This window comes from Ochotona curzoniae, unplaced genomic scaffold, assembly GCF_017591425.1.
Source record: "Ochotona curzoniae isolate NIBS_2020 unplaced genomic scaffold, NIBS_Ocur_1.0 contig_2754, whole genome shotgun sequence".
In the NCBI taxonomy this organism is placed as follows: Eukaryota; Metazoa; Chordata; class Mammalia; order Lagomorpha; family Ochotonidae; genus Ochotona; species Ochotona curzoniae.
The window spans coordinates 12,975,267-13,119,445 of NW_024465582.1; positions in this window are offsets into that span (position 1 = coordinate 12,975,267).

Sequence of the window (144,179 nt, forward strand, 5' to 3'; positions counted from 1 at the left end):
TGTATACCCATCCTTCTTTTATTCCTTTCTCTGTGATATGGTGCCTTGGGAAGAGGTTCCCAACTTGCTCCAAATTTGGCCATTAGCCGGGAGGGCTTGACAGATACAGTGCCTGAGTATGAGCATCTACTCATGATGCTTCTCCTGGCCTTGTCTGCCCACTGACGTCTCTTAATCATTTCTCCTACTAGAACACAAATGATTTCCTATGCAAATGGAACAACCAACTACTTTTACTCCCTCCTACCAGGGTGCACTTACAGTCAACTTTTCATATCTGTGTTCATGGGCTCTGCATTCTTGGATTCAATTCCAAATTTGCATGTAAAATATCCAAAACAAAATGGGACTTATATGGAACATATGCAGATGTCTTTCTTGATTACTGCTCCCTAGACAACACAGTACAATCGGTGCATCTAGAATCCACATTGTATAAATTAGTATAAGGAATTCAGAGTCAATTTAAAGGACACTGGTGACTGTGCATAGATTATATGCAAATACTATGCCACTTGCATGTAAGAGACTTGAACATTTTCAGGTTTGGTTATTGGCATGGGATTCCTGCAAACAACAGACATTGAGGGCTGACTGAATGACTTCACTCCTCCATGCCACAGATTACAAGTGGTTCCCTCAGTCTAGTAACACCTGTCACAGGTTCAAACGTATTCACCATGTTTGACATTAGGCTAAGGCAACTAGTGCACTCCAGATTTCCTCTGTAAGCAAAACAAACAGAAACAAACAAAACAACTCAATATAATGGCAGAAACAAAAAGCTTAATCATTCAGAAACCACCAGTTAACCTGCAACCACAGGCTTTTAGATAAAATAATTCAATTAAGGCCACTACCACTTTAATTGTGTATTTTTCGTTTTGCTGACACATAAACTGTATAAAACTTTTTCCCTCATTCCTTCACAGGGAAGCCTTGAACTACCTTCAGATAGATGGTGAACAATTCATGAATTGCTGAAAGTGCAAGTGAACTTTTAAATATCTTCATGTTCTATAGCTTATCTTCTAATACACAGAACTTCATCTATCTCCCCATTTTGATTCTAGACTTAATGGTGTGACTTTTTTGGCCTTTTAAATATTGATGACTCATGTAAAGGCTGTAAAAACACTTAAGGATGGGATTTGTCCTGTACCCTGCTGTACTTGCTGAGACCAATAGGTGAACAGCCTTTAGCCAGCTTGCTGTAGAACAAAGAACCTACGGAAAGAATTCAGTGGTCACACACAATAGCCTAACAACTAGAAGGTATGGGAAATAGGCCATCAGAAAAAAGCCAGCATTCAGCAATCCTCTAACCTCTGACCACACTACTGCATATGGTTGCCACTGAGTGAGTCGATTTTGAGGCCAGACAGGGCCACTCACCCACGGCATCAAGAAGAGAACAAATAGTCTGTGTTTTAATTCACTACACCATATGGTATTTTCCTCAGCAGAAATAAATGATTGTGAGAGTAATGAACGTTTCTTTCTACCTGGATCCTGGCTGCCACTAGTCATATTGCTCTGCCCAACTCATGCAGAAGACAAATGCTTTGTCAGCCAGCCACTTCCTTGAGTCCCAGATAGTAACTGGAACATAAGCAGGGAGATTATAGAATTTATTCTCTAAGAATGTTTCTGGGAATGAAAAGGTGTGCTATTTAAAACCACAGTGCTGTCATAACAGACAAAAACCCAGAGCTGTCCAGGAAAATGAAGAATGCGTAGGATTTTACGCTCAGATACAGGTCTATGCTTGAGTTTCCATCTAGAATTTCTCCAACAGAAGCAGAGATTTGTATGTTCCACAGTCACCTGTCTCCTCAGGGTTCAAGCAGGCAGAGACAGGGTTCAATCACTTTCATGCAGCTACATTGCTTCCCTTGATCTCTGCTCTGATTGCTGTATCAATTCATTTGTTCCTAATAAGGTTCTTGTCAGGTTGGAAGAGCAGCATTTTCGTGTGTGCCTATGTTGCAGATAGAGAACTTCTTGAGGCTGTGTGCCTTTTGCATACAACCTTGTTGACATGGAAGGAAGCACTACATATATATGATATAAATAGATATATTTCATTTTAATAAATGCAGTTGCTATTATGAAAAACAAAGCACTTCTAATTATGCAATTATAGCTCTCAGATCATTTTAACAGGGGTAGCTCATTCTCACATCATTTAAACCACAGCCATTGAAACTGTAAAATGATACGTTTTCTTTTGATACTAAAATGCAGGTTGACATGAGTATCCTTTTGTCTGATTTTGCATCTGCCTTCTCTCTGGGCGTTAAACTTCAGGCAATAATGGAATGTGGCAAATATTAAGTACATCTGTTAACACCACACATATTGTATGATTGTATGCATATAAATCAACAGAGCTATGCCACTTGCTAATATTTTAAAGGGAGATTACTTGATATGAATTTGTTACTTGAAACTCTCTTGTTGATTTCCCTGAAAGCACACTGAAAATTGCAGCATTTTTTTTTATCATACGAAAATCTATTTTTCTTTTTACCACAACTTCTCATCTCTTACTTTATGCTGAAAGCCTTTTCTATTTTGTATAATTCCAGAACTAAACTCCTGACCTACTCTTCTTGCCAATCAAATTAGCGGGAACTAATTAGCATGAAAACAAATGTGATCATGGAAGGAGATTTTGTTTCCTGTCTATTGGAAAACAAAGGCCAGGATGTTTGGATTACTTCAGTGAGTAGAAAAATAAGTAATTCTTTCCTCTTCTAAAGATATTTAAAAGTTAAAGGTGGCTTCAAATATTCACCAAATAGATATCTCTCATGTGTTGATCAGTAACAAAAGAATAATGGAATTTCTCATTCAACGAAGCTTCATTATATGCACTGCAAAGATGTGTCCCTCTCACTGACAATAAACACACATTGTGTGACACACAAGACTTAAAAATAGAGATGTGTGGGTAGCGAAGTATCTGCTGTGACAACGGTCTGATCTACTGATTATCTGCAGCACGCTGTGGGCCCCCTGATTATTACCCCAGTCTTGTTTGGCAGGTTGTCAGCCGGCGCACAGGGAAATGAGTCAGAAAACATTAACAAAGGTTGGAAACAACAGCCTTTCATGCTTTGGACTCATCATTCAAATATAATACTAAGTTTTTAGATGAGGACTGGGACAACAAGCTTAAGATGAAAATAATAAAAGCACATAGTGTGTGACAGTAAAGTTACATTTATGAACTACTTGTCAAGCATGTTTCTTGGAGTGTTTTTCTTAAAGTTGTCTTATAGATTTCCTTTTATAGAAAATCAGCCAATGAAATTCTACAATTTGTGATACTGAAAAATTGTATTATGAAATATATAACCAAAACTCTGTCCATTTAAATACCAAAAGCAACACTTCATCAAGATTCAAAAAAGTGGGACAAAATTATAAAAAGTATGAAGATAATCACAAAAGTGCAATAGGAACACTAACATGAATAACAGACTTTATGATTAAAGCAGGGTAGATACTATTCTTAATGTTGTTTGTTTTCCCTCATTTACTGGTGTGCGTTTCTGGAAGTGCTGCAGTATCTATGTGCTAACTATATAATTTCTCAATTCAATAGGTTAAGATTATGTATTAACTAAATGAAGCACAACTTTATATGGAATTATAAAAATTAGGTATATTGAGAGTATGGCCTGTGTTTAGCTTTAGAGTATGTATCAGTTATGATATCACAGAGAAAACGGAGCCTTTGGTAAAACAAAGAAGTTTCCATTTCTGCCTCTTCTATGGACCAGCTCTGCAATTGTAGGCAAGTTTTCAATTTTGCAGAAACTCAAATTTGTTGTTTCTAAGATAGATGCCCTTTTTAGAAAGCAATTAATTAAAACAAATATGGCCGTGATAGTGCCAAACACAATTGGAACACAGGAAAGTTTGTTGAATAAGAATACAGTGGCTATTTCAAAAGGGAAAATGAAAGTATTACAGCTTAAGGCATACAAGGATATGTATAATCTTAGAAAATTAATGTTATGGAATAAAATATTCAACGTATTGAAAGGAAAAATTTACATTTTCCATAATAAAAATGAAAATAGTAAGTTATAAGTTACATAATTCTAAATTTAATTCAGATATGCAAATAATTATATATGGAATACTAACCCTATTTCACTCAATCAAGTATAATTTTAGATCACTTAGTATGAGTTTAAACTTTTTTTATGAACTATTTTTCTTCCTTTTCCCAACCCAACAACTCACAAGTTTCTTCCTCCCTAAACATTTTTAGCATTTCCACAAATACGTGAATCTACAAAACATAAATTATTTCTCTACCATTCTGAAACAAATTCATAATATTCAAGATCTTCCTATGTACACATAGATACAGTTTCTTCTTTTACATACCTAACATTAAATCACTCCACACATATATTTTGGTTCTTTTTTATGTTGATGCATATTTAAGTTTATTTAATGCTTTTCTAAACATTGTTTGATTATATATGTGTGCATTTATATGCAATAACATCATTAGATTACACACTCAGAAGCTCAATTCCTGAAGAAACGTCAAATTTTAAAAGAAATAGGCGTCTTACAGATCATCCGATACTATCTGCCCATTTTGCTGAGACAAAATTAAACTAATTACTGCTAATGCTAAAAGTAGATTGCAGGCCTTTTTAATCTTCCTTCCCGGTGCTTAACATTGTGTCATTACTATTTGCTCGTTTTTATTTGCTAAACAGGTGCTTGTGCATCCCCAACTATTTCATCAAAGCATACTTTACAGTCACAGAATATGCATTTTATTCCGATCACAAGATTGTATTGGTTCGGGAGCCTGCAGTCTCAGTCTTTGCAATGTTATTAACTCCATGTGATCACTGCAGCTCTCTCTCCACCTCTGACAAGTCTCTGAAGCAATGAATCACTCAGCACCTCTACTTAGTGCTCTCACACCCATTTCAAAATTTGGTCTATCAGGATACTGAATTCTTGTTCCATTAGTCCTTCCCCATCCTGCCTCCACTAACTGCATTCTTCCTTCAACTTTTTAATAGTGCTTCCATTTAAAATAATGTCTCAAGATGAACTAAATACTTGCTTAAAATCCATGGGTGTCTCCTTTTTACTCTCCAAAGCCTACACAACTCCATTTTGTGCCATTCAACCTTCACTGACTAGGTCTGATGGAAGCGGTCCTTTGTCATTCCTCTACATGAGCCAAGTTCTTTCCAGTTCGGAGTGTTTACACAGCTCTCTTTCCAACTCAGATCTCTGTTCTCCTACATGGCTGCCTCAGCGTCACCATCCAGGTGTCAGCCCAATTAAAGCTTCTTGGAAGAAGCGGCAGCTGCCCAACTAACCTAAAGTCAGTCTTCATCACCTGATTCATTCTCAGCATCCCGGACAGTTCTTCTCTTTCCTCTTTGTACCACTATATTCATTTGACAAGATTCCCGAAACAAAGCATCACAGACTGGTTAGTTTATGGTCCGGCAATTCATCTCATGGTTCTGGGAAAGGGTTTCAGGAGAGTTCTCCTCTTACAGCTATGGGAAGACAAGGTTCCAAACCCTCCCTGGGTTTCTGGTGATTTGCTGGCAATCTCTGACATGCTCTGGTCCACGGTTTGGCCTCTCTCTATTGTTACATGTTGTTTCCTATCTTGGTAAGGTCACTGGTCATGCCATATTAGGGACAAACTCCAATCATGATTATAATTAATCTTTTTACTTGGATCATCCAAGTAAGGTCATATTATGAGGTACTAGTGGTTATGGTTTGAATAAATGAACTTCTCTAGGACAATTCAGCTTATAACAAGCACCTGTCAAAATTTGTAATTATGTAGTGTTTACTCATTAAGGACCATTTCCTCTACCAGAGAATAAGCCTATCCATAGCGAGTTTTATTCTTATTTCTTTTAATCTGCATCTCTGATATCCTCAACAGGCTTGGCATTTGATCATCAAAAATATGTATTATTTTCTACTCATGTAATTACATGATTTATAAAGTCTATTACTGCTCTGAATTTTGTGATTTTCTTTGGTTATGCTCAATTTTATCATCATAATTTTATCCAGTGCCAACCTCAGGCAAAGTTTTCAAAATGTAAACCATATGTCAAACTAAGGCAAACATAAATCCTGTTTTGTTTCATAACTTCCTAAATAATTCAAACCAAAATATGTATGCTTTTAGAAAGAAAATGGAGGTATTGCCATAGTTCACTTAGTAATTTTTCAACTAACTTTTCATTTACTTTAGCTTTGAGAAATGAGGTCTAAGAATAATACTATAAATGTAACCCCACTATATTTTATGCTAGACAACAGAAACTCAAGAAAACTTAGTCCCACAGTTCAAAATAGCATAGCCTTTTGCTACACTGTTACTGGAAAAAATGTTTTTCCCATCTTTTAGATTTATCCAATTCTGGCACCAGAGTCCTGAACTCAGACTTCATTCTGCATTCATTCGCTTCTTCTCCTATTCAGCCTTCTATCAGTTCCATATTTTATGCTGTCATAGAAGTATGAGTCTTTCACTTTAAGGAGTCTTCTTTAAATCTGTGAATTCTATTACTGGATCTGGTCTTTCAACTCTACCTCCTTGATATTTTCTCAGTGTCTTGAAATCAATCCTGTCACCTCCTTAAATGAAATCTTCCCCAAATGCCATTGTCATTATGCCACATCACTGATTTAAAAATTAACTGGTACTGTCTCACCTACCAGATCATGTTTAAGATTCTAAGTCTCCATTAAATACTCCTGGCTGCCTTATTCTTTTAAAATTTCTACGGTGTCTCATACTGAAGCCATCTGCTTTATTCCTCCAACCAACCTGGCCAGTTTCCACTTCCTTCCTTTATTTATATTGCATTTTCAATTGAAAAAGACCTGCCTACTCCTTCCTGAAAAATTCAACTCTATCCAGTTTAGGGACATTTCTCTCACTGACTTTGTTTCCATAGTCCATACAAATTTCTCTGTCTGAAATTCTATAACAACTTCAGTTAGTTTGTGAAATGACATGGGAAAGATGTATTTTTAGTTAGATGAGTGAAAGCTAAACTTTTGGTTCATCTGTGCTTTTGACATTCTTCCAGCCTCAATAAATACACAGCCATCTTCAGCCTGAACAAACAGGACCAATTAAGGCACTTCTTTAAACAAGAGTAAGTCTATTTTATGTGTAAACAATTCTCTTTATATTGTATTTGTTTTATGCTCCTGTGCTGGTGGTATCTAAGTACATCCTTCATAACAATCTTTATATGTACATATACATATATAAAAATAGGTACAATTGTAAGATTTCATAAGAAATACATTTAGAGAAGATTTACAGTGTTTAGAAGGAAGTATTTGCAAGCACATACCAGTAGAAATCACAGACATTAAGGCTTTGTAAAATTCCTGGGAATATTGAGTTTTCTCTCATCCTAAACGAGACATTTCATAACTTCCCTTTATTTCACACTAAATTGATTTTTAATCATACATAAAGGTATTAAATGAATATTATGATCTTGGCTGCCATTTCTTTAATTTCAAATTTACAATGTGATTTGAGTACAGAAAAAATGAAAAGCATAAACGTAAAAGAATTTTAACAGACTACAGAAGTATGTGAATTTAGAATGCATTACCTAAAAAACACACGGGTGATATTACTCACATAAAAAAAACATTAACTATAACCTATGTAAAATGGAAACTTATTCAATTCAGGGCATATGTTCAGAAATATTAATCTTATGTGATTTCTAAAAACCCGTATCGTAAAATTTTACAAGTTTGATTTTTTTTCAAGGTATATTTCCCTATGATGGAAGTAGCAATGTTTGTACTATGTGCTGCTGTCATCTGGCCACATGTGACTGTCACACACTAGAAATGTGTCATGTGAATCTATTATGTATTTTTACCTTAGGTAAATCATACTGCAAATAGTGAAGGCTTAATAAAGGAAATTACTGTGTCTCAGCTCCTCAGTTACTATTACATTATGTGTGTATATATACTGATATATGTATTATTTCAAATATTCTTCATAAAATGTAAGTTGTCTATATGCTTTCTACTATGCTTAGTAAAGAAATTACATTTACCATTACACACGTGATTTGTATTATGTTTCTCTCAGACACACTGATTTAGATTATAAGGGACATAGATTTTCAACCAAATCACTCATGTAGGTATAGATAAGCAAACCTCTTCCATATCATACTTCTTGTCCAACCATTTTTCTGCTTATAAGATTAAGAGCTTAAAATCATATTTTAATAATTCTAAAAAGTTCTTGAGAATTAATTTTCTCTTTTGAGCTCACATTGTTGACTTGCATTCTCTAACACACTGTCCTGTTCCTGACACGTAAGGGGCACGTGGAGTCAGAACAAGACCAACACATTCCTCATTCAATTCACTTCCCAATATTGTAAATTATCCTCCCTTGTTTCTGTAACTAAATCAGTCACATCCATATTAACTTGCTGAACTAAGGTTTACAGGTAAGCCATCAAAATTTCTCAAACTTGCCATGTAAAAGAAATAATCAATAAAACAAATCAAGGTTGTTTAAAATCAGCACAAATGCTAAACAGATTTCAATAAATCAATTGATTTGCATGATTACTGCCATGACTGTGGTTATAGTTTGACTTCCAAAGGTTCAAGTGCTGGAAGCTTGTTGCCCAGGTGGTAGAACCTCAGGAAACTTATTAGATCAGGGGGCTCTCACCATCATGAGTAGATTAATGGCAGTCTCACGGAAGGAAAGACTTCTCACGAGAAGGAATCAACTCTTACAAGCACAGCTTGTTATAAAGTGAAGCCACCCCTTACGCTTGGTGTCTCCTGCTTCATTCTGCTTTGCTGCCAGGCTCTGAGGCAGCCCGGGCCTTCCCTAGGCTGCTGGTGTTTCGTTTAGACTTGTCTGCCACGAGAATCATGAGCCCTTTAGTCCTTTCAGCAACTGTCACTTACAAATCAGCATAGTCCAGCAGAACCTCTCATCGCAGGTTTAATACTTAGCACAATGCCATTAGACAATTAATAGATGCAAGCTATAGTAAATGATTGGCTATTATGAGTTTTATCCTTTCACTAGGTTTGAACGAGGGAGGTTAATATGTTCCAGATGCTGAACGGCAGATTAGTGTTGAAAGAATGAGGAACCAGTTAAGTGTCATAGAGACCCCTGACTACACACAGAAATAAGGAGACTGGCTATCAAGGTCTGCCTGCTGTGATCCTGCAATGTCTCTTCAACCGCTATTGGCCTCGCATGTTTACACTGTTTCCGTGGATTAGAGGTCACAGCGCTTTACAGACAATGTCATATTTACCTTTCTAGTATTCTCTGAGAGTTCAGAAGCAGCTAATGCTTAACCCATTTCCCTCTATTGCCACAGGGAAAAATAGAAGCAAAGTGGGTCTGAATCATTTATACAGTGCCGCACCATAAGGCAATGAAAGAGGCAGGTGCAGGTCTCAGATGGTTGTCTAAGTCCAAATTCCACGCTCTATCTGCTAGATAATCCTGCCTTCCCTCTCAATAGAATATTTCCCTAGATAGTTCCTGAAACATTTATAGCAGAAGCCTGCAGAGTGACTGTTATAGAAGTTTGTGGAAAACTTCCAGGCATCTAAAAATGTAAGAAACGACCATATTTCACTTTGGGTATTCACATTTGAGAAGTGATGTTTTTTTCCCCTCCTCTCAAATATTCAAAAGTTTGATCTAAGGCAAAAGTTTTACTATTCTGCCCTAAATCTAGGGGAATGAAAACATCCATGAATTTTCATCAGTTTGCTGTAGGCAGAAATTTGCCAGTTTGCAAGAAAATGGCTTAAAATCGAAGCCAAGATGAAATATTTGAACTTCTTTGTGAACCTATGAAAGTAATATTTTTCTTTATCAGTTGATATGAAAGTTTTCACAACCTTACATTATATCAGTATTAAAAATTATTTTTTTCCTATCTAAAATGTCACAAAAATGCTTGGATTCTTCATAATACACGTGGAACAGATTTTTGTCCTCTTAATTTTGGCCACTACCTCATTTCCTTTTTATTCATTATTCCCACATTTAATAGAAATTATCTGTAACTTTGTTTAGCCTCCATTTAATATATGTGTGTATAAAGTCAGAAATGGGATCTAAAGGAAGAACTAATCTTTCTGCAAGTGTTAAAAGAGCACAAATGCTAGACTTCTGCCTTGTCCTTCAGTGCAAAATGTGAGCATACTGAGCAGACTAGAGCCATCTAAAGAGTTGTATCCTAGGACATAGCTACCAAGTCTGTGCTCCGAGAATCATCAGCTTCACTGTGATAACATCATGGCACTCATGGAGCTCATGTGGCTGTCACAATCTCCGCAGGCAGACACTTGGGCAGGGGTGTGTTTTTCTTCCCTTGGGACCAGAAGGATCTTGTTGTTGACATTTTAGCCTGATTATTTCTTTTCCACACTCAACTAACGAGATAAGATGAATGTCGCAGAGATAAACCTATCAATCCCATTTGTCAAAGATATTTTCACTTCAAATCACAAACATTTCTGGAGGTAGCAATTACCTGAGAGCTATCATAATGGATGTGACAAAATGTTTATGCTAATAACAGCATTAGTAATGCAGAGATGATGTGTAAATATATTCATTCACAGGTATCTATTTAAGAAATTAGCTAGCGTTATAAGATGTATGCTTCTTGATTAACAGACTGAAGGGATGAAGGACTCGATAATCTTTTTCACTAATATTCTACAAGCTGTTTTGTGAGCTTCATTATTAATGTTTAGAATCACTAAGAGACAAAACAAGTGAGTGTATTGAAGGCGTGCCTTTCATTACTCTTGCCTCATACACATCTCTGCTTCACTCTCTAATCCATGTCCTGACAAAAACATCCTTCCATCACAGACCCTTCTGTGTTGACTGCTCCTCTGGTATTGTGGAGAAACTGTACAACTCTTTTGGCAAATACTGCCTGCCTAAAGAAGGAAAAGAGAGGTTGCTGGTTAGATTTGTAAAGCAAATTATTTAAGCAAGTGAAGGGAAATCTATTGGTATACGAAAGAATTAAGGAACATTGTAAGCTCGTTAGTATTACAGAATAATCTAGACATAAGTTGAACTCCAGAGACTGCCCTGTATTTTCTGTCAACACAGGTGTACTACTGCGTATTCTCAGAGAAGTAGACTCCCAGACAGGGCAGATAGGTGAGACATTGAGGGTACATAATAAAAGATCAGCACAAATGTGAGTAAAAAATAATATTATTTACTGAATAATGTATAATTTTTAAATTCCCATCTCAGAGGAAATGAATGAGAGTAACAATTGGGAGAGAACAAGGAGTGTTTTGGCGATCTCTTGAACCAAGATTTTTATCTGACTTTTGGGAAGGAAACAAGATGGAAAAATTGAATGGAAGAAAACTTGAAGAAAGTGTTGTAATATCAACAGTCACAAACCACTTGGGGCTATCATTTTGTATCCTCATTTTCTTATAACTGTTATCGTTTCAACACTTTAATTTTTATCTGGATTTCTCCAATATCTGCAATACTCAAATTTTATTTCCTATAAAATATGTACCTGGATGATACAAATGCTTTTGAGGACATAAGGACTTTTGCAGCCAAAGTCAGTTTTCTCTTGAGCGAAATTCACATATCTGTGTATTCTAGTATTTTCAGAGAAAACAATAAGCCCTGTCAATAAAGAGAAATTGATTTCAATTTGTCTGTTATTATTTAAAATGAATGGCCCATCACCAAAGAAATGATTAAATTGGCCATGATGAAATCCACACTGGCATTACTACTGGCACAAGTATAGCAGAAAATAATGTAGTCTGCTCTTTTTTCAGTTGGATAGACACAGCGTTAAGAAGCAAAGATTTTCAGTAAATAGTGTGATGAGTTAATTCCCTTTGAATTCTTTGTGAAGAGAGGGGAATTATCACAAATGAAGTCCCCATTGTAAGTTAACCTTATTCACCAGTCTTTGGCAGAAACTTTTCCAGATCTGCAGTAAATGTATGGGGCAAAGGTCCTCCAGCTTTGGTTGCAGGGTGCTAACCTGGACTCTTGAGATCAAAACCTTGACTGAGACGACATGTAAGGTAACATTCATTTTTGGACTTTTTGGTTAAGACTGTTATTAGAAATTACCCTCAGAAAATGATTCCAACTTTTACTTTCATGCGGTACTATCCTAGTTCAAGCACAGCTTTTTAGGGTGAAATGAATTGGCAAACAGGAACCATACTTACATCCATTATAATGCACAAGAAACCCCACTCTGCATTTGAAAGCATTCTTGGGGTCTGAAGCATTGTGGCATAGTTGGTAATCCCACTGTCTGGAATGCCAGCTTCCCATATGGGCACAGTTAGCATCATTGCTGTTCTACTTGTAATCCAGCTCCCTGCTAATGTGGCTGGGAAAGTAACAGTCCTTAGGCCCCTGTACTTACTGGGGCACTCAAAAGAAATCTCTGGTGTTAGCTTCAGAGTAGTCAGCTCCAGCCATTGTAGATACCGGTAAGCAAGTGGAGGATTTCTCTGCCCCTGTCTCTCTTCTCTCTCTCTCTGTAATTCTGCTTTTCAATTAAATGAATACATCTTGAAAATAATGATTCTGAAGAGCAAAAAAAAAAAAAAAAAAACTTATTTATTTTCCTATTTCCCACGTACGATTTATAAAAGGCAATGACTATAGCCAACATGAGGCTGAGTTTTTGCAATCTCCCTTCTGTAGGCTGCAGACTACGAAAACCAATGATCCAGTTAGAAGGGTAGGAAGGTGGAGAGCTGATGAGGCCAGGCACCACGGAGGCCCATCCAAGCAGTCAGTCCAAAGGGGGAATGTCCCTTCCTCTGGCCTTTCTTTTTATTCTCGTCCTTAATTGACGGATGCCACATTATATAGGTTTTAATTTTATACTCTAGCTGGGGAAGGAAATGGTTTTATTCAGTGCATTGATTCAAATCCTAATCTCTTTCAGAAATGCCCTCATGAAAAATGGACACGCTCAGAAATTGGGCGCTCCCTAGCCCAGATAAGCTGTCATGTAAAATTAACCATGTCACACCAAACATCAGTTGGAACAGTGTGGCAGTGTTGGGGGAGGAACAAAGTAACAGCAAGGGGAACACATCCCTACATCCTCACATTTATGCTTATTTTAATTAAAAATTACATGCCACCATAGGATGATTGTATTTCTAAAGTGCCATTTCAGAATGGGAACAAATTTAAGGAGGAAGTCTTTCATATTTCCTAGAGTTATGGACATTCACTCTGTGTTTGAGGATCATCTGACTTGCCTAAACTACAAGCGTGTGTGTTTGTATAAACACACATCTATTTGAGGAGAAGATTCATAACTTTGATAAAATCCTCATTGGACTTATAAAAATGACATGAAATAATATTCAGGATAACTAATTTTCTTCTTTGTGTTTTCCTTCCTGCCATCTGTCATACATTTTCCCTGATGTGAAGATTCCCCAGGTTGTGAAAATCCTTCTCTTTTGTATCTCTTGACCTGCAAACATAGGGCAACTTCTACATCTTTCAACGCAAATATTTACTCTTCAATGTTCTTTCATCTCCTAACTCACTGAGATCATTCCAGCTGAAAAACTACTTTAAAGGATTTACTTATTTTAACTTGAAAGAATTACAGAAAGAGAGGGAGAGCCATAGAGACATCCTGGCTCAGTCGGCAAAGGGGCTGCCATGACCAGAACTAGAGTGGTCTGAAGTTAGAAACCAGGACCTTTTGACTCTTCAACATGGGTGCAGGAGCCAAAGAACTTGGGTCATCCTATGCTGCTTTCCCAGGCCATTAGCAGGGATTCAGATCAGAAGTGAGGGAGCCAGGACTCAATGTGGATGCTGGCGCCAAAGGCAAAGAGAGCCTGCCACACCTAAACTCCAGCCCCTAAAATTGACCTGCTTTTTTTTTTTTCAATAAAGTATGTTCCTTTATTTTCTTTTCTAGATGTTGAGTCTTCTATACTACCTAACATTTATCTAACCACAACAACATTAATCCCAGCTATCACAGTTACAACATTCTTTTAATTCTCACGAATTTTACCAATCCTTTATTCCAAATTATTACTGGTCTCATGAAATTCACTTTCAGCTTTCTTCTTACTAGTACACACTTCAGAATTAACATCAACAAAAATGTGAAAAAGAATAGAAAGCATCTTGAAGAAAACTAGACGAGGAAAACAGTTAGTCTCAGGAAAGAATGGGAAAGCACTTTTCAAAAAAGATTTTTTTTTTTTTAATTGGAAAGGAAGATTAGGTTTACATAGGGGAGAGACAGAGAGAAAGATCTTCCATCTTTTGGTTCACTCCCAAAGGAATTTCTAAACATTAAAAAGAAAAGAAAAAGTAGTAATATATTTCAGCATGTAAAACTTTCTGAAACTTGGTAATGAATAATATATATATATATATTCATATATATATGCACAATTTACATTTTCTGATAAAATTCACACTCATCAAAATTTAAGTATAAATGTGCCTTAGATTCATAAGAATAACAAAAGTTACAGGAATTATTAAAAATAAGGGTTACTTTTTAAAAGATGACTGAAATGGGCATAATTGGAAAACAAAATACTTTTCATTGGAATATAAGGTTGTATAATAACCTACAGAAGTCCAGAGACATTGATAAACAAAAATTAAGATAACTTTTCCAGCTTCACGATTGGTATATTTTTTTTTTAATTTAAAGATTTCAGCTTCATGTAACTTATTTGTATGGAAAACATTTAATTTAAAAACATTATTCATTTGTTAGAAACATTAGACTGTTAGGAGAAAATGTTACCTAATCTTAAAACTTTAATTGTCTTTGAAATGGTAATCAGTTATCTCCAATAAAATAAAAAATAATTGATCTTTTAGCATAGTTTGCTTATAATGAAAAAAAGATAAATGTGAAAGAGCTTTATAAACTTAAAATCTGTCCAGGTGTATTTTATTAAGTTTACATAAAATATTTAAGTTGCAATCTCTCTTCCTTTTGTTACCTAAGACTTAAAATAGTTAAGAACATCTCAAACAACAAATACAATGTATTAACTGCTTTCCTCTGTGGAATTGGTGTGTACTGGGTGAAAATTGCATTGAAAAGCAAGAGCTCCTCTTTTTAAATTAAAAAAAGTCAAGTTTGAGATTAAAAATGAATGAACTGTAAGCTTTATTGTATGACACTCATGCTAGATACAGTGATACTATTATGGAGATAAGGGAATCGAGAGGTGATAGGTGGCATATACAAAGATTATACATAGATGGGGATAAATACAAATGGATAGATCTTAGATACACACATAACAGACATTTATTTTTGCATGCATATGTGTATGCATGCATGTATATGTTTGATGTGAGGGTGAATAATCATGAACATCTATAAAGTAGGTTGAATCTAAGTGAAAATACTTTATTCCTAATTACTGATGTCTTGGATTTCCCATCAAGAGACAAATACTCATTTCCTTGAACTCTCAACAAGTTAAATGGTTCTGCTGCTTCTGAAGAATCTTTCACCTGCACAACAGTCCAGAAACTTGGTCTCTTCTAACACTTCTACCAGTGTTTCTGCTTCCCACAGTCCTTCTACAGCTCATACAGTAGTGCGCGAAAAATGATCAGCACGGCTTGGGAAGGAACGTGAGTGCAGTTACTATTGGGTTGGCCATGCCTTCCTGTAGGATCAGGGCCCAGCACTAATGCCCGCATTATGTAATACAGAAAATGCAGTAAAGCAACGAGCAAAGGCCGACATGAGGTAGGCCCTTAAAGACAAGGTACTAAGGGACAGACAGTCTCATACATAAAAAAATAAATAAATAAAATATGCACGACAAGGCTGTAAATATCCAGGAAATTAAGAAAACTTAAATATTTCCCAAGGAGGCATATCATTTTAATGATAGCAAAATATTTATACTTCATTATCCTTTTAAAGGATCCTGATAGCAAAAGCCATCAATATTTGTTTGGAAATAGCATGAAAACTGTATTTGGCAGGAATACATTTGAATTCTTTCCAGAATGTATTTTTGTTCTCAATGGAACAACAGAACTTGGCCTCTCCCCAATTTTACAGATACACACATATTCATATGTGTACATGTTTATGTCAAAGCAAATGAAAGGCGTAGCTTCAACAGATGTTCTCCCCTTCTCTTTAACCCAAGTCACTTCTTTCCTGACAGATACGCACAGACCGTACGGACTGACATGGACACGTGGTGGCTTTAATGCATTGAGGAACTGACAGAGTGAGAGAGAGTAAGAAGAGAGAGAGCTGAGAGAGAGACTCAGGCATTCTTTATAAAACATACTTTTATATTCTCAAAATACATGCTGTGTCAACGGTATGAACGTTGCTTGCTTATGATCAGAAGTATGTTTCTTGGGATTTTTCTATTGTTGGTATATATTATCATTCCTTTTAACTATGTAGATTATCTATTATGGAAAAAATAGCTTAAATGCATATCATGCACAAAGCATGGTTGCTATTTTATTTCCACCCTCTGGTGTTTCCTGTAAATGAGCTGGATACTATTATCATCACTTCCATTTTACAGATGAGAAAATAAAGTCACAGTTTTTCCTAGCCCCTCCAGGGAATGGTTTCTGATAAGGAAAAAAATACAACTCCATTTTAAATCTAGACAGTTGCTTTTTTTTTTGCATTACAGAATCTGCTTATGAATGTTGAATATTTAGAAAATATTTCCTCATTAGTGCACAATAGTTTACTGCAAGTTCCATTTTGTTTGTTAGTAAACATTGATGTAAGTATTCCTGCCTCAACCTTTCTACAATCCAATCCGAGCACCCCCTGGTGTATATTCTAAGAAGTGCAACTCCTAGTGGACGGTTAATCAATGGCATCTTTCAGTTCTGGCTTGGAAAACTTGAAAGTTGAAGAGCTCTTAGCTATAAAATCAGACAGACATAAATTCAAGCATGCTTTGTAGTGGCTTAAGGATGATTTCTTTGAAATCCTGTTTACTCATATGAACACTGAGAATACTAATAGTATGACTTCCAAAATATTATTAGGGACAAAAATAGTTAATGCATACAGTGTTTAATCAGGTGCTTGGTAAAAAGTTACTATTCAAGGTATAGTAATCATCGTTTTTTAAATTTAGGAGTGAAATTGAACTACCATATAAATATATCCCCATCTCCTTCTACCATGTGCTATGTTTGTATCTCTGTGAGTTTCAACTTCCTGATAGCATGGCATACAATTTCTTTTAAAAAAATAATTTATTTTTTATTTGAAAGGCAGACTTACAACATGGTAAGGAGAGACACACAGAAAAAGATCTTCCACGCACTGATTCACTGCCCAAGTGGCCGCAACAGCTCAAACCAGGCCATGAATTTCTTCTTGGTCTCTCACAGGGGTGCAGGGGCCCAACCTTTTGCTCCATCACCTGCTGCTTTCTCAGGCTGGACTGAAAGCAGGTCAGCCAAAACTCGAACTGGCACTCATGTGCCATGATGGCACCACAGGTAGAGACTTGGTCTGTGGCCACAGTGCCAGCCCAAGGGGGTGGAGTTTCCACAAGTGTCTGCAAAGATCCTAGAGGGTTATCTGATACCATTCATGGGGTTTGGAGTAGAAAACACGCTCCCCAAATCCAGCCACCATTTTTGTCTATCAATATAATAACTTAAAAAAATATTTTTAATAATCTTACTTAGTTGATTAGGGTACAAAGGGTTAAGGGCTACAAGGTGAAAGTGGGTAATACCATTGTTTCCACACTAATATTATCGTTTTTTCCCTGTATCTGGGGTCAGGGGAGAAACAAAGGGAAAAGCCCCACCCAGCCTAACTTCTTAATCAAAATGTATTTCTTGGGATTTATTTCATCCAACCATACTTTTGACTACTCTATTATTTTTGTAAGGCAAAGATTTTTTTTAAAGAAATACCTCAGGAAAAGAAAAATGATTTTTAAAAGAATACAGTCCAGGCCCAGCATGATTCAGAAGCTAAAGTGTTCACTTTGCATCCGCCAGGATCCCATATGGGCACTGGTTCCTCCAATTACCATCCAGCTCCCTGTTTGTGACCTGGAAAAGTAGTAGATGATGGGTGAAAGCCTTGGGACCCTGCCACTAGTGTGAGAGACCTGGACGAGGATCCTGGTCCCTTGCTCCAGATCAGCTCAGTTCCAGCTATTGCAGCCACTTGAGGAGTGACCCAGCAGATGGAAGATCTTTTCCTCTGTATCTCCTTTCTGTAAAAATCTACCTTTACAATAAAAATAAATAAATCTTTAAAACACAAAAAGAATAAAACCCCTTAAGATATATACAGATAGATGAAATTCACATCCCTTAAAATTGACCCTTGGTGTTTTGATCAGATCTATATGACTGATTGGCAGGGTTCTGGCCACAAAATAATAATAAAAACCTTCTCATTTAGTTATGCACCTTGATCAAAGTAAGTGGAATGCGAGACATTTCCATTTCATTCTGTATTGTATAGACACAGCATGAAGTTGTTCTGATTTGTTTTATTCAGTTCACCGGGAGGAAAAGTCATTTTGCTGTTTTAATAATACATTGAGAAGGTTTAATGACTGATGGGTTTCAGAACTCTCATCAGCTCAGCCTCATGAATGGAGTAGACTGAACCTGTGCAAGTTTCAGCGGGATGATAATACATGCGAGCTGACACACAGTGACAAAACCAGCACCACTTAATTGTTACTCTATTAGACACCTAAAATTTTGCTGCATTGGCTCTGTAAGGTTTTCTTACAGCCTCTTTCTCTCTGGATTTTATTCTTTTGTTTCTTTTATTATATCTTTGCGTGTACATAAATGCATTGAACCCCTATATTTAGAAATGCTGCTTTCTTTTACAAAGGAATTTGGGATTCATTGTTATGAAGGTCAAAGGAAAAAAATATTCACAGCTGGATCTGTGTGCTTTAAAGGGTACAAAAGTGAAATGACACACAGGGAAGGTAGCCAGAAATTCAGAGAATGGGAACTAGTCTGGGTTCGTCTTCCCGCTTTGAGTAATTTCTCCCCTTTATCGAAATTTTCATCATCCTATACACATTCATTGCATAGTTGGTTGCCAGAAAACTGTGAAGGAATAAAGGACTGTTGTTGGGAATCATGTTCAACCCTGAAGTTTTTTGTTTGTTTGTTTCACTATTGGGAAGAAAAGGATTCATATTGCAAAACCTAGAGAGACTTAACCTGAAGTAACAAAATAAAGGGAGAGACAAAACATAAGACAACAACAAGCAAAGGGCTGTCTGGGCCCAGATGCAAACTAGGAATGTATTTGGCAGCTCTAGCAGTTTCTGACAAAAGAACATCACTGTAAGGCAGAGGCAGGTGTCCAAATGGCCTGAATGCTCAGCCCTAATCCTTCCTCCAGGCGCCCAGAACACCCATTACGAGCTGGTGCACAGCAGCTTTGAGTCTGTGCCCACTGTGATACACTCCAGCTCAGGATGACTCTCGTCTCCCTCTCCTGGTAACCACGACACGAAGGAGTCGTTCCTTTAACTGGCATGTGAGACTGTCAGACAAACGACTGGACCATCATAGAACACTGATCTATTGAACTGCATCTTTTATATCATAAAGAACCCATCTGCATCTTATACTCAAATTACAAAATAAGGTACTACCACTTGGAGCTCTACCGGCAAGTGTCAAGTTCTTCTATCCATTCTGGGACCACAGCCCTGCAGAACTAGTACAACTGTCAGCTGTAGGAAATACATGTGGGCTCTTACAAGATGCTCCTCTAATTTCCCTTGTTCAGTTCTCTTTCGTCCACCAGAGAGTCCTCACATCTCACTGACCTCAATCCATAACACACTGGACAGTTTGTGCTATTTGTGCTGATATTGTCTTAAAAGTTAGCATTTATGAGAGCCACACTGGTCAGTTTGGCACACCTTTTATAGAAATTAGCATTTATGAAACTGTTTCTAACCATGGTTATGCCTAATTCGATACTCTCAATGCCAAAAGCTACTACGGCGGTTCATTAATTTGCAATTGGTGCTGCGCAAATGCTCTCAGTAACTTCTGATTACTTCCACAGAATTGCTTTACGAGTTGCATTTCAACTACGCTGAAGTAATTGATTACACTTAGTTCTTAGATAGTCCTCTAAAATAGCTTTCCAAATTAATGCCAAGATGTTATGTACACACCTCTGGGTCAATGAGGTGTGGTTTACAAAAGCCTTTATTCATCTATTGAATCTTTAAAAATCGCTTACTGAACACACACTTACGGTGAGGCAATGTGAATGACCCAGGGCTATATTTGCATTACAACCTGGTGAAGAGAGAGAGGGCCTGTAAGTCAGTGTGTGCACTCCTCTCTCTCTCTCTCTCTCTCTCTCTGAAACTCTTTCAAAATAATAAATATTTTTAAGTTGATATAATTTTATCAAAGTATCCAAAGTATCCAAAAGGAAAATATTTCTTTCCTACAATCACCCTCAAAGTCTGAGTCCTGATCACTTGAAACAGTTCCCATAATTTCTACAAATTATAAATTCTTCATATAATTATTAAGAAATAAAAATCAATAAATGCAGCATATATTTATTGAATACATTGTAATACACAATTTTTTAAATAAGAGTTTGGGGGCTGGCATTGTTGGCACTGTGGTAAAGCTGCTGCCAGTCATACCAGTATCCCCTATGGGCAGCCATTCAAGTCCTCCTGAGTGCCCCATGTGCTGTGCAACTTACAAGTGAATATGCCTGGGAAAGCAGTGCTTGGGCTCCCGAACCCATTGGACATGAAGCTGCCAGTCCTGACTTCAGAAGCAGCAGTCATCTGCAGCACGCATTAGCACATCTCAGTGTCGTTTTCTCCCTCCTCCTCCCTCCCTCCAAGTATCTCTGCCTTTCAAATAAATAAATCCTAAAAACACACAAGTGCTTTGACCTACTTATGATACCAATGTACATCGTTAATTTGAAAATTGGAGGAATATAAAAATATATAAATATATATAAAAATTGGCCTGTATCAGCAAATGGAGCTTTTGAACTCATTACGCAATATATGAATTTTAATAGAAAACACAGGAGAGCTTTCAGAGGATAGCATGGCACATTTCTTTCCCTAGAATATCCACGATCTTCTTATCCACAAAAATTTTCATGAACAAAAGGGCTAATGAAATATTTATGTCCAAGGATAAAAAAAAAAACATTCAACAAAATAACTTCATTTTTAGGAATAAAACCTGTTAATAGCATCATAGTAAAAAAAATGATTACACAAAAATGCTCAATATTTCTTACATCTCATTTTCCCATCAAATTCATAAATTTTGTAAGTGCATAGTAACTGGCATGCATAAAGCTAAAATGCCCACTAAAAGGAATGTTACCATCACAACATGCGTGTGTGTTGTCTGGTGTGTTGCCCAAGCTGAGCTAATGCTACTAAGGCTGTGGAAATATGACAGCTGACACTGTATAAATGATCACATTTTTAAAACACAACAAAACTTGTAAGCCTTGTTAGTCACAAAGGTAGTAGAAGCAACAGGGACAGTGGGATTGGTGAGGTTTGGAAAGATGCACTTTTTAATCATATCTCCTACCACCCCAGAGGAAATACCTTGATTCTAACACAATTAGCTCCCACAAGAAATCTGCTCTAAGGAGACTAATATTTTTACATTCCAGGAAGTATCATAATAGTATTTTTCATTATTATGTAGCTCCCACCAAGATGCTCAAGATGTTCCATCAACAATCCAAAGAACAATAACTAACAGCACATGAGGCACACAGCACTCAACAGCCACAGAACACGGAGCACAGCAGTGCTCTCCAAGGAGACGGCTCTTTTGTAGCATTCTCTGTGATGGGATGTGGCACGGTTATATTCCAAAGCAAGTTAAAAAGCATCATCAATTGACAAGCTGCAAAAGGTCTGTCTACAGATGGATGTCAGGAACACTGTTCTTGTATTTAGGGAAAATTACCTGGTATCCATAGTTTCATTAAATTCCAAATTTTGAAATGAATACCTTACTGCCTCATATTATTATTATTATTATTATTATTATTATTATTATTATTATTATAGAACCTAAAGATCCCATTCTTACTGACTAGACAAAGTTTGCAGGATTTGTTTTTCTTTGTCTTTTGAGGGAATATTTTTTAAATTTACATTATTGTCAAAGGCTTAATGCATCACTGTATAAGGGGTTCCACAGCAACAACAAACCCACAAAAACGTAAAAAAATGTAAAAAAGACCATAGCTGGGAAAGGAAAAACACAAGAGCTAAAACCAATAATCAAATGAAAAGATGGCCAACTTCACTTGCACACAGTAATTCCAAAATAGTCTAAAAAATCATTGAAATTGTAGGAGGATATACTTCTTAACTATTGGTTTGGCAGATTTAAACCAAAGTTTAACAAAACACTGCATTTGCAGGATACATGGCAAACACATTTTTACATGAACTAGGTTGAACACAGATTAATACTGCATTCTCTGCTTTATATGTGGGAGATAAGTTCTTTATCTTTTAAAGGGAAGAAAGAAAAACATGAAGAAAGAGAAATGCATGTTGAATTTCAATAATTAATTACTTTTTCATATCCTACTGATAGGGATGCTTAGTAGGCTGTTTAAGTCATGCATAATTTCATTTCAACATCTGTGAACAAGCAGTGAAACTATTGCCGGCACTCGAGAAATGACCTAAGCATGTACATGCTGAAGATTCTATGTATCTATTAATTATTTCATATAAGCCTCTGTATGGCTTTTGTGTCTAATTAACAATAACAAATTCCTGGATTTGAAATACATATTTTCTTTTTGAGATATTTTAAGAAGATAATATTTAGTTACATATGCAAAAGAATTGGTTTTTTTTCTTTTAAATTAGATGAACTGCTTAAATCTATCTCATACAAGATGTGGTATTCAAAGTACACTGGCATGATCAAAGATATATTCACAAAGTCCAGCTCACCACCTGGATAAATTGTACAGCCGTAATAACACATATTATTATTCCTCATATTATTATTCTGTTCCCTAGTGTTGCCAGTAGGTTTGATATTTTGGCCAGCACTTTGCAATGTCTTGCTTTGAGAGTTACAGAATTAGGTTCAGCCTGTGCCAGGGCACTGTAAGCAGTGGTTTCTTCATTTGCATTACTCTACAGGATCATTTCATGAGAATATTGCACAGTTTATTTGGTTGTATCAGATTTTAGGCATCATGAATATTCAAGTTTTCTTTGAGTACACACAGATTTTTCTTTTCTGTTGGTTACTTGGTAGAAGTGTGGAATCACAGGACTTATAAATGGTCAGCTTTAGTAAATAATGGTCATTTTTTTGAAGTGGCTCCTTTTATATGATCATCAGAATTAGCACTTGAATGTGTTTCATTTGCTTAACATCCTTATCAGAATTTATTTCAGATTTTTAAATTTTTAACTATTAAAGTTGATACATTGCTTCACTTTTACTATGTTCTCAGGTTTGTCTTTATTTGTGTTACTATGATAATAGCATTGACTAACCTTGTCCAGGCATACTGGTTGTCTCTCTTCTCTTGCAAAACATGGCTTAGATGCTGCCTATCATTTTCTTAATGATTTAGAGAAATTATTTCCTGTGAATCTTGTCTTGGGTGCATGTCTTACCAACAGTTTATACTTTGAGGTTTGCTGGTTTCTTTCTTACTGCTAATTATTAATCATTAGAGTCAATTAACTTTTAAAAGTCCACTTTAGACATCTCTTATTTTTTTTTGTATTCTCATCTTTCTCCCTCTATCTACCCCCCACCTCCCAATATTATCACAATAGGATAGTCTCTCTACAGTCACAAGTGCAATAATTTGCTATCTAAGTGTATCACAACATTTTAGGCCTAGGCAATGACAGAAAATCTAGTATCCTATTGTCAAGGTATATTTAATGCTTTCATTGGGAGTCTTTGGGAGTATGGATGCCTACTGCAAAATATCTTCAATTCCTGGCCTGCTAGTCACCATTCTACAGCTCATGGATGAGAATATTTGTAGATAGGTGTTCACCTATATACCTATTGATCTTGTATTTTACATGAATGAACATTACCTTATATCAGAAGGAACATGCAATATTTGTTCTTTTGGAATTGGCTTATTTTACTGAGACTAACGGTCTCCAGTTGGGACCATTTTGTTGTAAACGGAGGGGATTTCATTCTTTTTAATGGGTTAGTGTTCCATGGAGTAGATGTACTACAGTTTCTTTAGCCATTCGTCTTTCAATGGGTGTTTGGGTTCTTTACATGTTTTCACTATTGTGGTTTGTGCTGGTATAAATATAGGTTTGCATGGCACTTGCTCATATTTATATTTTACTTCCTTTGGATAAATGTCAAGCAGTGAGGCAGTTGGTTCATATAGTAGATCAATTTTCAGTTGTCTTAGTACTACTCTCCAAACTTACATGAATCTCTTCATCTTACAGCCAGCTTACATCTATAGCTGTTGCAATGGTCATATTATTTTCTTTTTTAGCCTGGAAAGTATCATAAGGAAACTTTCTCTGCACTTTGTAAAATCCCATCAAATTAATCTAATCTTTTGTGCCCTCTTCTATAAAATCTAACACTTTTCCTATCTTAAATTTCTGAATGGAGATTCTTGTACAGATAATACAGCTGATGTAATGTCTAAAGATCACACCAAAAACACACAGGTCCCATCACTTCAAAAGCATGTCATTTTCCTCCCACTTCCAAAAGTCCATACCTGTCAACAATGACTAGAAGTGGAAAATTCATATAAAAAGTTTTGCAGTATAGAATTTTTTAAGTAGCTGTGATCTTCTAAAATTTTCACATTAAGATTGATCTTTTGTTTAATGCTTAACCCAATTTTTAAGACAATCAAATTTCTTCTATTCCATGAAAATTTCACAAACTAATCCAGATGGGACTAATCTCTATTGTACTCAACTTACATTTACTGCCTTTCAATATATTTAATTTTATTGTATTGATTTTATGACAGGACTTAGAATTATCTAATAAAAAGAATAAAATCCTTTTAATTGGTTATATTTAAGTTCAAATTTCCAACAAGGTACATACTAGTCATGTGATCTTTAATTCTGGAACAGTTTCCAACCTCTTCAGTGAAACTGATATCAACTTCATAGATGGGCAAAAATTCAATAATAAAATATCAGTACTTATTGGCTTTGATTTCCCTAAGGTCTTACATCTTGCATTTTTTTATACTTTTCTACTAATTTTGCAAGCCTTTGAAAGAAAGGACTGAATATTTTTCACATATAATACTTCAGAGTAGAATCAGAGAAAATTTCCTAAAATAATGGATTATTTAACTATTCAACTTTACTACTAATACTTATGAGGCAATAGTTAGTCATGGAATTTCATGGAAACCTGGTGTACACAAAGCTATGATCAACCCGGAAGAAGTTCCTGGCTCCCGGCTTCGGATCAGCTTAGCTCCAGCCATTGCTGTTAATTGGGGAGTGAATCATCAGATGGAAGATCTTCCTCTCTGTCTCTCCTCCATTCGATATATCAGAGTTTGCAATATAAATAAATAAATCTTTAAAAAAATTGTATCCCAGGTCAGAATACCTCCATGTGAAACCAAGCTCTGGCTCCTGGTTGCACCTTCCTCCTAGTGCAGACCTGTCAAAGCAGTGGTGATCGCTCAGTTATCAGCTCCTAGCAGCCATGCAGGAGACTTGAAATGCATTCTTGGCTCCGGTTTTGTACAGCCAAGCCCTGGTTATTGAGGGAATTTGAGGAGGGAACCAAGAGAGGGAGTATGTTTCTCTCTCTCTCTCTCTCCTTCTTAAACAAATTTAAAACAAATTAATATGGGAACTCAGTTACTGCAAAAGCCAGGGGAGCCTGGGCTTTAAAAATAACTCCTCAAAGGCCTTGGAGTTCAATGTCTTTGAATTCAGAGAATGCCAACTCTGAAGGATCCTGAAGCAGGAATGGAGGGATTTAACTCCTGGACAGTGTTCTCGACTAAATTTGCTTCCCCAGAATCTGTGCACTAAACTCTAATGCCCAATGGGTCTATCTGAGATAGGACTTTAGGTAAATAAGTAAGGTTATCTGAAGTCACAACGCTAATCCTAACTTGATGGGATTAATGTTTTCGTAATTGAGGATCCTCTCTCTCTCTCTCTCATGAAAAACAGCCTTCTGCAAGTCAGGAAGAAAGCTCTCAACAGAAATCAACCATTCTGGTACCCCTGACCTCAGACTTTCAACCTCCAAAATGATGAAAATAAATTTTTAATGAATAATTAAGCCAAGACATATTAACATGTGAAGGATCAAATATGCGATATTAAGTGTCTAAAACAAATTCCTTAAAACTATCTTAACTTTCTTCTTTTTTACAGGCTTGGTATGAGTGCCAGGGTCTCCTAACAGGCAAGATGGCAGCTCTTACTGAGATGGCCATTGTCATGTCATGCTAGATTTCTATATCCCAGCCCTCATAACCAGCTCTGGTTATTTTATGTGCTGCTGTCTTCAGTGGCATCTATTGAGCCAGCAAAGGGTCTTAACACTGCCTCAGTGCCATGTCACTAGGCCATTTGTACAACTTATAAGTAATATCCACTGCAGTAACAGAGGCACTTGTCTAAAAGGAGATAGAAAATGATTCTAGAAATTACAGTAGCAATGACCTTTTCCCAACAAGATCTCCAGGAGCCAAACCAGCAACTTCACATTAGGGTCAAAGAGAGGATCAGTTTGGGTCTTCGTGTGTGATACGAGATTGGGATATTAGTGTTGTCATCAGGAATGTACACACATGGCATTCTCTCGTAACAAAAGCACAGGCTCCTCTTGGGATGCTTCTACAATAGTAAAGGGCAAGCAGTTTGGTAGCTCTGTTTTCCTCATTGAAGCCATTCATCTTTTTCATAATTACTGTCAACTATCATCGAAAGCAGGTTGTATAAAAGTGGTTGAGCTGTCAGAGCGTGCTTTTACATCTCAAAGACCTGATGAGAGAATGGAAGTACTGAAGCTAGGTGATCATCCCGCTGGCAACCTAATGAGTACATGACCCTTGCATCAAAAGTAGATTCACTTGCTAAGGCTGAGCAATAAACACTCTTTCATTCCCTCATGAAGCCAATCATAGGATAGCCTAACTGTGAAGGGAAACAAAACACATGAATACCACACAAGCAGCGAGTTTCATTAGCAATAACCCAATAAACACCCAGCTCCTGATCCCAACCTTGCGAAGCAGTCACTACCTCTCAAATTAATGATCTATTCTCAGTACAAAGCTGAAAGTTGGTTCAAGCATCCCCATTCAAAGGCTGTTCAAAATCATCTCTTTCTCAATTCATCGATTCTAGTAAAGGCCTGAGTAGCTTATTTGGACAGCATCATAGGGGAAAATGAGTCCATGATTAGGATTAGTCACAGTATATTTTAGTTCTCTTATTTATTCAGAAGGCAAAGACAGAGGACAGATGTATCTTCTGTCCTCTGGCTCATTACCGAAATGCCACAAGAGCCAAGGCTGCACAAGGCCAAAGCCAGGATACTGGAACTCTTTCCAGTTCTCTCATATGGATGGCAGAAATCCAAGTACCCAAGCCTTGCATGCTGTCTCCCTGGATGCCCATTAGCAGGAAACTGAATCAGAGGTAGAGTTCAGTGGTGCTCAAACCAGATATTCTGGCATGGGGTATGGTAATGCCAAGTGGCTGCTTAACTCACTGTACCATAATGCCCATTTCATTCAAGGATTTCTTAAAGCATTTCTTATGGAATACTGGGTGATACTAAAATGTGTTACATCAAATGTATTTAGTATGCCTTGTGCATTCCATATTTCTACAAGATGCTTAAGTTATTCAATGTTCTCTTGCAAGTGGATAGCCATCAAGACAATACAGATAAGCTGCCTAAGGAAAGCTGTCCACAAGGCCAGTACCTGAATCATCATGTTTTTAAGCAGAACGGTGAGTCTGCTACAGAACACCGATTTCAAAAGAAGGTCATGGAAAAGAAAGCAGTAGAAAAGGACAAAAACCCAAGGGCCTAATTTAAAAAAAAAAAAAAAGCATTCAGTAGAAACTTGTAACAGCCAATCTACACCATCCAGGGAGACAGTAGCAGTAGTTTCATTTCTGTTGGAGAACATGGTGTCAGCAGCTGGGTGTGCGATAGTACACTGGGCTGACTTTAGTACTCAAAACTATCACCTGTAGCCCAAATCAAGACATAAGTCATGAGAACAGGTCTAAAATTTAACATGGTCAATGGGAATTCACACGGTGGGCCAGAGATTTCCCACACTGACACATGCAGCATCGGATGGAGGAACAAGTTATCTGAGTCTCCATTTAGTTGTCCCTTCCCCTGTGCTTAGCATTTGCAGTGTTCAAAACAACAATGCTCTCTCAACCAATTTAGACAGTACAACATCTGGGTGTACATGTTGGACACAGATGGCATTTCAAGCTGTAGCACTCACAAAGGACAGGCACACACACCATGTGGGTATTTAAACTTACTAATGATTCCTCAGGGGTTTCAATCAAATCTGTGAAGGTGTATTTGCCTAACAAGGTTATAATCGTTTCCTTATCAGTTTTGTCCCTCTCTGTGACTGCTGACTGGAGATTATATGGAGATGGGAGTGCCATGACACATCATGTGTTTGAGTCCAATCCTAGACAGCATGTTCTGTAAGATCAGTATTTTGGTCATTATCATTGTAGCAAATAATATAGGCTGTCCAAATAATATATTTTTGTTTTTCCAGGATCTTTCAAAATGTGGCAACTTGGTTAATGCTTCCATTTGGAAAGGATATATAAGTCCACTAGCTGTATCTACATAGGTGAAAATATTCCTGGTGTTCTTCTTATTGCCTGGCAAAGTATTAACCTTACTGATTACCAATACTCCAATCTTGCAAAAGTGTGTCCATCTGTGTATGTAGGCCAACTTGTGGGTCTGACATTGGCTTACAACTGTCACCAAATGAGTATGTTTTAGGGATTATTCTTATCCCCCTTAGCTGTGTGGCAGCCTCCTTTAGCACTATTATACTCTATGTATGAGTAGATGTGCCAGCATTCCAGATAATGCCCATACTTTAATCAAACTATCTCCTTCTCAGAGAGGAAAATGAAGTCATAAAGAGAGCAAGGACGGGCGTGGTTCTGCCATTTCCTCCTCCTCAGGCTTTGTATGGTCCTCAGAACTCAGAGCAGCCCTAGGTTGGAAAAGAACATCTGGAACTTCAGAATCTCCATGGTCCATAGGAGCCACTAGGAGGAAGAGCAAGAGAAGCATCTACCATGTTTGGTGGAAAACAAGTAGAGGTTGGTCATTAAAAGGATACTTAACATGGAAGCATACACTGCAAGAAATGTTCCAAACTTACTCTACAGCTCCATTAGTAGGAAGTGAATAAAAGGGGAGAGCAAAATTCTGTTTCCAAATTTCTAAGGCTTAGTCCACAGGGCTTTGTCTTAGGCAGAAGAAAGTAATTAACGAAGGGATGTTGTAATAGTTTGATTGCTACTGAAATGTAAAAAGCTGAATAATTTAAAGTAGATGGTAGTCTGGCCTTCAAATGTTGGTGACTGGATGCCATATTGTGTTTAAAGCGATGCTTTAATAACATATAATATTTCCTGATCTTTGAAAATTGCTCTGTGTGGTTCCACTTCACTTCATGGAATAAAAGGGGTGCCTAGGCCAATCCTTGTCATGTTAGGATTCCTCTTAGTCCTCGTGTAAAACTACTGATTTGTGACAACTTTTAACTGTTTAATTTTCTCCCAGTTTATGTCCTAGGGCTTATCATTAGACTCCTTCATGGCCATCTGATAGCTACTGCAACTAAATGAGTTTACCTAGTTATTCCCTGCACTTGCATATCATCAAATTCTGCTTATCTAGTGATGAATCTAGCATTATTCTACTTGGGGACAATTTTCTTAAGGGACAGTAGGGCTTGCTTCTTTGGAAAAAGTAGAAGCAAGAGTAAGACTGCAGGATCCATAAAATGATTTTAAGGTAAGCTGTAAATTTCACCAAAAACAAGCATCTTCCCCTCTGTGTCCAGGGGCAAAGGCTTGAACATGAGCAAGTAAATGATACACAATTAATGGTACCCAAGATACATGAAGCCACTCCTGCCATTGCTACTACATCATGATTCCCTAGGGAAGGTTTCCTAATATGAATATTGCTCATTTTGCTATTGTACCAACCACTACTTCCCAGGTGTGAATGCAGCCAACCATCCCTCATGGCTCATGAACTTTCTCCTAAGTACTTGACCGTGGGCTGTTATGATGGTCCCCATTTCAAACTAGATAATTAGCTGAGGCATACTGGAAAGCCTTAACAATACAAATATTCAGAAACCCATTGCTGGACCATCTGTATTTCAAGCATTTTCAGGTATGGAAGCAGTTATGAAATCAAAGGGACCCAGACAGCCTCCTGGAGTGGACATGTGGTTTCATTAGGAATCATGTCCAGTACTGTTCCTGGCTTGGGAAACAACAAGGTGTTGGAAAAGACATGTCAATTATTCATTTCAGATATTCATTTAATTTCACTTGATTGTTCATCCTTTTACATAGAGATAGGCAAGAGCATAACCTCTAGAAATTAGCATAATATCAATGCAATGGTATCAAGCAAAGACAGGTGGAAATGAGCACTGGGTAAGGTTCTTAGTTACCATGTTGTGACACATTGCAAGAGTATGTATACATCTGGTGTCAGTCACTGGAAATTAGATCATTTGCCCTCCTAAATGAGAGTGAAGTTCTCTTTTGGATCTATCTACTTCTAGGTAGATCTGAAAAAAGTAGTGGTTTAACATAAATGAAAAAGAAGGAATAAAGAAAGGAGGTTAATTTTTTTTTTAATCTGGGTAACACTGAACTAGAATATGTATGGGAGAGTACATTTACATTTTCCTAATAATGTATAGTAACCCTCCAAATTCCACCTTGATTTCATTTTGCAAAAATGTATTTACTTTCATTTTATTGGAAAGATGGAAAAGGAAAGAGAGAGTTGGAAGGAAAAATGAGAGAGAAGGAGAGGGACAGGGAGGGAAGGAAATAGAGAAACAGAGAGATAGACAATGAAGTTTTCCAGCTGTTGGTTCACTCCCCACATGCTCACAAGATCCAGTGCCAGGCCATTTCAAAGCCAGGGATCCAAAATTCGATGCAGTGTCTCACATGGGTGGCAGTGACCCCGAGAGTGGAGCCATACTTGGTCTCCGAGGGTCTGTATTGGCCAGAAGCTTGGTCAGCAGCAGAGAAGCCAGAACTAAACAGTTATCAAGTAACATCTTGACCACTGTGTCAAAAATCCACCTCTTGGCTGCCTATTTTCTTGGTAGACTTGGTGAATCCACAGATGCTGGACCCTCCCTTATGCAGGTCTACTATGGGTTTGTATAAATGAGCATACATACTTACATGTGCAGGTATATACTCTCAAACCTATGGATAGATATGCAGATACGTATTTATATGTTTACATATGCATGCAAACAAAATACAAGCAGCTATATAACTGATTATCTTGTGTTGAAATATTTCTAGATGCTGTTCTGTTGAAAATGCATTTGAAAGTAATAATTCACTTCCTTAGATGCCAAAATGACAAAATCTTACATTAGATTTCAATTTGGAGAGGGTTTAAAATGTGTTATTTGGAACCAATTAGTTTCAATTATTTCACAGGAATACCAACAACACGGTAAATTGCACAGAAGTCTAAGGCTATATTAATTGGAAATTTATTTTCTGAAGATTTACTAGTAAAGAGTATTCCTGGGTTTAGGGGAAATTTTAAACTTGATCTTATATTCAGCTATTGATCAATTTAATGAAAGGAAGAGCTCCTATTTTCCTTCCTTTTATTTCTTACATTAAAATCTAAGCACACAGCTCTGTGGCATTGCCCTTCATTTGTTCTTCTCAGTTGGAATGCATGGCTAATCTCTCAAGGGAAAGTTCTTGCTATTTATTATTGATTGTATAGCTCAAAAATGTAAGTGGGCAGCAAATGGCTGGATTTCCGATTAGGAAATAACCACTTAGAAGAAAAAAAAAAACAGCTGGACACTTGTGATAAATTGCTATTTTCCGTCTGAATTTTATACCTAGTTATAGGTAGTTTGCAGAATTAAGCTCCATATGGACGAAATGTTACTGAGGGGATACGACACAACCTGTGTTTGGTTACAGATGCTTCTCTCATTCTTTTGGGACACATTGTAGGAGAAACATGTCATAATCAGGGATTTAGAAATAATGAAAGATTTGGCTTTCATCTGTTTTTTTGTGGATTTACCAGAGCTGAGATAAAGAAAACAAACATACACAAATGTTATCTGTGATAGCATTAAAACAGACCAAATGCTTCTTCACTGTGATTATACAAACACACACACACACCACCACCACCACTACCATCACCACCACCAGCAACAACAACCCTCAGAGGAGGTCTACTGTGGCACAATAATTCCTGGTATGGAAATAGCTTTGATATCATTTAACAATGTAAAAAAATTTTTCTTCTATTAAAGAAAAAAATCAGTACATACAAATTGTGTTCCTTATACTTTCATCACCCCAGGTCACTGTAACAGAATACCTCAGCTTGAATGACATTAACAGTAAATTCTTACTGCATACAGAACTGGAACTAGGAAGTTTAAAATAAAGGTTTTCACAGATCTGGTGTTTGCTAAGGAAACTCTTCGTGTTTTCAAATGGCTGTCTGTGGCCTGTTATGTGTGTGTCGGAGAGGTCGTGAAGTACAGACAAGAGGGAAGAGTGTGGTGAGTGCTAGTATGTGTCTTCTGAGAAGTGTATTAATTCCACTCCTTCGGGCTCCACTCCTATTACTAGCACATTACCAGTTAGGGTTTCAACTAATGAGTTTTGCCACGAACATAAGTCCCACACAAAATATCAACTATTTATATATGAGTAATGAGTAATGTAGATTTTCCAATTACCAACCTTTAAAGATTCTTCTAATTTATTATGTTAATATTTAAAAAAAATTTCAGAAGGGATTTACAGAAAGGGAGAGGTGAAGTTTTCAGTTCTCTGATTCACTTCTCAAGGGGTTATAATTTCTGGGGCTGGGCCAGGCCAAAGCCTGGAGCTTCTTCTGGGTCTTCCACATGGCTGAAAAGGCTTAAGAACTAGCAACATCCTCTGCTGCCATTAGCTGGGAACCAAACTGAAGTGCAGCAGCCAGGTCTCCCATTGACACCTACATAGAAGGCCAGCACCATAGGAAGTGACCACTAAGGCACAACACCAACCCCTACACTGATGGTTTTCAGTGCATATCACCAAGTTTTATAATTAATACAATAGTTAATTGGAATGTCAAATTGTGGTGTAGGAAATAAAGCTACCACCTGCTACACTGGTATCCTTTGTGAGCCCTGGGTCCTGTCCCAGCTGCTACACTTCTGATTCAGCAACCTCTAATGGCTTGCAGAAAGAAGAAGACAGCCCAAATGCTTGGACTCCTGCCACTAGCATGGGAGACCTGAATGGAGGTAGAGGCTCTTGGCTCCAGTCTGGCCCACCCCTGGTCATTGCAATTACTGGACAGTGAACCAGTGGATGGAAATTTCTGTCTCTTTCTTTCCCTCTCTCTACCAGTAACAATTCTAAATAAATAAACATTTTAAATTTTTAAAAAATAAGTAAAAATAACAGAATGCACAAGCCAGGGTTTAACCAGGACAATGAAACCAAGAGTTTAAAACCGATAAATTTTTATCCTTCTACTATCCTCAACCGTGCTCCCCCTAGTCACTATTATAATAATAATATTGTCTTTCAACAACAGTCACAAGTCCATCATTTTGCTATTTAAGTGTATCCTGACATTATAGGTATAGACAATGGTAGACAGTCCGGTATTCTATTGTCAAGATGTATTTAACAGTTTCATTTGGAGTCCATCTTTCAATCAGAAGTAGAGATGCATATAGCAATGTATGTTTGCTTCACAGTACACTTGCCTCCATTATGTAGTTTCTGTAGATAAATATGTGTATATACATGTTTACCTACATATCATTTGATCTTGTATTTTTTATGAAGGTTGTCTTGTATCAGAGAGGTCATATGATATTTATCCTTTTTGGCTTAGCTTATTTTAGTGGGACTATTTGTTGCAAATGGTACAGTATCATTCTTTTTAATGGCTCCTCTATGGAATACTACTCAGCCATTAAAAACAATAAAAATTGATAAACATTTAACACAGAGAATTCAGTGTACATACAACCTAAGAACTGAATGCAAACTAGTATAGAGGCAGCAACACTGGCATTGGTAAAACACAAAGTCACCAGTCAATATTGTCTGGAAAGACAAACATGACCCTGGGGCCAGTCCAGGATGTCCAAGGGAATGCAGTCATGGCAAATCCACCTAGCAGGAACTGTGACCTTAGGGCAGCTGCTGGAGAAGCTTCTAGAAACAGAGAGGGAGTGCAGTAGCAACCTATCTTGTGCTTTCCACAGATGTCCAGCTGCCAGAGTATCACACACACATTGGCTAATGTGGCCAGAAATCAACAAACACATTAGATATCTCTGCTATGTTCATTTCAGGGGGAAAAAAGAAAGGGAGGAGTCGAGCTGAGAGTCTGAAGTTCCCGAATCGGCACAGAGATCCATCATTTTTATTTTATAACTTGTCAAACTACTTAATTTGTGATTGATTATCCTGGTATTTCACATACATACAGAATTTCATTGTCAAACCAGCAAAAACATGAAAGAGTTGAAGTGCCAGAAAAATTACTTTCACTATCAAGAATTTTAAACGTATTTTGTGCTAATGTCAAGCAAAAAGTCAAGTTTTATTGTAGTTTATCTGGCAAAGATAGTGTCTATGCTAAATTATTTGCACAGACATAACACAGTTCACATTATTTTTACTCATTAATGTATCTTTGCATTTATATGATCATCTTTTCACAAAATTAACATCACTAAATGCATAGATGTTTCAAATATACAGTCAGCTTTCCTGCCATTATATCATAAGTCAAAACAGTAAAGCTGTGAAAGAATCTTTATAAATAAATAGAACAGGCATTTATAGTGATAAATTGTAATTAAAACCACACTTAAGTCCATGGGAATATGATCAATAAAAATAAACTTGTGGCCTTTTTCTCAATTTATTCCCTTTATGCTCTGGGGTCTACCAAAGGTCTATTTCTTTAGGAAAACGATTTCTTGAAAATAATCTTAGAAAAGTAAGGTAGGTTATTTTTAGTATGAACTAGACTTTTTAGCATAGTTTTCACATATTTCTGGTATACGAATATATCCTTTAAACAACAAAACTTGCCTCTACAGCGTAAGGCACAAATCACTGTGCACAATCACAAGTCACAGCCACCTCAGGTGACTATGATTTCACACAAAAATCAGCTCTACTCGAAAGATGCCTCATTGTAAACCATCAGGGCAACCCTGATGACAGTGAATTTCTGGCCCATCTCAAAATAACCTAAAGGAAAACAAAATGTGATATACCAATATGAGACACTGAATGAAACCAAGAAACAAACTTCTCCAAAAGAATAAAACAGCAAGAAATATTTCCAATCAATGTCATCAAAACAGTCGTGAACTGTAGTTTCTAATAAACATGAGTTCAGAACACCCCGAATTTCTACACTGCTAGAATTTACAGGTTTGTACAGCAAGAGCTAACTTTGCCAGTGGTAGAAATGAGGGCAACTGGCTGAGATGTCAGTGGAATTGCAGTTCTCTGAAGGAAGAATCCTTATCTTGTGTCTTATGATATCACTGTTTCAATAAAAACCACCTCCAGAAGGAAAAAAGCATTTGGGACTATTCCTGAAACAAGACATGGGAGCATTTCATCACAGGTCTTGAATCATTCTCTTGTAGTCATCACACCTTCCGTTACAGAATAGGCAACAATGAATTCAGACTCCTGAGGCCCCATAGGCGTTAGAACTTGGAAGCATCTTTGCATTAAAACAGAACTACCCAGCCCAGAACAGAACTTCCCAAAAAACAGAAACACTGAGCAAACCCTGAGTTTCACATCCACACATCCAAACAAAATTATTTAAAAAAAAATCTCTAGAACATCAAGAAAAAGCATCCATTTTATTCATAATTATGTGCTCAACGTTGTTTAGAAATATCTTTAAAACTGAGGAAATATGTGCCTAATCTGTCATCTCTTCATTATTTCTAATTTATGAAGAGTAAACAAATTAAAAATCCAAATAGCATTTGATCATCAGCAAACTGGGAATATTCCATTTAAAAAGGATTTATGTTATTGAAAGATTAATCAGAATGTTCACAAAGTGGCTGTAATGTTTTGATACGAAGGAATTTAATGGAGAGGAAATTAAAACCTCTAAACCTCAAAATCAGACATTAGGGGCTGGTGTTTTGATGCAGTTTTGATGCTGATGTTTAAAATCCTGACATTTTGTGTTGGAGTGATGCTTCAAGTCCTGACGGCTCTGCTTTTAATCTAGCTTCTTTCTGATGCACCTGAGAATGCAGCAGATGATGGTCCAAGCACACAAGGTCCTGTTAGTCCCGTAGGAGCGCACATAGATTTTCAGGCTCTTGGCTTCTGCTTGGCTGAGCCAAGCAGCCATCAGGGACATGAACCAGCAGGTGCAAGATCTCGGTCTCTCATTTTCCCTTTAACTCTGTTGCTCTGCCTTTCAAATATATAAAAGTCAATCTTTAAATAGAACGATTTTTCAGACTGGGTGTCCAGTTTGACAATGAACCAGATTAGTTATATATAACAAAGGAGAAGAGGAAAAAGTAATTTAAAGAACTAAGAAAAATCTTTTTTTTTTTTGTCTCACTATTCCTATTTTTCTTTAAATAGCTCTTCATAAAATAAATTTTTAAAATAAAAACAATATGCATACTCACATAAAATAGATGAGTGTGAAAAAGGTAAGAGGCTTTTGATTCATGAGAATATATATAATTAATGACAGGATACACCATAGTCATAACATCTCACATATATCTATGTAAGATATGCAAACGAATCACTGGGTAAAACTTAACCAATTTTAAAAATATACCCTTGCAAACTCAGGTTTCCAGGTACATACACACTCCATGCCAAGAAATTCACATACAGGAAGTGACTATTCTATATGTAATTCCAAGTTTGTAGTAAGGTATCATTGATGCATATTGTAGTTGCATTTTTTGCTGTAATTAAAGGAACATACTACATTTTAACCTTTATATGCATTTGTGCTGTTAAGTCCCGCCCACATACACTCACATAAACACTTTCAGAAGACTAAAATAATGATGTTTGTATAGGTGTATGAGTTAACCTTTATAAGAAAAAGTAATTTATGGAGTAAATGGATTATGGTAGCTCTTATAAACTAAAGATAAAGCAATCACACTTCAGTGGAATAGAAACCTGAGCATGTGTGAATGGCATAGCATCATTCATTTTTGGATTTTTTTTTTCCTCTTGAATTCGACCATTGATGTGATTTAGCCACCAATTCCATGTACTATGTTTCTCTCAGCCATAATTTTGAAATGAGAGGATGTGAACAGCTCCACTTGAATGGGGCACCTATTCATTATACAATATTCAAAAGATATTCAGCCTCCACTACACAATGATAACAGAGCATACTGTTAATTACCAATACCATGAGAGCACTCGTGCTGCATGAAGGACTGCAAACCTCAGCACATGCCAACAATCAGGACCAGGAGTCCAAACATTGCTGTCCACTTCGTTTTAGCAGTCGATGAGAGAGAGCACAGTTTTGTCAATGGCCAAGACAGAACACATTAACACATCAAGTTCTATGAAGCAGGTTTATTTCTTGCAGACAGACATCAAGGAACACAGAAAACTACAACCTATCATGAGCCAATCCCACAGCACTTGAGAAAGCTACCCAGGGCAGGGTAGTCACACCTGGAGTGACCCACTGGCAATATAGTTGACGAATTCCAAAAGTCACCACATCCAGGTTAAAAACTTTAAAATCAGAAGAATTCACTAGGTAAAACTTTGAAAGACAACCTACTTCCAGGAGAGGAATGCACAAATTTTAGACTATTCTAAGCATTTCCTCCCAGCCACAAGGACAGACACAATCATGCCTAGGTTATTTCAGGTATTTAACTCAATGTCCAGGAATTTTATTTCCAACATATCAAGAGTCACCCTAATAGTTACATTCAGGAATGGGAGAACCAGAATTGGGAAAGCACCCTGCAGAAAGCCTTAAACACATGAATACACAGAGGATCAGTAAAGCAAGCAGGGCATAGCCACGAAGGTGGGTAGCACACAGCACACATGGATGTCTAGGATCTACTGTTGGAGAGAAGAAATCCAAAGATACAATGATGAAGAGCAGTCATGAGAAGATGCACAATTTCAAATTGTTGTCAACCTCACAGGTATAAAATGTGACAAGCACAGGCTTGTAAGTAAATACTAAAAGACTACAGCTGCTAGTCAGTCTACTCCATATTGCAATATGGTTAGTGTGCAAAAGGAGAATTTAGGGGAACATTCAGTGAGTGAGTTTCTTGCCAAACTACTCTAGGAAAGACATTTAAAATGAATGTTTTCATATTCTTTCATCCATTCATATTTTAGTTGCTATTGGTAACAGAATTCAAGGTCAGTGGTTTCAAATTCTTAAGGATCTGAAGTTGGAAAAATGCTTCCCTAAGAAAATTTCCTTCCTCAGCCGGTCACAGTCAGTTCATGAAATATAATTATCTTATTTCAGATCTCTTATGTTGTAGAATTTTACTAATAAAATGCAACTCTTAAAAAGCAATCATGGGCCCGGCGCGGTGGCGCAAGTGGTTAAAGGTCCTCGCCTTGCACGCCCGGGATCCCATATGGGTGCCGGTTCTAATCCCGGCAGCCCCGCTTCCCTTCCAGCTCCCTGCCCGTGGCCCGGGAGGGCAGTCGAGGACGGCCCAAAGCTTTGGGACCCTGCACCCCTGTGGGAGACCCGGAGGAGGCTCCTGGCTTCAGATCGGCATAGTATCGGCCCGTTGCGCTCACTTGGGGAGTGAATCATCGGACGGAAGATCTTCCTCTCTGTCCCTCCTCTCTGTATATCTGCCTTTCCAATAAAATAATAGTAAAAATAAATCTTAAAAAAAAAAAAAAAAAAAAAAAACAATCATGGGCCCGGTGCAATGGCTTAATGGCTGAATCCTTGCCTTGCATGCACCATGATCCCATATGGGCACCAGTTCATGTCTTGGCCACTCCACTTCCCATTCAGCTCCTTGCCTGTGACCAAGCAAAGCAGTAGAGAATGGCCCAAAGCCTTAGGACCCTGCACCAATGTGGGAGACTTGGAGGAAGTCCTGGTGTCAGATCAGCTCAGCTCCGGCCGTCACAGCCACTTGTGGAATGAACTAGCAGACAGAAGATCTTTGTCTCTCCTTATCTCTGTAAATCCACCTTTCTAATAAAAACAGATAAATATTTAAGAGCAAAGCAATCATAATTGCTATTTAGTTCAAACTTCTCTGATCAGTCATACTGGTAGCTACAAGTCTGGAAAATGCTGAATCTGGGAAAGCACAGTTGACTCTCACTTTCCAATCACATAAAACATCCTGCTGGAATGCAAATAATCTTCTGTACTAACAAAACACAATTTACTAATGCTACAAACATTTTTATGCAGTGGATTGGTAAAACAGCATGCCACACAACTTTTTACCACATTTTCCCTTAATAATACAGGGTCTTAGTATAATTAAAGGGACGTTATTGCATCTTTACTAAATAAATTGAATAATTTATTAATTAGTAGAATTTGTAAGTAATTTTACAGCTTGCCTCTACTTCTTTCCTGCCCAACAGCATTAGCAGAATTAAAAACCACACAACTGGACTTTTCCAATTAAATAAATCTAAGGGATTATGAGCTATGCATAATAAAGTAGCATTTTGAGGTCACTGTCAGTGCACATAAAATCAAGCACTGACTCATTTTTCTCAATAAAGACAGTTTTAAAGAGAATGATGACAAGACAGTAGAGTCTGAATACTAGAAGAGATATGAGAAAAAAATATATAGTCTTCAAAATAAGCAATTTTAAAATGCTTCCAACATTGATAGAAAAAATATGGCATTTCATTTTCTGAAACACACTGCCAAAGGAAAAATAGGAAGTAACTTTCATGAACTATTTACTTTATAAATAACAACTGCATGCTCCCAGATGACAGAACATTATTTTAGACAAAATAAAATATGTTTCTAAAAAAAAAAAAATACCAAGCCATTAGCAGCTTAAAACAGTAAGACGGTACTTGCTTAACAACCATGTTCATTTACCTAGAAAGAAATTTGGGAGAAATTATTTACTATTATTGAACTAGTGTCTCAACAGCATAGGAACCAGCATCACTGGTTCCATGTCTTTTCTTTCACTGTAGAGGAAAAAAAAATGTAGAAAAACGCTAGTGTGTGGGGATTTTGAGTGCAGACGTGGTAGGACAGAAAACGGAAATGGCAATGATGTCCTCATCTTTCCTTCTCAACAAAGATCAGAAATCTTCCTGAATTCTCTCAGAGGATCTATGTATATAGCTTATTGGCCAGAAGTATACGATATGGTAATATTTACCTATAGAGAAACCAGGGAAAAAACTGTGGCTTCTTTGAATCATAAACGTATCTCATGAATGAACATTTTTTAACTCACGAGAACCGAGTATCTGCATTCCAAATCCTTACTCCTTTATTGGAAAAAAAAAAAAGTTTTCACCTCTTTGAATTCCAATACTTTCTCTGGAAGACAGAGATAGTATGCACAAATCAACACCATTCGTGTTAATATCAGATGAGATATTACATGTAAAAGTGCTGCGTGAGGGCCCGGCACGGTGGAGCAAGTGGTTAAGGTCCTCGCCTTGCACGCCCGGGATCCCATATGGGCGCCGGTTCTATCCCGGCAGCTCCACTTCCCTTCCAGCTCCCTGCCTGTGGCCCGGGAGAGCAGTCGAGGACAGCCCAAAGCTTTGGGACCCTGCACCCGCGTGGGAGACCTGGAAGAGTTTCCTGGCTTAGCACCGGCCGTTGCGCTCACTTATCGGACGGAAGATCTTCCTCTCTGTCTCTCCTCTCTGTATATCCGCCTTTCCAATGAAAAAATAATAAAAAATAAATCTTTAAAAAAAAAAGCACTGCGTGAGCCAAGAAGACTGTAAAATATCATGTGTCATTATGTTGGAACTATGATAGGCTGGAGATATGGATATGGATAACCAAATAATTCACAATAGGAATGATTTTACTTCAACTTTCTCTGTGTGACATTATCTATGGGCCAGAGAATCATACAACCCGTTCCAATGAAAGCAACCATGCCTCTTACATTTCTCTTAACCTTTTTGTTGGCCTATTTCAGCCACCAAATCCATAATGAGGTTTCCTGCTCCTAACTTTGGCCTGGTACAGACCTGGTGCAGACATTTGGCTAATGAGCCAGTGGATGGAAACTGTCTCCATCTCCCACTCCACTCTCTGCCATTCCACCAACCAAATAAATAATTGCATCTTAAGAAAAAAGCTGAAGTTTGAAAATTTCTATATAGCCTTAATTATTTTAGAAAAGAAATGGCAGAGAAATTAATGCCATCTCAATAACATTGGGAAAAATATGAGAGCCATTATGGCTGCTGAAAATTTTCAAAAATGGCAGCAGCACTGTGTACTATCCCACACACTACTCATTCAGCTATGTGGCCTTGCCATATCGGCTCTACACTGGATGGAATCAGTGTGTTCAGTCTCTCATTCTGAGCAGTCAGAGTATGGGCTGCATGACTGCAGGGTGGCAATAAGTTCTTCCATCTTCCTGTTGAAGATCCTATGATGCATGATTTTAAAATGCTTATGCTCAATTCATGGGCACCACACATTAAGATGCTTATGTTCTAGCAGAGATCCCAGTCAAAAGCCATTTCACATAGCAGTCACAGGTGTACACCATCTTAGATAACTAACCTAGGGAAGTTTTTAGATAGCCTCTGGTTATTCTGCTACCTGACAAAAACATCTGAGAACCATGCAGCTGAATTAAAAAATATAAAGAAAAAAACAAAAGCCAATACTGAGTGGTTTATTGTATAGCAAGAGATAACTGGGATAGTAAAAGACAATTAGCGTAGGAGAGTTTCTTTCGGCCGGCACCAATCATTTAATGTAAATTTAGTACCATGCGCCAGACACAATTTTCAGGTACTTTACACACATGATGGAGTCGGGTCTTTATATAATCATCTCAGGTAGGTGCAATTATTAGCCCGTCACTGTAGCTAACAACTCTGAGACACACTAAATGCAACTGTTCAGACAGGTAGTAAATCCTTATGTCACGCTCCCTGGAGACTGCTATAAACAGGTAAGTGAGAACAGATACAGGTACCGTCCCCATTCAAAGGCGTCCATATTAGGTTCTTGTTTCCAACCTGACCAGTTTCTATGTGTGCTTTTAGTTGAGAAGAGGAGGAGGGAAACAAGAAGTGATGGAGAGTAAGAAAGAAAGTAAAAAAGTATTCTATGCCACCATTACTATGCCATCATGTAAAAGCATTTATTCATTAATTCATCCAAGAATCATGTGAAGTTTTAATGTACACTAGACACAATTTAGGCTCAGGATATAACAGCGAATACAAAACAGAACAAAACACAGTGCTCACTGCCTTAAGGATCTCGCATTGTTGGCAATAGTGAATCTCTTGTTAGGAATTGTATCTAAAAAGATTTGAAAACACCTGAGAAGCTTTTGAAGACAAACTTCAAGAATTAGGAAGAACTGCAATAAAAAGCTATTCAGTTTCGTTTTGCCCCAAGACTTTCTGATTTTATTTTGCAAGGGACTTACATCTACTTGTTATGGTCTGATAATCTAGGTCAGAAAGATTCAGTCCTGGTTAGTAGGGGGGAAAACTGTTGGTGGTATCCTTTCAATCCAAGGAGCTTTCTGTGGTTTGAATCAGGGATATTATCTTGTAGGGTGCTTCACCACCGGCTGGCTCCTTCCTCCCCAGAAGGCTGACCTCAGAACTAGATGACATATTTCTTCTTGGTGCCTTTGCTGCCACATAAGTCCCTAATGACACCATGGCTTTAGAACAAGGAGACTCAAATAATGTCTATTTTTGGAGGATCCACGGGCTTTATCACTTTTTTGAAGGTGACATAGGAAAGTAGGGCAGGACTAATAACAGGAAGGATTGGGTTTTGAAAAGGAAAACTCTTTTTATAAAACAGAGAATGTTATAGCAGAAATGAATCATAGAATTTGTAGGTAAGGTAAGAAATCATTACCAATAGAGCCAAATCTTCAGTAAGAACAGTCAGAGATTTTTCAACAATGAAATAAGGCATTTTTAAAATAACTTCAAACTGCCTTACTTCTGTTAAAAGTAATTCCTAATCCCTCTGCCCGCAATCAATGAATAAAATAGTTCATAGAAGTGTGTGGATTGTGTTTCATAGGCAAAACATCGCTTCCCATGATCTAAAGTTAATTTCATTGGAAGGGAGTTCCCTAATCATTCAAGAAGTTTCTTTTTAAAGCCAGGGTCCTTTGATTCAAGCTTGGAAGCTTTAGAAGCGCCAAGTGGCACAAAGGAAATTCTACCACGAATACTGCCGACATGGAGTTGCACGACGTCCTGAGGGCCTGGGGCAAACCTTGTCAGTGCTGTTAGATTTCTTTTACTTCATCTGTGTTTTTTTTTTTTAATCAATTTTGGTGAACCTGTTTCTCAGTCCATTCCACATCCTTTGAGGCATTTTCATTCAGAGAGCTCAAACCGACTTCATTAAGAGGAATGGCAACGTGCCACTCCGCCTTGCCCTGGGATTTTGAGACTGCCTTGAAACTCACAGGAGCACAGTTCAGGTGGGTAATGCAGCAGCTATCAGGACAATGCCTGGAAAACTGTTACACGCTAAAAATAGTTTTATATCCCCCCACTTCCCTTCCTCCTTAATTCTATCTGATGCATCTCCTCTAGCTTGCAAAATAAGACTTTATTCCTTACGTTATTAAACTTTTTCCACTTGTAGAAATCTGTAATATTTCTGTTATGATACTTAATGAATTTTTTTATCCATTTTGTTTTTGAGGATTCCCAAATTGTGTTATTGAATAAGGCAGTTAAAGAAGTGGATGAAGAAAATCTAAGCTCAGCACTAGGTATTCATTTTCCAGTGGAAAAGACACAGCAATTGCTTATCCTGTAACAGCTTTGCACCAAGTACATTATAGAAACCTGACATATGTCCGAGAAAACTTAGAAAATTCCTTGTTGACTACTCCTGCTGTAGAGAAGAATTCCAAATACCTAACGTGGAAGGACTGCAATGCAAAATGTCCCAGGATTGTCAAATGTCTTACAAGTTGGGTTAGAGTGAGGAAGAATTCATTCTAGTTGGCTGAATCATTTCCCGGGGCTGGATCTCCCTGGTGTATTACAGAGTTTCATTTCTAGGCCTGCCATGTGCTGCCGTCATCCCTCAAGGGACACTTAAAGAGCTCAGTCCCTCAGGAATGATTTAACGCTGTTCCTTTGCCTACCTCACCTCTAACCAAAACTCAGCTTCTCTAATGCAGTTTACAATATGGCAGAAATCTGCCAGTTCTTGTAATATGATGATGAAGAATTTAGGCTTAGCAATTAATTGACTGTGCATGCAGAAGAATCTGTATTCAGCCAACTAATACTTGCAACTTTCCTGCATATTTCATATGTATCAGAAAATTTAATCTTGAAAACAAAACTGACCTGGATGTTTTCAGCACCATGACACACACACACGTGCCCATATACACAGATACATACACATACAATTTTTGAATGGAGTAAATGCTCACTAGAATATTAAGCATACTGACACTAGAGTGAGTTTATAGGACTTCTGAGACCATTTGCTCCTAAGAATCTGTCCTATTTTCACTTTCTGAAAGTAACAACACTTAAATTTTTTTTGTTTCTTCATCTATTACGTTATGATAAAACATTCTCCGTTCAAGGATTTTTTACAAAGACGAAATAAACATATGCATAAATCTTGTTGCACCAAACCTAAAAGACAGTCTTTCCTATATATCAGTGAACACGTTTTACTGGATGAATGCAGAATTTGCCATTACACTTCACTTAGAAGCACAGCCAATCACTTTAAAGTGACCAGAATTCTAAGAGACTAAGAAAACATCTGTGCCTACAGAAGATATATGTCTCTGGATTTGTGCTTTTCATCATTTCTGATGCTCAGTATCTCCATTCAGTCTATCAGTTTTTAGCTCAACATACATTCACGAGCTACATAGTCTATGCTAGGTCCTGCAGGTGGCACTGGAGCTAGAAAGATGAAAACACAAGCTTTTCATTCAAGACACTGTTGTCTTAGTCTGAAAGTCTGGAAAATAAACATTTGTGATACAATGTGGCAACCACTATAATAAAAGCATAAAATTATGGAGGAGAAACGATGTTAACACCCAGGATATCTGAACAGACTCTGGGCGGGATGAGCAGGAGTTAGCTAGGAAGCAGAAAAGGAGAGGCACTGCCAGCAGCAACATGGACAAAACACAACAGAACCCAGGAACAGGACAGAGTTTGGTGTCATGCAAATCTCCTTATCAGCCATGGGTGGAATGGCCAACATGCAAGAGTTAAGGAAGCTCATGCTGCTTTTCTGCACACTGTCTAGCAGAGGAGTGCAGACAGAGGAGAATGTCTCAAACCCAGAGAAAAGTAGTGATCCATGGTAAAGAACCCATGGGAATCCGCTACTCTGATCTGCGGGTTAAACCAGAAAAATATGGGGATAAATCTGCAATTTCTACCTTGGCCATCAAGGAGAAGTAGAAGAAATTAGATAATCAAGGAACAGGAATAAAAAAGCAAATCATTCTTCCCTGAAGGAACATAAATATCAGAACGATTGCAATCAGAAACCTCATACAAGGTTGGTCTACAGAAGAGTGGTACACACAGCAAATCCACTGCACCGTGCCAGACACACCCTATGGATTCACATGACATGCCTCTGTTGGCTGCCCAGCTGGCTGGGCAGCTGTCATGCTGTGTTGAAAAGTAGGGAAGACAATAGCCAAAGAGGAAAAAAATGACACACCAAAGTCATCAGATCCAAATCTCAACTTGTGCAGCAACTCTGTGAGCCCTAGACCTATGAATGCCTAGCCAGCTCTAGCCTTAGTCTTCTTATCTGTGAAAATAAGATTCAACATGGGATGAAACAGGATTTTGTAAGCTGCAAAAGTAAATGGAAAATAATTTTGGAGATTTAAAAGCATTAGATACTAACATGGGAAAATACTTAAAACTGAGAACATTTGATACACCAGTTTTGCAGTTTGTGAAGAGAGGGAGGGGTATCAGAGAAAGAGCAGGTGAGTGAGGAAAGTGAGATTGCCTTCTTGGAACTGTACCTATGGAATACATAAAACTTGCTCTCTTTGCATGAATAACAAAGGAAAACTTAAAAGAGTTGTGCACGAAAATGCTTTTGAGAATTTCTAAACAGAAGAAAGTGACTGGATACACAGAACATTTGAGGCTTTATGGCTCACTTGCTTTGTGAATACAGACTTTGATTTTGAGCAACACAACCAATTTGGTTCCCATTGTATTACTCATCATAAGGTTAACTTTTCTATTTCCTACTTCTAGGTATTCATTACCAATTCTATTTTCAACAGTCATACTCCTTTTATTTGCTAACTCAGTTTTTTAATATAGGCAGAATACCTGGGATCAAATCAATATATTCATACAATGTCTTCATGCTTTTTTATAATACCATAAGTGACAAAATAAGCCTCTAACAAAATTGATTTATTTTAAGAGTTAGACCTTCAAATATCCCTAATATTGGTTTGTTGCTTTTGAATGGGTACCAGCAACAAAGATATTTAAAAATCATTCAAACCATGCTATTTCTTCCACACATAGCAGCCCTAGGTAAACCTGACCATGTCAGATGTCTCTTCCAATGCCTGTTCACCATGACCTTCAGAATTGACTCCAGACCCCTTAGCTTGGCACCAAGGGTCTCATGACCAAATCCTTAGCTATATTTCAACTCATCCCCATCGTTAATCAGCCAACGTCTTGAATTCCTAGTCACTCCAATCTCCTTGAAGTCCCAGCTGCACTATATTCCATGTTTCCGACTTGAATTTATTTTGGCTGCTCTTTCCCAGGAAAGTCATTTTTTTCTAACACTGATTTCATATTTATCTGAAAAATAGCTCCCTGAGTTAACCTTCAGAATTCAGGCAATGACATTAACTTTCTATTTATTTTCTAGCTTTTCTCCAATTCTACCTGTTTAGCTTTGTTAAACTTTCTTCCCTGAGCAGTAAAACAACCACTGACGGTTCCAGTTTCCATACTTTGTTGTCATGCATATACACATGGTTGCAACAAAAGCTTCCAGTAAATCACTTATTGCCCCATCTGATCAGCAAATATCTCAGAACCAATCTTAGTGGTGACAAGAAAGGAGAACTTTCCTTCTTGACCCTGAATAATGATCAAGTCAATTTTTGTGGGAGAAACACTGGTACCAGATCTCCTCTGTAGGCTCCAATGGACTGCTATATGCTACGTATGTGTAACTGCTCTGTCTAAGCTACTGAGGATGACCAGCTCTGACACACACACTCCACGGTCAGACCATAAATGCTGCAATTCTCCCCCTTGGTTGGAGTTCTGAGTCCAATGGTTCATTTGGGGGAACCTCCAAAGAATCGCATCTGAAGTGATCCTAAACCTGACTCTTGTGTGTGCTTGCCAGTATGAGTGACTCCCAGTAACCCCAACAGGCCCCAAGCATTGGTTCCTGTGCTTGCCAGTATATGCAACAGACTGGTCCAGTCTGTCCCACATCCCACTCAGTTCTCATACACATCAATAGGTGTTGAGCCCTAACACTACCAAACCAAGCCCACTATGCAGGCACACTCTTGCTGGCAGGTGCTGCCACCTATCTAGTCATGCCTGCCCTGAGCCCTGGTTGTCATGCTCAACAATGAGAGTTGAAACCCATCAGAGAGGTGCCCACAGTTTCCCTACTGGGCCCACTCCCAAATCTCACACTCTCCAGGTGGTTCTACAGTCTAGCTTGACAGGATTTACCCATAGTCCCAGGGTTTGGCAGCTGATGCTGAGGCAAAGCCCAACCAGGTCACACCCTTTCTGGCTTATGCATATATCCGTGGGTATAGTCAGCCCAACCTGGCTCTCTTCATAACTCAGTTTACATGCAGCCAACAGGCATTGCAGCCCTGTCCAGCCTGGTCTATTATTCACCCCAGCTGCCATGCACATCAGTGGGATCAGTGGGCCAACAGGGGATCCCCCCAGGCTCTCCCCCTGCCCCTGGTTTCAAGTGTGCTAGTAGGTGCTGCAGCCCAGTCTGGCATGGCCAGGCTCACCTTGGCATTTGCCAGCAGGTGCTGTATCTGGACCAGCCCAGCCTGCCTCCAGTTCCAGCTCATCCTGGGGATGCTGCCGCCCAATCCAGCCCAGCCAGCCCCCAGTCCTGACCCTAATGTGAACTGGCTGGTGTGAACTGGCTGGTGTTGTGGCCTGACCTGTCTTGCACCACTTTCTATTTCTCAGATCTGCCACTGGGTGCTATGGACTGGCTCAGCCTGGCCCAGATCCAGACCTGACCCACATATATGCCATTGCATAGTGTAACCTGATCTGGTCTGGGTTTCCAGCCTTGGTACCTGTGCTCACCTACAGGGACCATTCAAACAACAGAGGAGTTTCCCAAATTCTTCCATCAGGTCTCTTCCCAGTGGCAGGTCTTGTGTACACCTGAGAATCTTTGGCCTGGCACAACTCAATGTACCTCCTGTCCTAGCAGGAACTTTGGCCTTGCCCAAGTGGACCAGACTCCATTTTTACAGTTGGATGCTACAACCCAGCCATACCTGGTCCATACCTGAACCATGTCTCACATGGTTCAGCAGGGGAAGAGACCTAGCCCAATGCATCTTATACCCACCATGGCTCTCACAAGCATCAGTGGGTGCTGGAGTCTAGCCCAGTCAGGCACATCCCAGACCCAGGCCTTATCCATGCTGATGGACACTATAGTCATGTCCAGCCAAGACTGATGCCTCCATTCTGGTTCTCACATTCACCAGTAGGAACCACAACCCAGCCGACATGTTGTCTTAGCTCCCCAACCAGGTGTGTTCCCAGTCACTGACTGCATGCATGCCAATGGTTGCTCTGACCAAGCTTGGCACAGCATATCATCTTTCTTGGCCTTTGCCATCAGATGTTGCTGCCCAACCTGTTCTGGTCCACCCCCAGTCCACACTCTTGCTGGTGGGTACTATAGCCCCTGCCCAGTCTGGTCCTATTCCTGGCTCATGCAAACTGGTGTGATAGCCCAGCCCAGCATGTCCCACACTCAAGCCTGGCTCCTGTGCCTACCAGTGGATAAGGTTGGCCTGGCCCTGCCTGGTCTACCCCATGTCCTCCAGAACCAACCCACACACTTGCCAACAGGTAGAACTACCTTGCCCTTCTGACCAACACTAAGACCTGAATCACATGTTCACCAGCAGGACCTACATCCCACCAGGAGAGATTCCCAAGTTTCCCCACCAGGCTCAATCCCAGACTCAGATCTTACATGTGCCAGTGAGTGCTAGGCCCATACTTGGCATACCCTTCCAGCTCTGTTTCAGCCTTTGTATGAGCTTATGGATGTTAAGACTCAGCCTGCCTCTCCCTTATTCTTTGGGAGCAGCAGCCTAGACCTCCCAGTCTATTCCTAACCTCAGTATGTATTTATGTTGGAGAATTCTGTGGTCACGTCCAGCTCATCCCATCATTACCCCTGCTCTTAAGCTAAGCAGCAAAAATGCAGTTGAAAAGGGAGGGCCAGCATATCCCCCAGAGAATTTGCCTCCAGTCCCAGTTCTCTTATATGCTCTGTAGTGTCATGACCCAGCCTAACATTACCAATCTCCTGTTCCAACTCTCGCTGGTTGGTACCGTGATCTAACCCTGTCAGGTATACCCCCAATCCTAATTTTAATGTGCACCGCTGGGTGGTGTTAGCCATACTAACTAGCCCAGCTAAGATATCCCACATGGGCTGGTGCATCTGGCTAACCCTTAAAATTCCTACAGCTTTCACCCTCAGAACCACTCAGTCTCAGCCCCCTCACTTACCTGCAATTACAGTGGCTTTGTCAATGGGAGTTCCTCAGAAGTCTTCCTTGCCTATAACATTCCCTCAGCAGACTTCTCTCCCGCACATCTCCTTACCACCTGTTCAATCCACAGACCATGCACATGGGGAGATCCCCAGGCTCACTCCACCTACCTAGACATGAAGCCCCAGGTCTCGCCAGTGCCATGCCAACACCATCTGCTTGCCCTCTACAAGCCCAAACCTCCAGGCTCCCAGGAGCACAGCCTGCACGCTTGGCGGCTGCTCACCATGGAGCACAGGCCCAGAGGATAAAGTACTTTAAAAGTAATAATTGCCCACTGTAAAAATGTGTAATTTTAATATGGAAGAAAGTACAGTTACTACGGTAGCAAACATTGGCCATATTTCCAAAATAGAGCTGCAAAGCTGGGAAGGAAAATAGAAGTTAAAAAAAAGGATGTAAAGGAGTGAGGAAGAGTTAGAAGAAAATTGAAGGCAGGATAATAAAAAAAGGAAAGAGGAGGAAAAGGAATGGAATAATAAAATAAAATGAATTCTCTCAAAACTATATACTTCTTTCTATTTTCAAGTCACATATCAAACTTCAAACATAATGGTTCAGTATTTAGACTTATTTTTACACCTATGACACCAAAGGCGTTTGAATCATTTTACCAAGTAGAAATAAGAAAATTAATTATTCCTCATGTAGAAAGTTAACTATGTAGTTCAACATGGTTATCTAAGGCAGCAAGTTTCCATTGGCTTGTAAGTTGAATTATTTTGCATGCATGGAGCTAAAAGTACTAATTAGGACTTAAATTCTTCTTTTTAAATCATAAGGCTCTTATAAAATATGCTTCTGCCTTAGAGAAACATTTCCTAAGGACAACCATATGACCAGAGCGTGGAGCAGATGTTCTCAAATGGGGAAGGACAACCTTTTAAAGTTCAGAGCAGTCGGTAAATAGCTAGGGTAGCGAAGCCCTGTTGGATTTCTGTAAGCAATAGGCTAGGAAAGTGTTTCCCACTAAGTGGTCCTTGAGGCTTTTAGTTAGGTGAGCATCTGTACTCTGAGGTCATATGCGCTGAAAGTAAGTTAAAACCGCTGATTGAGTTAGAAAAATACAAAAGCTATGCAGCTAATATTTAGAGGAAACAATTCGAAGCAAGACTAAGAATCAACTGGAACTCAGTCTCAATCGATATGTAGTAAACTGTAAGTATGCTGGCCAGCCCTCAAAGACTGTTATGTTTGACTCCAGAAAGCCCTGTGACAAGGCAACAACACATCATCATACACAAAGATGCCTTGTCTGTTGGGTATGTTTAATGTTTTCTCTGAAAACGCCTCAAGGCACGAGCCTTGGTTTCGCCAGATTTGCTACGTGGATGCTGCTGCCCACCATCCTGATTTGGAGGCACTAACTTGATATGTGTCGTTTGCCCCGTTCAGTTTGACATCTCCCAACTCAACCGTGATCATTTGGCACACAACTCAAAATGTGGGTCATGAGAACATTTTTTGATGGCAGCAGATCTCTCTGCTATCTGGATCATACAGTAAGCTATTAATTTCTAAATCAAATTGAAAGACATTCAGATCAGAATGTAAATGTCAGGAATTTATTCTCCAACTTTCACTTATTTTTCCTTTGACCTTGATGAGTTTCTCAACATTTCCTGATCTGTGATTTTCCTGTGATTATTTTTTTTGACTAATCACACTAAAATAACTTTGGTCTTAAACACTATCCCATGATCTCTTTATTTACACTAACCTCAGCTTCAACTAGAGGACATTTGAATTTTGTACATGCTTTGAATATCAAGAACCAGAAATAGAACTAAAAATCTGTTTTAATAATATTAACTCCATTCTCCTCTGCATCTCCAGCACAGCTACTCCACAATCAAGAGCAAAATTTATTTAAAAAATGCAAGCTCCATTTCTCACTTTTTCTCCCTCTTTTTCAGGTGATCATTGAGTTTTTCCTATGAAACTTAGTATTACATATTCTTAGGAGAATAGTTTTATGAAGAGATGAATTTCAGTTATCAAAATTTAATTTGAATATGAACTATGAAATTAAAATAAATGTTCTCAGGTTTTTAAGGAAAATAATTTCTCCTGTATTTTGAGATTCTTCAAGGTCCAGAAATCAAATGAAAAACATCTGAAGACATATAAGCCTAGTACTTATTCTTTCTCATTTCATCCCCATACCTCAGTAAGACTGTCTTTAACTCACCAAAGAACTGTGTACATGTTCAGGATTTCAAGTGACACTGTCAGCTAAAACAATGCACCTGCATCATTGAAGAGGCACAGCTGCCAAGTTCATAATTGCTTTACTGTGTAAGCTGAATCTGTCCTCTGAATCACAAAGTTTAAGAAAAGGAGATGCTAGGTTATCTTGCGAGGTGGTATTTTCCACAACATAACAAAGTGAAAGATGCTGTTATCCTACTAATAACAGTCCACTTATCCATGACAGAGAAATATCTGTCTATGAGCAAGAATCTTAATGAGGTAGTTACAGCAGGACACAAGATCCTAAGAACATGGAAGTCAGTAGAATTCCCAACCAACATAACATTGCGAAACTATTAGAGTACATAAAGAGCTTCACTGTGAACTTTTTGGAAATGGAAGAACCAAGAACTATTTTAAGGGAATATAGTCCAATTTGATGCTATTTCCATTACAATATGGTTCACAAATTCCCCAGTTCTTCTATTCCTTCAGATCTTTTGAGAGGTGAGTATTTGAACTAAAGCAAAAGTCTATTTCATGTCTGCACCAGCAGCATAGAAATTAATGCACGTATGAAAAGATGGAAGTGAGAAGAGGGTTCTGGCAATCATGGACAATGAATTTCCCTCAACTTGATTGAGGCCTGCTTTGGCCTTTATTGGCTATGAAGGATATGAACAGATGTCCAGGAAAATCTCCGAGCGTCAGAAAATCCCATCTGAGATCTAAGTTACACTTGATTATCTCATTTCCTGTCCGGGACCATTTTGCCATCTGTCAGGAGTTTTAAGAAGTAAAACACAAAGGTGTCTTGTGAGAAAGCTTGGCCCCAGCCCATCTGGGAATAGTATGCTATGCAACCTCTCACTTTCACTGCCAGCCTTAATGACAAATCTACCAAGCACTAGATAAGAAAGTCTAAAATCCACTATGGCTTTATGAATCTGTAAAAATCAATTGCTACAGGAATAACACGTGCATAAGCAACCAGGTCTATTTTTAGATAACTGAAAGTAGAGTAAGAAAACAATCGATTATTAACTGGGTCACTTTTATCACCATAGTCTATGACAAGCTCAGTTTATTATTTGTGTCACAGAACAGTTTGTCATGGATCAAACTTAAGGTTGAATAGAGACTTAGGAAGTTTTCCAATCAAACTAAAGACCTTAGTTAATATTCCTTGAACTACCAAAGAACAATAGTCACTGAAAAAAATTATGATATCATCTACCGCAAAAGGCAGAGAAAAGCTACACCTAAGTCATCATTTAAAACAGAAAGGAGTGTTTTCCATTAGAAATGAGGGGGCCAAAAATCATTGAATCACTGTTGAAAGCATAAAAGGCACAGATTTGGACCCAAGGAATACCCAGCCCACTAACACACTTGTTCCATTCCTTCTAATGCAGAGGGTTTATAATGCTTCTAAGACAGGGACTATAAAACACCAAGAACTCCCTAGAGTTGGGAGTAGACTAGGAACAAGGTTTTATTAATTGCAGGGTTTATTAAGCATGAATCAATTCCCTGTGCCTCCTCATATAACTTGGGCTTACAGGAATTTTTGGGACACAATAAATTTTACAAGTCTTTATCTCGCAGGCCATATGGAAGATGAGATGAAGACTAGTTCTTACTATATCTTTTCTGCAAATGAATATTTTATACTTAATAATGTCTGTACTGTTACAGTGGATTTATTCCTTTGTTTTCCTTAGTCTTTTTTAGATCTCCGAATCTCAAGGTACAAGAAAGGAAACAAAATTTCTGTTTTTCATTCCTAGGAATTATTTTCTGTTTCTATTCATATCCCCTGTATCCCTAGTGACTAAGCAGTACAGTATATAGTAGATGTTCAATAAATATTTTCTGAGTGAATGCCTACATGATCCATTTGGGCACACATGCAACTTGTGTTCTGTTTCTTTCTAGGATTTCATTTCATTCTTTCTTCATTGAGCTCTGTACCTGGCAGTAAAGTAGAACAGCATGAACTGCAGCAACAGGACCCCTGGCCCTCTAGATTACCCTTGAATTTGGCTAACTGGAGGGGAGACTCGGGAGATCCAAGGGTGCAGAAAATGTGAAGGGCTGCTGTTTATTCTTCACACTTCTTCCTTGACAGGTCACTGTTAAAGGATACAACTCCAGGGAAGGTGAATGCAATTATCTCCTTGTGTCAGGAACTACGTTTTCCCTCTGTGTTGCTAGTCCCAGAGGGCTGCAATGTGCCTCAGTGCAATGACTAAATCCTGTCCATAACTTTGAAACTATCCTCTATTGAATTCTTCTCAATGACCCAATTGATTGTGTCATCGCTTTTCTGTTGGGACTCTAACAAAGCTTTATACTTTACAGAATGCTATCATAGTTCACATGGTATCTAAATAAAAAATTCAACTTTTCAACATTTAAGAAAAATGATGGTTGAGTCTGTTGAACATCTACATACCCAAGGATTTTTTTTAATTGCGAGCAGAACAAGTTTTCATTTCTTTCTCAGAAAATGTTGAAGTAGCTTTATTGAGCTAGTTACGATATTGGAACTTTGTTCTCACGAGTATGCTCAGAGGTGTTTTGTGACTTGTAACTACAATTGCTATAAAATTATGTCACCATTTAAAATGCATATGAAATTATGCTTCTGTGGAATTCTGGTTTAAAATAAGTACTAAGCAACCAAATTATATGAAATATGTTATGCAAAGCTATTTACATTATCTTACATTATAGCAACTTTTCACTAAATATAAAATCTGGATGCTATATGTTATTACATAGGATAGATTCAATGTGATCGTGTTTTTTTGCAAATAATAAAATATCTAAATAATACATTTAGAGAATAAATCTGTTTTATAAATATACACTTCTTGAATTTTCTCTTGAGTAAAATTTATTTTGCATTCCATGTCATTCATATTTAGTAAAAAAATTTATACTAATAAAGTCAATTTCAACATGACCGTTCCTCATGTAAGAGTTTAAAACATAGTATATAACTGGACTGAATTATGTAACTCAAAATGCCAATCATTGTCTTCTCGTTACATGAGTGATTTTTTTCCCTGGCTTTATCGTTGAGTTCACACTTGCCAATGTGTTTGTGCAGGGTGGGAAATGGAGAACATAGATGTACAGATACTAATGTTTATTAATTTTAAAGGAAACTTTTTTTTCTAACCAAGTTTTCTTACTGTTTTTTAGTTTTTCTTTGCTTTCTGATATGTGAGCCTCTTTCTCCAACTAAACCTGAATTTAAAATTGTATTATGGATGATCTCAGAATACAACCATGGATGCGACAGCTTTCCATACGGGTGCCCCATTATTAAACCCCCACTGACTGACTCTGGCAGTTTTGGTGTCACACACTTATCACCTGATAAATATTCTTCCCAGGCATCAGGTCTCCATGTGAAGCACCTCAGAGACAGCTGACAAACTGAATCTTACAAGAAACTAATTTTACAAATTTAAAAACCATACTGGTGCTGTGGTGCTTGTTGCTTCTAATCTTCTGTGAGTAAGTAGTCCTCATCAACGTCTTAAGGCATCTTCACAAACTTTCCCAAAGCTGCTTGATTTGGTGCTGCCTTTGTGATCAACCAAATTCAACAACAAGGAGTGAATTTTGGGAAAGAATGTGACAAAAAATATGGAGTGATATATGCAAAGACTTGAAAGAGAAAAAATGTTGGGTGGGATTACCATATCCAGCCAAGTGATCTTTCAGAAAGGAAGCAGAAATAAAGTCCTTTGCCACATGAGCGAATAGCGAGAGAACGCATGACTATGGCACCAGCCTTGTAAGGAATAATTAGGGGAATCTTAGACAGGAAAGGATGGTAACTGCTGTCAGGAAAACATGGTGACATATAAAACTCATTTGTAGATCAGACACACAAAAGAAGGAAAGAACAAAATCCAACTTCATCACAACAGTCTCAAAACTCAGAATAAGTGAAGGCAAGAAGCAAAGTACCCACAAATGAATTCTAAAACAAAAATAACACATGTGAAATATTTTTAATAACTTTTTCTATAAAGGGATTAAAGTCTTCCAATTAAAAGATGTAGATTCTCAAAATGAATAACAACAGCAAGACCCAGCTCTTCACTGTCAGCAAAAGACTCTCTACTGGTTAAGACACACATACCTGGAAGTTAGGAAAAGCATATTCCACACAAACGGAAACCATAAGTAAGGCAGAGCAGCCATACTAACATTAGATGACAATATATTTTAAATCAAAGTTTCAAGCAATTAATTCAATAATAAGATAACTACTGTAGTAGTTGGGGGCTTAAGTGATTCACTAAAAAAAATTAACACACATCATGGAGCAAATAAACCTATCAGACATTTACAAAACATTGTACCTAATAGCTTCAGAATATGCAATACATCAGCAGATGAAACTCTAACTTATGGGACACAAACAACGTCTCAGTAAATTTTCAATCCTGAAATCATCTCATGAATCTTCTCAAAAAAGAATTTAAATACTAGAGATCAAAGCATCCAAATAATGGAAACAATACTGAGTGGCCAATGAACCATGGAGGAAATTAAATAAAAAATAAATATTTTAAAACAAATGGAAAACACAAAATATTAGGACCTGTAAGAAATAGCAAAATCAATATTAAGAGGAGGAACTTGGAGCAATAAATGAATAAAGTAGAAATATTCCAAATAAGCAAAATAATGATGCATTAGAATGATAAGGAAATCAAGGAATTAAATCAAAAATGTGCAGAACAGAATAAATGAAATCCAAACCAAAGATACAGATAATCAACAAGATGAAAATCAAGCTTCTCAGAAAAGATGAGAAATAGATATTTCTACTGATTAAAGGATAAAACAGATACGTTTAAGCACACCTTTGTGATATAGCTATGTCTACAGATCTATCTATATCCATATCAATATCTATCAATTTAAAGCGCTCCTGATCAGGTTTCCTGCTGCTGCACTTTGGAAGCTCAGATGCCGGTCCAGGTACTGGCATTCTTGCCATCCATGCAGGACACCTGAGTGGAGTTCCAGGCTCCTCGCTTCCACCTGGCAGAATCCTGATTTGCAAGTATTTAGGAGTGGATCAGTTAATGGATGCCCTCTCTTTCTCCCTCCCTCCCCTATTCCTTTCCTTCTCCTCCCACTCTCCCCAGCCCTACTTTTTCTGCATGTTACTGTTAGAAATAAATAAGGAGCTCTAAAAGATAAAAGTTAATACCTGCTGGGAGGACATAATGAAAAAAGGGAACTCATATACTGTAGATGAGAGTATACCACCACTTTAAAAAGTAATATAGAGATTCCTAATACTAAAATAAAACTATTATATGAGCCATCAATGAATCATTAAATGTATTTCATAAGCAAATGAAGCTATTTCAAATAAATACTTGCACTACCATTTTCTTTGCAATATTATTCACAATAAGCAAGTAAGAGAAACAAAGTGTTTATCAACACAAATGAACAAATAATGTTATTTGAATAGAAATGCATGTAAACACATGCAGAATATGATTCAACCATTTAAAATAATGAAATCCTGGGCTGGCATTGAGGCCCAGTAGATCAACCTGCATATGTGATTCTGGCAGTTCAAATAACACTGGTTTGACTCCTGTTGGCTCTATTTTCAATCCAGCTCCCTGCAAATGTGCTTGTAATAATAGCAGAGGATGAATGGGGTCCATGACACACATGCAGGAGACCAAGATGAGGTTTGAGGCTTTTAAATATGACTCAACCCATTCAAAACTGCCAAGGCCATTTGAGCAGGGAATCAGCATATTTTCTCTAACCCTCTCTCTATGCCTGGCTTTCAGACATATACATAAAACTAAAAAATGAAAATGAAGACCTGTCATTTGCATCACAGTGGACAGAACTGTAGGACCTCATGTTATAAATAAATGGTAATATAATAAATGAAATAAACTGGGAATAGAAATGCAAATGCCATACATTCTCATTCATTTGTGGAAAATAAAACATTGACTTCTTTGAAGAAAGTGTAATAATGATCACTAGAGGTTAGAAGGACAAAAGGAAATAATGTCACAGAAGGAGCACCAAAGCTCAGTAGGATAGGAGATAGCAGCTATAGACTACAACAACCTGTGACACTTCAAAATGACTTAAAATATAAACGTCCAAATTTTCTCAACACTAAGAAATGATGATCGTTCAAGGGGACAGAAACACTAATTACCCTGCTTGCATCATTAGCTACTGTATACATGTATCAAACCGTAGTGTCATGCATGATAAATATGCACAAATACGATGTGTCTGAACAAGCTGTGAGGAAGTATTTAGTCTGGCAGTTATGATACCCAAACCCTGCATCAGTTTCAGTTCATGATTCCAAATTCCCACCAATACAGAGCCTGGGATGTAGCAATGAATGGTCAAGTGGTTGGGATCTTGCTACCTATGTGGGAGACCTCGATCATACTCCTAGCTCCTGGGTCAGAGCCCTACCCATTGCTGATATATAGGAAATGAACCAGCTGCTTTGATTCCAATCCAGTTTCTTGCTAACATATTTGGGAAAGTAACAAAGGGTTTATCAAGACCTTCATTCCCTGCTATCCATGTGGGGGATATGGAATAGCTCCAGGCTCCTGGCTCTGGCCCAGCCCCAGCCACTGAAGCCTTTTGAGCAAATGAAACAGTAGCTGGGAGATCTCTCTGTGGTCTGTCTCTATCCCTCCCCATTTCCCTCTCTGTAACTCTATTTTTCTCAGTGAGTATCAGTGATATAACACTATGGTAGAACTTGGTGATAAGCCTCAAATACATTGTAGCCAACACATACTTGACAATCATTCATATGCTTTATATCTAGCAAATTACCGATTTGATAGTAGAAATGTCTGATTCATGTCTGTGTCTTCATTGCTCGCTGGTACAACTACCAAGAAATGACCGCTCACCAAAGCAGAGTTTTTCCTCTAAGAGGCTGTTGACAGCAAAGTAAATTCAGGACAGTAACTACAAGCCTGCCCGAACCTTATCAAACTTCCTGCTCAGAACGAAACTAATGGAAGAAGTGGTTCTCATGACTGATGTGTAGGAAAACCAGCAGAAGAAGGAAAAAGAAAATAATATATAATACCATAAAAATGATGCATGGATACATTCTATTTGGGGCATCATTTGGGTACTTTATATTGTTTACAGTGATCAAGCTTCTTAATCTTATAGGAGATCTCCATATACTCACTTTATGCTGAAAAAACCCAAAGAGCAGAAAACCTAAATAATTTCTTAAATTTCAAGTAATTACTACGAGGCTAAGACAGAAAAATATATATATATAAACTATGTTAGTGTCATGCAGGAAAAGGCCACCAGGGATACACTCTCAGTTGAAGATTTGTTTTATTATTTGTTGCACCTCAGTAAGTTGTCCTTGAGTGACTTGGGAGAGAATCTGCAGAGTTTCCACATAGAATGTGATAGCGTCAGGAGGCAGGGGAACATCTGTTATTGAATATTTCAATACACCTGATTGAAAAAGAAGAAACACCAGGATCGAGACAAGGCCTTCATTGATAAAGAAGCAACAGCACCCTGTTTTCGATACACAAGGAGTTTGACAACTTGTAAGTGATGCAATGATCTTATTTGTATCTACGTTTAGACATAATTATGAAGTAGCCCTGTTTATCTCCTCTGATCATGATCTGAGAGTAACTTTGAGTGTGGTTAGTGTTCTGTGTCAGTAGTTATGGTTGCTTAGATGGTAATCAGATGGAGCTGAGAGAGTCAGCCCAGCTTCTGCATATCAGGGATTGCTTCTTTTTTATTTATTTATATTTTTTCCCCAGTGAGAACTTGGATGATCAGGCTTCTTGTAATTACATAATGCAAAGGAAATGGAAAGAAAAATGAGGAATGATTTTGCATACCTGTTTTCCACTGCTCTGGTAACTATGATTAGGGACACAGATTAAAAAAAAAATATTCCACTTATGTTTCTCAAAATGAAAAATAAGAGTCAAGCAACCTTTAGAAGTTTATTCTATACATAAAATGCTCAAGTAAAAGGATGTTTGTCAGTTGCTTTTTCATTCAGTCATATCCTATTACCACAGAACAGAAAGAACCATGTAAAACAACGTAGAAGTAACATTGGACAAAAGCTGTCTGCACAGGCCTTGCCCTTTGCTGCCTTCTCCATTTTTAAAATCCTAGAACACATGCTAAAAGAAGAAAGGTGGACTCAGATGGCAATAAAATGACATAGATCAAAGGGTGAGGGTGAGGGTGAAGGTGAAAAAGCCATGATCAGTTCTTCCTTGTGAAGGAAAACAGTGTTTGTGCTTCATTAATGCTCTGACAGCTGTCATTTATCCCTGACAAAAGCCACAGGGCATAATCCTGGCAACAAAAGATCCACTTAAATATAGACAAATCTTCAGGTCTTAGTTTAGTGAGAATTAAGTAACTCTACAAGTTGTTTCAGGAATTACGTGCCAACTTATTGGTGAAAATTTGATGAAATTTTAAGGAGAATACTAATTAAAATAATCTGTGAAGACTCCTTACAGATGATAGGGTTTAGGGGAAATGAAAATGATAGTGTTAATAGAATCATTCTGCATTCTACCAAAGTCTGGTCTGTCACTTGCCATTTATGTGAAGGAATCAAATAGCAATTCAGTAACAACCTATGAATAATCTTCAATTTCTTCTTTATTATATAACAAAAAATACTGATTTCACCATCTTTATAGAGAGTTCTAGGGTCACAAAATAAATACAGATCACAAGAAGCCACATGTGAACTAACATCCATTCACTGGTTCACAAGTAAGGGATATTTCATATTTTTACGTTATTCACTTCAGTAGGACATTACATCTTAAAGTCAGTATATTCAATACTGAATGGTACTTCGGATGAGTTCATATGCCAAATGCACAAAGCTTACATACTACCATGAAAAGTCAAACATAGAACCATTTGCTTTCTGGTTCAAATAAATAAAGTGGACATTTTAAGTTGCAAAAAGTAACAAATCATTTATTCTTATGTTCACTATTTTCATCATTTGGTTGATTAAAGTATGCTTCCAAGGACCTGGCCCAAATCATCAAGGAAAGAGAAAATGACAAAATCATGGTATAGCTAGCTTCTTTACATGACAGATGCTTTTGCAAAGTATTCCTAGATCATGGGAGATCAACAGCAAGACAATATCCGTGAATTTAAGTGTTAGAAAAATTATAATTGAATAACAATTTTAATAATTTTTCTTTTAGTAATTAGAATAATTAAGATAATTCTTTAATAATAATTAGAAACATTTACTTTAATTTTAGCACTCCTGAGGAAAAAAAGAGATAAAATAAATTAATTCTGATCACTCTGTGAACAATGTACTAAGCTTTACAAAGTGTGAGATAATTTTTCCACAACAAATATCTGATGTTAGCACACAAATCTTACACAATCATAAGATGATCTCTGTTATGGTAGAAATTTTAATAGTGATGTTTTAGGATCAGTTTGGCAATCTTTCACCTGTTCCTTTTGCAAGGCATCAATTCAGAACCAAGCCTGGACTGCAACAGGTCATTAGAAAACAATTTCTCACAGAAAGATGTCTACAAACTTGTGCATGACATGCTCTTTGTATCGCCTTTTAAAACTTGATATTAGATCCCTGGCTTTAAACTTACAACACCTGCACCTGATGATAGTTTCTTCTGCCATTAAACTTTTTAAGTCTTTTAGTGATAAATTTCCCATGAGTTATTTCATGATAGGGACCCTTTAAGACAACATCTCTGTTTCTGAAATTAATACCTTAATTTTGGATATAATTTCCCACTCTCTTGAGTTATCTAAATAATTGAAGTCAAGATTACTTAATTAATATGAGCATAGTATTAGCTATCATTACACTACTCTATTATTTGAGCTGAGAAAATACAGCTATTGAGTCAACCCACAGGTGTAACCTTGTTCTTTCTTTCTCTGATAGGTGTAACAGCTGTGCCCTTTAGTTCAACCCCACGGAGTTCAAAGGCCCATCTTCTACAGAATCAGCAGTTGCTGGAGGCCATTCCCTAATTGGCTATCCCTCTCGTTCAGATCTATCAATTCCCACACTGGTTCTTCACAGGTGAAGCACAGACATGTCACTACTAACAGAATCTCAGGCAAACAGAACCGAGGTTACAATCAAAAGATAAAGAAAGCTGCATACTGTTTTCTCTGATACTATTCTCAGGTTAGAAAAGATAGGAACAGTGCCATGATCTCAAGTGATCTCTAACATTGGATTTCTGTTGTTGCTGCTGCTGGTGACAGAAGCAACAGCTATAGTAGCAGTAGCATCTTATTTAGTGACATGTTAGTAAATAGGAGATTCTGGCGCCGATTTCTTCAATGAAGATTAATTGATTATTATAGAGGCCAGATTCTCAGCTGAAATCACTTTAACACAAGGATTACAACTATTCCTCTCAAACCACACCCACTCAAATACGCAATGACAAACTAGTAAAATATTAAGCATGCAACAAATTAATTGTACTAGTGAAATCTACGTAATACAGAAGAGAATATTTGAACGTTGAACTATCTGGATAATACCCCAAAATATGCAATCCAGAACCATGTCCTCAATCTGGTGATGTGAATTTAAATGTAGGTAAAATTATTTGTCACTGATTTAGCTTCATAAGTGTGGTCACAATGGCATTTGTAAATAGCAAAAGCAAGGGATGCAGCAATCTGCTGAACACTCAACAGTTCATAATCACTGTAACTAAAGTAACTGTGGAAGGTAAAATAAAAGAACAATCCTGAAATCAAGAAATAAACTTCACAAAATATGAGCAATTATTAAAATGGAAAGTCAGCCTTAAATGATGTTACTGAAAATTTACTACAAGAAGAGTTGAGTATATACAAGTAGTCAAATATTGTGCGGAGCAACATGCATTTGATTTTTCAGGAAAAAGTACAAATGAAATTAGATACAAATGAAATTAAGGAAAAAACTGCATTCCTTTGCTTCCTGTTTCTTCATTTAAAAAATCCAATTCAATACTAAAAACACCAATACACAAAATTTAGAATAAATTATACTAATAGTGGGATGCTATATATTAAATTTGTGAAGCCCAGAGACAGCTGCTTGAGTCTCAAATACAACTTTTATACAAATAACCAGCAATAACTTTTCTGAGACAAATGCACATTTAACGAATGCATATGTTCATTAAAATATTTTTTAATTATTAGATACAATTGTCAATCATCACATTGAAAACATGGCTGACACAGCAAAACAAGCTGTCCTCACGGATATTTTTCCATACAATGAAAAAAGTACAAAGCAAAAATGATAAAAAAAAATAATGCCTTAAGTTTAAACTGTTTAAGTGACATGAAAGAAATAATCAAGTTCTTGTGAAAAAGATTCTGGGTTGAAGGCAGAAGACATAAAGGCAAGGTAGGAAGACTTGTCTAAGGAGGAAATATTTAGTAAAAGGAAAAAACTGGAGGAAAAAAGGTAGATGCAAACACTGCAAACAGGAGGATTTCCAAAGGCATTGCAAAAAAAAAAAAAAAAAAAAAAAAAAGCTTTATTGTATTTATTTTTGCAAAGGCCCTGAAATCATGTAGACCTTGTAGTGTTTGCAGAACAGACTTGAATCCAGTACAGGTCAGAGGGAAAACAGCAGGCAGTGAGTGTGTAGAGATTGGCATGGGCCTATTTAACTCAACATTTCTAGACTAAGTACAATTGCAGGTGCCTTCAATTCATAAAAGTGGCAAATATCAGATGTATACCATAAGACAAACTGCTCCAATGGGAAGTGTTAAAAGGCAGAGTCCAAATCAGATGTTAGCACAGTCATCTGGGCTACAGGTGCTGATGGCTGGGGCGAAGTTGAAGGAAAATAAGTAAATAGCTTCAAGATTTACATTGAAAACAAGGCCAAGAAAATTGACATATACATTGTATGGGGCTGTAAAGAAGAGAGGAACCACGAACTGAACAAATGGGAAAATAATGGTGCCAGTTCCTCATTGGCAGAATGCTTAAGAAAAGAAAAAACTGATGTTGTGAAGAAATCAAGAGTTGGATTTTTTCCCATTACAGTGGTCTTAATATTTTTCTGCTCTCTTCCTGGAGAAGCAGTTGAACAGATTTCAGGGTGGCACAGGGTTTTCAATTTGATGTAGTTCTGCTGAGCCCTCACACGCTCTTGGATTTCTATCAGGATTAAGCATCATGGCTGCCTCAGTAGTCTTCAGAAACAGAAAGGAAAAGATAGAGGAAAGCAAGAGTTTAAGGAAAATTAAAAAAAAATCACAGAAATGTTCATTTTGCCATGGTTTTTATGTTAGGTCAAATGGACACATAATCATGGAATATGGGAGAAATGCTGGGAAATGTTAGATTTTGACAGACATTCTGTTGCTATACACAAAATTGTGCATAGCTCCCCTGGAGGTAGAAGGGAAGAAATATGCTTGATAGCCAATTAGTGATGATTGCTCAATGAAACCATAAAATAGTTTTCTGGGAGAGAAAGAAAGCAGCTGCTATCAAATTGCAGACAGATTTGCATACATTATTGGCGTTGAGGACCACCAGTTACGAGTAAAGGGTGATGATGGCCTAAAGAAGCACTTCCACCGGTGCCTCATTCAGATCCTACATGACGACACGGAAAAGAATCCTGCCCATGTTCAGAAATTCAGAAGCCTCATGGCCATTATTAATAGGATAGTTTTTAAAGACTCAATCATTAATTTGAAAGAGAGAGACAGAGAGACGGAAAGGATTTTTATCTCCTGGTTCACTCTGTTGTTGGCCACAAAAGCCAAAGCTGGGTCAGTCTGAAGCCAGGTACTTCTTTCAGTTATCTCAAGTTCTTGGGCCAATGTTCACTGCTTTCCAAGGTGCATTACTGGGGACATGGATCAGAAGTGCAGTAGCCGCGATATGAACCTAGATGCCAAGACTTCAGGTGGCAGCTTGTACATGCTAAGCCAAAAATATTAGCCAGAGTATGTTTTTTTAAAAGTGACAGAAAGATGGTAATTCAGGAAGAAAAAAAAGAGGCCTGGCATTGTATGCAGCAGGGCTAGAAACTCCTTGCAGCACAAAGCATCCAGCACAGGCAGCAGTTCGAGTCCTAGCTGCTCTACCTGGGATCCAGTTCCCTGCCAATATGCCTGGGAAAGTAGCCTAACATGGCCAAAGTATTTGTGTCTATACCCATGTGAGAATCCAGGCTGAAGCTCCTGGTTCCTAGCTTCAATGTGTCTGTTACAGCCATTTGGAGAGTAACCCAGCAGAAAGTCTTTCTCTCTCTGCAGCAAAAGATACCAGGAACCACCCCTACTGGGCCTATCTGACCTTTGTAAAACACTCTGGATTTTATTCTCAACAGAGTAGAAGATTTGGGGGGAGAGAAGTGAGATGACTTGGTTTGTTGTCATGCTAAATCAGAGAAAGGCAAGCACAATTATAGAAACCAATAGGCAATGGTAGGGAATCCCATGATGGGGGTCTTGAAAAGCATCATAGCATGGATGATAGAATTCAAATGTTCACATTCACAATCTACGTGGAAGATGCAGACAAGAGATTCCTAGAAATCTGATAGTAGGTGTGTAAAAATAAAGGAGAAATGGGCCACTCTGAGGTTTCACAACCTAGAGGTGAAAAAATATCACCAACCATAGATAAAAAAGATGATTTGGACTTGAATACCAGATATATCATGTTGCACATATTGAGTCTGAGACATCTCTCAGACACCGGGGTGTACACAGATTGCTTGCACCCGTTTTGTTATTAGTAGGTATCTGCTGGTATTAGGCACAGAAGAGTCAAAGATGGTAAAAAAAAAAAATAAGTCTGCTGGGTTTAATGAAGTCGACACGCTTCTATAAATAATCTGATAGCAAAAACTTTGACAAAACTTGCATATTCTTCAAAACTACTTTGCAATAATAGTGAAAGAGAAATCCTACATGATTTATTTTTAAAAAATGTATCTTGGCTATGTCTCAATAAAACTTTGTTTGCAAAAACAGGAAATGGGCCAGATTTTCTGTGGGCTGCAATTTGTAGCTGCTTCTTTAAATAGAAATTGAAGAGGAAAAATTCGACTCTCCAATGATTCCTCAGCCTCTTGAATGCACATCCATTGCTGTATACAAAGTCATTTTGATATACAGATATGACATGAAATAGTGTTACACAGCACAGTGATATTTTGTTAACCGGTATTATTTACAGCTATTATAAAATTGATCATATCACTTAAATGTTCAATTTGGTATAAATATGATTTAAAACAGCCTGTTACTTTATAACCATCTCTTTAAAATATGAACAGGAAGCCCCTGGTATGAAAATATATTCAAGCTAGAAAAGCAACCAGAGTCCATTAATATTTGACAATATTATTTTTCATGATTTATCAAATCTATTTGCCTACTAGGCTTCTAGTATCAATGATCATTTCCACTATCAGAAGTGCTAGGATAAATTCACTTTAAATAGATTTAACAAGGGATGAATTCAATGGTCAAGATGCCATCCGACGCCAGAGTGCTTGGTTCTACTTCAGGCTGTACTTCCGAACCAGCTTCCTTGCTAATAGACATCCGGGGAGACAGTGGCTGCTGCTCAAGCAACCTATATGGGAGGCAGGGAAGGGGCTCAACCTGGATTCCAGGTTCCTGGCTTCAGTTTATTATGGCTGTAGCACTTGGGGAGTGAGCCAGCAAAAGGAAGATTCTCCTTGCTTTGTCTCTCTTTTCCACCCTTTAAGTGAAAACAAGTAAATAAATTTAACTAACTAAACTTTTTGAATGATTTTATGAAAACCAAGGAGAGCAAGGCTGTATTTAAATGCAGTAATTTTCCTAAAGACTATGGGTGAAGCTCTACTCTAACATAATACTTTCAAAGAAAAAACAGAAAAAGAGGCAGATTGGTTCATTGGATATTGTTCCCACAGCTAGAAAGTAACAGAACTAAAATTAGAAATCTTGAATTTTACCTAGTACTTCATCCATACCACCAAAATGGCCTGACTTTTTTGTGTCAGGATGGAATTGTACAATTATTAATTAGCTGCTTGCCTAGAAAAACCACTTTGCTAACCTCAAACTGCCATTTCCTTATTAGGTCATAAACACACAAGACAATAGAAAGAGTAATGATTTCTTTTCCTCTTAAATGATTAATGTCCAAAGGTGGCTGTGCTATGAAGCAGATGAAGCTAAAATCATCAGATTGCTCAATTCTCAAGGCCCTAGCAATTTAGTGAGGTGGTTGTATTTTTTTTTCTAAAAAGATACATTTACTCATTCATGTTAAAAGACTATTATACTTCTTTATGTCAAAGAGTGATAGAGAGGGCCAACGGACGGAAGGGAGAGATGGAGTTGAGAGAGAGAGAGAGAATGAGAGGAAGAAAGGAAGGAGAGAAGGAAGGAATGTAGGAAGGAAGGAAGGAAAGAAGGAAGGAAGGAAGGAAGGAAGGAAGGAAAAAAGAAAGATTTCTATTGGTTCATTCACTCCCCAAATGACCAAAAGAACCAGGATTGGATCAAAAGCCACAAACCACAAATTCCACTCAGGCCTCCCACATGGGAAGTAAGGGCCCAAGCACCTGGCCACATCTGTTGCTTCTCAGGTGTAGTCACAGGAAACTGAATCAGAAATACAGTAAGCAGGACTCACATCAGCATCAAATCAGTGGTTTAACTTGCAGCACTACATTGGCTTCATATGCTAAAAAAATTCATAGGGCCCCCAAGTGTACCCAAATGTATGACAATTTTATTTCAATGTCAAAGAAAATGTGATCTTATAAGTGAAACAATAAACTTCTTATCTGTTGAAGTCCCCAGTATTTAACATAATTCCCTTAAGAACAACAAATGCAGAGTGAGTATTTGGGGAGCCCATGCCAAAACCTTACTCTGCTTGATTCCCATAAATGAACACTCTGGGAGGCAGTACATGGTGGCCCAAGGACTTGGGTCCTTACTACCTACGTGGGAGATCAATGCAATATTTCCCTCCCACCTCGCTCTGTTTTTCCATTCCTATCCATTAAAACATAAATAAACACCCATAAAATAGGGAATTCAACTTTGCTCAAACATTGTTCATGTTGTTCTGAAATTTCTTCCAAAAATATCCAAGTAGCTTTCTGTACTTCTCTTTGACTTCATGCTACTCTACTCAAATGTAATCCCATGTTGAGTCCTGATTCAACAACTGTATAGAAAGTAGCATTCCTTAGCCCCCTCCCCTTAACCAGTATTCCTGTTCGTTACTGCACACATGATCACTGACATATTTCAGTGTCAGTTAAAAGTCTATCTCTCCTTTAAATTAATGAAAACTCCAGAAAAGGCAATCTCCATCTGTTTCATTCCACTTCTATAACATCCTTATATATGATAGTGCCTGTTGCACACTAGAATATCAATAGAAGACTGTGTAGCAGATGACTACAGAACACCTATTCTGGTCAGGACTGCATGAAGCATGAACGATCGAGGTTAGCCTCATCAAGGATTTTTATACCTAACTTCTGGTGCCACAAATACTACAAACACAACTACAGGCACTAATGGAAGGTGTGACAAGGTCCCCGGCTAAGCCTACTAAGTAAGCAGATGCTGAGACAACTATTTTACCAAATCCAGAGGCCAAAGACTAACGTGTGTTCACTAAATGCAACAGAAAAAAAGAAGTACAGTTCTCATTTCAATCCCATAAATGCAGACGCTTTTTAGTGCTAGTAAAATGCCCACATACCCAATGTGCTTGCTAGATAGAGGCTGAATTTTCCACATGACAAGAAATACTCAGACAAGTTGCTGGATTGAAACAAGGGTTAAATCAGTTGAAAATTTCCCCCTAACTCAGGGAGTCCATATGTAATTATTCTTTCAGTACATAAACACTTCTTGCACACATAGAGAAACTTGAGACACTGAGAAGGTAGAACCTCAGAGTGCTATCTTGTGAACAAGATTGCCTTGATTAGACTCGGCTCTTCCTCGTTTGCCTGAATTCACCTCAAATGTCACTGCCAATCAGTCAGTATCAAATATCTTCTATGACTGACCCTGAACTTATCTCCAGGTAGGAACCAGCTCCACTCTGTGCTGCTATTTTCTGCATTTCTCAGAAGCACATAGAAAAAAATATGCCTCCATGTTTTTGTTTATAAACTGTCCCATCTCTGCAAATCCTTTCAGTTGTACAGGAAAATGCTTCAGTCCTTGCCAGTGCCAGAAGGAAATGTGGACATCCCTTAAACGATGCAAATATTGGAAAAGGATTGGGGATGTACTGCCTCATGTACAGTGAGCACTTATTGCATACTGCTAAGCTGCAACTCCCTGGGCCCTCTGTCATGGTCACCAAGAACCAAGGCTTCAACTCAATTTCTAGTTGGAGTCCCACCTCCTTTTCCATCCTGGCACTCTGCTGTGAGCTCTAGCCTTCCTGATCGGGGCTCTTACCTCAAGTCTAAACCCTGCTAGCTAGCAACTGAGGTAGGCTGGACCCTTGGATTTCAATTTACTTACTCACAGCTGCTGGATTTGGACTCCATCAAAAGAGGGCTGAGATAAGCCTGTGTAGTAGGGATCTACAGATGAGAGCTCAACCGGACAGAATTCTGACCTGGAACAAATCCAAACAAACTGTGCCAGAGAGGGCACTGAGAATGAGGAGGAAGAGGTGATAACTGGGGCCAAATGCTGCAAGCCAAATGCAGGCAACCAGATGCTAATTAGGTAGCAGGAAATGAGGCAGGAGAAAAAGTCATGTGGGAAGAACAGAAAATAAGGCCTTTGCCATAATGGGGACTGGTGTGCCCAGTTTGTCTATTGATGGGTGCCAGCTTCATGGCTCATTGGTGCTTTAGCAGAGGATATGAGGCAAACAGCTGGTCTTGTTCCAAAGTGGATTGATCATCCTGAAACTGAAAGCTGACATCTGTGATCAGTGAACATTAAAACTGTCTGGTAAACCCAGTTACCTGTCCCCTTAGATAAAGGGGAAGCTAAATATGACCATATTCATTTCGTTCACCCATTAGCCCTTTGAGTTTCATTGGCTACTCCATTTTTAGATAATTCATGCTGCAGAGATAGTATATACAGATTCAATCCCACTTTTCTCCTCTTCTTTACATGTTTGCCACTGAAAATGTATAAAAGGGCCTGTACCACAGCGCTAAGCCTGCATCGTATTTTAGCCTATCTACCCCAAAAATCATCTTTCTTTTCTTCTGCCTTCAAGACTTAACTCCAATTTTGTCTTCTCTATGTACCATGTGCCATTCTAAATATATGCAAGTGATCTCTCCATCTATTGAAATCAATCCTTTCTTGAAATATGCACTGAGCATCTTATAACTTACCCCTGCCTATCATGTGCCAGGAGCTAACTGTGTTACAAATATCAGCTCAGTTTATGAGTTAAGCTTCATTGGAATCTCCCCTTTGCAAGTAAACTGAGTCTTACAGAATGCTCATTCCGTAAGATCCGGGGGTGAATTATAGCTGAAACCATCTGGCTATAGCATCCATGCCCTCATACACCTAATATCCTAGGGCTGTTTCCACATGGATTTGTAAAATAAACAGTTTCTAAGTACAAAGAAAGTAAACCCTGGGGTTGCAGTTTTTAAAGGCATGGATTGCACATTTGTCTTTCAATGACACAATTTTTTACATATAACCCATGTGCATATAGCACATATGTCTATCTCCATGTGCATATAGTCTATATACAAACATGCTTTGCACGTATAAGAAATGTTTGTTGATTATCATGGTGCTACTGAAAAAACTATGCTATTAATATTTTAAATGCTATCAACTTATTAATCAGCTGTTATGCGATCAAGAGTAAGATATGCAACCTATTTATTTTTCTTTGAAGCTTCCAGAAAATCTTCACAAGGCACTCCCTATTTGTGTAAGCATCTTTTCAATTGGTTTACTAACACTTTGGAATGGCTCATCCATGAAAATTGCCATAGAAAATGAAATTTGATCTCTTTCCACTTGACAGAAAGGTTTATAAATAAACCATATTTCCCTTTAAGGGACTGAGGCCTATCTTTGGTCAATCCAAGGTTTTCTCCCTCCCCTGTTGGTTGCCACTCTTGTGATTTCCAGAAGCTCTTCATTGTTCTGAACAGCATGAATAGGGGCAAGCAAGCACAAACCTCTTGACAAAGGATAAAAACTTTACTAGTAAAGCGTCAGAGAACAGATTAGGGATTTTACCTTCATGAAAATTGTAGAAGGAAATTATAAGGAATAGGCAATTTTCAGGTTGTCAAATATCCATAATCACTATGATTTCCAAATTTAATACAATGTGGCTGTGATTATACTGCTTCCATGCCTTCAAGCCATAGATTTGTATTTAAACATATATTTTACATTTATCGAAAGGCACTAGAAATGCAGTTAGATTTCAAAATTAGTTATTTTAACTTCCAATATAGTTTACATCCCCTTTAACATGACTATTACATGGCTAGGAATTTTTCCTCATAACCAGTACTAAGATACTTGAAAATCTGAAAGAAATTCACAAATGTTTCTATGCAAAAAGAAACGCTCTTCTTTGAAAAACATGAATTATATAAACTATAATTAGGGCTTCAAAATTGAAAGTGTTTAAACTAAGATTACAAATTACTGTGTTAAAAGATACTGAAACATTCAAGGGGGGAAATTAAATGCCAGCTAACTAAATTAATTCTCTCGCATCCCAAGCTGTTCTCTCTCTCTCATGCATTTCCTCTGCGATCATTGAGGATCATGTAGACATCAGAATCAATTTTTACAATGCATTTATACCACAGTACACTCAAGTTTGATTTCCTTGCTTCTTTTTGCCATTGTAGTTGGCATTTTCTACTTGAAAATATGATTTCCACTAATAACCTTAAACTTAACCTGGGCTATTGGAAATGGTAAATTGATACAGACAATACATGCTGAACCCTATATAGTTAAGCTACACTACAGATATGTTCATTATTATTATCACTATCATTATTCGAGAAGCAGAAAGCAAGGCAGAGAAAAAACAGTTAATAGTAACATTAATACTCAATATTCTGGTTCCTACTCATATGTCCACAATTGAAACCCAGACTGAAGCATGAAGCTAGCAACTCAACGTAGGTTTTTTTTTTTTTTTAAACTAAAACAGGTTTTGTACAATTTTAAAAACATGCCAAAAGTTTCTGAATTCTAAGACTGTGACATCTGTGGAATCTCTGACAGAATTGCTGGCTTTCGTGGCCACTGGTTCAGCTAGGACTCTCCTATTCAGTCTTCACCCTGCAATTGGAATTTTCTTTCTCCAAGAAACTGGGCTGATGGTTGTCTCATGTGCCTTACTCCGTGCCGTAATCTTAGGTCTCCATATTTTATGGGATTCCTGTCTCTTTGGATGGATTCCAGTGGCACTCACATTGAGATGCTTCTATTTACTTGCTTTCCTGGTTCTTAGTTGTGGAAGGAGAGATTAGCACCTGGCACTTCTATTCACCCATCTTGCCAGTGTCCATGGCACATGACGGTTCATAAAGGAGGAGGCTCATGGTTCAGTATCTAAAAGTATCTACAGGATTTAAGTGTCTTTGATATCTATCACAGAGGGTTCAAAAAATACAAAATTATAAGTTCTCGGTTCCTTATGTTAATTGTCAAAGGATAATGGTGATTTCCTCTCTTTCTCATTCTTTTTCATTTTCCTGCTAAAATTATAGGGTATTGTAAAAAATGTTGGAAAACAGTTACCTATGTATTAATTAAATTTGGATTGCACATGAAGAGGTGAAATAATGAAAATATATTAAATCAAAAAATTGTACCAACTGTAACTTATGTTGAAGTAAGCAACAAAAATCATGACATGAGACCCTGTTGTTTTAGAATATATACAGAAATCTTCCTCAAGCATTATAGCAGATTTATAAAATACCCCTGTGAAGTGTCATTGCCTCAAACCAATCCAAGTTAGCCAGCACCAGTCAAGAATCAATTTTTCTGATTTAACAAATGTCCAAAATGTTTACTGTCACTCTGAATTTATGTTTGTTACATACAGTGCTTGCGACAGAATCTAGCACATGGAGCATCACAGAAAAAATAGCAGGGTTATAAGATGACAATTTTACAAAAATACAGTTAGTAAATCAGATTCGCTAAAGTATACATAAATAAATGCTATGATGATTATGGAAAAATGTTAAGACTTTTTATTATTTGCTTTACCTAGTTTTACCAATAGAGTAATGTATACTTTAAAATACAAACATTTCTAAAGTCTATATTTAAAAGCACAACTTTCTGCATAATAAAAATAATGGCAACATTTACACTTGAAATACAGGACAGAAATGAAAATGTGTGTAGAGAGCCGTGTTTTCCTTCACTTCGCCATCATTTTGTCTTTGACATTCATTTTTTCCACCTTCATCTCTAAGGCAAAAGACAATCGGGGCTCCTTCTTCGCTTTCCTTCTAAGGTGTGCAGAAACTCGGAATTTATAGTACTTTCTTGAATTTACTTCTTCCCCTAAGCTAAGCGGTCATTAAGGTCTACTTCCTGTGAATATCAACAGTCAGTAGAACCTGGTCTATGTGATTGGGTTAACTGATCAAAACTATTCTCCTTACCTACCGAGCCAACCTCTAAGCAGAAGTCTTTTTTCTTTTTTTCCTTTTTAATGTGTGTGTTCTTGAGGCAATGACTTTTAAAATTTATTTTCTAAGCTTTCTCCCAAGTCTTAATCTTATCACATCAAAGAAAAGGAATGAGGCTGTCTCTTTCACTGGAGGCATTCTCAATAGATACCTGGAAATTTATGATTCCATAATCCATCAATCAGGCTCAACTGCATAGAGGCAAAATCTAAAAAAATGATGCTACCTAATTTATACACTGTTTGATACTTTACAAAGCACCTTCACAGTTGTTATATTTGGTCATCACACACACAAAAAATCATTGGGATAGGCACAGAAGATAGAACTATTTTTTAAGTGAGTCACTGTATTTACACAGCTCAAGCACTGGCAGATTCAAAATCAAGAAGTAATTTTGAAATGCTGTATGTCTGATCTTGTTTTTTCTAATGCATAGTTCCTGACGTATGTGGGAAACTGCAAACACCTGTCTGGTTTCATATATATATATATATTTTCTAGTATCAAAATAAAAGGGTTCTCAGTGTTACTCAAATGAATTGGTAAATAAAGATTTTGTGTCTTCTGAAGTTGGTGATATATAAAGAATGAAAACTAATTCATCTTTCCCCAATATAATTAATGTTTCCAACAGGAAAACTAATGAGAAGATTTATTTCCAAACTATAAATATTTAGTACCAGATCTTGTTCTCTAAGTTCCAATTTTGCATTTACTTTCAATACAATAAATCAATGCTGTAAAAGCTTCACATTTCAGAGAAAATGTATCTACTGAGTAATTTCAGTGAAAGAATACTTCCATGTAACTTCTTCTGGCCTTGATATTTAAAATATTTACACATAATACACAAGTATGTTATATATTTTACAAATTCCTGATGAATGTGTTACAGTCAATTTTGGGTGTTCATACTGCAACATGGTGTTCATATTATGGTATGCTCCAGGTTTTCATAGCTAAAATCTGAGGCCATGAAAGAAAAACAGCCACTAAAAGGGGGTGCAGCCATCAATTGATGCTGCGCTGCCTAACTCAATGAGAGTTTATAATGTCATAGGAAAGAAGAAGTACACAATTATCCAGTAAATTGGTTTTGATCAAAAGAACCAATCAGGATAATTGAGGCCTTGTGATCTACTTCCACTTGAATTGTCCTGAGTGCATTCAATATAGTATGTAATTATGCAACTCTCTACTTCATCTCTTAGTCATAGATTCATTGTTAAATGTGCATTAGGGTTGTGAGATTATATTAATATAAGATGATTATAGAGATTCCTTAAAGCTAACTTATTTTGAGCTCTTTTATTCTTTCCAAGTTTATGGCTTAGCACTGTTTCTTGTCTAACTCTATGTTAAGGGAAAACTCAAATGTTAATCAAAGACTTAACATTGAATTAAATCAGTCTTCTCCATACCAGATTGATTTTATGTTGCTTTGATGTATCTAATTAGTCCTTTTTCAAATACAAAAGTGAAGATATTTCAGTTCAGTAGGCATAAGACTCCTCAAAAAATTGAGTTCTAAAATTATTTATTATTCTTTTATATATATCTGCCTTTTATTACATTTATTTGTTCTTAAAAATTTCCCCAAAAATAACTTCACATTTTTTTCCTCATAAAAAAATGCATCACAAAAGAGGAAGAAATATCCAGTCTATTCATCTTGGATGGGTCAAAAGTCATACTTCACAGTAGATGATTTTATTCCATTTCTCAGTAGAAAGAAAAAAAAAACACAAGAATTTATCTCCATAGGTTTCACAGCAACACTGCCAATTTTATTATGTCCTCGGGCTTTGTCCAACATACAAATATTAAATAACTCAAAACGAAGACTGGAGCCATTTAATTATTTAATTATGAAAATTAGGCTATATTCGTTATTATTATTATTAGAAGAGATTTCCCGGGGCTGTGTAAAAGCTTTCTGAGAGGAATTTTTAATCAACTCTATTGAATCAATGGCATTGTTATACTGCTATATTTCAACAAACATGTATGCATTAGGTCCAGTAAGATGCATGTTTTTGAGTTACACAAACAAATACAATCTTACCCTTGACCACAAGGAAATCAACAGTAGAAAACACACACACACACACACACACCTTTTTAAAGCTGTACAACTCTGGTTTGCACAAGATGCCATTGGAGAGTGTGAGGGACAATGCTCCAGTTTCAGGGAGCTTGGAAATTCTTTCTGGAACAAAGCCCAAGACTTGAAGCGTGGAGCAAGGATCGCTCATCAATTGTCTTTTAATGAAGGTGTGAAATTTTGCTTTTTCTCTTTTACCCACTCTGCCACAGGCTCAGAAAACAGCAACAACAACTTTACATCACTATCTTGATCATTTGCTTTAAATAGATAACAGAGAAACATCGGATGGGTTAATTCCTGAATCGCTTGTGTTGTTTTGTGCATAATGTAATAGCTAAAAATCATTATAGCATAGGTGTGTAATGCTTGATTTTTTTGTACCATCCATGTCTTAAATGAACATACATGCAGAAATCTTCTTCCCAATCAAGTGTTTAGGAGCCCATCATCCATCTGATTACTGCGGGAAAAGAGGGCGTCATGCACCCAATTTTCAGTATTCTGATCCCCAGAAAAAGCTAAAATCATGAAATTGGTGATTACTAGGAAGACTGTATAATTTATCACCCAAACTGCGAGGAGGAAAGGAAATGATGTTTATTGTTTTGCCACAGTACATAGAAATCAAAGCTCTTCCAGGAAAACGAGGACTACATAGTTTCTTGGCTATTAACATAATTCTCAGCAGTTACAGAATTATGAGAAACTCATCGGAAGCTTGTTAAATCTCATTAAACCTCCAAGCCACCGCTTTGGAAATTCTGGAGCCAAGCAGGGACTTTTTCCCCTGCCTTGGGCTCAAACAGCACAAACACAGGCCTGGATGTATTTTGCTTGTCCCTCCTATCATATGAATAGCAGTGTCAGAGTGGGTCAGACAAGACCGTGCTGGGAGAGGCTGCTTTCTCTCAGCCTGTCGCAGAGCACCCACTCTCACCTGCTCACCTTCTTCAGCAAGAACACTCCCTTCGCTTGTCACTCTGAACCATCTCAGCTGCCTCAGGTTTTCAAAAGCTATTCAAGTTAAAAAAGAAACTTGTGTTGCTCCTACAAGCAAGAAAACAAAAACAGTGGCGAAAATAAACAAATCCCCAAGTCAAAATGAACAGTTTGAAGCATCTCTTCCTTTGGTGTCTATCTCAAGACACTCAACAGGCTAAGTGTGGGGAAAGGTAACAGAGGAAAGCACAAGCTTATTTTAAAAAAATAATAATTTCTATTAATATAAAGAGAACACATTTCACGTAGTCCAAAGGGAGAATTTTAAGCATGTAAAGATACTTCCTTCCTACTCCTTTCATCTGAAATGAGGCAAGTTGGACTGTACTCTTAGCCACCAGCTTGCTAGTCTTCTCCCACTTTAATCTCTGGGTGTGGCTTTCATTCCTCGGTCATTCACCTCCTCTTGATCAGGCAGCGGTGAGCTGACAGAGTCCTAGAACTGACTGCGAGACAGTTTATTTTCAGAGAAACATGCAGGGAATATACCCAGAGGTAGTCGTTAAGTCACTCAGGGTTTTGCTTCCCAAAGGATCCAATCAGTTGGGTTTTTTCCCTGTGGTTGAATTATTACCTGCAGAACTCAATCTCTTACATCAATTATTTAGAATTAATTCAGAATTTTAGGGTTTTTCCCCCCACATACTGACAGCATCAGAATGAATTAGGTATATTTTATGCCATTGAAGGAGTTTCTTATCACTTCAGCGGCTAAAATGGCTCTTGTTTTCTGTACTTTCTCTGTCACACAGCAGGAAACTCCCATCAGCTAGATATGAAATTGGAAGATACACGTGAAATTGGAGTCTGACCAGTCTCAACACTACCCCAGGGTGATAATTCACAAAAGGTTAGACTATGGAAGAGTTATCATTTTCTGTGCCAAACATGATCAATTACCATGATATCACCATGAGAAAATCATCTATGCTTATGAGTTCTTACATCAGTCATAATACAGCTAAAATGCCTAGGAAACTTATGATAGCACATCCTTCACTGTTTAGAAGTATCTTAGTAAAAACCACACTCTCCTCTTCAAACTCGATTAATAGAGATATTGCTCAAACTCAAGTTTACAAATTCTATGAATATTAAATACTATTTATATTACATGGTACTTATCACTTCAAATAAATGAAACAGCTAATTTTGACTGGGTCAAAATTCAAAAATATATATACCAGTAGACATGAAAAAGATGTTTCCAGGGGGTGGGTGACGCAGTGCCAGCATCCCAAATGGGCACTTGCTCACGTGCTGGCTGTCCCACTTCTGATCCAGCTTTCTGCTGATGGCTTGAGAAAGCAGCAGGGAATGGCTCATGTCCTTGGACTCGAGCAGCCACATGGGAGACCCAGAAGAAGTTTCTGGCTCCTGGCTTCAGATTGGCTCAGCACAAACCATTGTAGCCATTGAGGAAGTGAACCAGAATCTAGGAGACCATTTTCTCTCTCCCTCCTCCCCTTTTTTCTTCCCTCCCTGCTCTGTAGATCTTCAAATAAAAGTAAATAAATCTTTAAAAAAGCACGTTTCCTAATTTACTAATTTTCACTACAGTAAATTTTCACATGCATGGAATAGGTCATTTTTCTGAGACTTAAGACGACGGCATTTTGGCTGGATTGGTTACATGACAACATATCATGTATGCACAACGATGGCACCATATTTCTTAGCATTCAACCTGTGTGCTATAACAAGTGATGATAAAAACAGCAATTTTTCATATTTCTTCCTCATTGCCTCCTTCTCTAACATTATATATGCGTTTTATTGAAAAGGATTATATTTCTTTTGGAAATGCTTCATTGTCTTATCACCATAATTGATTGAGTGGGAGATGTTCTTTTTCCACATATCAGCATTTCTAAAGTTGACATGTGTTCTCTCACCAAGGATATTTTACAGCTACAATTGAAGGTATGTATGTTTTATACTCAGTGGTAGATCATAAAACAGAGCATTCTACAAGTGACAACTCCTTAGATTTGATAAGGGATTCTTTGAACTCTGAGCTTCCTGATACTCTATTGATGGGGATTATAAAATGACAATTACATACAATTTGGTCTAATACATTTTTCAACTCTAATGTCTACCCCTCATATCTTACATGGGATAACTGCTCAATAATGCCTGACCATGCAGTGTTTATGTCTTGCCAGCTTCTGTACCAGGGTCTGTTGTACATAATCCATTGTTCACTTGTTTTTTCCCCTCAAAATACAAAAAAATATTGAACATCACAGTGCATTCAGATGTGGAGACCCTGTTCTATTCTGATGTTTTTACATGAAAGAACTGTGGAAATCATTTTTTTAGTTTTTTGTTGCACAAGGAATGAATCAGCCGCATCAGAAAATGACTGTTCTAGTTTTCCTAGTCCCTTCATATCACACATCTATTCACTTTCTACAGTTGTTAGTCCCTGCTACATTACTCAGGTTTTTATGGCTGCTTTTGGTATTGCTACCACTGCTACTTGAGCACTGTAAGTATAATCAATATCTGGGTGGACCCAAAATTAAATCATTTAATAGATTTCTGGTTGAGTTCATTTGGGTCACTAGGTTTCCACTCCTGCTGGCAGCCAGCATGCTTTTAGATCCCGGTATTGTCATAACAATACATGTTTCCACTTGGCTGCTGTGCTACGGCATGTCATAGTGAGGCGTTTTAACTGTTTTCAGCAACTCAGTAAAAACGCTTGATATTAGCTATGATCAAAATCACCAGGGGGAGTGCTGATGGAGAACGCGTGGCTTTCTCCCTCAAGAGAAAGCAATTAGAAGAAACCACACTCAATCTACAGGGCTGTACGTTATCTCTGCATTCTGAGACTTACAGGGTGAAGATGTGTATAAAGCAGAGGCACTGTGAAAGTTCACAGCCTCAGCTTAATACTGTATAACCCTGAACGCTGTGCAGCAGATGTCTGCCAGTCTATTCCATACACAGAACTAGCCAGCACAGAAACATGTCAGATAACATTAATAGCCACATACATAAGCAGATTCAAATTGAGGAGTCATAACTACTTCCAACTTAGGCATTAAAATTTATGTTTTCAAAGGAAATGTCATGTTCATGAGATGGCAGATTCTCTCTGTCATTTTCAAGATGGTTCTTTGTAAGTCATTTGACCTCAAGAGAAAGGAGTTGATTAAGTGGTTGTTTAGAACCTCGACAGTCGATCTCTGACCTGTCTGCTGAGATACCTCACAAGGGTTCCACTGTTGTCATTTGAAAGATCCTTTCATAAGCCTAAAAGATATCAAATAGGCATGCCTGTGTGCCCTGCATGAACCCTCTTAACCAGGCAATCCATAGCCTTGAACCATGTCTTCCTTCTCCTCACTGAATGCACTCTTCAGCACATCACTTGACTGGTGACTTGTATCTCTGACCACAGAGTGACAAAGAAGTCCTTGCTCTCATACTGTGTATGCAGTGAGACCCGTCTCTCCTCCCAGATATAGACAGAAGAAACAAGGATTCAGAATAGCCATTATCTGCCAGAAAGACAGGATCTGTCCACTCACTAAGTCCAAAGATCTGAGCGAGGGGCTCTTTACTTCCATCCAAATCTTACCATATCTGAAGACACTTTTGGCTATCATAGCTTGGGTAAGGACACCACTGGCCTTGGTGTCATATTAGTTATCATTAGTGTTAAACACACCACAGTGAATAAGGCAGCATACACATAGGGTCAACAGTAACAATAAGAAATCCTACAGTGATACCCAATGCATGGCCACATTATATTTTTAATTATTTTTTATTGCCAGTGGTCGTTGGGGGGGGGAGGACAGGGATTAACTTCATCAACTCTGTACAGCAGCATCCTGTGTATTAGCAGCTTTGAGGTCATTGTAATAATGTCACCTCAGATAACCAGCCACTGCTATCATGAACCACTTTCACAGTAAGCCCCAGAAGGTATAGTTTATCCTAAGAGTCATTTTCTCAGGACTCAGGTCCCTAAATAGAATTGTCTAATCTTGTGAGTGAATTTGTATTATTACATTAAGATAGAGTTATACAACTTCTATATTTTGGTGGAAAAGTAGCATAACTATACATCCAGATATTTAAACCCAGATTAACTCTTTCCATCTCTTATTGATCTCTTTCAAATACACAAACTTGATGCATATACCCACCTCCCCCTACACACACAGACACACACCTTCCCATACAAATAATTGAAAAGCATAATACTTGGTGGGTGTCGAACTATGGTTTTAGACAACACTTCTGTTTGAAAATATTTTGGGTAAGCCCTAAAATTGTCATTTCCTCATTGTACTTAGGTTTCACAGTTGACGAAATAATCCTCTTGAATTATCAGTGACCATCAAGGACATCATATAGTTTTATCTGAACTGACACTATTTGTAATCACTTGATTTCTGAGGAGCTATCTTGAACCACGAAACAGATTTCACTCTCAATTGCTCTGTTGTTCAACCTCCCTTGTGAACCAATCCAAACATGGTCCTCGAAAACCATCCTCATTCCAGTAACTTTCAAATGCATACTTTCTGGCATGACCATGTCCTTTGTGTCTGCAATCATGTACAGTTTTGTTGACTCAAACTCACTAGTTTAAATAAGTCAGAAACTAAATACATAATCTTTGTACTCTATATGTGCCCACACAGAAAAAAAGAAAAAAATGTGTTCATTTGTCTAGTCTTGCAGGCATTTTTTTTTCCTGCAGTAATGTATTTTATCCTTTTATTCAGCTACATAAACTAAAAACCTGGAAATAATTCTTGGGAACTCCTTTGTCTGGGACCTGTTTACAGAATCTATCAACCAATCCAACAGATTCTCCCTGTGTCAGTATGCTTCACATCCCACTGGTTCTTATGATCACATCCAGCACTATACAAAGCAAAACAGCACTGCATCTGGACTGTGCTGCCCTCCCAAGTCCTTTCGAGAAAGGCACGGTCCTGTGTTAATGTGTTTTGCACTTCTGTGCTCTAAAAAATGTGTTTCCTTTTCCTTCTCAATTAACAATGCTCTTGTCCCTCTTTAACAGTGCATTTAATGTTACCTGCATGGAATGTTCTCTGCTACAGACTAGAAATTCACATTTGTGATGCAGATCCAAATAAAATATCTTTAAGTTTTTCCAGGTTCTTGCCCACCACAAAACCCTATTAATCACAAATTATTTTAGGTTATCTACACATCCTCTTAGAAAGAGATTTTTCATTTGATTTTCATCAAAAATGAAAAATTATTGTTCAGCCGAATGTGGTTTCTCTAACTAAATAACACTTTGCATTCTTTCCTTTGTTACAGTTGTATAGAACACAGTCAACATTTTTTGTTAAAAAAAGGAATGTGTATAATTTATTTATAACACATTTATATGCCAGTGTTGTATACTTTGTTAACAAATGTAAATGTCAATTCAAAAAAAGGCATTCATTTCCTCTATTCATTCTTTTCTCTCTAAAGACTTCATTGTAATTTCAGTTATACAGTCAAATGACATCATTTATCCACAAAATATTCTAACTCACACGTGAAGGTTGTAAAGTATTCACAAACAACTAAAAAATTGAACTCAGAAAGCTTTGTGTAACATGAGCATTTCGTGTGAATAGAATTCAAGCCTTTCATCAGGTTGTCACTTTGATACAAGAAAGGTTAAGAATGTTATTAATGCTTACCACTTACTGTTAAAATATCACTGTTACTGGAGCTACCCAAAGTCGGTGACAGTGTTAATGATTGATATTATCTCTAAAATATGTTTCGGGTATTAGTTCAACCATAAAAATACTTGGTTTGTGAAAAGGGGATTTAAGGATCAGTGGGGAAAAAGTACAGCTGTCCAATAAACAATGTCACAGAAGCTGAATGAGGATACATAGGTGATTGATACATGATAGATAATGCCTACTATCTATGCAGATATCATTTTTATCCATGGAGCAGAGATGTATATAGTCATAAAAATCCACTTAATATCCCCATATTGATTCCAAATGTATTAAACATGTAACTCTGCAAGATAATAAAATTTTAAACAATAAAAATATATTCACATAGGCTGACACTATGAAGAAGATAAAGCTGCCACCTGTGAGAGTAGCACCCAGAACTGAAGCCAGTTTGTGTCCCAGTTGCTCCATTTCTGATCCACCTCCATGCAAATGGCTTGGGCAAATCAGCAGAAGCCCTGTCCCGCATGTGGGAGACTCGGAATAATGCTCCAGGCTCCTGGCTTAGTTCTGGATCCACTGGGACCATTTAAAGAATGAATCAGCAGATACAAGATACTTAGTTGTCTCTCCCTTTCTGATTTTCTATTATGTCTTTCAATACATGTGCTTATGACATCGAGGAAGCCAAATGATTTCAAATAAGATGCAAAACGTTGTGGGAGGAGATCACCCCTAGATCTCTACCTGTTTGGCCTTTGTGGATGCCATACACATACAGCACACCGTGACCTAGGGGAACACCTGACAATGGTTTCAGGTAACTGAGACCTCAGCCTGCCTTGGCCGGAGTAGGATCCATCAGGGCAGAGACACCTGCTCTTTTACTGGAGCCAGCTGGTAGCAGTGCACTAGGGCTGATGGCGTGATTACAAGCACTAGCACCATTACAACGTGCATTTGATTTATAATGGGCAAATAAGAAAGATTTCCATTTTTAGTTTTTTCCAATAAGGACATGTGGTAATTCAATTCATTGGTCATGAAGGTGAGCGCAGTGGGCAGCACCCTAGTCTCTTTTCTCTGTCTTTGTACACGCTGTGCTGGTACTTTCTTGATAAGCAGATGTGGCCCATGTTACCTGCCAGCCTTGCTGGTGTACATGACCCACAGCTTACCTGCCAGCCATGCGTGTTATATGTGACCTGAGACCTGATTGGAGGTTCCAGAGTGACAGATGTGCCTTCTAGCCAATTACAGTGTCATTGTTAGGTGGGAGGACAGTGGGGAGATATCCCTTTACCTTCCCCTTTCTTAGTCTATATAAGTTTGTACTTGCTCTACAAGAAAGACATGTTTGACCAGACTGTCTCTGGTGGCTCATGCTGCTAAACACCATCCCCTCGCCCTCTCACTGGTTTGGGGGGCCTTCTGGACAGGAAACTACTGGAGAAAAAGTACTTATCCAAAATGGAGTATTTTAAAAATAAAATTCTCTCAAAAGAATTCACTTTACATGTTACTCCCTAAAAACATGTATGGAATACATAAAAATTTTCTAAAAATTCAACAAGAAACCAATTATATTATACAAATGAGCAGAAGAGTTAAAGATGCATTTCATTAAAAAATGATATCCAAATGGTGAAAGAATAGTGAGAAGATATTCAACTTCATAAACCATCAGAAAAATGCCCCCATTAAATCACAAATCCAGCATATTCTCTCTTTAATGGCTAAATTTAAAACACTGATAATACTGAGTATTAGTGAAGAGCTCAGACAGTAATTTATACCTCAACATTGCTAATGGAAGAACGATGTGGCATAACTCTTTGGAAAATCTCTTATATGGCAATATATACAAATATCCTATGATTCAATATTTCTGCGTATCTCTACTCAGAAATGAGCACATACACACCAAAGCAAATGAATGCAGAGGGCCACAGCTGCACTCTTCATTTCAGCCAAAAAGTAAAAGAAAATTCCCTTCAACAGCAAAATAAATCATACAATATATCTATACAATCTTTAACCTATAAATGATTACATACATCGTAACAGAATTAACTACCTCTGCATTTAGAAATGCAATTTAATTTCAACAAGACAACATGGCCCCAAAACAAACACAAAATGCATAATGTATGTTTTCACATATAGAAAACTTTAAAAACAAAGGAAAAAAAACACTCACTAGATTAGGATAATACTATCTGTAAACACAAGAGTTAATGTGTCTGGGGAGGGTGAGAAGAGACTCCAATGATTTTACTCATAAATAAGGATGGCACAGGTTTATTTACTTTCTAAAATGTGGCAAAGATGTATTTGTGATAGTATGAACTGTTCTCCACGAATTGTACTAAACACACCATACAATACATGAACACAAATGAATTTATTTTCTTGAAGATAATGTACACTCACATGTTACATAAGTGGAAAATGTGTTCAAGGACTGTTTATATGCCATGGACTCACAGGGGATTGCCTACCCTTTATATTCGAATCATAAAAGTGACAAATTTCCAATCCTTGAAGAAAGTGACTGCTTTAGAAAACTCCCTCCCCGTCTATACTTATAATTATAGAGTACCCATAAAATAAATTCATACAGAACAACAAGGACAACTAAAACAGAAATGAAAAGAAAAATTTCCAGGAAATGAACTTGCTCTCCAGATGTATTTTAATTGCTCCATATATAACTCTCTTTGTGTATACTCAGGTAAGCACAAAAATGCATTATTTAACTATTTTTGCAATTTAAGAGGAAGCATTTACCTGTAAGTAAAAACAGAAAAAAATACCTACAGAAAATATATACCCATATGCAGAGAAATCATAAAGCTAGATAAAAGACATAAAGGTACAGCGTGACTCCCTCGTTCTCTGAATGTATTTGTTAAGTATTCACCCATCAGAGGTAGAAAGAAATCAAGAGGATCTGCAGGTCCCTCAATCTGGGCTGCATGAAGAGTTTGTCTCTCCTTTCTCATCTCTATCCTTACATGGTATCTTTCACCAACAAGAGGTGACAAATACACCTGAATGGCTGCAGTATGGCAAATACATGGATATGGATTCTCAGTTGCTAGAGTTTCTTTCACCAGCTCATGAAAAAACACAAAAACATATTAAGTTCCAGCTACGTGTCAGACACTAAGATTCTTTCCAGGAGTTTGCATTCTAGCTATGGAGAATGGGGCCGGAGGGTGAGAGGGATAGGGAGATACAACTAAGAACTAAATCCTATGGTGTCAGCAAATTATAAGAAAGGCTGAATTGGAGTGAGTGGTAAATTGCATGAGTGATTGAGGCAGGTGGTGTTTAATGTATGACCTTCTAAACCCTTCACATTAATTATCAGAGTGACTCTGTAACATCGGAATTGATGTTTTCCATTGATGTGAGAGCGTAAGTGAATCACCCTGTTGGCAAAAGATATGGTCATAAGGCAAAGAATGTCCGCAGACAGTAGCCTACATGCATCACAATGTACTTCCTCCCTTAGCAAGGAATACCACCAAAGATGTAGATGCATTTTTAAGAAATTCCAAAGACCTGTATATAAGAAATAGAGTTTAAAAATATAAATTGCAACCAGATTTTTATTGATTTTATAAACTATGTAAAAAGTTTCTATTTCTAAATAAATTGGGAGTCCACTGAATGATTTTAAATAAAGTGATGGGGCTTATAATGTGTACTTCAAAAATCATATTCTTTATACTTCTGTTTGGAAAATAAATGTAAAGGACTGAAGGAAGAACAGGCAGCAGCATAGTACAACACCCTGAACCGAGGAGACTTACAGGGATAGCCCCAGAAAGGTGACACAAACTTGAGGAAAGATGAGGTAATTGCAAGGTAAATTTTCGAAAACAGAGCAAACACAATTTTTTGATGAGCTAAATGCCTAGGATAACAGCACAGCCCACAATGACTTCTAGAGTCTGAACAAGTGAGAAGATGAAATTTCTGATGCCTACAAGTGGAGTAGAAAAAGATGCACTGGTTGCCTAATCAAGACTTTTGTGCAATTCAGTTTAAGTATGAGATGCCTGTGAGAGACGTCAAGCAGGTCATGCCATTGCAGTCAATGGAGAACTCCAGACTCAAGATATGAAGTGAAGAAATATCAGCCTACAGGACAAAGAAAAAGCCTACGAAGTTATCTACGAAGATAGCAGAGAAAGCAGCAAAAACCCAGATGGGTCAGAGGGACGTGCTGGTGTGTATTGAGAAGGAGGAACAAGTAAAGTGGGGAATGTACCTCAAAATGGCCTCTTCTAAAGGACGAGGAAGTGAACAGCAAAGCAAGGAAAGAGAAGTGACTATTGGATTTGGCTACGTTTTGTGAATGTTAGGTCTCAGACAGGAGAATGAATGGGAGCCAATGAAGCAGCAGTCTCTCTGCTGTAAACAGTTGTCAACACCAACTGAGGCTCCAAAGTATTTAAAAAAAAATGACAACACTACCAAATTGCTTTTCTGTGTAGTAATAAATGAATAAAAATATGTAAAATATTTGTCATTCCTGCACTACTTTCGTAAGATTTCAGGTAGTACAAAACAGGATGAATATCTATCAAGTCTGGTCATGGTATACAAAGATATTCAATCAATGCTTATTTCCTACTGCCATTAAAGAAGATGACAGCATTCAAAAGCATGGACATGAACAAAAAATAAATCCTGTTGGTAATGAGCTAACAGTTTGGGAGGGAGGAGGAGCAAGAAAACTCCATTATGGGTAGCTTAATTTCATATCCGAATCATAACATAAAATCTGATGTAGCAAAGTGAAAAGCTAAAATGTATGTTAAAGCATACATTCAATTTGATATTTGGGCCCATCCCTTGGGACTTTGAAAGAAGTTGTCAATCACCTGGACTAGAAACCATTTCAATGGCCATTTTGAACAATAAGTTAAATTATGCTAACAGTAGGCCCTCTGAATTCTAAATAATTATAGTCTTTAGGGAAAAGGTATTGCTTTATACATAATTATGGCATTTTATAGTGGGTTTTTCTTGATGCTAAAAATATATGAATACACAAATCTGCATCATTGCATTTCCTGGTTTATTTTACTTAAACTTCTAGAAAAAGATCAAAGAATGTTAATGAGAGAAAGAATTTAATTATGTTAACTAAAACACTGATACTTTATTTAATGGGATAGCTTTTTTTTAAAGTGTTATACGGATATCCATAATTTATGTAAACTACAATAATCCATACACTATCTTTTTAATTTATCTAAAAATGTAATTAAATTTAATAGAAATCCTGATGAATTATATTTCTTTTTAGAAAATTAAAAATGTTCTAAGGCATTAGCAGTCTTGGTTAAATTATTCATCAATAGAAAATATGCTTCATTGCCTTCAATCATCTTAAATAACCCAATTTCTCAGAACAAGCATGAAACACCATTGGCTGCCCATGTGGGAGAAGAGTGGAGTAAGAGGCTATATTTTTCTATGTGGTACAACTTAATATAGCAGCTTCTGAAAGTGTAAGACAAAATTTGAAAACCACCCAAACATCCATTAACAGGAAAACATAAAAACAAATTGTGACATATCCACACCCTGGGATACAAAATAGAAATAAAACAAAAAAGTGAAAGTACTGTTCTAGGTCACACCTTGAAAGATTCCTGGATGGATCTCAAGAGCATTATGTGGAGTACAAAATTACACAGTGTTGTTTGGTGACTGAAATATGAAATATGAAAGTGGTTGGAACTGCTTATAATGGGTGGAGGATTATGCAAAAGAATAACAAGAAAACTTTCTGGGATGGTCAAATACTATATATTTTATATAAATATGTGGACAAACCACATCAAAATAGAATACTCAAATTCTGTGCTTTTCATTGTAGATAACTCAATACAACCCTTAGATTAAAAAAAAAAAATGTTCTGGTAGCCTAGAAAAGAATGCTTGGAAAGAAACTATTAAAATACCAAGTAGCCTATACTGTTAAAAAATTCTGCTTTAGAATATCCTTCTGAAATTCTTTTCTTGAATTTATTATTATTATCCTTTTTAAATTAAAAAGAAAAAAGACTTACTGAAGATCCTATAAATATCACATCAAGTTTTAGTCTTTCTATTAATGGAGGCATTTAATATTCCTTTTCAGGAAGATCAACTGACACTTTGATGTTTCTTTTAGAGAGACAAAATCCCCCCACTTGGAAAAAAATATCCTGCATCAACAATTTTGGAAATAATGACGGACCTCATTGCTCATTTTGACTTCTTTCATTGTTTTCATGGAACACTTAACTCAATTAAAGTTGTTGACATGCTACAATCCAATTTTTAATGTCATGATGCAGCAATTAACCTCTTTTGCTCCAGAGTATTCTTTTATTAATCCTGTTTATATGGCACATGTTCACACAAGATCAGAGTGACGGGACCCTTGTGAGTGACTGTTATTTAATTGATTTTTACCAGAAACATCTTCTTAGTACAACAGGACATGGAATGTTGTAACAATCACTGGGATTTACTATTTTGAAGCTCAAGTGTGCTGTGCTCATCAAAAAATAAGCAACAGTGCACAGCTTTTATTCAATTACTACCCATTGGATATGAAATTAGTCTATGAAAGGGACTATGCTTATTGGATATTTCTGCCCAGTGAAGCTCCTCTCTGAATTGAGAGATCCATGACAACATTCTTTTCAGAACAGTGGTTCTCAAATCGGTCTTTTGGGTTACTACAGCAAAGCCCAAAAGGCTAGAAGGCCAACAGTAAGCTGTAATGTAATAAAATTAACAATTCAATGTCATTTCACATATCTTCCAAGAATTGTCATATACACTTTGTTAATAAAAAGGATGTGCATGCAAGTGCATTCAGGAGGGTTATTATCATTTTTTTCATCCACAAAGACATTAGCACACCATGAATGCAGACTGACCTTTTGCCCCATACCAATTTGCTCATCTTCTCACCAGGACAGCAAGTCAATTGCACAAATCCCCCGATGAGAAGTGCACAGACTTGAGCATGTCTGATATATGCTGTTTAAGTTATATAGGTTGGAGGGCCCTAAGAAAAAAATCTAGAAAAATGGAATTTGAGCTGTAGAAGAAATAAAGAAAGATCACTGTCACAGCCCAATTGACTTTGTAAATAATGCTGTGCTTCCTGTGGGGGATTTATTGCTACCACCAAATTTACATTTCTCTAGTGTTTGCTTGCTGCAGAAGCTTTAACCTGGAAACATGAATCCTGAGCAATTATAGCATGGGAAAAAGTGGTTGTTGGCTAAATAGCTGATTTCATTACACAGGACATGGTACTTTACTTTTGTATTACTAGCATTGTTTCCCCCAACTTTGTCAGATTTTGAAATTGCTTTACTTTTTTTTTTAGGTTAGCTAGTCTCCAAGATATTCGCACTCATTTTTTTCATTATTTCCACATAATAATGCTGATGTCTGACCATAGAAATCCTTGATAGGCAGCCACAGGAAAGTAAAATAGTAGATTGTCATTCTTTTTCCAGAGAAGGTATTTCTATTCTTTATTTCATCTCGATTGAAACACAAAAATAACTCAACATCTTTATTCCGATCTAGCCAGCATTATTTTCATCATTTAGGCTGTTAAAGCATATTGTGTGCAAATAGAATAGCAGCCTCAGAAATCATACACCAAAACCACATTTTTAACAGACTGGGTCAAGAACAATGCCATGGTGTCTACAATTTACCTGAGAGAGCATCCAAAACTAGGAAAGAAAGTGAACTGTGCACCAACTGTCTTTCAGCAATGAACTTAAATGTGTGGAGAAAATATACTGAATTTACAGAGAAGGAAGTTTTGTGAAAAAGGAAATCTTAGATACCACCCATGGAGGAATTCCACCCCAGTCTCTGGAGAGCATACAGAAACACAGGTCTTTGATGGACTCTGAAGCCAGTTGGAAAGATAAAATGTGCACCTTTAAAATTCAGACATGGTAGGCACAGACATTTGGAGTAGGGGAAACAATATGGATAAAAGAAAAATCTGCCTTTATATGGGAGATATAACTTGAAGAAAAGGTTGTTAGAGGATCATTTTCTTGTAGAAAATTTCTTATAGACGTCGTCATGCTGATTCAGGCTTTCAAGACACATTTCAGGGGCTTGTATTATGGCACAATGGATTAAACCACAGCTTATGACTCCCAGAATCCTATATCAGAGCAGTATTTCAAGACCTCCCCTTCTGATCCAGCTTCCGGCCAATGCAAAAGAGAAGATAGCAGATTGTAATCCAAGTACCTGGTACAAGTCACCTGTGAGAGAGACCCAGAGAGTTCCAGCGTGCTGGCTCAGCCTTGCGTACCCCCATCTACTGCAGACATTTGGCAAGTGAAGTAGCAGATGAATGAAAGATCTGTCCCTCCTTCCTTCCCTATCTTCAACCACTACTCAGTCTTTCAGAAAAATAAATAAATGCTTTTATTTTTCTTCAAACATGTCAGTTACCATACCAAAGGCAAAAGACACAGGCAGGAAGAGCAAAAGTAAGATGAAGCAGTAAGAGAGGATTGTGAAATGCCTTTGTGAATGCTGAATTCTTCCAAGAAGGTGAAAGTTTACAATTGTTAAACACAGATTTATGATGGCGAGGAGCAAAGCTTGCATGAGGATAGCACCTAGACTTGGGAGGAGATGTGTATGGGTTCAAATAGGTAAGGTTGGACCACTCACTCAAAGACAGAAAAAGCTGATCTTAACTCTTCATAATGTCTGAGGAAGCTTTTGAAGACTCCTGAACAGGAAGGAAAATCAGAGGAACCCTGCTTTATTTATATTCATCATCTTTGTGTGCAAGATGCATTACAGTGACAATGCCTTGGAGGCAGGAACATCACATATGAAGTTATTGCACAAATCTTTGAAATTATAAAAAAAAAAACTTGGAATATTCTAAGTTGGCTCAACCTTTGTTGAATACCAGGTACTGCAGTGAACTCTGCAGGTGGAGGGATGTCAGGGACATTGCCCAATGAAGACCCTGTACAATGTTGAACTTCATCCCCTGTTAGACTGTGATAACAGTGTTGCTATGGAGGCCAGAGAACAGGCACTTTACCTCAAGCTAAGAAAGGTCACTGGAATAGGTTACGGTCTGAACTCTCTTTTAAAGGTTGAATAAAACTTATTAACAGCAAGAGGAGAAAGACTACACACTAAAATACAGTGAACAAAGGAGCCTGATATTGATTTTATAGCTGAAAGAATATCACTCTAAGGATATGAGCAGTACAGACAGAATCATGTTTGAAAATACTCATCAGGCATATGTTGGGATGAGGCAAGAATGAAAGAAGGAACCTAGTTAGTGTCCTGTATAATAATCCTGATATGAACAGAACATTAGGTTATGCATAAATGGCAGTAACAAAACAATATAGAAATTCCAGATACATATGAGATGCAGAAAGAGAAGACTTACTGGTTTGTAACGTTGGTGGAATAGGAAAAATAAGTATTGGTGCCGGCATTGTCGCATAACAGGTAAAGTTGCTGCTTGCAATGAAAGCATCCTATACGGGTGCTGGTTTGAGTTCTGGCTGCTTCAGGGCCAATCCAGCTTCCTGCTAATGACCTGAGCAAACAAGGGGAGGAAGGTTCAAGGTCTTGGCTACCGGTCACTTAAGCTTCTGGCTTCTAATATTGGTCTGGCTCAGCCCCAGTGATTGCAGCCATCTGTGAATGAGCAGATAAAGGATCTCTCCTTTACCCTGCCCTCTTTCTCACTCTTTGTTTCCCTCTCTTCCTCTCCCTGTCTTTCCCCTCTGTCTATAACTTAACTTGCAAATAAAATAAGTAAATGTTTAATGAAACAAACAAACAAATAAGTCTCTAGGATGACTGTTGAGCTTCAGTCTTTGCCAGCCGGCTTGATGGCTGATGTGTCAGTTCTCTTTAGAATTCAAGGGGATGATTCAATACAGAGAAGAACAATACTATACGTTTTAAGACATGTTTGATCTTAGGTGTCTGTGGAGCCCAAATAAACACACAACGGAGTATATAAATCTGAATATCAGTGGAGTGGTCAAAAATAAGAATTATACATTTAGGAATCATGAAGAGCTTAGCTGAGATTTCTAGGGAAAAAAAAGGAATTTGGGAAAGAAATTAGGTAAATGTCAACATTCTGGAAACAGCAGCTGAGGGATAAAAGAGAAGAGAAACAAAGTAGGAGACAGGAAAGAAACTGGACAATTTCTGGAAAGAAAATGAACAGGGCAGAGTTAAGTGGGAAGCCAAAGCAGAGAAACCTCAAGGGACTAGCAAAGGAAACCATGTCCTACACATGATTAACAGACAGTGCAGGTTGATTTGACTCAGAGCAATACTGGAAGGCTGAGTTCTAAGTCCTTGCAAAGACTTCAGTCCTGAGAACAAAGATGAATACGCTCCCATCGAGAGAAAAAGCTGTGAGGTGGATGAGCCTCAGAAATACCTGATGGCCATAAGCTTGTTGCCAGTCTTCACTTGCTGGCCTGCCAATTGATGTCAGTCTAGAAAATACAGGATGGCTTGCAACTCAATTGCATTACAACTCAGCTCCAATCTTGTGTTTAAGGACTGTTAGGCTCAATCAAGGAGCTCTTAACAGTTGGTAGACTTCGCAAATCAGAAGGAACAAGACAATTTCCACGAAGGACTGTGATTCTTATAGTTGCTTCCTTTCTTTTCTTTATAATGGTATCATTAGTTAGACTTCCAGACTCTCCATAAAGTGAAACCACTCATTCAGGCTGACATTTATACTAGCTAATCAAATGCCTGTGAGGTATAGCAAATAACTAATCATAGTATGTGAAAGAAATGAGAAGAATCGTAAAAAGCACTCATAATGTATCCAAAAGAACCAACAATGATATAAATTAAGTTGTAAGTATTTATACAGACAACTCGATAGCCACTGAAGTGCCTGTGCTAAACTGTGCCCAGCAGCGCCAACAGTGTGTAGGCCTGCTAATAAGGAACAGGCTCTAGTTAGCCAGGGCATCAATGCAGGATCCTTTTGTCCTGACATGCACAGCTACCCACATTTTACCAAGACATGCAGATAAGGCTGTCACTGAAACTGACAAACTGAAGGGCAACTTGGGAGTCAGGACTGTGCAACACTAATCGAGAGGTGCTAAAAGACAGTGTCACCTTTTCTGGCAGCATGTTTCCAACAACAGTCAAGGACACACCACCTGTGCGTGACTGGCATGGGAACCCCATGGTGGCCTTACCTGAAGCCCTACAGCAATGACCTTTGCTCTTAAATCAAAGCTGGACCCAGACACATGTAGTCTTGTGGCACTGATAATCATATGGATCTGTTTAGATTCATGGAAAGTGAAGAAACAAAAAATAGGAAAAGGAATGCTCTGAAGTTCAGGGTAAAATTGGCCATGTGGCACAAAATTTTTAAAAGAACACAGCAATTTTCTTTGATTGTCACTGCCTTCCTTCATATCCAGCCACCAGTAAAGCCAACCACAAGAACTGTTAAATAAATTATACAACCACTGTAGCCTGCAGAGTTCATGGGTGCAAGATGTTCAGTTGCTTGAAAACAACACTTTGCACCTCAGTGCTATCTTTAGGTCGAGGGTCCTAGAGTATTTACCAACGCGAATTACCCCTACAAAGCCCTGTAAATCTGCCCTCACTTTGGACTGGCAGTAGCATGCCCCACTGCATTGCAAGTCATTTGTAGAACCAGAAAACAAATCCCAAGACTGTTTTGCCGCCTGTGCTCTCCTCAATTCACGATTTGACATTTCGGCCTCATTTTGAATCACAGGTTCTTCAAATATTAGAAGGAGAAGTGACCTCAAAGACAGGGAATCTATGAAAGTAAAATGCCAGCTCCGAGCACAAAATTTTAAAATTGCTGCATGTCTCAAACTATTGTCAAAATAGTACTGCCAGGGTTACATTTCAGGGTCTCCCGCAATGCTGCAATAAAGACTCAGCTGGGTAGAGTATTCCAGGTTTCCCCAGTGGCTGGGAGCATTCACTTCCTCAGAGTCCACTGAACTGAATTCAGCTCCTCACTGGTTACTGGATAGACTTTGCTGGGTCCTTGTGATGTGAGCCTTTGTGTTTCAGACAGAGTTCTCCAGACACAAGATGACTATGGCATATGTGTATGTATTATAAATGCAGAGAGAGAGAGAGAGAGAGAGAACAGCATTTGACAGAACTGATTTGTGTTATTGAGGGACTTGGGAGTTCCACAATTCGCACTGCTAGCTGATGGCTGGGCACACATGGGAGGGCTGAAGTTGTAGCTACAGAGCAAAGCATCCTTAGGACAGAATCTCTTGACTTGGACTGCCCCTTAACTCTCAACTGATTGGATGAGGACCACACATGTTTTGGAGAATTATCTGCTTCACTCATAGTCTGTTAAATGTTCATCATATTTTTAAAGAGAGAGAAAAAGAAATCTTCCCCTGCTGGTTCAACTGTTAATCACCATTTTAGCCATTCCTGGCCAATTTGAAGCTAGGAAACAGGAGCCATGTGGGTGCAGGGTCCTAAGAAACTGGGCCATCTCTTGTTGCTTTCCCAGGCACATTAGTGGGACGCTGAATGGGAAGCGGAACAGCCATGACACAATCCAACTTAACCTGCCATGCTACAATACAACTAAGAAATATCATCTATCTATCTATTTATTTATATTGGAAGGGCAGATATACAAAGAGTTTCCACCCACTGGTTCACTCCCCAAGCAGCTGCAATGGCCAAAGCTAAGCTTATCCAAATCCAGAATCCAGGAGCTTCTTCTGGATCTCCCATGCAGGTGCAGGGTCCCAAGGTTTGAGGCCATCCTCAACTGCTTTTTCAAACCACAGGCAGGGAGCTGGATGGGAAGTGGAGCAGCCAAGATTACAACTTGTGCCCATAAGGGATCCCGGTATGTGCAAGGCAAGGATTTTAGCCACTAGCTTATTGTGCCAGGCCCAAGAAAAGATCTTAATAGGTACATCTAGATTGCAAATTGGCCACTAACTTGACACAAATGTTTACATTCTTTCAAAATTCGCTTGTTGAAATCCTTAATGCCAAGGTGATCGTGTTAAGGCAGGCATCAGTAGGACAATGATATGACGGTAGAGCACTCAAGAATGTAATTGGCGTATTTATAAAGGAGATCACAGAGATTTCTCGCTTTCTGCCATGTGAGATCACAGTAAAAAGATAACCACATGCAAACCAGTACATGAACCCTCAGATGCTGAATTCATACACATCTTAACTTGCACTTTCAGTATAGAATTGTGAGGGGCAAAAAAAAACAAACAAACTATGGTATAGAAATACAAAGTAAATGTGTGAATGTTACAGCTTTGGCAAATGACTAAGAAATCAACCCAGGTTGACAAATAAAATGGACCATCTCACTAACCAGCATGACCATTTTACTTCATGAAAACCTGGAATCCAAGAGGTCAGTAGACAATCTGGTGGAAATTTTAAGAGTTACAGTCTTCATAGCATGATATTTTGCCATATTCCCTTGGTGAGGAGCAAGCTGTGAGATGCAGCCTACACTCAAGAGATTATCTTAGGATATGAAGCCCAGGAGAGGGGAGAACAACAGAGATCACTTCAAAAGCCTCCCCAAAACACTAATTCAATTTCTTGTTTGGTTTGTGTTTAAAGACTTATGTTATTTATTGGAGTTACAAAGGAAGAGATGGAAAGCGTGTGTGTGCCACAAAGATCTTCCCTCTGCTGGTTCACGTCTCAAAGGGCCACAGCATCCTGTGCTGAGCCAGCTTGCCGATACTAGGAGCCAGGTGCTTCTCCCAGTACTCCCATGTAGGTGCTGGGTCCCAAGAACTTGGACCATGTTGTGCTGAATTTTTAGACACATTAGCAGACAGCTGGATCAGAAGCAGAACATTAAGGATTTGACCCAACACCCACATGGATGGTGGTATTGTGCTATAATGCTGGGCTTCATAACCTCATTTATAAATTTATATTTATAAACTCCATATTATTCACTTTATATTGCTTAAAAATTAATGTTTGTTTATAGCTTAGAAAGCTATGAAAATTACAGGACTTACAGAAAATGTGCTTAATATTCTTCCCTTATTTTGATTTCAAGAAGTTGAAATTACACTAAGTACAAAAATAAATCTAGATTTTATGATCATGTAGCAGTAGTCATTGATCTTGAAATAGGATCTAATATGGCCAGTGTTGTGACACAACACATTAAGCTGCCACCTGCAAAACTGGCAACCCTTATAGGCACTAGTTTCTGTTAGGGTTTCTCCATTTCCAATTCAGCTAACATGCTTGGGAAAACAGCTGAAGATGGCACAAGTGCTTGGGACCATGCACTCACAGAGGAGAACCCAATGAAGCTCCTGGCTTAAACCTGGCTTCAGCCTGTTCCAGCCCTGACACAGCCATTTGTAGAAAGTGTGCCAGTGGATGGAAGTCTGCTGCCACAGGACATGCTTCTGTTCAGTCAAAACCTAGCTCAATGGCAAAGCCATTTCATTTGAAATGCTCTCACATTGTATAGGAAAGTTCTCATGCTATAGTGGAAGTAGAAAAAAATTCCTTATTTAGTTCTATACATTGAGCAGAGAGGACCATTAATGTCAAATGAAGAATCAGTATCACCAGCTAATTCATTTTCATGCAGAAAAAAAAAAGAGGCAGAAATGGGAATTTACTTACAGTAACAAATATGCTTCACAGGGCTTATATGGAAATCCCTGTCTCTGGATAGTAGTTGCTGTAAATGATAAGATCATTGCCTAGCTCTTACATTGGCAGCAGAAGCAAAGTGGCTTTTTTAAAATAGCAAGAGCATTAGGTAGCTAAGGACAAGGCCAGAGTATTTGAAGTTTAAAATACCTCCACATGGGAGTTACCCTGTCATGGCAGTCTTAATTCACAGAGATCAAATCCACAAACAACATTCCCACTTTAATCTCCACATCACTACTATGAAAAGTGAAAGAGCAGCTATCATTACTGCCATGCTACAGAAACTGATTGGCAAAGCAGCTAAGTGACACACCTGCTGTTAAGTTAATCATTGGCTAGGCTGAAGTTCCCTTCAATTGCCTTCTCTTTCCAATACTTTGAAAGCTATTCATTTTAATCCTGAAAAGGGGAATACATATATAGCTTCAAAATCTTTAAACTGGAGAGCAGACTTGCAAAATATGACAAGCGGGAATTCTACTTGTCAAAGGAAAATAAACATTGTTGTTTCTTTATAATCCTGTAAGGCCAACATTCAGAGCTGCAAACAGGAAACTCGTAAGGGATAGATTGGTCAAAAGTTCAATGCTACCTATGAGGGATCTGTGAAATTAAAAGGACAATTCAATAGCCCACTCCATGTGTTTAGAGATGGCAGTTATTCTACTTCCATTCTGAAAGACAAACTGTAAGATACGGTATTCTGGGTAATCACCCAGATTTGCTTCTTCCTTATTCAGTTCCTCTTGCTGTTACTATTCCTGTACTGATGAAGGAAGTCTGCTAGTGTTCTGCTTGGGTTGCCTGCGATCCACTTTGCTATTTCTTCCTGATTATCCCTTGCCTCTTTTATTCTTATGGAAATCAAATTTGCAACTTCTTTGGGATGACTTTCCTTCAGCGTTTGCGTTTAGCCCTTACTTAGCTTAGGCTGCCATAAGAAAATGGTATGGACAGGGTAGCTAAAGCAGAAATTTAATTTGGCAGAACTTTGAGAAATACTGCACAACTGATAATGGCTCTCAGTGCACACATCTCAGACACCTCCCAAGCTGTCAGCAGCTGGAGGGGAGAGCAACTCCCTGCCATCATTTCACTCCCTGCAGTTCCTTCTGTCCATAGGAAGTTCCCTTGTGATTCTCTGTCAAGGTATCTGCTTAGCTGTTCTTAGTGCTCATCACTCTACAGCAATGTATGTGTGTCTTTACCCTATTCTGTGTACACCTGCTAGGATTATAGCATCAGCATCATGCAGTAGAAGCACGGTCTATTTTGTATACTGCTGTTTCTCAGTATAGGAGAGCTCAGCATTAACTGAACATTTGAAGACAAAGGACTCATGCAGAAGACAGGTCAATATATTGTCAGTTTGGAATAATTCAATATACATATGTGTAGATTGACTCAAACCACCAAATGGTCTACAAAGAAAATGGTTGACTTAGTATGTACAACTATGAAGCCAGCTTGTAACAATGATGAACTTAGCTTCATGGCTTTGATCAAACTTACAAATATAAATATATTAATTATGTATTACTTCCATTACTTTACATGTGATCTTTTCATGGAAAGCAGAGTAGAGAAAATATCCATGAACTGAACAGAACTACCTCTACCACTTCCTCTGTAATCTGTATCATTACATGTTATTCATGCATGCTCCACCTATGTTGATTTCAAGGTTGATAAGATGGTGATTCAAAGGATATGAGTCAAAACAGCAAAGGAGAAGTGTGCATTAAAATTAGTTTTTTTTCTAACAGATCCTTATTGGCTTTTTATTTCTAAAGATATTCATAGCAACAACTGCTTATGCTGCCTGTTGTAGGAGAAATGAGTGAGTATATCACATAGCATGTACACTGTAATATTTCACAACAAACAGCATTCCCAAAGGCAGGAGGATGCTAATTCAGGTGAGTAATACAGTGAGTCTTACATAATAGCTACCAACCTTCTGACAGATCCATACATGCCATAAACTGTGGGATAAAAATATAACCCTACTATTAAACCAATTATTCCAGCCAAGGCTTTGATTCAGTTTACTGAAAACAAAGATTGGCCAATGGAGTTCCCAAAGAAGAATATACAGCAGTACTAACCCGGGGCTTATCTTTAAAGATAAGATTAAATAGCACATATAAAATGCATTCTATTTTAAGGAGCTTATACATGTATGATATTTCTGGGACAGTCTTAACTTTATTAAAGCACCTTTACTATTCAACTTTCCTCTCAGTACTGTTATCTTTAATATTAATTCTATAAAAATTATTTGAGAAACTTATACTTGCCTTAATCAGGATTACCCAGAAAAATCCCATAGCATATGAGGTACTTAACTTGGGAATTACATCATCCTATCCTGAAGTTTAAGGAGTTCTACAATCTGCTGTTACAAACTAGTGGTCAGGAAAGTTTCCAAAGGCCTGAGAACAAGGGAAGTCATACTGTTCCAGAATCATAAGGCTTAGCAGCCAGGAACCCCAATGTTCAAGGACAATAATTAGACAGCCTGGACTAAGAGTGAAACCTCACCCTTCAGCTACCATTTGGTTCAAGCAGAGCTGTCAACATAATGGTTGATGTCCAATGACATTGGTGAAGACGGATCATTACCTATCTTCTGATTTCAATGTGGACCTCATCAGGAACACCCACACACACACCCACACACAAACACCCCACAGTAGTAGTATTTTACCAACTATCTCAGCGACCTTTCGTTCAATTTGACACACAAAATTAATCAATTATTTCCATATAGTATGTTAGTGAAAATCACCAATTTCACGCTATCAAATATTTCACAAAGGTAATAAAAATTTAAGCAGTCAAATATTGCCACTGACCATGTTAGTGTAAGTTAAAATGTTTTCTGCTGCTTGGGAAGCAAGTCTACAGACTTCTCAATGAAGAACACAGTATAGACTCACAGCCAAACCAAGAGGCCAGCCTGGTGCCTCATAGCATCAGAGTGACCAGGGACTTTCCTTGAATACATTTATGATGTGCATCCATTTGAAACTAAGGCAGGATTTTGACCTGCGATTCTTGGTGCATCTCTGCTGCAATCAATGCTACCACAAAACAGTTAAGACTAGAAAAGCATCTTTTCTTCCTGCATATCTCTTGGTTCATCTCTTAGGTCGAGAAGAAGAATCAGTAGTAGAGAAGGATGCACGAGAGGGAAATTCAACCATTTCCTTCCTCATGAATTATACTTACTTCATTTTGAAGAAACAAGAGGGCATACTATATTTCTTCTGCCCGGACCTCTCTAATCAGGGTTTAGCTCAGCACATCCTCAATTTACCTCGTCATAAACAGATTCATTTAGTGCTAACACTCAACCCTAAAGTTATATCTATCCTACTTCACTAAAGTAGACATCAGTATATCTACACTTAACTACATTTGCCTACATTTAAACTTCATAATCATAATGCAATTGGTTTAACAGTGGAGCTTAGGGATCAGGTCTATAGGCTAACAGCAGTTCAGAGGCTGTTGAACGTAGCTACATCCCATACGGAAATGCCTAGGTTCAAAACTTGTCTACAACTTCTGACTTCAGCTTTCTGCAAATTTGAACCTGAGAGGAAGTGGCAATGGTTCAGCTGAATGGGTTCCTGCCCTTCATGTGAGTCCCGGGTTGAATTTCCAGCTCCCAGATTTGGCTTTTCCTACACCTTTTCCTGGCATTTGTGAAATGAATCAGGAGATAACTATGTACCTACCTATCATCTCTGAAATTTAAAGTAGAATTTATTAAAATATTAATTTTCAAAAATATGATAACTACTCTGTAAGTATGCAATTACAAACCAATTAAAGATAAGTAAACCCTCCAAAAATGCTTGTATTATAAAGAAATATATTCAAGTTTTGTCATTGATTTGACAGCACATTGAGTTTTACCTAAGCTAACATAGGTTTCATGAATTTTATTTGAATGAAATGTACTAAGATGCTAAGATGTGCCCCATCCATTTAAATGCCAATCTAATGAGACTGTCATCCACACATATTAAATTGCCTACACAGGGTTGTGTATTCTTAATCAATTTTGACATTAAAAATGGATTTCTGAATGATTTTAAGACATTTCAAAACAAATTAATAGTTTTATAGCTTTCTTCCTGTTTATATCACTGAAACAAATGTGAATTACTTACAAGGAAAGGAGGGGAAAAGTGGGTCAAGTAGCAATAGGCATCCTGGCACTTAGATAAGGACTCCAGACGTCCTGGTTTGTGACAGACTATGCTTGCTGTCTAGGCTTTGGTTATTCTTGACCTCAAATGTTTTTCCTTGAGTTCACTTACAGACAATAGATTTTTAAAGTGTATTTTCACAAGTGCAAACTCTAAGGGTACTCTTCCAAAATCTGCATATTTGCAAATGGAAATATTAACATGCTAGTATAGAGGGAGTACATTAATTCACAAGCCACTGACATCATATCACAATTTTTCTGAATTACATACACAATAAAAATAACCCACAAATACAAGGTAATTTCTCATGGGAATTAACATGTTGTGAGCAGTTTTGATTAGTTTTATTAAGAACCTGTTCAGAAACATGTTACTGTTTACTAATATAAAAAAAATACAGATAAAAGATTGGAAATCTATGCCAACAATTTCACAACTCCTTTTCAAGGTAACTATTAATTGTCAACAGTACATTTGTGCTCTGAAAATATATAGAACTTAAGGGCCAGTGAAAATATATTCACATAAGAGCATGTGTTTATGCAGAATAAAGATATTAGAAAGTATTTCCCTTTCTTCCTTGACAAGCAGGTTCTACTTTCTTCAAATAATAAAAAAAAAAAACTTCTGTTACTACGAGTAGTTTCACTAGAAAGTGTCAATGAACTTCAGAAAACTAAATGTATTGTTATAGCGGCCTATCCTGTTCACCATTAAGAGAAGACTAAGGGATAGAAAACACAGGAAAGTATTTCCAACACTTGAAATCGTCTTGATCTTTCCAATGTAAGTCTTTATCCCTAACACCATTGATATCATTCAAACAGTCTCATGCCACACAAAACACAAATTCTGTTTTGTCCTTCTAGCCTGACAACTGTTTGAGGTTCTAAATATTCTCCTTTAATATGGAGAAAAAATATTGAACATAATCAGAAGGATCTGTACTCAAAAATGCGAGAGAGACAGGTAGCATTGTAGCACAGCAGGGTAATGTTGCAATACCAGCATCCCATATAGCAGTCCCAGCCATTCTGTTTTTATCCATCCAGCTTCCTACACATGGATTTCAAAAGCAAATGAGAAATGGTCCAAATACTTCAGCCTTGGACTCCTAAGTGGGTGATGAGGAAAACGTTTCTTCAACCTGGCTTCAGCCTGGCCAGAACCTGGATGTGTAGACATTTTAGAAGTAACCCAGAGGATAGAAGATCTCTGGCTCTCAATGTCTGTCAGTCTGCCTTTTCAATTAATTAATTACAGTAAGATAAATACAACAAGATGGCACTCAGACTTCCTATTACAACAAAACAACTAACAATCTTTGAAGGTTTCTGTGGGGCTGATGTGCTAAGTTCTCCTTGAAACCACAGAAGAATTGAAGAGACAGAAGCCACTCATGCATTCATACATTCATTTGTCCACTCAAATGAATGAAGGCAAGTATCCTTGATGGTACTTGAGGCACCAGTGTTATACTTCATGGAGGATATTCCACAATAACAAAAGATCCTTAGAGAGCTCAAAGGAACACACACACATACACACACACACACACACTATTCCACATATAAAGCAAATGAGTTTTGACTTTAACCTTACATCCTCTCAAGCACTAGGGTATATGGCCTTACCACGCATCTTATGGGGGCACACAAAGTCATGCACATCTCATTCTACTTAAATAATGAATCAGGTGGTAGAAATTCAAAACAAAGACCCTTACGTGAAGCCCTCCATTGGGCAGTTATGAATTGTGTCCCTTGCTGTAACCTTGGAGTAACCTTGGAGAAAGCACTACTTCTCTTAGAGACCCAATTTTCCAATCCTTAAATGGCCTAGCATGATTAGGTGATCTCTGAGTTTCTTCCAGCTGTAGAATTTTAGATTTCTTGATGGAAATTGGTTCTACATAACAGATGGACTCAGCAAGATTTCTAGCTGAAGCAACCTATGAAATATGGCCTGTCCATTCACAGTTAAGGACATGGGCAAACAAGGTAGTTTACCAGGTAATAGGGTCAGTGAAAAAAGAAACTCATTCCGTGACACATTTTCTGTTGTAATATAATTCTGCTCTAATACTTGCTTTGAATTTTGATGATCATAGTTTGCTACCTTCTCATATGATCAGAATCACTTTAAAGTTTGGGAAAAGATAAGAGAAAGTTAGAAGAAAGTGCTACAGGCTGTGATTAAAAGAAAAGAGAAATAAAGATTCCCATTTTTTTGAAGTATGAAATAAATAGAAAAATGCAGGACTGGAGAAAATGGCAATAGAGATAAGTACTAAAGAAAGTAAACAAATATGAAAGTTCTCTTTAATCATTTAGTTATACAGAGTTTCTGCGTTGAAGTATATTTGGAATATTAGTATTTATGCGAAATGAATGGACCTTGAATTCAGAAAGGCTTAAGTTTAGGATATAGTTAACCATTAAGTTATATTTTAATGTGTAGAAGCATAATTTTACTGAACTTGGCAGATTTTAGGAGAGTCTAAACTAGCTTATAACTCTAACAAGGCGTATGTCAACAGTTGAGGTACAGAACAGTTTAAGGAGGGGTGGGCAGAGAAATCTTCATTACCCTAGTGAGGAGTAATTAATCTTTGTGTTCTGCCTAGTAAGGTATATGTGAATCCACACTGACCGATTCCTGTCTGCTTCTAAACTTCTGCTAAATATTAAAATGAAAATAGACATGAGCCAGCTGAATAGTAGTACCCTATAGCCATTTTAAGGTGTATAGCAGCCGATTCTGTATATAAACTAAAACTGAAGTGTCAATGAGGTAGTCACAGGATGTGGTTAAGAACTTGCATTTTTTTTTAACATATTGGTTGCTCAATACCATGTCAATTCATTACATAATGTTGTAAATTGTTTTTGATGTTGTGTTGGGGCTTTTAATTGATTGGGATGATACTCTGCCAGCTGTGCCTTCAGACCAGAGATGGTCTCCCCAAGAAACCATTGAATTTGTCTGGACAATAAGATGCTGGTCTCTATGCTTGGTATATGTTTGCAAAGAACATCTTGACTGAATTTGAACTGTAATACTTCAACAAGGTGGAGGAACCCACCATGGGGGGGGGGGTGTTTGTAGATGCCTCATGACTCAATAAAAAAATCAAGTGTTTTAACTAAATACCTTTGTCAATTTCAGTTTGTTAGTATCCTTGCCCGTCAAACTTCCTCTTACCAATCATTTCCATTATTTCCAGGATTTATTACTATCAGTGCTTAGAAACACTAAGCAAAAATAACCCAACCATATAAGATGGTAAACTTATACACATGTTTGAAAGGCTATGCCTGATTTATTATGTAGTCCTCCCATAGTAAAACCCTGCCCAATTCTCCTCCGTTATCCTACATACAAAAAGAGACTACCAAAAAGTAAAGCCATTAGCTCCCAACTTTCAAATAACAAACATATTTGCACACACATGTATTTGTTTAAACATGAAGCTAAATCCTGTTTTAAGCTGGACCCTCCCACTCAGAACCTATTATCATAAACGTGTTGGCTTAGGTTCCTGGTTTAGTAGTTTATGGATTTTCTCTTCACTACAGTCATGTTATTCCTCCCACTGTCTCCTATGAACTTCCAAACACACAGACTCCTTCTACGCTGTACCTGTGTCGACCATTCACTCTGCTTCACCTCTGTCCTCTCCTAGTCCTGTGACATTGTTGCTTTCAACAATCTTAGCAAAAATCTTTGCCTTCAGCATTACCCTTCCGAAATAGAAATCCAATGACATTACTTAATATTACCAATGCCTACAGGCACATAGCCAAATTCTACAATATGTCCATCTAATCATGTCTTCTATTATCTTCAGTTCTTTCTTTAGATCTAGGTTTGGCTCCATTTGGGGGAACTTAGGCAGCACTGGCTGAAATCTGGATCAGATTCAATTCCCCTACCCCAAGTCCTGGCAATGATACTGAAGCTGTCAGCTAAGCTGTCAGTGAATCTTGTAAGAAATCAAGACCCAGAAGAATGGAGCTCGGATCTCAGAAACAAGTAGAAGTCCCTTCCATCAGAATTGCTGCTAGGTTGCCTGTTCTTCCAAGGAATCAACTATTCTTTCAATGAAATTGCTTCAGCATACCACGTTTTCTACTGATCCATTGCCTGCTTTACCAGCACCTTATTTCACTTACCATGGAAATATAAAAGAATGCTGTTGCCCCTTCCCACAGCGTCATGTCTTCATTTTTCCTTTGAAATCAAGATCACCCTCCCACAATGCAGAAGACTAAGAATGCTAAAGGTACTAATCTAAACCTTACACAGAGAGTTTCTGAAAAGTGAATTTATTCAGATCATATCCACTACCAGTACTATTCCAAAAACTTGTATTTGAGTCCCTTATATTTGTTTGGGGTCCTTCATGAAGTTTAAGAAAACCACACAGGACAGAAGAGCACATAAATCAATTTTTGGTATGTAGTTAAGTGAGAGAAGTTTTATGTTATCTTACATCTCCTCAAATTTCTTTTCAGTGTTAATAACAGTCTGTTTTAATAAGGATCACAGCTGATACCCTGCATTCTGAAGTGACTTCTGGGGTCCATTGGGATAGAATAGCGGATAAAGTCCTCGCCTTGAGCGCACCAGGATTCCATATGGGCACCAGTTCTATTCCCAGCAGCTCCACTTCCCATTCCAGCTCCCTGCTTATGTCCTAGGAAAGCAGTCTAGGACGGCCCAAAGACTTGGCATCCTACACCCATGTGGGAGACCCAGAAGAACCTTCTGATTCCTGGCTTCTGATTGGCTTAGTGTCGGCTGTAGAGGTCACTTGGGGAGTGAATCAATGGACGGAAGATCTTCCTGTCTCTCCTCCTCTCCATATATCTGCCTTTCCAATAAAACTAAATAAGTCTTTTTTTAAAAAGTGACTTATGTAAACCCTAGCCTGAGGGAGGTATTGTTACAAAAGCTATTAATGAGATTCTTCCAATGACTAATATTAACACCAAAAGTGAATCTTTCCTGCTTTCAGTAGCTATAAAAAGCTTATGCAGAGCCTACTATAAGCATCCTACTTTATATTTTTGCAAATGTAACTTCATCCAATCTGACTCATTTTCACCCACTACTATAAATCATGCATATTATCACCAGGTAGATTAAGAAAAAAAAACTTTTAAACTAGCCAACCCACTATCTCAGTTTAAAAGTTTCAGAATCTCTCTACTGTCTAAGGAATGAAGTCCAGGTGCCTCTCGTGCCATTCAAGTCATCCACATTCAGACTCAAGTGTTCTTCACCTTCCATTAGCAAACCCATCCCTTCTTCCAAGAGAAATAACAAGACCAATTGAAATCACTTCTCCAAAGCCAGCAGCAGATACTACTTCTTACCATACAGACAAGTCTGTGCAATTATCTCATCCTCCACCTGCACATGTGGAATCCGAAACTAGGAAAATTAATTAGATGGTCACACCGATAATAAACAAATGACCTGGGTTTGAAATCCAGTGTCTTTAGCTATTTGTCTCATCAAGGGATTCATTTTTCCTGTCTCTGAGCTTTAGCCAGTGCTGTGTTGTAGCCTGGACCATTTAACCAACACCTCCTTTGCTGATCCAAATGTTACTAATTCTTCAGAATCCTGACACAAGGCTTTTCACCTAAATGGAGAGTCTTTTATACTCAAAGCTGATTTTCCTCCTCGTCTAATACAATGACACTTCAAATGTTCATGTGTTCACCCTTAAATTTGGGAGCTATTTTTTTTTAAGATCAAGAAACAAAAAATGAGATATCCATGAATATTAATGTTGCCATTGATTCATCAAACTCCAAATAGCTAAGAAATATTGCTTTTAGTTTTAATGATCTGTGATTAAGATTTATCACATATGGGTGAAAAGTGATGTCCTTTCTTTTCACTGTTGTATATAGCCTATGCCTATAAATTTTTATTTTTTTATTTCTTCTTGAGTATTATTTCAAGAAGAATTAAACTTTTCAGTATAAATTAAAAATATTTTATGCCAAAAATTTTAAAAGCAAGTAAAAAGCTGAGAGAGAGGGAGAGAAAGGAAAAGGAAGAGACAGAGAGGAAGGGAATAAGAGGAGAGAGACTGAGAAGTAATCATTATGTTCTTAGAACTGTATATATGAACATTAAGCCTGTTCTCTTTGTACAGATGTCAATAAAAGTGAATACAAAAAATGTCATGACAAATGGATTTCAAAGTTTATTGTGCCAAAAAGCTTAACATCCATACACAGCTTTTTTTTTCCCCATGATACACCTTTCCTATGTGTTGTGTATATTTTATATTTGCACCTTTATTATTCTGTTTGTTGTTTTAGGACATACTGTTTCATATAATTATTTTGTATATCCATTCACTTCTCTAGTTGTTTGTGAGAAGAAAATGTTACAGATTAGATTGCATCTTTGGGCATATCTACCAAGGATACTGCATAGTGCTGTATGCCAACACAGGTTACTTCCAGCCATTCTGTTAGGTAGTCCCCAACAGTAGTAGATAATACAATGTTAAAATTACGTTTTATACTGATTTTGATCATGGTAAGAAAGCATATGCCTGATACCTTGTAGGATTTATCATTTCCTTAATACAACTTCTTTTAGAGAGGAAACTCTTATAATTTTTATCATAGAACTTTAATTTTAGGACCAAATCTTTTCTCACACACACTTTTGGTGATTCCACCACAGTATCCAACAAATCCTATTGCTGTTGGTTTCCTGGGTGATTTTGGTTTAACTGGAAAAAAAAAACTGGTCTGTGATCAAACAGGGAAAGGTAATGTACTGCAGTTTATAGCAGACCATTTTTTAAAAATTTTCGAAAGCAAACGGGATCCTCTTATCGCCTCTGCACCACAAGCTACTACAAATAAAGGACTTGCACAGAGATGTGGGCTAGGCTTTACAATGTGTTTTTAAGGCTAAATAAACAAGAAGATAGACTAACTAGAAACATTGTTTCTTGCTAATCTACAGAATCCAATCACGGAATTAAGCACTCAGCCTCAGTAATTTGATACTGCTTATAAGAAGACAACAGAAGACATACAGAAATGCACGATGCATGATCACATCAGATTTGCTCCTACAGTGTTAAATGGCCGTAGTCAATGGCCCAGCTACTATCCTCATTTGTGGAATTCCAGGCTTTGTGCATCCGTCGTGTGAACACAAAGTATGAAGGAATGAATACTATCACTAATAGTATCTTCTTATTCACGGGAATCTGAGTGTTCTTTCCATTGCCAATATCTAAATATGAGTTCTGAAAATATAAAAATTAAAAAGTTTTAAATCTATGTAAGACTATTAAGACTAAGTATTAGAGTCTTAATCACACAAAGCTTACTATAATTGTATTGTAGCCTAGAGACAGAGGCTGGGAAATGTCAATAAATTTCCTCTTTTATTCATGATGTAGCTTGTGTACACTTAAATATTTGTCTGGTGTCTTTCAATGTCTAACGGATGTGAATAGATTGTGGGAGAGTAAAGTTGGACACGGTGAAAATTCTTCATAAATAATTTGCCCAACAACATACTATGGTCAACTAAGACATGCTGAAGGAAAGCTAAAATGAAGAAATTAATTATGCCGAAATTAGGTGCTTCTATCATACATAGCTAGCCATTATTGGAAGGCCATAAATTCAGAGTAATGACACAGAAATGTGAGTAAAAACTCTTAACATAATGATCAGCTAGGTTATGTTTCTATTGCTTATATTCAATTACAGGGCTACTAAACTCAAGTTGGTCAAGTTATAACTGCATGTACAGGCCACAATATTTGCAAGTTAGAAAATGTCTTTCAATTTTCATGTTGAAGTAAAGTTGATTTCATCCTTTCTCCAGCCTTGACTTATTTTAAAGCAAGTCCTTGCACTGAGGTTTGCATGATCAACTTTCACATTACATAAATGAGAATGTTTCAAAAGAATATGGAAGAACAAGTATCTAGCTTGATTTTTAGGAAGCTTGCATCCCACATGAAATTGCTTGGGTTACATTCCCGATGCAAGTGCCAGAAATCAGCTTTCCTCCAGTGAAAACCCTGAGAGGCAGCAATAATGGCTCAATTGGATTGCTACATTTCACTGGAGAGACCAGGACTGAATTTCCAGCTTTAGGCTTCAGCCTTGAATCATACCAGCTGTTGCAATCATTTATGGAGTGAACCAAAATTTATGAGGAAAACTCACTAAAAGGTAATCTTATTTTTGTGTCAAACATTTTTAAATCCACAGGTAGTTCTTCAGAATACATACATTCAGGAAATGTTAAGTGTTTTTGTGTTCCTAGTCCAAGTAACACAAATCCCAAATTTTCTTCTCAATAGCATTCCTGAAAAAATACCTTAATAATACATAGCTAGGACCCACTTTATTTACAAAGCTCGGGCACTGTCATTCACACGAGAGTCCCTTTTTGTGAATTTTATTGACATCTCAGTTGACTAAGAACTGTTTTGTGGAGTTAACAATTTCTGTCATGCTTGCAAACGTCACCTTTAAAATAATTTGATTTTCCTCTTTTTTTGTAATAGTTTTGGGATTTTTTTCCCAAAATGCTCAACATAATCTGCAGTACAAAATCTATTCTGTTTGAACTTTATGATTCTCTAACAATACTAGGGGGCAGCCAAAACCCTGGGTGTTTTTACTGCTTCCCAGGTATTAAGTGAGATTTACGGGTGAGGTTAATAAAAACCCATCAAGGAAATCAGGGTAACTTTTGTCAAGGAGCACCTTATCTCTGTTCTACACTCACATTTAGGTGGTCTGTCACTGAGAAGCTCTTCAGGCTATCTGCATGCAATTTTAAGTCATGTTGAAAGCCATTGTGCATGTACCCTCCTCAAGCATAGACTGGATTTATAGATTTGTTTTCATCTTTTATCCGGGCATTGTTTTATATCATAGTCATGAAACGACAGGGTGGTAATGGTTTTTTTTTCTGTGTAGTTAATGGAAAATTTTTACGGCTTTTACATGCCCTTATATAACTACATTTTCTTCAGGCTTAAGTCCATTTGACTGTCTCTGCTCTAAAAAAAAAATGATCTGTAGGTACTTACAAGTCTGTGTGGGAGAATATCTTGAAGACTGGCTCTGGATCTTTTCAATGACACCAATAGCATACTGAATCCTAAGTGCTTTGCCAAAGATTTGAAGCACAACATAACCAGAGTAACTCTTGTTCTATCCTTCATGCTCATCGAAGCAAGGGAATATGTACACAATAAATCTGAACTTACTGTACAACTTATTCCACTAGAGTTTAATAATAATTGGATCCGGAGAATAACATCAAATCTAACACAGGCTTCCACACATTCAAGAAGCCCCTTAGAAACTCTAATTCAGTAAAGCTACCTCTCGCTGCTACTTTCTGGTGAAGCGTTTCTGAGTGTTTGTGTGAAGTTGATCAATACCCCCAACATCATCATCGCCAAACACAGAGAACCCGTGACATTAAGTGACATGAAAAATTTGAAAACAGTCCTTATTCCTACAGTCATAGTCTCCTTATAGCATTAAGCCCTTGATATTTTATCTCTCATTAGTCCTGCTAAAAATCGTTCTGTTTCTTTCAAAAACAACTTCTGGATTAGAAAAAGCTTAATGTGGAACATGTGCAGCTAATAGCATTTCCAATTGAATCATTAAATAATAATAGATAATCTATACAAAGCACCACAAATAGAATTACTGTCTGTTTTCTAATGAATTCATACATAAATAAATAAATGATATTGATTCTCTTCATTGTATATATATGTTGAAGGCAAACTTCACATTTAAGGGATCAACTTCTACCCTGTTGTAGAAGTGTCTGGGAAAGGTTGCTTAAACATATTAAGCTACAGTTAGATTTCAGAAAGAATTTATACTATTCTATTCTCCATTAGACTATTTGTACATAAGCAATAAGTCATTGTATTTCAAAAAGCTAAGAATTTTATAATTCTCTTCTCTATAAAGCAGTGATAAATATTTGAAGAGCAACTGATATCCTTAAGTGAACATTAAACAATACATACATGCATGAAAACATCACATTTGGGATAAGCGTTTGGCCTATCAGTTAAACATTTACATCCCCGATCAGAATGCCTGATCAAATTCTAGAGCCACATGTGAGTCCACATTCCAGCTGATGCACATGATACAGGCAGTGGTGATGGCACCACAGCTGGGTACCTGTTCCCTAAGTTGGGAAACTCAAGTTGCATTCATGGCTCTTGTTTTCACTTTGGCCCAGTCACAGCTATCGTGGGCATTTGAAGAGTCAACCTGCAGATAGAACAAATTCATTTCTTCTTTCATTTTTTCCCTCTCTTTCTCTCTTTCAAATAAACAATTGTCTAAAAAAATGAAACATCATGTGGCACCCCATACACAATTGTGTATATATTAGTCAAATATCAGAATTAAATTAATATTTGAAGATCTTACAATAAAGCCTTCCTGAAGCTATTTTTCAAAAACCACTGACAAAAATGTAAAGGACCCTAACAGAAACAACAGCATCATCATGTCAGTTTCAAGGAGATTTTATAAGAATTCATAAACACCAAAGTCAAAAGGTGTTTCCGTAGATAGCAAGCTCTATCATATCAGATTAAGAACTTTTGTTTTTCTCTGAAAATGTGGAGAGAAGATCAACTTCTAAACCAATCAAGAAAGGTGATTATGAGGATTAGGAACAATGAATATTTTATTTGATCCTTCTGAATCTCATGTTAGCAAATAGAAAAGGCAGTAGAGAGGACTCATCATTAGATAACAGAGGGAAATTTTGCAATACAAAAACTAGAAGAGCATTTTCCAACATAGCAGGAAGAAAGGCAGTTTGTTATTTCCAAGGTAACTATTCTATGACAACACTGATGCATCAGAGAAAATTAGTTTTCCAAGGAATAAAATATCTACCCGATCAAGTGTTTCTGCTCACATGAGAACACTGTAAAGGAAGAGACTAACTATGTGACTTTTTGATTACCTCCACTGGGAATGACTAATGCCATTTTTAAAATCATTGTGAACCAGCGTTTTAGGGTAATGGAATTTCCTCTCTGAGCACGTACATGCTCTGAAGGATGTCAAGTTTGTTGTGTAGGGAACATTGTGAAGGGAGGCCTTGACACTCTGTTTCATTAACCTTGCAGATTGCCTGCGCCATGCCATGCTCAGATGGGCTGTTTCAATACTGCTGCTGGATGATGCTGATGATGATGATAATGATGATGATGATGACAATGACCACTAGTCAGTAGGTTGGGGACCTTCTGCTGTCCCCTAAACATGATTTCCTCCAGTTGGTCAATTATTTTCCTTGTCCTACTAATGATAAAGGGCAATTAAAGTGTATACCAAAAATTATAATACCTTCTTAAAATAATAGTGTGAAGTTGACAAGGGTAATTATCACAGAGGTTAGAAAAGTTCATGCAGACCAGTATTCACTGAAAAAAGCATTCACATTTATAGAATTTAAAATTTAAAACGTGGAATTTATGTGTAATGAAAGGATTTTAATAAAAATTATAAAATGTAAAAAATTCCATCTTCATTCCTCCTTAAGAACTGTCCTCAATTCCTCACCCTCTTTTCAGAAAGATTTGCCATAAACAGCATAATTAATGGTACTCATATCCCTGCAAAGTTTTTTTCATATTTAAATTTTGCGTGAATATTTGGGTATTACCAGGTGTAATAACACACTCTGTCCCATTTGGGAGGAAGGAAGAATTGTTACGTCTTTATGTTAAAATGCTATGAATTAGCTCTGAGTATACAACAGAAACTAAAGAGACAGCCCCACACCTTCCTTCCAATCCCTCCATCTATGAAGGACTCTGCACAAATCATACCACCCCTCTTATTCCGGAGAATTGAAATGAGGGAACAAGCCTCCCTGCTTATCAAATATACTCTCTGATCAGTTTGCAATGTATTCATCAATAACTTCCTGCTGCTGGATCATCCAGTCAAGACAAGATGGAGAGGCAGCCTACATGGAGCCACTGAGTGAGTCACAAGATGACCATACTGCAGCAGATGCAGCTTCACAACCTCAGGGAGGCCCTTCCCACTGCTCATTCTGAAACACTCTAGAGCTCAGACAGAAACAAGGGCACATTAGCACCGTACTCGATGAAAGTAATTGAGTAATATTTTCTTTTAAATGTGTATTTTATTACTGTGAGATGGTTCAGCATCATGTGTCTATAAGAAGGCCCTTTTGTCTAATAAAGTTTCTCCCTCTGCAGATGAAAACATGAAAGGCGAGAAATATTCTTTGCATCATATCTGTGTTCTATGATATTTCACTGTCTGCATTTAAAAGGAGATATTGGTAGAGTACATCCAGTCCATCATCATAGAAACATCCAGCTAAACACAGAAAAGATGGCAAAAGAATGGGCACATGACAGAAAACACTCAAATCTCAGTACTCACACACGAAGCCTACTGATTTGAGCTCCATGACTCAATGAAGTCTTACTGCAAATAAAAAGATGGTTCTATATTTGAGATAAGAGCTATCCTCCCAATTTTATGAGTAGAAAATAGACCTAGAACTTATGACTCTAAGAAACAAATGTTTATTCTATTAAGGTCAACATACAGCAACACATTTATCAGCAGATAATCAATAATAATTCATCAGCAGATAATCAAGTCTTGCCCATAAATAGGGGAAAGATCTAAAATGATAGGGAACACAGATCTTAGTCAAAGATTGAAAAATAATCCCCTATTTTTAAAATTCACAAGAAGCCTATGTAGTCAGGCTTGTGACCACCAAAACATAGGGAATACCTTGGAATATATTATTTAACGTAGCTGGAATGAACTAATTTTAATAAAAATGCAGGAAAAAAACTCCAAGAGATAAATGCTTTTAAGATAACAAAATAACCCAGTTATGGGCAACAACCTAGGTTGCATTATACCTAGGCAAGTTTTACACAGCTGGGAGAAAAGTAGCTAATAGCTGGTTGGCATCCTGGGCTTGGTTAATGCCAAATCTGTGTTAACCATACCAGTGTGTCAACACAGTGACTTTGCGTAGCCTGTTCTACTTTTTTCCCTAAAGATATGTGTGTGGTAGGTGGGGAGATGGGAAGTTACCAGGTCCATAAGCCCCCAGGGGTAGGGGTTCCAGTGGGGCCAGGTCACCTGGTCTGGGTCCTTGGCCCCATCTGCACGGTGGGTGCCAGGTCTGTCAGCCCAGGAGATGGAGGGTCAGGCGGGGCATGGATCACCTGGCCTAGGTCCTTGGGCACACCTGCAAAGAAGTGGGCCTCTCAGCGGAAAAGACAGAGCAGTAGGTGGCAGGCCCAGATGCACATGGAGGATATGGCAACCCACTGAGACCTGCAGAGGACATGTAGCACCACAGTGGAGGAAGGAGAACAGAACAAATTAGACAACTACCGCAAACGATGACAGCAAATATCTGGGCGATTAGAGATGCTAATGTCAACCATATCAGCCAACAGACATTGGTATGGTTTCTTCATCCTTGGATTGGTGCAATCGGCAGCATTTCAGAACTGCTGAAGCCACCTGGGCAGATCCCTCGGATCATGTGCCACATCAGGGATCCTTGGGTTGCTATCAAGTGGCCATTTCTCATTCCTGGGTGCTGGAGTGGTTGGGAGGCTGTGCATGACTTCTCCCCTGGGTACTGGAGTGGTTGGGAGGCTGGGCATGGCTTCTCCCTTTGTTTCCCCACTTCCTTCAGATACAGGGGGAAGAAACAGAAAATTTGGAAATGATTATCATGCCCACTTTTCCCTAATCCTCGATCGTTCCCACCCTGATCAACCATGTAGAAATCATCCAAAATTAAAATTAAAAATTAAAAAAAATTAAATAACAGAACAATGTCCAAGTCAAATTATCCCAAATGGTTGCTTTTTGACTGCTTTAGTAACAGTTTACTATTATTGTGATTTTATAAAAATAAAATAGGGAAGCAAACAATTTATCTAATACACATGAGGGTACTCTAACAGGAGCTCAAGCATCCAACACAGTAATTTAACTCTCAGCTTCTTTCACTCTACATTCTCAGTTGCCTATTATGTGCCAAGATCTGGACAAGGGGAGAAAGGGAACAGGAAATAAGATAACTCTTTTATTTTATGATTGACAAGATTAGGACAGACTTCATACTGATAAATGAAGATGGAACTCTAAATGCTATAATAGAGGGATGTACAGGATAAAGTCCTTCGATTTTCCTAGAAAGATAAAACCTGGCTAAGCATTCAACATTTCAGTCAAATTCAAATATTCAGCTGGAATTTGCCAATGGAAGAAAAGCTAAAAAAAAAAGAACGGCGAGCAGGCTTACTAGAAAATGGACACAACTGAGAAAAAGGTATGGCACTAAAAGTAAAGGCTGAAAAGCCACAAATTGATATTTTCAAGTTAAAATTCACAAGAGACCACATAGATCTTACAAACCAGAAGGCTTCACTAGGCTATCAACTAGAGTCAACACAACAAGCAGATCACGAAACTTTCACATATTATACCAAGGAGTTTAAACTTGTTATTTACAATGAGGAGCCTGGCCAGGATTGTATTAAGAAAACGATAGTATCACATTTGAAATTCAGACTTCTTTGTATGATGAGAAAGTACAGAATTCTGTGGTATTTTTAAAGAGATTTTTACAATTTCTGAGTCATGCATAAAGCATCATTTCTGATATGATCTTCAGGATATATTGTGGATCAAGTACTTGCATTATTTTTAACATATTGTTTACCCAATACTATGTCAATTAATTCCATAATGTTGTATATTGATATTGAGGCCTTGTTGGGGCTTTTAACTGACCGGATCTTTACTCTGTTAGACCTATCTTCAGACCATAGAAGGTCTCCCCAAGAGGCCACTGAACTTATCTGGACAATAAGACGCTGAACTTCATGCTAGGCATGTGTTTGCAAGCAATGAATCTCAACTGAACTTGAACTATGGTTATGCAACAAGGTGGAGGAATCCACCATGGGGGGAGGGGTATGGGAGGGGTGGGGGGAATCCCCAGCGTCTATAAAACTGTACTACATAATACAATGTAAGCAACAATAAAAAAAAAAAAAGAATTTGCTTCATGATCATAGATCATTCAAGATGGATAGACTCTTATAATATAAATCCTACCACAATGATTATTATTGCTTTCTTCATCTATTAACTTCTCGCATACTTAGTAAATATCAACAATTTACTAAACATTACTATAAGGAGTACCCTATAGTAATGAAACACACATACTTCATCCAGACAATTAAACTGACTTTTTAAACAAAGTTACATGTGTGGTGGTAATATATGATTACAACAAAATGTTACATAGGAATGTCATTTAAACATTTTTCTTGGCAAAGTTGTGTTAAAGACAGCGACTCTTAAGATCTGTAGAATGATTAGGATATGATGACATGTACAAAAGACAGGAGGACAAAAAAGAACCTGTTACATTGTGAAGACCAGTGCTTTCAAGCAAGGTAGGGATGGGTTTTCAGAGAAGATGGGGTAAGGGACACCCTGGGGCAGCTGCTACCGACCATCAAAACATGTGCCATACAACTAATGTGGCTGAGGAAGATCCTCTTTGAGCCTAGAAATAAAAAAAAAATAAAAAATAAAAAAACTGAAATACATACAAAGGTACTTCAAGGGTTGCTGGAAAAATTAATTAAAAGGTAAGCAATTTGTTGTAAAAAATGAAATTAATAGTTTTCATTTTTTATGAACTCTGAAGCTCTGTGTGTGAGAAAGGGAGAAGAAAAAAAGATTTTGTGACCGCATTCTTGCATGTCTCTAACACTTTTTTGCTTCTAGTGTAAGGCATTATATGTTTTGGCACTTTACTTTTTTTAAAAAAAATTAGTTATGTAACCTTATGATAAGAAGTCCTCTTGCCTTGGCAAACCATACCATTTCCCTCATCTACCACATCAGAATTCAAATAAACATAGGAGACTATGATCTAAACATCAGAGGTTCACTAGGATAATGAAGGGGAATTAAAAAAAAACAGGATATGAGTGACTAATAAGTTATTCATGAATTCAAATTATCTGGAATAATTAAAATACCTACTTTGAGCAAATAAGCCATTAACTGCAATTTTGCTGCGATTTAATGATCTAATTCACACTGTTTCAGGAAGTTGCTCTTAATCTATGTATATGATTATGTAAATCAATGTTTACATTTGTACAGTCTTATAGACATGCAATGAAAATGAAGTGCAGAAATAAATTATCCCCTGGTTACCAAAAATGTTTATATATACACGAAAAGTGCATATTTTGTAATGATATGATTAAGAGTTTGAGGGGGTTGAAGACATCAAGCAATCTCTATTCCCAGTGCTTTTCTCCATTACTTGAGGGCATGATAGAAAAATAGAATAAGAGACAAAATACTCTTCCTCTTAAAATGCATTTCCTGAGCTTCTTCCCAAATAAGCAGAGTGAAGTAAAAGCAGTAACTTTTCATTATTTGGGGAGATATGTGTGGTTTTTGTTCAGGCAGCTTTTTGATCAAGTAACTCAGAGGAAGAATTTATTTTTCACCACTTCAAGCTTGTCATTTATTTAGTCCTCAGTGGGGAATAGTGTCTTTGCTTTGGTGGAACTGAGCAATTTGTATAGGAATGGATGAAGTCCCTGTAGTAAGTGCTGAGGCCAATCTTTTATAGATCCCCGGCACAGGCAAAAATTGATTGCCTCCAAAGATAAATACACTTAGTTTGTAATCCTTATGTCTAAGCTGACTTAATTTTTATATCTATCTTTTCCCTTTTTTCTGAAATGATAATGCTGGTTCTGTTCTTAAAGAATATCAGTTCTGATGTCAAGCAATATAGACTAATACCAATTTCGTGCACAAGTGTGTATTTGTTTTAGCTTAAGTTTTTGGCAAATTGAATGGAAACAGGAAATTAGTAATGCTTGCCTTGATCATAGCTTGCATCTATAACCATGAGTATTGCACACAGTTTATGATATCTAAGAACAAATCAGAGTGGAATTATTCTAATGATGGGCTTTCCATACATGTTTTTATTCAATATGTATTTAGGGCCAAAATATTTACCTACAATCATTATGCCTTCCTCTGGGAGTTTCAGAAAGAGAGATACAGAACTAGTGTCACCACATGCATAGATACATGGATGGAGAGATAACATCTATATTATACACATATATACATACCTATATGTACATATATACATATATATGTATGTATGCACAAGAGTATATAACAGTGTTTTGAGAGTGAGTCCTTTCTACGCAGTGCACATATTCAAAAACTGATTCTATCATTTTCAGTTATTTTTGCTAAGGCTGTTATTTGCAACTTAAGACCTTCAACTTATGTACCTTGAAAACCAGGAATGTTAATGAAGTGTCATATAATAAATGCCATCATAAATGAAAACTCTTTCCTTTCTCTCCATCCTTTCCTAAAATTTGAAGATAGAACAAAAAGAGTGGATATAATTAACACAAGAAAAATATCAAAGAATCAGAAAGAAGGAAAAAAATGAAAGGAACTGACAGTGGATTTGAAAAGAGGAGAAATAAAATGGTTGTACTATGTAACCAGCAGTGGAATATTACCAAAAGTTTTTAGGAATTAGTTCCCCAAAATCTGGTAAATATAGCCACAATTTGGTAACGGCCACAGCTATTGTATCAGAACTGCGGATTCATTCGTGTGGACCCTTGAAAGAAACTGCTGTTTCTACTTTTCTACTAACAGATTTACTGTATTAATTGAGGCACCTTATCAAAGGTGACAACTAGAATCCCAGAGCCTTCAGCCATTTTTTTTTCCAGAAATTCTAATGATGTTCTTAACTCAGGGGATAGATTAAGCTCAGTAGTATATATCCATTTAGAAAGAAAGGAAAACTATTTCTTGGATCTATAAAGCTTGAGACTCTTAAATCAATATCTAAGAATCTCTAAACCTAGACTGCATGTAAGCAATCAATCCACAAACTACTAAGGGAAAAAAGGGGAAAACTCTATGGGGTTCTGTGATGAAAAATCGCTCCCAATATCTTCAATCTCTTGAAAAAGAGGCATACAACCTACTTTTCATGACTGAGAATCAGTCATTAGCTATCTTCCCATGAGAACCAAATTAATGGTTAACAACAATCCCCTTTCTTCTAAATGCAGGGAACAGCTAATACAGGAGCTTGATCTCAATCACAGCCCCCTATGGGCAAGATTTAAATTGGCTACAAATCAGTAGTCACCCAGATCATAATTAAACAGGTAGAATTTGCTTCAGACACCTTTGCACAGAGCCAACTCTTCCATCTATTTTTGCACATTAAATTTTTAGGAAGACCCTTTTGCAGTAAACTATTAGCACTTGGCATTTTTGTTAAAGACTCCCATAGTTAATGAATAGTGACAGCTAAACTAACAATACTTAATATCAACAAGAACAAATACAAATTTGAGTATTGAACTACAAAAGCTGATCATTCATAAGGTTAGTCAATTGTGGCAACCTAGAGCATGTGTAAGTTCATATGATGATAATTATTATGATTAATGTTCCTCTAAAAATGTCCAGACTCTCAAATTATATACGTATCCTATTTAAAGCTATAAATAAGTTTCCGCAAATACATTAGTTATCCATGGCACAGCTGTATTTTAAGAAGTTAATTTTGATGTAAGATACTTTCGGATTGAAAGTTATCCATTTCAAATGATGAATAACAGACATATTGTCAAGAAAATATTTGAAACCTATGAGGTCGTCCTAGATTTCCCAACTGAGCCCAGACACAGCCATTGACTGTGCTTTCTCATAAAACATTTTCCAAGAATAGCATTTCCATATATAACACTTTCTGAAATAGTACACAGAATTACTGAGACAAAGTAGAATGTAATCCTCCACTCTTTATAGCTCCATCCACTTTTGTTGTATACAATTTGTGGGGTTTTGTGAAAGATTTATTTATATTGGAAAGGCAGATCAGATTTATGGAGAGACAGAGGGAAAGATCTTCCCTCTGCTCACTCACTCCCCAAGTGGCCACAACAGCCAGAGGTGAGCAAGCCATGTGCTTCTTAATCTCCCACTTGAGTATAGGTTCTTAAAGCTTTGGGACATCCTCTGCTGCTTCCAAGACCATAAGCAGGAAATTGGATGGAAAGCAGAGCAGCCGGGACATAATTGGGATCCATATAGGATCCCAGCACTTGCAAGGTAAGGATTTACCCATTAAGCCATGGTGCTTGGCCCAGTTGTATGCAATTCGTAAGAATACAATCTATCATCCATCATAGTTCAAATGGATAAATTCTACTATCTTTGGAAAGGAATCAGAAAAGCATTCTGTGTCCCCTAGGCTATCCAAAATTCATTTATAAATAAGATTAAAGACTGTAACTTGAAAACTTAACTTAAAAAATCAGCACATCATAAATTGAAGCCCTTTTGTGCTCAGCAACAGGAAGTTCAGAATTCTTTGCTAGAATAAACAATATCTGATCAAGCACCTTCTTCAGCTCCCAAGGACTTGACTTCCTTTATCAGTGTCTCATGGTGTGTATTCTGGAAACGTAAAAAAATCTAAGCTCGTTGACCAGATGCCCTCAGTACTCATGCAATTGTTAATTATTTCTGCTCCAATCTCAGTAATACTCAGGAACTTTGGTTATAATGAAGTTTTGTTAGAGATTTCTCCCAAAGAATGAAAACTTCAGCAACAGATTGTGTGTCCCAAAACTACTTTTTGTAAATAAAATCAACTGCCACGTAGCTAACCATGAGTTTAAAATGAAAATCATTTCCATTACTCAACAAAACTAGGGTTCTCATACTATAATACTGAGACTCAGATTAAGCGGTGCATCAAATTCATAATCAGGAAAGCAGTTGTAATTTTGTGAAATTCTGTTCCTTTCTTAAAATTCTTATTTTGGGAGCCTGTACAGTGGCCTAGGAAAATAGTTCTCCTCTAGCACCATAACCCCTTATCAGCACCAATTTGTGCCCAGCTGCTCCAATTTCAATACAACTTCCTGCTTATAGCCTGGAAAGGCAGTGGAGGAGGGTCTAATTCCATGGGTCCTTTCACCCATGTAAGAGACCCAGAAGGAAGCTCCTGGCTCCTGTCTTTGGGTCAGCTCAGCTCTAACCATGTGACAATTTGGAGAGTGAGCCAGCAGAGGGAAGACCTCTCTCTCCATCTCTGTTTCTTCCTATAATATCTGCCTATCAACAAAAATAAATTTTAAAAACATTCTGACAGGAGTGAGATAAAAGCAAGACAATTGGTAGGAAAACAGAGGGAATTCCAGATAGTCTAACACTAGAAGGAAGCTATATGGAAGAACAGAAGTATTCTTAAACCAGTACTAAACGGCCTTAAATATGCTCACTTACATGGAGCTTGATCTCTTAGCTATATAATAAATAATACCTAAATAGCAGCATTTTACTGATTTATTTTTAAATGGGGAAATAAAATGTAACAATAGATGTTAATTACAGACAAATGTTTGTTTAATATGCAATTTATTTCCCCTTATTATTTTATCCCCAATGCCCATATTAGAGCACTGCACCCACCCAAATCAAATAGAGATTATTAAAACAGGCAACATTAGTCTCTAAACTGCATCACTTCATCTGCTCTCCCCCTCTTTTATTTTGAATAGACTGCTCTTCCCCCATTGGTACCTCCTATTCTGATTAATGAGTATTTCATTGAATCTAAAGACCTTTAAAATCTTTTTTGTCCAGCATGTAGCTGAGTTCAATCATTAAGCTTAATCTAGCAATAGCATAATTGGTTCACTATTCTCCACGTTGTTATAAAATATCCAGCTGGGAAGAGAACACTATGGGGCTCAGAGGACAAATGGCTAGCCTGGAAAGACAAGCTTGTAAGAAAGGACATCTCAATTCAGATATCCTGTTCTGAAGCACACACTAAGCACAGCACGTGTCCAGTATTCCCACGTGTTCCCAGGAATCTGAGCATTGCCAGAAGTACAAAGAGGCACTCATTCTTGTGTTTCTTTGGTTTCATCAACGCTTTCTTGGAAACAAAAAGGGGGGAGGGAAGCATAATTTTGTATCACAATTTTGGACATATGTTACGATTTTAACTGTGTTTGGGATAAATCAAGTTACTGATATTGCATCTAGTTTCTACTACGCTGTATCAATTTCACTTAAGTAAGGAAGTGGCATGATAGGTCGCAATTTCTCAAGAAAAACAGTAAGAGAAAATGACAAATAGTGGTAAGTATGTGATCATTCCACTGCATGGAGCACAAATAAATAGAGGAAATCCAGTTTCAAAGTTATAATTTAATTTAAGTTACAATCTAGTGACTCCAGCCAGAGGAAATTTTCAAAACAGGTTGCGACAACACTGAATACAAATGGAAAAGAAGACTAGCTCCTAAAATTTCAAAAAGAATGAAGAGTCGAGCCTTAGGGGAATGTCTACATTAGTATCCTGATTATGAAGCTACGCCATGCCCCACAAACTATGGTGAACTCCTTCATCGTGACTTAGTTGGACAGTAAGTTATTTTACTTTATAATAATGGTAACCTTAACCATCAAACTACTATATGCCTGACACTTTTGTGAGCTCTTTACCAATTCATGTAACTATGCAATGGTCAAATTCTTTATTACCTATGTTTTACCATTGTGGACATGGAAGCATAGAATATTAAGTGCCATGCCCAGTATATTCAGCTTGAAATAACAAAGCTGAGAATCAAATCCAAGCAGTTTGATTCTAGAGCTGAATTCTCCACCAACTTTCTATAGTTTTCCTTGGAAATACAAGCATTCCTGCCACCACGTCACCTCCGTGTTTCTGGGAGCACATTCTTTCTATAAAGTCACTCGGTGAAAATAGCATTGCTTCTAGGGTGAAATAAGATTGGAGATGAAGACACAAAACTCATTGCACTGAGATAACCAACCAAAACAATACCAATCCTAACAAAATCACAAATACAGGTACACCTTACCTATGCTTGACACTGGCATCAAATATCACTCTCCAACTTGCACCCTGGGGCCTATACATTTTCCTGACATATACTTCCTAGAGGGCATTTATAATAGCAACATGTTGAACAAAATGTAAAATGTAAAAAAAAAAAAAATTGAATTGCTCAGACTGTGACCTATTTTGTTAACACACTGTATTAGCAAGGGATGTTAGCACATCTCTCAGTTGCACTTGCACTTCTCTGTAGCTTAACCTTAGTGTAGTGAAATTATGGCTTGCATCAAAAATGAAACTTTCACAGAATTTCAGATGTTTCAATAAGGACACTGTCCATTGCTAAGGCTTTTCTTTAGTTGTGAGAAAGCTCCCCACGTTTCATTTTAAAAAGTTAGCATTCTCAAAGGGTAGGTGGTTATGAGGAGGAGGTTAACTCACTTCAGATATCCATATCAGAACGCCTATGACTGGATTGTGCCTCTACTTATGATCCAGATTCCTGATAATGCACAGCAAGGCAGTGGATGACAGCTCAAGTACTCAGGTCTGCTGTTACTGTGGGAGATGGAGATGGAGCTTCAGCATTTGGCCTTTGTTCTGCTCCACCAGCATTTGGTAATTGAACCAGTGGGTGAAAGACTCATTTCTATCTTCTTTCCTGTTAACTAATTTATGTTTCTTTGGAGAGAAAAAGAGAGAGAAGAGAGAGAGAGAGAGAGAGAGAGAGAGATGAAGTGAAGAGAGGGGAGGAAAGGTGAAAGAAATATTCTCCCACCTCATGGTTCAGTCCTCACAATGGTTCCAACAGCTGAAACCAGAAGACTTCATTAGATTCTTCTACATGGGCAGCTGGCAGCCACGTACCTAGTAGACTCTTGCCATTGCTTTCCAAACACACTGGCAGGGAGCTGGATCAAAAATAGAGCATCACAGACTCAAATAAGTGTCCATATGAGATGGTAGCATCTCTCTCATTGCACGACAATGTCAACCCCAAAAGATTGCTTTCTGTCCTTTTTCCTCTGCCTTTCAACTAAATAGAACTGTACGAGTTAATACTTTGAGAAAAATTATGTATGTATCAACACTTCTTTTACCTTGGAACAATATCATTCCCAATCTTAGGTCATCCCTGCTGATATAACAAAATATCTAACATTGAGTAATGTACAAACAAAGGAAATAGGCTGGTGAGACCAAGATGACAGCACCAATAGGTTAGCCATCTGAGGAAGGAGGCTCTCAGCTTCCAAGATGGTGCCTACTTACTGCATCTTTATTTGGTAGAAGGAATAAAAGACACAAGGCTGTGCTCACGCAGAAGGGATGGGGGAATGAAGCAGGATAGTGCCCTTGTTACTTAATCGCTTCCCCAAATCCTCCACCTCTTAGGATTGCCACAACGAGGATTAAAGTATTAAATGATTTTGCAGGTGATACACATATTCAAACCACAACTTTATCCTAGTTATAAATCCCAGAAGAAATTGAACTAAATGTCAAAGGAACACAGATTATAGAAAAATAAATATGACTAGTAGTTACTTGTGAATTGTTTTACTCGACATACAAAAATGATGAAAGTACTTTAGTCATATTTATGCATAGTTAAAACTATCCTGAACATAATGTTCTTCATTTCCCACCCTCCCAAAATATTTACTACACATCTATCATTGCTAGACATACAATGGGTCACCAGATAGATCCGTGTTCTGCCATCAGAAATAATAGAATTTCTCTTCAGTTTTTTAAAAAACATATATATGAAATACTTTGACCAGACTACCAGGATTCCACTAGTGAAACACGGATTTTGGATTACTGTAATAGCTAGCAGATGAACTGTTTCCATATTTTCTATGTGCCTCTCAGTTGATGACAAATTACTCAATGCACAGAACTACATGTATCTGAAAACATAGGAAATAGAAGAGCCCAATTTAAGCAAACATTCCTCAACTCACCTGCTTTTAATATTACCTTGAAACATTCATTTATCTGACATATTATGCAAACATCGTGCTTTATGTGATTTAATTGTCCTAGAAACTGAAACTTGGAAATCCTATTTTAAACAAAAACAATTCCATTATAGGTCTAATATCCTACAATTCCTCTCCCAGTTTTAATACAAAATTGAATAATAAAAATGTAGTCCTGCTGAGACCACATTGAAGCATCTCAGTCTTAATACCATCCTCATCCTCCTTATCACTCTAACCTCCACAAACTGACTTCTGACACTAGGCAAGCTCACCTGGATGTTCTAGGACACAATTTGCCATCGGTATGATGTATTTACCACATGTGCTGGTTCGGATCTTCAAGAAACATCAACCTCATTGTGCTATTCAACATCCCTGAGAGAACTAGTAGGCCAATCCCTAAGAAGGTCACAGGCACAGAGAACAGAAGTGGATAGAAACAGCTTCCAAGCAGTAATGTGTATCTAACAAAAATGAAAGGAGAAACAAAGGAAAATTGAGTAAGCTCATATCTCGCACCATACTGAGAAAGTCTTGGCAAGGCTGAAGGGGAGTCCTGCGTGGAATTAATGTCCTTATTCTAGCTCTCCTGTTCTGTTGCAGTATAGCTACTAGCAAGTTATACGAAACATGGCCTCAGTATGAAGGGTATCCATCACCTACACTTCCTATAACAGTCGTGTTTGTTTATATACACCGAACACACACACACACACACACACACACACACACACACACACACACACACACACATCCATTCATCAGAAAGGTATTTATTGTAACCAATTACATTCCTATATTTTAACATGAAGAAAATGAAGACAGAGTACTGAAATAAACTTTGAAGAATGCTGATCTTTAATAAAAGATGGAGGAAAGATTGCAGAATAGAAGCTTTCTATTATCACCACTACCCTCCCTGGAAGAAATGATTCTGACATCTAATCATGAAGAATATCTTGGTGGGTGTCCAGGAATCCAACAAAGAAGCTCCCACTTAAGAAGGCAGTAGAAATCTGAGCATAAACACATGAAGCAGGGGAAGAAGAATGGTTTCCCCTTGCATCTTTCAGTCCTGAATGAAAACACGCGGATCTGCCCACAGTTCATCCCATGGGGAAAAGGAAGAATGTGGTGCACGAGTTCTGTGTGCCTCCTGCCATGTGGGATGCTTTTGTTTTGTCTTGTTTTGTTTTGTTTGCACTGTAACAGACAGAAAATTCCCACAGCCAAGTGACTGAAATAGCTGGAAGCAGAAGAAAAGGAGGTGTAGACCCTGCTAACTGCTTTGTGGATTCCAAAAGAAAATAAACTATGAACCATTTGGGATCCCTTATCTGTGGCTCTCACTCATGGGGACTCCAAATGCTCCCCGTGCACCTTCTATCCCCCTCCACTAGGCCAACTTCACAAGTGCATCCTTTGGGAAGCAGGTGCATCTCTGGCAATCTCATCAACTCTGCAGAACAGGGAGAAGGCATACATTCTGAAATGTTTCAGAAGAGCACCCTACATAGAACCAACAAGCCACCTGTGGCCAAGTGGTCTCTTAAGGATCCAGAAAAGGCATACACTCATAAGAATGCTCCTAAAAGAGATTAAGAGGTGTACAATGGCTACATTCATACCAGATGCGTGAAGTAGTCCCTAAAAGTCCTATCCTAACCAGATTCATAATTTAAAGTACTATTTTTCTCCCAAAACACTTTTTTGGTTCCTTCTTTAAATGTAACATGGCAAGGCACCATTTCAAAGGACATGAAAATATGATACTTCCAAAGGATCACAGTGGTATTCCAGTAACCACCATAAAGAATTTGAGATGTATGAACTTAATGATAAATCATTTAAAAATTGTTTTCAGGGGAGTGCAGCTATATCAAGAAAATGCATAGGAACAATTTAAATCAAGGGAAGCTGTTGTGGCACAGCAGTTCAACTGCTGTGTGACAAGCCTGTACCTCCCGTCAGAGCTACTCTGCTTCCCATCTGCTTTTCTGCTTGCACACTTGGAGAGAACAGATGTCGCAAGCATCTGGGCATGGCACCCACATGCAATACCCAGAGTTCCAAGCTCCTAGCTTTTGCCTGACTCAGTGATTGTCATGTAGAGAGTAAACCAACAGACAGAAGATCGCTCTTGCTCTCTCTCACTCCCTCTCCGTCTCTGCCTTTTAGAGAGGCATGAAGGAACATGCAGAATAGACTGTCATTCAAAAATGGCAATGAAATACAAAGAGCTCACTATCGAATGACAGTGAATTTATCAAAGGAGTCAACGCATTAGGACCTATCACAATTTTAAAGATGTGCACCTAACTACATAACACAAATACTGACAGCCCTGAGCTGCTACAGACAGTAATATAATGATGGTAACAAACATCACATATCAATGGATTCATAGAGCAGAGAGGTAATTAATGTAAAGATATGACAGACATGTACAAAATATTCTATGCAACAGTATTTCAAAGTTTACTAAATACTTAATCATAAGAACTGAAACTCTAAAAGTACTAGAAGAAAACATTGGAAGGATGTTCCATGCTAATGGTCTAAGCAACCTTTTTTTTTTCTTTGACATCAAAAAGTGCAGGCAATAGCAAAAATAAATAAGTGATATTATTTAAAACTAAAGTTTCTGTAGAAAAAAGGAAGCAATCAGAAAATAAAAATGCCACTTATAGAATGGAAGAAAATAGCATAACTTACAGAATGAGAAAAAAGTGCAAATCATGTATCTGTAAGAGATTAACCTTCAAAATACATAAGGGACTCACATCTCAATAGCAAATAAATACATTAACAAACCTGACCAAGGATCTAAGTAAACTATGTTCAAAGAAGACATGTAAAAAAAACCCTGCATCAAATTCATGATAATAAATCACCTCATAGTGTAAGAATATATATTGCAAAAAGACAAAATAATAAGTGCTGACAAGAATGTGGACAGATGGAAATCTTTGTACACTGTTGATAAGAGTGCTTACTGGAACCACCATTATAAAAAGTATTATAGGGCGAGGCACTTAGAGTGGTTAAGACACCTACCTGGCTTGGGTGCCCAGCTCTGACTCCAAAGTCCTGCTAATGCAGTGGTGACAGCAAAAGCAACTCGGTTCCTACCACCTCACAGGAGATGGGGATTGAATACATGCCTCTGGGATGTATTCAGCTATTGCAGACATTGCAGCGGTGAGCCAGCACATGTGAGAGCTGCCACTCGTTTCCTTTCTCTCGCTCTCCCTCTCTACACCTGTATCTCTTCCTCTCAAATAAGTTTCTAAAATTATGGAGGGTGCTCAAGAAATTAAAAATGGAAACTGAAATGCGACATATATGTACATATGTGTGTGTGTATATATCTTTTGAATATATTATATATGTTTAGATATGTACCCAAAAGAAATAAAAGCACTACCTTAAAAAGATGTTTATGCTCCATGTGCATTGTATCATTCAAAAAGTTAAGATATTGAAAGCATTTATACGTGCATTAACAGATAAATGAAACACACACACCAAGAGAAAGCAAGAGAGAAATATTATTCAGCTATTATAAAAACAAGCAAAAAGGAAACCCAGTAGTAGTCACAGAGCATAGTGGTAAGGATAACACCTGGAATGTCCACAACCCATGTCAGAATTCCAGAATTTGCTTCCTGGCTCCATTCTGATTTCTAGCTTTTCACTAATACATATATTGGAAGGCAATGATGCTGACTCGAATATCTTGGTCCCTCCCACCCACATGGGAGATCTGCATTGAGTGTCCCAGTTTCTGGTTTCAGTGTGATCCAGCCCGTGGCATGGTGACCAACTGGGGAGTGAATTAGCGGATGGAAGGTATTTTTCTGTCTCTCTCCTTCTCTAATGTTAATTTCCCAAAAAATAAGCTACAGAAAATAAACAAAACCCTACCATTTGTAACAGCATGGATTAATCTAGGCACATTATGCTAAATGAACTAAGCCAGACATGGGTTTTGTCTCCTAATTGCCATGTGAAGCTTCTTACCACCATGATTTCAATTAATTATTTCTTACATAATTGAGTTTCTCAACCTAGAAAGTTTTGAGTTCAGAAATCCGATACTATGGAGCTACATCATTGCTGCTCCTTTGTTATCATTTTATGTAAGAAGAGAGCAAAAACAGTACAGCTTTAATTATTTACAATAGATCGTGTTGTTCCTTCATGTGCATTGAAGCAATGTGACATAAATTCATCACGAAGAAACAATCACAGAAAGGGTCAAGCACCACAGATGTTCCAAAGACAGCTTTGCCAAGCATATCACAGAGCTGTTCTTTGGCACTGTCTATGTGCTAAACACTGAACTAACCTAACTGCTGAGTCCTCAGCATCTTCAGCGCAGGTGTGTGATACTCCCAATTATAGAACGAAAGAGGTGAAAAGGTTAAATGCCATATTTCCGAACAGAAATAAGACTCAGACGGAAAGCTTTAGGAAGCCCTCAGAGAGTCCTCATCTTAATTATATGTTCATTATTTTTAGAAGAAAAAAAATACCATTAGTTGGTGCTGTTAGTTGTGAAGTGGCTACAATTCAGGCAGGGGTTTTAAGGGAGAACAGAAAGACACTACAGGTGGAGACTTCTCTGTTCTTTGGTAACTTAGGATCCAGTGGTGTGCAGTCTGGTTTCCTACTAGCTCTGTAAAATCCTTAGGTTAAAGCAGAATAGAACGGCATTGGATTGACAAACAGATGATGCCTTGCTTATTAGTCAAGATGGGGGGAAGTCACTGGGCTGACACAGCTGTATTAGCCTCATGGATGCTTTAAAAGTAGAGGTGTGAAGAAATTCGGCTCCTGTAGTGTGCAAACTAGAGGAAAAGGAAACGGGTAAAAGTGTGCAGCAAACCTGACACTAGATTCGTCTACACTGGTGCACAGCGCAAAGCCTGCTTTTTCCTTCTGCACTCCGAGTACACTGACAGTCTACTTCCATCTGTACCAGGACTGCCTAGGGTGCTTATTAAATATGCTTAATTCCTTGGGCTGTGCCCAGAGATTCTCTTCTGTTAGGTCAGGATTGGGTCAGCATTCAAATATCGGTTTATCAGACACTCCCTGGGGGATGCACTGCAGATGGAATTACAAAGTTGAAGTCCACTGTGAGGCTGGGCACATGGCCCAGCAACTGCAGCTGCCTGACCAGGCACAAACCTTCCTCCAAAGTCAAACTCAGCAAATGGTGCTCCAGCCATCACAGGTGATCATACAGAACAGTCGTCCACACTGCAACCCTGGTGAAGCCTTCCTGAGTTCCCTCCAAGCTACATGAGCTCCTGTGTCTTTCCAAGCTCAATCCAACATCTTTAGATATCTATCAAATTATCTTCTTATGTGAGCACTCTTCTATGATAATATGAACAAAGAGAATATGGTTGGCTCATTTGCAATCTCACTGGTAGCTAGCACACTTCTTGGCACAATGCAAGCTTGCTCTAAATTTTAACTGGCAGGAAAGACTGAAAAGCAGTAAAGCCTTATAGGTTTTGGTGTTTGCGTCAGCACATGAGCGCCTAGAAAATGAGCTTTGTGGGTTTTTTTCTTTAGCTAGGTGAAGGGCATGTTAGCTGCTCAGTATGCCTTAACAAAATAACATAGATGGGATATTTAAACAGAGGAAATTGACTTCTCTCAGTCTTGAGTGCTGTAAAGTATAAAGTCAATATGTCTGTAAGGCTGATTTTATTCTGAGGTGGATGGCTGCAGGCTATCTATAAGCACATGACATCTCCTTGGTTTGCTCGTGGGAGCAAGGGAGGCAAGCTCTCAGGTCTCCTCTTGCAGCACCAATCCCATTATGAGGGGACCGCTTTCATGACCTCACCTCACCATAATGGCCTCCCAGGAGCACCATCTGAAAATACTCTCACACCAAGGGTGAAGAATTCAACATAGGAAATTGAGGAGGCCACATTCAACCCCAAACAAAGGGTAAGAAGCTAGCTGTCTGAAGCTTCCCTTCCAGTTTGAGATTCTTCCCTTAATTTTGCATTTATAAAATGAGAAGTTACTTTTCCCATCAGAGATATTGTGGAGAAAATATGCTGAAAGGGCTCTGAAAATGACAAGGCATTATACACAGTGCAGTTACTATAAGGAGCTCTTTAATTTGCAGAATCCTGCAGCCCGTGACAAAAAAAAAGTATCCTAAATTGGTAGCACCACCATACACAAACCCAGCAGCTCTGGCATTCAGTAAAGACTGCATTTTATCTCTTTTTCTGCTTTAGAGACTGTCACCATGGTGTAATTTTTATTAATTTAGTTGAATAATTTGATAAACATAATTTTATCTGTATAATAGCCATCATTAACTTTGCAGGCAAACTTTGTGATGGGAATGCCCAGGAAAATTGTGTGCATTGTATTGGCTTTTTGTTATATTTTTTGGCAGTCATCACACAGCGTTGGCAACTCAGTATAATGCCTACGCTGACCTACAATCCTATGTATCATCCCAGTCACATGCCCTGGGAAAAATATCATACTCTTTTCTGGAAGCAAACAAAAGTATATCATCTGTAGGCTAATGCAGTTTACACAGGATAAAAGGGGTGGTACCTATTCCTGAAAGGTGGTAGGAAAGAGAAGGAAGACAGGAGATAACTGGTTTGGAGACAAAGGAGTTCCTGATCTCCTGAACTAAGCTTATACTGTTCGGTGTCATGTTACCTTGGGAAACATTGAGAAGGGACAAGCCACACATTTGCACTGAGGTAAATCATAGCAGTCATGGTCTTTGGATGTCACGGATGATTTCAAGGGGCAAGGAACAAACGGAGGCAAACCTGAGGTACGTAAAGGGTTGGGTACAGCAAGAACCATGCAGTTGCGTTTCAAGGCATAGCTGGTCTCTTCTGCCAGATGCCAGGGTCTCTTGTTTCCTGTGGCTCTTCTCATGCACAAAGCCATTTCCAACATGATCACCACAGGACATGGTACACCCAGACCCCCTATCTGAGACTATTCATTAATGAAACCTGAATGGAGAGTGGCATGGTCATTACAGGAAACATTCCTGTGCCTGTATAACAGAGGCAATGATGATTTTCCATGCACAATATCAGCCACTTAAGGTTCTGCACAGAGATGGACAAAAGTGCCCCAAAAGATTCCCACCTGACCATTTGCTTTGCTACATTTGTCTTCATACAAAGTTCCTTAGGGGCCAGTGCTGTGGCATAGCACGTGAAGTCATAGCCGGCTGCATCAGCATCCCATATGTGTACCAGTTCAAGTCTCAGTTGCTCCACTTCCAATCCAGCTCCCTGCTAATATGTTCAGGAAAGTGGTGGAGGATGACCCAAATTCTGGGTCCCTGCAACCACATGGGAAACCTGGATGAAGCTCCTGGCTTCAGTCTGGCCCAATCACAGCCATGGTAGCAACTTGAAGCGTGAACCAGTAAGACAAAGACCTACCCCCTTCCTTTCCCTTACCTCCCCCCTCTCTTGCTCCCCTCCTTCCCACCTTCCATTGTCCCATCTCTCTGTCTCTCCCTTCCCTTCTCCCTTGTTGCTTCTGCCTCTGTCTCTACCTCTGTAACTGTCATTCAAACAAATGAATAAATAAAAATTATTTCATGTGGCATAATTTGTCTGCTTTAAAATAAGCTAAATAGCAATGGCATGAATGTAGAAGAAATGGACTAAAAGCCTTATTTACGAAAGATCAAAGCTGAAATTCCAAGACAGAAGGTCTACTTGTAGGTTCTGGATAGTTTATTACTCCCATATGCTTTTGAATGTTCACCGAGTGTTAGAAAAGCAAGATGTCCTAATTTGGGAAAAATCAAATACAAATTTAACTTTGCTTTTTATTCTAAATTTGAAGAGATTATTTTAACAAAATAAGAAAACAGGTAGTCTTATACTTATCAAAATTTCTACATTTTAAAAATAATCTCAGGCTGTAAGAGTATGTCTATGCTACCTCCTTTTCTTTCTCCTTTGTTTAGACTGGATTTTCATATGAGCAACTTTTGTGCATTTATTAAGCAGAATCACTAGGAACCAGTTATCTCTTGGAACACTGCAAACATCCTACCCAAGTCATATCTCATTGTCCTCATCATGAATTCTTGTTGCTCAAGCTCTTTATATTAGGGACAAATATTCCCTTTGTTTTTGTCTTGCTGAGTTCCCTGGTCTTTGCAATACTGAATTATACAAAACTGTATCCCAGGGCTTCTGGAAATTACAGCAGGTACTTAGTTGTAAGTGCCAGTAAAGAGGCCAAGACAGGGTTTCGATTTCCATGCAAATCTCTGACTAATAAGAACTTGCACTTGCATCCACATTGCCTCCAGCTGACTCAAAAAAGAGACACTGGGAGCACCCTGACAAGCTTGCCCCAAACCCCCGAGGCTTTGCTCAACAACTGCCACTTAGCTGGGTGGGATGTCAAACTCCTGTAAGCCGGAGACATTCTGACCACCATCTGGGCTGTCAACTAAAGTGAAAAAATAGTGTTATCACTACACTATCATTTTCTGTGATTTACTTAATTCTTCAAGCCACACACTCAGCAAAAATACACAAAGCATCCAGAGTATGTGACATACAGGTTTACATTCTGGAAAAATATACTAATGGTCTACACTTTTAAGACACAGTTTAAAAAGGAAGAAACACAATGAAATTATATGTATGCTTCATAACCTATTATAAGGATGTCTTGGGTGGAGCTTAAGACACATGATGCAATACCTTTCTATAAAAAGATATTGGAGTTGCTTAAATTTGTAGAAATATAAACAAAATCAGTAGTCACTGAAGCAAATTCATGTACCTTCTGAAGTCATATGATAAGAAGATGGCCTTGTTTATTGAAATTGTCTGGTAACTGGCATTAATCTACTTCAAACATTTAGCTTCAAGTTTCTGGTTAGTTTTTTTGTTTTGTTTTGTGAAAATCACTCTCTGACAGCAATGCTTCTGTATCTCTAATCTCTCAACCTTTTTTTTTTTTTCAAGCACATCCTGGACATTCTGTGATCCACTAGATGGATGTTGCTAGCATATGGAAGATAAGGCAAATTCTGGGAAGAAAATGGCTGATAATGAAAGTGTGAGCAGGACTTACTAGAGGAAAGTGTGAAGGAAATGATCAGTATGCCACAAAATGTGAAAGGCACTGCAATAAGGTGCAGCTACTCTTGTTTGAAAAGCAACCCCCTTTGCAGGAACAGGGTTGCCCAGGCAGCAGCAGCAGACCCAGGGGAAGCTAGGGTGGAGGATAATACTGCATGGGTGACACTAAGAAGTGGCCCCAAGATAGCAGGCATGAAGGGATCCAGGGAACAGTCTCCTGCAAAAAGCCACAGGCATAACAGTAAACTCATCAAGGAGTTGCAGAGACAAAGAGAAGGAAAAGCATTGCTTCCCAAAACAGATTATGGGGAGTGTTTGATCTGGTTTTGGGAAGCAACAATGGAAAATAAGGCAAGAAAGCTTGATTTCAATCCTAGGCAGTAACATGGGAGACCATGGTGCCAGACTCAGGGATACAGTCTAGAAAACAGGCTGGTAGAGGCTCAGCAGGGCAAAGATTAGGAATTGAGTCTGGGCCATGCTGGGATGAGCGGCATGTATGTATCATTATAAAGACGTGATTTCTAGAAAACATGGAGAGTGTACAAAATTGAATAAATGAAGCTTCCCAGAAAGAATTTTAGGATAGAAGGAAAATGAAGAGCAGAATTCCTCAAATATTTAATTTCATGAGGTTCAAGCATTCAAAATTATATATTACAGAATTTGTAAATCATAGTGCACACAGAACATTTCCAATTCTAATTACTCCTTGTTTCATATATCAATCCACCCTTGTGCACTAGAAGGTAGACATGAAACATTCAACAAGATACAATGCTCTTAGCTCTGTGTGATGCACAGAAATGTGCTAAGAGATGCCTTTCAATGTAAAAGCTAAGCCCCTTCTCTCCCTTTTTAACATGTGATGCAGTTAAATCTACAGAACCATCCTTAAAAATATTGGTTGTGTTCAGATTTCCATTTTGTCATTTGTGAGCAATATTGGGAAGTTTAGATTTGCTGCGTTGCTTCTGTTTTTGTTTCTTTACTCACTTCAACAACAATTGGGATAATCCTTCCTCTTTCATGGAATTGTTATGAAGATCAAAATAAAGCATGTGGAAAACTCCCCAGCACACAGTAAATGTAGACAGGAGTATGTGTTGTGGCACAGCTAACTAAGTCTCTGTTTGCAGTGCCTGTGTCCCAAATCTGAGGGCCGGGCTAAGTCTCAGCTATTTCCCTTGCAATTCTGTTCCCTCTAAAGGATCTGGGAAGCAGCAGCTGGCTATTCAAGAACTGGAATTTCTGTCACCTACAAGGTCAATCCTGGATGGAGCTCCTGGCTCGTCACCTCAGTCTGGTCCAGTCTTGCCTGTTGATGTGGTCATTTGGGAGCCAACCACAGGGTAGAAAATCAGTCATATTTTCTCCCTCTCTCTCTGCCCTTTCTTCAAATTATTTCTAATGAATGAAATACACAAATATTTTTAAAGGTGTAGCTGCCTCAGTTGCCAACCAAGAATATCCAGGACCACATGAGCCAGAGAATTAAAACCTTTATTTGTTCGTTAACTGTTATTTTCCATCCAATTGAGGTCTGGATACATTAGTCGTAATTAGACAGGATTGTTCATACCTGTGTTGACATTGCCTGTCATCTTACACAGCTAACAGCAAGACCTCCTGCTACTACAGTGGATTCACTAAGATATGGTAACAGTAATAGACACTCAAATAATATCTATTACGGGAAAGCAAGAATGAATGGCAGGTTCAGTGAGCCGTTTATGAAGATCAAAATAAGAACAGCATCATGTATGGTCCAGGATGAAAGATAAAAGGCTTGGTTGCGGAAACAGGGGGGAGAATTATAAATTCATTCTAAAACCTGAGGTTCAGGGAGGAAAACCAGGAGAGAGAGAGAGAGAGAGAGAGAGAGAGAGAGAGAAACACAACTGTGACATCCACACACTGAAGAAAAAATATTTCAGCCTAAAAAGAATGTGATCTTATTCCAACACGTGACCTGAGAGGCAGGCGTGAAAGGGAAGGGACAAACACACATAACTAGCCGGAGCATCTAAAGAGAAATTAACCACATGCCCTTTACTGACTCTAGAATTGTCTGCCAGCAGGTGCTAGGCCAATTGTGTGTAAATCACCATTTAAATGGAAAAAAAAATATTACAGGATTGAAAAACTTAAAGCTTTTTTTTAAACTAACATTATGCCATGAAACATGAGGTATTATGAAGACTCCGGATAAACGAACAGAAGAGGGGAATGAATGCTGTGTAATCACCTCTAGACTCAACGTCAGCAGTCACATGCCCAACATGGAGCCCTTCAATCCCACCATATCCTGTCAAAATTAGTGGAGCTATAGCATAGAAATTTGTCATGAACATCAGTACCAAAAATGTAGCTACAATCCTCTACAAAGAGAACTGCTTTAAACCAAATCCAAACATACATGAGTTGCATAATTTCAAAGCATTTTAGGTTTACTGATTCCTTTTCATTCACATTGGAGTTGAATATTTCCATTAGTTTTTACAGTATTCATCTTCTGTATACAGTTTATTCTTCTTTCTCCCCTGTCATAATATTGAAGTGTGATCCATCATGTTGTTAGAGGACTCCTTCGGTCCTAGCTTAGGCCCCACATGCTAATATGTCATTGGCTCTGGGAAATGAATTTGCTACAGGCTACCATGAGCTAACGCTACCTATATCATCCAAAGTGACTGTCTCACAGTTGTGGATGTGGTGGCTCCAATTAACCTGCTCCATAAATACTCTTTATTAAAGTCAGGCCAAAGAGATTAATGCATTCCAATTTGGAAAAATTATTTGAAATTGACTGGTCCTGGGATGGATTAGAAACAGTGTAATTGACCACACACACAAAGTCATGAACTTATTATTAAACTGGCAATGCAATTGCTGAGAAACTTTTCCTGAATTCCATTCCACCATCTACTGAAAGCCATGGCAGAAGCATATTAGTCTCCATTTATATTGAAAATGTAAGTGGGGTGGAGAGAACAGTATTTCCACATGATGATTTAGTGGCAGAATTTACATGGAAATTGTATCTAGATTCTTCTTAGTCACTATGTTTTGAAAATGCAATGAATGGTTCATTGGACCTTTGTTTTGAAAAGAACACTGAATGTGAAAGTATGAAAAAAAGGTTCTGCTTATTATTTTTCCCTTAATGACCATACATTAGACATAACTGAAAAATTGTAATTTACTAAGAATCACTACTTACAGGATCTTTTTTGCTTTGTTTTTTGTTTTGTTTTATTTTTAATATGTGGGGTTTTTTTGAATTTTGAATTATGTGGTACAATTTTATATAGGCTGGGATGCCCCCCAAACTCCCAACCCCTCAATAGATTTTCCCCATTTTATTACAATGGTGTAATCCTTCATAAAGAATCATAATTTTATCAGTCTCTTACATAACGATACCCTGACACTGCTGGTACAGACAATGTCAGACAGATCAGCATCCCATTGTCTACATATTTCCAACAATTTCATCAGGAATCCATCTTTCATCTGGAAGCAGGGATGCATGTTCCATTATACCCCCACATCTGGATGTGGTAGACCCTGTACTCTATCACTATATATTTCCATAATTGAGAAGCCATGAAACAAGGTCAACAACTGGTATGAGTTAGAACAGCCTCAATAACAACAATAACAACTACATCAACAACAAATTATAGCACCATGAAAAAATGCATCACTGAGTAACCAACACCTGGGTGACTAAAAGGAGACACAAAAGTCTCTTGAGAAAAATGATGCCACCATGTAATCCATGAACCAGCAATGAATTTGACAAGAGAAAAGAAACTATTTGGAATAAATAAAACTAAAATATCAAAACACATGGGATACAGCCAAAACACAAAATCAGTATAGGTCAGATCACTGAAGTTGCACTTTCCATGATGGCGTCCTTATATGAAAGAGAACATGTGGTATAGTGAAGATGTGGGGAGAAAAGCACCTTCCTTCATTGCTGGTGGAAGCGTAGGTTAGTACAATCACTGTGGAGATCAGGATGGAGAGAGCTTGAAGAATTGCAAATAAATCTGCCATATGACTCAGCTATCCCACTCCTAGGAATTTACCCAGCAGAAATGAAATCTGCACATGAGAAGGGGATCTGTAATTATATATTTGCAGCACCACAATGTACAATAGCAAAGATGGAAACAATGCAAATGTGCGTCCAAGGAAGAGTGGTTAAACAAACTGTGGCACATCTATTCCATGGAATATTATTCAGCTATTACAAAGAAAGAAATTACACTGTTTACAACTAGGTGGTCCCAACTAGAGACCATTATGCTCAGTGAAATGAGTGCAATCACAAAAGAACCAATTACTACATGATCTTAATGAGACTGTTCTAATAAACTACATATGAGACTATTGTTTAATGAACTTTAGGGAACTATATTAACCAAATATTTTAGCAGACCATTGCAAAGTATAAAACCAAGTAAAACCAAACTCATAAAATTTATAATCAGTTTGGAAAAAAGGATTGCCCCCAATCCTTTCATGTTCATGTATGAAGACTACATAGGAATGGGCATATGGTGCAGTGGTTAGGACTCCGCTGGAATATGTTCATCCCATATGGGAATATCCGAATCCACTTCCTCCCAGCCTTTCTGCCCTGCCCTGCTGCTGGGTTGCCCTAGAGCCTCACTTTCACATGCATCCAAACCTGCTTGCCACAGAGCCCAACCCTTAGGGAAGGAAGGTCCTCACTGGCATGGGCTACTGGTCCCCTCCCCAAACGCCATGGCTCACCGGCATGCAAGGCCCCTATTCCATCATTGTCCCCATGGCCAGGCTCTGGACTGTGGGTGTCTACCCTACCCCTCTCCTGGGACACTCCTTCCCCTAGGATTGTGCAATAGTCAGGGTGTCCCTTCTCCCAGGGGCTCAGCCACCTGTCAGTCTCCCTTCTCACTCAGGCAGGAGAGCCTTGCCAGGGTGACATCCGCAACCATGTACAAAGCCACTGCAGCTGCTGCCGCTCTGCTGCCTGTATAGAAGAAACTGAATCTTTTTCATATTCAAATAAATCAATGTGAGTTTCAAAAAAATACACATTTAAGGGTCTTTTTTGTTTGTTTTATGACACAGTTTCATAGGCACCGGGATTTCTCCAAGCCCTCCGCAAAGCCCTCGCCCCATGTTGGATTCCTCCATATGATTAAAGTAGTACAGTTCATATCTAGTCATGATTCCTTTATTGCAGGCATGGAATATGGAATATGGCAGAGATCACTTTTGGTCAACCTTTTGGGGAGTTCTGTGCCCCTCCTATATTTTGTTTAACAATTCTTTCTCCAAATTAGGAAAGTTTGCCTTTATTATTCTATTGAATGTATTTTGAAACCAAGCTTCTCTTTCTGTGCCTTCTGGAACTCACATAAATCCTATATTTGACCTTTTTGATAGTGTCTCTTAATTCTTGAATATTTTTCTTAGCTTGACTCAGTTCCTCTTTCAGGTTTGATTTTCCCACATTGTTGAAGGAAATGTACTTTTAAAAGCAGGACACCCTAATTAAAATATACATATGCACCAAATGTTTCTAACAAACCTGCCTCCACAAAGTTGATCCCTTTCAACAGACCAGTACCAGAGACTGAGTAGAGGAAGAAAATTGCCTATTCCTTTCTCTCAAAATACATTTTACACATTGTGTGATGCCCCTCTCTGTTCCTTACAATTTTTCGTGTTTATAATAATTATAAGGATGTTCAAAGTGTCTGCTTGCATGCTGAATGATAAACACAAAGCTGGCGCGAGAACTGGCGTACGAGGATTTCATATAAGCTATCAGAAGTCAAGGTCACGCTTGATCTCGGCTCCCAGAGGTGCTAATAGGCAACTTTGAATGGATTCAAATTATGGGCCAGATCATTAAACGAGCTGACTCACTCACTCATTCTTGCTATTAATAAAGAACTCATCTTGGAGATTTTCTGCATGGCTGTATGGATAACCTGAATTTATGTGGACCTCAGCAGGTCAAAGCCTGAATTCATTTTCTTGAAACAAGCAGAATCTAAAGTTTATTAGCATGGAAAAGAGTTCTCTTTTCATTAGATTATTCTGAAGTGCTGTCCATTACATAATACGCCACGCATGTGGAACCTTTAGAATAAAAACTGTGATTGCCACTCAATGAAGGAGTATTTCTAAGATGTGACAGATTTTATAACTGTGAAGAAGGAAATATCTGCCTGTCTGGCTCTCTTAGCCTTTCAAACATGCTCTTTAAATTAAAATTATAGCACACAGAAAACTTCATTACCTGTTTCAATTGTAGGTAATGGTTTCTCCTCTTTGACTATGTGCCCTTTTCAGGATAGGTATTCTGGACTACAGAGCACCAAAACAAGTGGTAATGGGCTGTCTCTGCTTTCCTGCCACATGTCTCAAGGTAATTACCTGCACTCGCTTATAAATTAGGTGCAGGGAACACTGACCTTCATTCCAATTAAGTTTCAAGTCATTATTTCATTTATGTTATTAATAAATACAAAGGAAGTTAAGTAATTTAAAGTTATTTCCTGCCAAATTTTACTTAAAAGATGCTAAAGTAATCATCAGTAATAAAATAGATTCAATTTCACTGAAATGAAATGGTTAGATTTTTTTTAAGAAAAAGAAATGATAAAAAGATTAGTTCATGGTCCTTAAAATTGTTTAAAAATTGAAAAATGACTCTAGGATCATGGTCTTCTTTTTCACTATTTTAATCTATTATTGAAATAATCATTTCCCTGAGTCCTGAGATTGTTTCATTCAAGCTGAGTGCAAAGATAGATTCTATCCTCAAGTAATTCACTGTTTCATAGTTTACACCATAATAACATTTGAAAGCAGTCAATACATGGATGAAGCAATAATTCAGTATCTTGTGATTTATGTTGGAAAGGACATACGGTAGTGGTACCAGAAGATGGGTCTCAGGAATTCAGTGAGAGGGGAGGAGAAAACCTTCCCAGAACAGCATAAAATTAGTATTTTAAGTGATGAGCACAGCTTCAGCAAGTACAAAAGGTAAGGAGATGCACTTCACTCAAAAACAGTCATCTTGGAATACAAAAATCAGCTTTCAGGAGTTTGGTGTGTGCACAGTTAGCAAGAAGGACACAAGAAATGGCCAAAGTCAGAGGCAAATGACGATAAAGGAAAATAGCCCTCTTCTTGTTTTCAGTGTGATGCAAATAAAGGATTGTGTGGTGATCTAATATGGTTCTAGTTATTAAAAAATAACCCTGGGATCAGATATTAGCCTAGAGATTAAGTTGTGTGCACCACATCAATGCTTAGGTTCAATATGCAGCTCTGGCTCCTGACTCTAGATTCCTATTGAATGCAATCCTGAGAAGCAGCCGTGACAACGGAAGTAGTAGGATCCTAGTCATCTACTGGGAAGTTTAGATTGGGTTTCCTTTACTCTCTTTGAGCAGGCCCCAGTCAACCACTGTAAGCACTCGGGAATTTTTAAGCATGTTCATGTTCACTGGTTCTCTTCTTCGTCTTCCTCTCTTACTCATGTGCGTGTGTGTGTGTGTGTGTTTTTCTATTCCTACATCCTTCTCTATGTCTTTCTGTCAAAAAATAAAAAGTCAATGTTGGAGCATCATCAAAAGATAATTCTAGAAGTCGTCATAGAATTTGTGAATAGGTCTTCACTGTTCTCCTTGACTAGAATACACAAATAAAGTATTGTTAATAAAATAAATCTGTGAGACAAAACAACAACAGAAGCAATGGTAACCAAAGACCAGACAAGACCAGAGTAGAAATTAAAGGAAAACATTACAAGACTGCATTTTGGAATGTACGTATCTCAATTTGCTAGAGTTTCCATATCAGAAACAGCAATCTATGCCTGCTCACATGTCTAAAGGTTCTAAGTGTTTCATAAAATTATCATCAGGATTGGCTTTTCTTAAGATCTCTCACCTTGTGTTATTTTCCTGTGTCTTTGCCAGTGTAGGCTATTATGCCCAAATATCAAACTATTTGGCTGCTAAACCAAGTTTGATTTCTCCTAATTCTGGAGATTAAAATTCCCAGATCAGGGTGCCAGCAAGATCAGGGTGTTGTGAAGGCCCTCTTCTTACATCCTCACAAGGGCAGGAAGCTGAGAAGGAGAACAATTTCTCTCACGCCTTAGTAAAGCCACTAATCTCATTTTTGAAGAATTCTACTCTTACAATCTCATCTAATCCTAATGACCTTTCAAGGTCCCTAACTCAGGGATCAAATTCTACCATAACAGTTGAGACAGATATTCAGTCTGTAACATTGCCTTTTCTCTGTGTGTACATCCCTGGTATATCATCCTCTTCTTTCAGAGAAGCCAATACAGAACGCCATATCCTTATGACATCATTTAATCTGTTACCTATTGTCCCTGTCTAAACATAGACACTTTCTAAGGCGATAGAGGTTGGGATTTCAACATATAAATTTGGAGGACACTATTTAGTCTTTAACATTAATGTAAGACTAGAGTCCCTAAGATGGCAGTCATCAGTTCACAGGGTTAGAGCTTGTTTGGAGGCACCACTTCCCTTTGTCTGCTGCAATCAGCTTGCAC